At 40.4% G+C, this 144,179-nt stretch overlaps 1 protein-coding gene across 2 annotated transcripts; it reads left to right on the forward strand.

Moving 5' to 3' along the window:
• Nucleotides 1-15,056: 15,056 nt before the first annotated feature.
• Nucleotides 15,057-103,352, forward strand: cabcoco1 (ciliary associated calcium binding coiled-coil 1). 2 transcript variants are annotated; one of them, XM_002939544.5, is made up of 8 exons: nucleotides 15,057-15,232; nucleotides 20,880-20,983; nucleotides 38,237-38,406; nucleotides 39,891-40,035; nucleotides 45,369-45,441; nucleotides 89,061-89,195; nucleotides 91,619-91,753; nucleotides 102,069-103,352. In XM_002939544.5, the coding sequence occupies exons 1-8, from the start codon at nucleotides 15,230-15,232 to the stop codon at nucleotides 102,153-102,155; spliced, it is 852 nt and encodes a 283-aa protein (XP_002939590.3). In that variant the 5' UTR covers nucleotides 15,057-15,229; the 3' UTR covers nucleotides 102,156-103,352. The 2 variants fall into 2 exon arrangements, with proteins under 2 accessions (XP_002939590.3, XP_031762257.1); XM_031906397.1 differs by lacking the exons at nucleotides 15,057-15,232; nucleotides 38,237-38,406 and having other exon boundaries at nucleotides 20,882-20,983; nucleotides 102,069-102,585.
• The last annotated feature ends 40,827 nt before the right edge of the window (nucleotides 103,353-144,179 follow it).

The following is a 144,179-nucleotide window of genomic DNA, read 5'->3' on the forward strand; positions in this document are numbered from 1 at the left end:
GTATCCTTTATAAGGGGTCTTAAGACCTTAAGTCTACAATCAATAAAACAATTAAACCCTATGGGATTGTTTTGCCTCCAATAACGATCAATTATAACTTAGTTGGGATCAATTACAGGTACTGTTTAAATATTACAGAGAAAAGGGAATCATTTAACCATGAAATAAACCCAATAGGGCTGTTCTGCCCCAATAAGGGGTAATTATATCTTAGTTGGGATCAAGTACAAGTACTGTTTTATTATTACAGAGAAAAGGGAATCATTTAACCATTAAATAAACCCAATAGGGCTGTTCTGCCCCCAATAAGGGGTAATTATATCTTAGTTGGGATCAAGTACAAGTACTGTTTTATTATTACAGAGAAAAGGGAATCATTTAACCATTAAATAAACCCAATAGGGCTGTTCTGCCCCCAATAAGGGGTAATTATATCTTAGTTGGGATCAAGTACAGGTACTGTTTTATTATTACAGAGAAAAGGGAATCATTTAACCATGAAATAAACCCAATAGGGCTGTTCTGCCCCAATAAGGGGTAATTATATCTTAGTTGGGATCAAGTACAGGTACTGTTTTATTATTACAGAGAAAAGGGAATCATTTAACCATTAAATAAACCCAATAGGGCTGTTCTGCCCCCAATAAGGGGTCGAGCTTATCTCTCATACACCTTTAAGTGTTTTGTGTTATTTACAGAGATCAGCCTAAATATTCTCCTCAGTCCACAAACAGGACTTCTGCTGGTCTTAAATTGCTGGTGCAGTTCTCTGGTAATGAGTAGAGAAGTCTGTGGCACATCCACAAAGTATGAGCACTCCCCCTTGTACAGTATGCATAAGTGCAATTATACGCAGAATGAATGCTAGAAGGTTTAGGATTGAGTATCCTTTACTACAGAAAGTAATATTTCAGTAAAAACTTATGAATGTAAAGCCCTATTTTCTTTTCATTCTGCAGAAATACATTGTAATAAAAATGCATTCAACCACCATCTGCTTAGTGAAGAGGTGCTCCTGAGTATACAGTTTCGTATATTTAAAGACTGTGGAATTGATTCCCTTGCCTTGCTGATTCTCTTACCCTGTCAACAAATGGAGAGAATCTTTTTCCATTTATATGAATACTGTGCGCACACCTTCACTGGGCATTAATACTATAAACATGTTTAAAGTGAGCACAGCTTACACTTTTGCTATTAGCAATAACTAGAATTCTCTGCTTTCCAGGTGCCTATAAGACACAACACCAGGGTAGATTTGGGGTAAAATAAAAAGAAACAGAAAAAGGCACATAGTCAGTAGAAAAGGATGGTACATAATGAAACATGAAACAATGAAACCTCTTATTGCATATAATCATGACTTGTTAGTGGCCACGCTGTGCTTATCATGAAATGCTGGGGGCCAAACTGTGCCTGTTAAATAATGTTAGAGGTTATGCTGTACCTGTCATGAAATGTTGGGGGCCATACTGTGCCAGTCACTAATACTGGGAGACCAAACAATGCGGATCCTGTTATTTCCTGCCCAGCAATGCTTTGTACAAGGAGCTGTCTATATGGCCATTTGTTTGGCTGGGGATCATGACAAAGTTTGTCATGGTTTGTCTGGCTAATGGGTTCCCAATTAAAAGCACCAGTGCGAATAGACTGACAACTCTTCACCAAATAATGGGGCTTCCTCTACTGTCCCCACCCATAGTCCTCTGTTAAGCAGCAATGTTAACTTGCATATAGTGCACTGAGTGAAGCTAAAATTGCCATCACCATCTCCATCATTGCCAATGGGCACTACATTTGCTATTATATAAAAATATATATATATATACAGGTATGGGATCCCTTATCCGGAAACCCGATATCCAGAAAGCTCCGAATAATGGAAAGCCTGTCTACCAGACTCCATTTTAATTAAATAATTCAGATTTTTAAAATTGATTTCCTTTTTCTCTGTAAAAATAAAACAGTGCTTTGTATTTGATCCCAACTAAGATATAATTAATCTTTACTGGATGTAAAATAATCCTATTGGGTTTAATTAATGTTTTATTGATTTCTTAGTAGACTTAAGGTATGGAGATCCAAATTATGGAAAGACCCCTTATCCGGAATTCCGTTGGTCCCAAGCATTCTGTATAACAGGTCCCATATCTGTATATATATATGATTTGAAGAATTGTGAGCAAATGTAAATGTACAAATAGAAAGGTTTATTACTCAACGTTTCGGTCTCACACAGAAACCTTCATCTGGAGGGAAAAAAATAAATAAAATATATATATATATATATAAAAATACATAAACATGTCGAACACAGAGCACTTGTGGGACTTAAATTATGTGCAAAACTGTTATGGTGTTTCAGTCCTACACAGAGGGACCTCTGTTCCCCAAACCAAACAAACTGAAATAGTCAGTAGTGGCTGAATGCCACACACACAGGGACTTTAAAAAAGAACAAAAAAATCTTTATTAATCCAACGCTTCGAACACTAAGGGGAGGATTCATTAAAACGCAAGTTCGGAAAAAAAAAATTGTATTGGATACGATAATTTCTGAAGATTGCAAATATCACGAAAATGCTTACGTAAACAGCGGCAGAACCTTTCCAAATTTTTCGCGCAAGCGTACGAAAAAGTTGCGTGGGTGAACAAAAAAAGCGCAAAAAAATCAGCAAAAATATGCTCGGAGCATTCATGTCTTAATAAATCTCTCCCCTAATGTGTTTTTCTTCAGGGACAAACCATATATCTATGCTGCAGCTGTATAGCGCAATATCGGATATTATCTCTAACTCCCCTCCCCAGCACACAGTACAAAAGCATTGTGGAGAGAATATGCTGAGCATTTGAACTTCTTGTGGTCTTTAATGGAGGTGTAGGATCCCTTATCTGGAAACCAGTTATCCAGAAAGCTCCAAATTATGGGATGTCCATCTCCCATAGACTCCATTTTAAGCAAATAATTCCAATTTTTAAAAAATAAATAATAAAACAGTACCTTGTACTTGATCCCAAGATAGAATGAATCCCTATTAGAGGCAAAAGATCCTATTGGGTTTAATTAATGTTTAAATGATTTTTTTTGTGATCCAAATTACAGAAAGTTCGCTTATCTGGAAAACCCCAGGTCCCGAGCATTCTGGATAACAGGTCCCATAGCTGTACATCAAAGGATTTTATCCCCAGCCAATATAGAATAAATCAGAAAGTATAATTATGGGATTTTAAACCTTGGCTACCTTATAAACCACTTTGGGGCACTTTACCCAGTCCGGCTCAGGAGGAGGAGAAAATATACAGCAAAGCATAAAATTCAGTTGAAGCTGATCCCTAATATCAGTGTTTTGTTTAATTTATTGCAGGTTTTTTGGGGGGGGACAAGATTTTTTTAATGCCGTTTTTAAATAGTTTGTATGCCTGTATCAGTGCAAGGAGCAAATTGTTTGCGCGCAATAATATTTTCTGTGTGTGTCACAATTTGTTGTGTATGCTGGTGTCATGACGGGTGTTTGCATGTACAAATGCACAGAGCAGAGGACAATTTAACCACTTTCTCTCCAAAAGTTATCCCTTGAAACAAAAGCTGTAAATATTAGAAATATGTATTAATAGTGTAGAGGGCCATTTGCCTATGACGCTTCCACCTACTATTATTCCCACCATAATGCGCAATTTTCTTTTCTTCTTTCCGCTCCACCTCACCTCCTTTCTGGTATGTAAATATAGGTGCCCTTGGGCACTCCCTTAAAGCCAGGGCCGCTGCTGGCCAAATGGGTGCCCTAAGCAGAAATTTACTTTGGTGCCCCCTCCCCCAAATATTACCGAGGTAAAAATAAAATAATAAAAAAAAACACCTACTATAGGGGCCAAAATATAACCAATTGCCCCCATTAACAGTACCCCCCATAGACAGTAGCCCCCACACAAAGTGCCCCCAATTGCCTCATACACAGTACCCCCCATAGACAGTAGACCCCACACACAGTGCCCCCATAGAAAGTACCCCCAATTGCCCCCATAAACAGTGCCCCCAATTGCCCCCACAGAAAGTACCCCCAACAGACCAGTGATCGTCGGCGCCTCCTTCTCTCTTATGCCGCGGCAACAGGCACTAGTATAAGGTTGCCTCGTCGCTGACGTGTGACATGATATGCACGGGCGCAACCAGGGTCGGACTGGGGGGTGCAGGGCCCACCGGGGCTCCCGCCCCAGGGGCCCTGCAGGTGCCCCAGCCGCGTCCCCTAACCCCCCCAGGGGTCCCCCTAACACCCCCCCGCAGGGCCCCTGCCTGACGTCCTCCCCGAGCGTGTATAAATTGATCGCGTCGGGGAGGAACAGTCAGTAGGGGGAGCGCCGGCAAAGGTCGGACTGGGTCGCTGGGGCCCACTAGGGCCGGGGCCCACCGGGATTTTTCCCGGTGTCCCGGCAGCCCAGTCCGACCCTGGGCGCAACCTTATAAAAGGGCCTGTTGCCGCGGCATAAGAGAGAAGGAGCCGCTGGCGCTGACTGGCGAAGGCGAAGACTTGGTATGTTGTTGCGCAGAGTGCACACTCTGTGTAGGGAATGGCGGTGCTGGGTGCCCCCCTGGGAGTTGGTGCCCTACGCAGAGTGCGTACTCTGCGTATAGGGAGCGGCGGTACTGCTTAAAGCCACCACACTAGACACAGGCACCAGCATTTGTAAATCAGCCCTTGTATGCTTAGTACTTCCACCTCCAACATGTTTTACATATCATCCTCTTCCTAATTTTCTGTTTGTTTTTCCAGTACAGGCACAGGTATAGGACCCATTATCCAGAATGCTCGGGACCAAGAGTATTCCGGATAAGGGGTCTTTCCGTAATTTGGATTTCCATACCTTAAGTCTACTAAAAAATCAATAAAACATTAATTAAACCCATTAGGATTGTTTTGCATCCAATAAGGATTATTTATATCTTAGTTGGGATCAATTACAAGGTACTGTTTTATTTCTACAGAGAAAAAGGAAATCAGTTTTAAAAATCTGAATTATTTGATTAAAATGGAGTCTATGGGAGACAGGCTTTCCGTAATTCGGAGCTTTCTGGATAATGGGTTTCCGGATAAGGGATCCCATACCTGTATATTAGAACTCAAATATAAAAATACCATGCTTATTTATACAGTTACCAAGTTAGATTCAAAGTGGCTCATGTTAGAACTGTATGGGGGTAATTTATCAAACACCATTAACTCTTTAAAAATGTGTAACAGGCTAATGCTGTTATGCAATAAATGGCACTACAGTTGTCCAGATGCAATCGCCCATAGCAACCAATTAACAGATACTATTAATTGGCCGCTTGTACTAACATGGCACTCAGGTCATGCAATCAAAATCACCTGGTGCTCACTGGAAAAGGATAGTCAATCTCATACATCCAAACTCACAAAAGCTCCAGGGCACTGTTAAGCAGGGGAGGCAAAAGGGGCAGTATTAGGGGTCTACTGTATTGTGGTTCAGAAGTGGGAAGGGAGGCCACTTTCTTTCTTTTTTTAAAGGAGAACTAAAGCCTAACTAAAGAATTAGGGCAGAAATGTTATACATTATGTTTTGGGCTTCTGTAGAAGCTCAAGGCAACCACAGCCTCAACCGAAGATTTAAACGGTTACCGACAAGTCAGAAAAAATAAGCAACGATTTGTTTAACAGCTTACACGCTATAATAAATATGTCCATGAGAGTGGAAGGGGTGGACTTAAACCCATATGTAATAAAAGGCACTAAGTTTGCCCAGAAGCAGTAGCTAACAGCAACCAATAAGAGTTTATTTTTAAACAGGTGACCAGGTAACACTACCTGCTGATTGGCTGTAATGGGTAACTGCTCCTGGGCAAATTAGTGCCTTTGGTTCAGACTAAGGCACCCCCCTCTGTGTATTAGAACATTAATTTAAAAAATCCAACAAATGATTGAGACACTCATGTAAATGACTATGCTTAATACCTTTATTTTGCAAATATATCTCACATGTTTTTAGTTACAGTGTTCTGATCATAAAACTGACAAGCCACCATACCACATCAAGGTAAACCCATATATGTTGGTCCTGACGATTTACCTTGGTCCCATTTTTTATGCATGGCTGCGTTTCTTGAGAAAAGTTCTCTTGACCAAAGCACTGGTCTCACAGTCTGATTCTCATTAACGGCACGGGTGTGGTGGTGCAAGTAGCAAGTTTATCCTTTTGCTTGTGCAGTGACTTGTGAAATCACCTCCTTCCATCCCTCTCATTGCTGGCATTATGACGGGTTAAAACACCAGCACTGGCGATTTTCACTCTGTTCCTTAAGGAGGATATCGACAAGTGTGTTTTTGTCTGCTGCACACAAAAAGTCTTTAACACACTTTGAATTGGCCCCTCCATCCCTACCCATGCCAATAGACAGCGTTGGTTTTCTTAACTTCACTGTTGTTTTTACTCCTTTCTGATTTTTAGTCTCTGGCACACAGTCCTTCAGCCAGGGGAATGGTGCTTCCGTAGCCATACTTTATAAACACCAAAAACAGGTTTGTGGTCTGATTGCTTCATACGAGTACAAGAACCATATTTGAGAACAAGGATGTCGTCCTCATGGCGGCTCTTGTACATCACTCGGTCTGTATAGGAAGGTGTCCTCTGTTTCCCACTGGTGTCATAAACATCCGAGCCGATGTCAAATTTATATGTGGGAAAGAAATGGATGTCCGCTTCCTTAAATCCTCTGAATAGAGTCCCTTTATTCACCTCTTCTGACAGCTGGTCATACTGTAGGAGGGAACTCACATCATTCTGAGGAATGTTCTCTAGTATAGAATTCATTTCCGTTCGACTCTTGCTCAAGCGAAAATTGAAGTCCCCGAACCAGAACACCTCATCAAACCGACTTGTCACATCATCGGGATGAGAGCAATTCGGGTTTGTGAGAGGAACTTTTTTAGGGAGCTGCAGGTCTTTGATAATTTTCTCATAATTCTGGATCCTTTTCTTCACTTTGGAATCTCCTGCCGCAAAGTGGGAGCTGATGAAAAGGAATGATGTTCTGAAAAATGTAAATGAAACAGCCAAAGCCCCTTTGGTCTTAATCATTGGGAAGAACCTCGTGGTCACTTTTGCAGATTCTGCCTCTGAGCAGAACCGCACGAGATCTCGTCTCATAAACAGGGACATGTACAGGACTCCGTGAGCTGCTGAGTGGAGCAGGACATAACCATGTCCAAGTGTCCGCTGCAGTCGGTTCTCAAATTGCCGCCTGTTTGGGCAGCCTTCTTGTGTTCCAATGACATAAAGGTCTTGAGCAGCTTCAGCGCCGGATGGAAATAGGAAATCATCCAGTCTGTCAGGAAGATCCTTTTGTCCATTCATATTCCATGTGGCGATAAATATTCTCAGACTTCTCTGTGCAAGACGTTGTTTTAATTCGTCTTCTCTCAATAAGCCTTCTTCAACCATAGGTTTCTCTTCTAGAGGAACTCTATGGCTGTTCTCACTTACTTCAACCAGAGGTCTCTCTTCTAGATGACCTCTATGGCTGGGCTTGCTTACTCCAACCAGAGGTCTCTCTTCTAGATGAACTCTATGGCTGGTCTGGCTAGAACAACATGCAGGGTTCTTAAAAGTGGTAGGTGCCTGTGGGGTATAACTTAAATACCAGTAAATGGCTACCACCGATGTAAATACAAGCAGGAGACAGATGGAAAATAGGTAATGGTGAGAATAAAAATCTGGTTTGAATACAATCATTGCAAATAGAAGAGCCAAACCCATCCTCCTGCTGTTGGGATGTTTCCAGTAATGGCTAACAGTCCAGTCAAAGGTAACTGCCAATGAAAGTATCACAAGGATCATGAGGATTACTGGAGTCAGTATCTCATCAGTATCTCTCATTTTTCCAACATCTCCTAGTCCTAATTCTTCATGTCTTTCAATTTCATCATACAAAAATGTTGAAGGATCATAGGAAAGAAAAAATTGTTGTAATAGGATAATAAAAGAAAAAAGAATTTGGAAATTCATGTTGCTGAGCTGTAGGTCAGCAGGTGTTGTCCGAAGCGAGTCAACACTTCGAACTGAGCTGTGCTGTCAGTCTCAGGGGTTAAGTAGCTTTTCACTTGTGATGTCACAATGCTCACATTATGACATCACAACACTGTTACCGCATACTAATGAGCAGGTGGTTATATAGTGATGATGTCATAATGGTGTTGCCATGGCGATCACACAAAAGAAGCTGCTGATCACAATGCTCACATTATGACATCACAACACTGTTACCGCATACTAATGAGCAAGTGGTTATATAGTGATGATGTCATAATAGTGTTGCCATGGCGATCACACAATAGAAGCTGCTGCATTTGCATGAATGATGGAGGGAATTTCTGCTTAAAATAAAATGTTGAACTATAGTTGAAGTAATAATAAAAACTTTTTTATGACAATGTTCCTTTATTATTAGTTATAGTCAGTTTTTTGTTACCAGAATACATGAAATTATGTCTAACTTAATTTTTCTTATTCAATCTGTATAGTTTGGTGATTTGTCTCACAGAAATGTGATTACAATTGTATATGAAAATTTTAAATTCTGTTTGTTTTTGTAATTCAAGAAATTCGGCACTGTGGCCATCTAAAATTTTTAAAAAAGTAAGTTTGTTTTGGGCAAATTTCATTTGATGCAATGGCGTTTTGCCTGACACAGTTGTGCCTGATTTGTCAAAATAAATGCAACTGCCCATGCACTTTGTAAGTGTAAGTGATATCTGCATCTGATTCTTTAGACACAAGTGCGCTGCGCCTATTGATGCAGGGCTCAATGTGAACCCTTGAGTTACCACTTGGTCTGGAGGGAACGGTTGCTCCAGGGTTCCCCTGCATCAATAAGCAGAGCTCCATTTGGAATAAGAGGCAGGAAGGACCGAGTGTTGAGTGCAACTATATGGAATTGCCTCCAATAACGATCAATTATAACTTAGTTGGGATCAATTACAGGTACTGTTTTATTATTACAGAGAAAAGGGAATCATTTAACCATTAAATAAACCCAATAGGGCTGTTCTGCCCCCAATAAGGGGTAATTATATCTTAGTTGGGATCAAGTACAGGTACTGTTTTATTATTACAGAGAAAAGGGAATCATTTAACCATGACATAAACCCAATAGGGCTGTTCTGCCCCAATAAGGGGTAATTATATCTTAGTTGGGATCAAGTACAAGTACTGTTTTATTATTACAGAGAAAAGGGAATCATTTAACCATGAAATAAACCCAATAGGACTGTTCTGCCCCCAATAAGGGGTAATTATATCTTAGTTGGGATCAAGTACAAGTACTGTTTTATTATTACAGAGAAAAGGGAATCATTTAACCATGAAATAAACCCAATAGGGCTGTTCTGCCCCCAATAAGGGGTAATTATATCTTAGTTGGGATCAAGTACAGGTACTGTTTTATTATTACAGAGAAAAGGGAATCATTTAACCATTAAATAAACCCAATAGGGCTGTTCTGCCCCCCAATAAGGGGTAATTATATCTTAGTTGGGATCAAGTACAGGTACTGTTTTATTATTACAGAGAAAAGGGAATCATTTAACCATGAAATAAACCCAATAGGGCTGTTCTGCCCCCAATAAGGGGTAATTATATCTTAGTTGGGATCAATTACAGGTACTGTTTTATTATTACAGAGAAAAAGGAATCATTTAACCATGAAATAAACCCAATAGGGCTGTTCTGCCCCCAATAAGGGGTAATTATATCTTAGTTGGGATCAAGTACAAGTACTGTTTTATTATTACAGAGAAAAGGGAATCATTTAACCATGAAATAAACCCAATAGGACTGTTCTGCCCCCAATAAGGGGTAATTATATCTTAGTTGGGATCAAGTACAAGTACTGTTTTATTATTACAGAGAAAAGGGAATCATTTAACCATGAAATAAACCCAATAGGGCTGTTCTGCCCCCAATAAGGGGTAATTATATCTTAGTTGGGATCAAGTACAGGTACTGTTTTATTATTACAGAGAAAAGGGAATCATTTAACCATTAAATAAACCCAATAGGGCTGTTCTGCCCCCCAATAAGGGGTAATTATATCTTAGTTGGGATCAAGTACAGGTACTGTTTTATTATTACAGAGAAAAGGGAATCATTTAACCATGAAATAAACCCAATAGGGCTGTTCTGCCCCCAATAAGGGGTAATTATATCTTAGTTGGGATCAATTACAGGTACTGTTTTATTATTACAGAGAAAAAGGAATCATTTAACCATGAAATAAACCCAATAGGGCTGTTCTGCCCCCAATAAGGGGTAATTATATCTTAGTTGGGATCAAGTACAGGTACTGTTTTATTATTACAGAGAAAAAGGTCAGTTTTAAAATTCTGATCCCATACCTGTACCTTGTTAAAGGAGACATATTGGATAAAGGAAAACCCCTAACCCTGTAGGCAATTATGAATAATATACGGTGCTGGTTTCCCTTTGGGCTAAACATTAATCCTATCTGTAACAATGGCCCCTTTATTGGAGCTCCCTATAGATCCTATCACTTCTGTGTCTGAGTTTGAAATGAGGGGTGGGCGTGTCCTAACGGTCCCTGCCAGAAGCACAGTAGGAGGGGGAGAGCCAATCACAACCCTGCAGTCACACAAGCACAGACAGGTTTCAGTTCCCTATCAGGTCAGTCTAGCTGCTGATTGGTTCCTATCCTACAGTGCAGTGTACGGAGGGCCGCCGGCTCCCCAGCTCATCCAGAGAATTCAGCCAGCAGGAAGTGGCACAGATGGGCGGGGCTAGTGGGGTTTTGGGCGAATTTCTCAATAAATCAGCCCGAAACACAACTTTTTTAGCACAATCCTTCTATATCTAGAGGAGTATAATTCCCTGGTACATTTTAAGTTTTTATAGGATATGTCCCCTTTAATGTTAAATGTTTGGCTGCATTTTATCTTCAGACAGATTCCAAAGAGAGCTTATCTCTCACACACCTTTTAGTTTTTTGTGTTATTTACAGAGATCAGCCTAAATATTCTCCTCAGTCCACAAAAGCAACAGGACTTCTGCTGGTCTTAAATTGCTGGTGCAGTTCTCTGGTAATGAGTAGAGAAGTCTGTGGCACATCCACAAAGTATGAGCACTCCCCCTTGTACAGTATGCATAAGTGCAATTATACGCAGAATGAATGCTAGAAGGTTTAGGATTGAGTATCCTTGACCACAGAAAGTAATATATGCATTTCAGTAAGAACTTATAAATGTAAAGCCCTATTTTCTTTTCATTCTGCAGAAATACATTGTAATAAAAATGCATTCAACCACCATCTGCTTAGTGAAGAGGTGCTCCTGAGTATACAGTTTCGTATATATAAAGACTGTGGAATTGATTCCCTTGCCTTGCTGATTCTCTTACCCTGTCAACAAATGGAGAGAATCTTTTTCCATTTATATGAATACTGTGCGCACACCTTCTCTGGGCATTAATACTATAAACATGTTTAAAGTGAGCACAGCTTACACTTTTGCTATTAGCAATAACTAGAATTCTCTGCTTTCCAGGTGCCTATAAGACACAACACCAGGGTAGATTTGGGGTAAAATAAAAAGAAACAGAAAAAGGCACATAGTCAGTAGAAAAGGATGGTACATAATGAAACATGAAACAATGAAACCTCTTATTGCATATAATCATGACTTGTTACTGGCCACGCTGTGCTTATCATGAAATGCTGGGGGCCAAACTGTGCCTGTTAAATAATGTTAGAGGTTATGCTGTACCTGTCATGAAATGTTGGGGGCCATACTGTGCCAGTCACTAATACTGGGAGACCAAACAAAGTGCGGTTCCTGTTATTTCCTGCCCAGCAATGCTTTGTACAAGGAGCTGTCTATATGGCCATTTGTTTGGCTGGGGATCATGACAAAGTTTGTCATGGTTTGTCTGGCTAATGGGTTCCCAATTAAAAGCACCAGTGCGAATAGACTGACAACTCTTCACCAAATAATGGGGCTTCCTCTACTGTCCCCACCCATAGTCCCCTGTTAAGCAGCAATGTTAACTTGCATATAGTGCACTGAGTTAAAATTGCCATCACCATCTCCATCATTGCCAACGGGCACTACATTTGCTATTATATATATATATATATGTATATATATATATACAGGTATGGGATCCCTTATCCGGAAACCCGATATCCAGAAAGCTCCGAATAATGGAAAGCCTGTCTACCAGCATAGGCGGAGGGTGACTTTTTTGTTTGGGGAGGCTAAAGATGGCCCATACACAGACTGACCTACAGCTAATGTGACACTTAGTGGATTCGCTGCTGGCATAAAAAGTTAACCTCCCAACTACCTCTTGCCGTTCCCACTGACTCCCAGGGATACTGTACAACAGTGCGGGTGGGGGTGCTTTTTTTTACCCTAAAATGTTTAGGATGTAAAAGCATTCCTACGTGCACTTCTGTGAGGGGATCTGCAAACATTTGTGTTTGGGATCAGTTAGCTTAAAGGGGTAGTTCGCATTCGAATTCACTTTTATTTTTAATGGTTTTTCAGTTATTTAGCTTTTTGTTCAGCAGCTCTCCATTTGGTATTTCAGCAGCTATCTGGTTGCTAGGGTCTTATTTACCCTGGCAACCAGGTAGTGGATTAAACAAGAGATGGGAATATGAATAGTTAAGGGGCCTACTTGGAAAAATAAGTAATACAAAATTATAATAATAATAAAATTGTAGCCTCGCAGAGCAATATTTTTGGCCCCCATTTGAAATCTGTATAGAGGCAGAACAGAGGCAAATTATTCAAAAAAATTAATTAGGAAGACCAATTGCAAAGCTGCTAGGAATAGGCCATTTTATAACATACTAAAGGTTAACTTAAAAGTGAACCACCCCTTTAGATGTGTTTATGTTAGTTTTATAGCAAGAAAGGCAGTGGGTACTGACTCCCCATTATATACAGTGAGACGCAGTCCGTATTTACAAACCCAGCACATTATATACACTGAGACACAGTGGGTACTGATGGTAGATATTCAGGCCCTGGCACTATAACACTGGCACTGATACACAACATTGGCCCCACTGTAACTTACTATAAATGAACAAAACAATGACAAAAAAAAAAAATAGTAAGTGCAAAAAATAATATATAAACACACAATGAGCTTTTTCAGAGGGAACGAGTTAACTTACCCTCCATGTGTTAGGGTAGGGGATAGATTATAAATTATTATAGATGTCAGGTCAGGCAAAAAACAATTTAATGTCAGCTAGTGATTCTTTAGAAATGTATAGTGCCTGGGTATAGTGCCTGTGTATAGTGCCTGTGTATAGTACCTGTGTATAGTACCTGGGTATAGTACCTGTGTATAGTGCCTGTGTATAGTGCCTGTGTATAGTACCTGTGTATAGTACCTGTGTATAGTGCCTGTGTATAGTACCTGTGTATAGTACCTGGGTATAGTACCTGGGTATAGTACCTGGGTATAGTACCTGGGTATAGTGCCTGTGTATAGTACCTGTGTATAGTACCTGTGTATAGTACCTGTGTATAGTACCTGTGTATAGTGCCTGGGTATAGTACCTGGGTATAGTACCTGGGTATAGTACCTGTGTATAGTACCTGTGTATAGTACCTGTGTATAGTACCTGGGTATAGTGCCTGTGTATAGTGCCTGTGTATAGTACCTGGGTATAGTACCTGGGTATAGTGCCTGTGTATAGTACCTGTGTATAGTACCTGTGTATAGTGCCTGTGTATAGTGCCTGTGTATAGTACCTGGGTATAGTACCTGGGTATAGTACCTGGGTATAGTACCTGTGTATAGTACCTGTGTATAGTACCTGGGTATAGTGCCTGTGTATAGTGCCTGTGTATAGTACCTGTGTATAGTACCTGTGTATAGTACCTGGGTATAGTACCTGTGTATAGTACCTGTGTATAGTACCTGGGTATAGTGCCTGTGTATAGTACCTGTGTATAGTACCTGTGTATAGTACCTGGGTATAGTGCCTGTGTATAGTGCCTGTGTATAGTGCCTGTGTATAGTACCTGTGTATAGTACCTGGGTATAGTACCTGTGTATAGTACCTGTGTATAGTGCCTGGGTATAGTGCCTGTGTATAGTGCCTGTGTATAGTACCTGTGTATAGTACCTGTGTATAGTACCTGTGTATAGTACCTGGGTATAGTACCTGTGTATAGTGCCTGTGTATAGTACCTGTGTATAGTACCTGTGTATAGTACCTGTGTATAGTGCCTGGGTATAGTGCCTGGGTATAGTACCTGTGTATAGTACCTGTGTATAGTACCTGTGTATAGTACCTGTGTATAGTGCCTGTGTATAGTACCTGTGTATAGTACCTGTGGGATGAAAACTGCAGCAAAAGTTGGGAGTTGGTTCTTAAGTAAAGTTTACAGCCTGCAGATTCTTCTTTTCAGTCTTCATTTCTGCACTGCTTCCAGTTTGCAAAATCTCCCGATCCCTGTGTGCATCTGTGCTCTGATTGGTCAATTTTACTGTCTGTCAAGAAAGCTGTGCTCTGGTTGGAGAATCCACAAGAAGAAAGATCCAATCGGAGCACAGCAAAACAGGCTTGCAGGAACAAATTTCCAGCACAGTGCAGAAACAGAGTTTTTTTGTTTTTTTTTAATGTGCCAAGCAGGTTTGGGGAGGCTTAGCCTCTAGCCTTATGGAAAATCCGCCTATGTTCATTGTTACAAATAAACAGTGTCAAACATCCAGCAAACATAAGCGAAGACACACACACACAAGCACCACTTCATGCCACTATGCTGTGGTCCGAACCAACTAATAAATGTAAGGGGGGGGGAGTTGCAATATGGATCAGCAACTTGTCACCAGTTACCTCTGCAGTCTTGTGTTTTTCTGGTTGAAAACTAAAGACAATTAGTTTGCCTGAAAAATAGAATAAAAAAAAAAAACTATCTTACTGAATGTTCCTCACCCCTTCAGTTGTTAATGAGCTCTCCCTGACTGAGCCTATTCAGCTGCTGCAGCTTCCTTGGCAACGCATAAAGCCCTTAGCAACGGTACACACACAACCAACTTAGTGCTGATCGCTGGGAGCCCAGAGGTTAGAGCTGAGTGGATATATCTGGATATTTTCATTATGGTTTTTAGGGTATAGAAGAAACACAATTACATTGGCCCACAGGACATCACAGGAGCCTGGACTGGAGAGAGTAGAAACATGGTATATGGCTTTATTATATTATGTAATAATTGTGAGATGCTTTCATTATATATTATATAGATCAGGGATATCTATCCCGCAGCCCCCAGCTGTATTGTAGTGCGGCTCCCCAATATCCAACAAACAAATGAAAACTTTCATGGAGATTCTAGAAGCTGTAGTTCAACAACAGCATGAGTGCTGATATTATCCCTGAATTATGTGATTTTGTGAAGTTTGAAGAAACATACGGTTTTCATTTACCCAAGTTCATTAAAAGGATAGTTCACTTTTCAGCTATAGAATGGCCTGCTCTTAGCAACTCTTCAGGTTTTTTGTTTTAATATTTTTTAAATGATTTGCTTTAAACTAGAGGTCACTGACCTTAGCTGGGGTCTGAGTTGGCCTTAGCTTATTTAATAGTACAGGTATGGGACCTATTATCCAGAATGCTCAGAACCTGGGGTTTTACAGATAAGGGATCTTTATGTAATTTGGAACAAAGATTGATTATATCTTAGTTGGGATCAAGTACAGGTACTGTTTTATTATTACAGAGAAAAGGGAATCATTTAACCATTAAATAAACCCAATAGGATTGTTCTGCCCCCAATAAGGGGTAATTATATCTTAGTTGGGATCAAGTACAGGTACTATTTTATTATTACAGAGAAAAGGGAATCATTTAACCATTAAATAAACCCAATAGGACTGTTCTGCCCCAATAAGGGGTAATTATATCTTAGTTGGGATCAAGTACAGGTACTGTTTTATTATTACAGAGAAAAGGAAATCATTTAACCATGAAATAAACCCAATAGGGCTGTTCTGCCCCCAATAAGGGGTAATTATATCTTAGTTGGGATCAAGTACAGGTACTGTTTTATTATTACACAGAAAAGGGAATCATTTAACCATTAAATAAACCCAATAGGGCTGTTCTGCCCCCAATAAGGGGTAATTATATCTTAGTTGGGATCAAGTACAGGTACTGTTTTATTATTACAGAGAAAAGGGAATCATTTAACCATTAAATAAACCCAATAGGGCTGTTCTGCCCCCAATAAGGGGTAATTATATCTTAGTTGGGATCAAGTACAGGTACTGTTTTATTATTACAGAGAAAAGGGAATCATTTAACCATTAAATAAACCCAATAGGGCTGTTCTGCTCCCAATAAGGGGTAATTATATCTTAGTTGGGATCAAGTACAGGTACTGTTTTATTATTACAGAGAAAAAGGAAAACATTTTTAAAAATTAGAATTATTTGCCTGTAATGGAGTCTATGGGAGATGGCCTTTCTATAATTCGGAGCTTTCTGGATAAAGAGTTTCCGAATAATGGATCCCATACCTGTAACAGACAGTGATGAGCACATTTTTTACATATACATATTTTTATAATTACAGAGAAAAGGAAAATCATTTTCAAAATGTTTATGGGAGACGGCCTTTCCATAATTCAGAACTTTCTCGATAACATGTTTCCGGATAATGGATCACATACCTGTACAGATATGGGATCTATTTAAGGGCTGGTGCTTTTAGAAACATTGTCTATGTATATATATTTGAAACAGAAAAGGTATTTATTGATACACTGTTTAGTTATAGAAAACCACAGACACAAGCTCTACGGGGCAGGGACCTCCCACATGGCACTTATATATATACATATATATATTAATTGTATTTATTTATTATATCACTTGTCCTCCCTGTGTGTAAATTTGTATTCTGTAAGATTGTACATTGCTGCGTACCCTTGTGGCGCTTTTTAAATAAAGTTATACATACATACATACATACATACAAGGTATTCTGGGGGCTACACAATCGTGTAAGATCTTTGAATCTGCCTACAAGGGATTGCTCCTTACCCAGAGCATTACAATGTTACAATACACTGCAATAAATAAGAGAAGATATCAGCGGAGCTCACTGCCAATTCTCATCCTCAAATCCTCACCTAGAGATAAAGATTCCATTCTTTGATACGTTCCATAATTGGAAACAATGGAAAATGACACCTGCCTCTCTCTTCAAAGCAGTAAACAGTTTATTCATATCACATTTCACATGGGGAAAGTCTGATCCTAAAAAGGCAACTATATTTTGAGCTAAATAAGCTCGGCACTTTCTCAACTTTGTTGGTATGAAATGCGTCTGGTTTTTTTTTTATGTCCCTTTGCTCAGTACTAATCTTAAATTACTTATATAGGTCAGTGTAGGACTGGCCAGAAGGGATGACTTTGACGTAGTTGGCCAGCTTGAATATATTGCAATGTATGGACAAACAATCCCTGTTTTTGGGGTGGGGAGGGAAGGCATTTCTTAGTAGCTGAATGCACAGAAATGTCTTAATGTCCTATTTCTACATATTGATAATGAGTGAGTGCAGAGGATCTTTTGCGGTTGTTTATATGTATTTTGTGGTCACAACCTCATTGCACCCCCGCCTAATGGTTTACAGTTTGAGCGGTTGAGCACAACTTTCCCTTTTTCTTGTGTTATTGTTTATACAGGAGCAGTGGCCAGCTCCATGTTGTAGCCCCCACTCTTCCCAGCTACAGTCCGGTGATCCCAATGGAGCCAATAAAAGGGCAACCATATGGGGTTTTAACCTTATAAGCAAGAATGTTGCAGGTAAAACTTAGTCCCTTTGCTCAGTACTAATCTTAAATTACTTATATAGGTCAGTGTAGGACTGGCCAGAAGGGATGACTTTGACGTAGTTGGGCAGCTTGAAGTATATTGCAATGTATGGACAAACAATCCCTCTTTTGGGTCTGGGGGGGGGGGGGGGGGAGGGAAGGCATTTCTTAGTAGCTGAATGCACAGAAATGTCTTAATGTCCTATTTCTACATATTGATAATGGGTGAGTGCAGAGGATCTTTTGCGGTTGTTTATATATTTTTTTTTTATGTCTGTCTCATCTCATACTCCTAGAGCCAGTGTTAGAGTAGCTATCCTGCCACTTACTACAAACCTCATTTACAGGGTCCCATTCCCTGAATTCCACTAAACTCTCCAGCTTAGATTAGGGTCCAGGTTTCTCTTTACTGAGACTTCGTGCCTAAATTTATCTTTCAGCATCCACAGTCTATACAGAGTGGCATACATAGAAATTATGGGAAGCCCTCCCTTTTATAGACTAGGGCAGGGGTCTTCTGGGGGTAGTGCAGATATGGGATGCTTTATCCAGAAAATGGAAACCCGTTATTAGCATATGCATTCGGCATGGATTCGGCTGAATCCGAACCCTGAAATACCGAACAAAATTCTGGATTCCATGCATCCCTAATAAATATACCCCAAAGTGTGCGGTTGTCTTTAAAGGAGAAGGAAAGGCTAATAAAGTGTTAATCCCAAGCTGCAGGCATACCTTCAGTTGTCTCAGTAGTGCCGTTAAGTCTCCCCATATTTCACCTGTTAAGATGATCAGAAGCCAAACAGGAAAAAAAACGCTGATCAGGGTAGAGAAGATTCCCATAATGCATTGCTCCTTCCCAGACTTGGTGACTTTTTACTGTAGGCGGCGCATGTTAAATGTTAAAATTTGTGTTCCCATACGGAGCAATGGGGACTTCTCCCCACTGCTCCGTATGCAAGTTTGGCCTACGGCGTATGCCCGCTTGCATCCCCAACCCCTACCCTGCACACACCCCCTAAACACCCCCCGCCGCTGCTGTTCGCACATGCGCACTACCGCTTTTCACGCACGCGCACTCAGGGGGGGTATTTAGGGGTGTGCGCGCATGCGCACTCGGGGGGGGGCGTGCGACCGGGGGCGGCCTCGGGGCGGGCGGTTTTGAAATCCGGCCCTGCACACAGCATGAGCGTCTGGTTGCATTGGCGACGCAGCGACGGAGAACTTTGTGACATGCAGGTGGGGGGAGCAGGGGGAGCGGGGGGGCAGGTGCGGGGAGCGGCGGAGGGTTTGTGGCAGGAGCGGGGAGCGGCGGGGAAGGGGGGTGGGTGAGTATATCTTTTCCTGACAGTGTAGCGCTGTATGGCAGATGCGAGTAGCGGCGGGGGGGGGTGCTGCCGGCGGAGGATGATCTGTGGCATGCTGTGGGGGGGGGGTTTGTGGCAGATGAGCAGTGAACGGAGCGGAGGACACTCTGTGACATGCTGTGGGGTGGGGGGGGACACTCTGTGACATGCTGGACAAGATGGCGGCGCCGTTCACTGAAACAAGTATGTAGGTTCTAGTATGTGTATCTCTGTAAATCTTTCATTGGGCAAGCCAGGAATATAGCGTTTTTACACAGCAATAGTAGTACTATTTAATAGTGTGCTTAATAGATTTTGACTTTCCTTCTCCTTTAACCCTTGCTTATCCTACTTTGCATATGCAAACTAGGATTCGTATTCAGTTCAGTATTCACCCAAATCTTCCGCAAAGGATTCAGGGGTCCAGCTGGATCCTAAAATAGTGGATTCTGTGCATCTCTAGAAAAAATACAACAGAATACTCCTTTGCGCATTTTGTGGCACGCTGGAGAGAATCACATTGTTTCATTCAATTTTAATCAGGCTAAAAAAGTAAAAGTTTTACTAATCTGTATAAATAGATAAATAACATTGGTAGAGACATTTCTGTTTGACTTATATTCAACCTCAACAGCTTTTACTTGTTTTTTTCTGGCGACTTTTCCAGGATTTTTTCTGTAATACATTTCTTAAATACAGTCTGTACTTAATGAATACAGACTATTCGGAATTCCTAAGAATATTCTCAAGTATATTCGCATTTGCATATTTGATCGAATCAAAAAAAATACAAACTCGACTTTTGATAAATCTGCCCCTTAATGTGTAGTATTCTGCTCATTAGTTCTCGAATCCTTTTTTAAAGGAGAACTATACCCCCCGGGCGCAAAAAGCACCCATAACTAACCCAAACTTAAAACAATGCGATAAAGGAGAAGTGAGGGGGGTCTAGGCAGTGATAGTTATGGGTGCTTTTTACACACGGGGGTATAGTTCTCCTTTAAAGTCATCTCTATGGAACCCAACAGTGACTTCAAAACAAATCCTACTTCTTGAAACACATCATGTTATTAAATGTTGGTAATTAGGAACCAATGTTACAAACACTGTGAAATGCAGCACTTAGTACCAGTGTCGGACTGAGTTCCCAGGGGCCCACCAGAAAACCTTAGACCATAGGCCCACTCTCCAAACTATTTTTCTCACCCAACCTCTTTATTCTCCTAATCTCGTTTATTTACATGCTAGCATCTATTCTTCCATCTATTTTTCCTCTTTCTTCCCATTCAGAAATAGTGAACGACCATAAAGCAGGCCAAATGGTCAGGAGCAGGAGGGCTTTCTGACATCTGGGCCCACCGGGACTTTTCCTGGTATCCTGATTGGCCAGTCCGACACTGCTTATTACACTCTTATTTATGTCTGTAAGCTATCCATCCACTAAGAGCGTAAGCACAGTTGGGCAAGGAACTCTTCCTTCTTTTGTGACTATAACAGCATCTATTTTTTATTCATTACATTGTTCCACTTATTTGTATTATTAATGTATTGCTAGAAATGGCCTTGTGTATCCATGTAGCATTATATAAATAAGGATTAATATAGTGTACATACTACTGCCTGTGTTCTTTCGGTAATGACAGTTTTTTTCTGCTTTATTTACTTTACAGGAAGATATAATACCTTGTGATACCCAGAACTTTTCCTCATCTGCAATTCTGTCTATAGCTCAAATTAATTCCCTCTTGGAACAAGATGTTGCTGGTGTGCAAAGGTATGCTTGTTTATTCTATAAGAACTGCTTAGTTTTTGTCTTTGCTTAAAGATACAGTCAGTCTCATTTACCAGAACCTGGCAAATTTGCACCTGGGCAGTAATCCATAGCAAACAATCTGTTGTCAGGTAGCTAAAAAACTTGATTGGTTGCCTTAAGGCCCCCATACACGGGCCAATTATAGCTGCCGATATGGGTCCCTTGGACCGATTCGGCAGCTTATCGGCCCGTGTAGGGGCAGAACCGAGGGGCCTGGCTGACCGATATCTGGCCTGAAATTGTCCAGATATCGATCGGTCAGGTTATAAAATCCAGCTTTAGTGTGCAAATTTGCCTATTGTTAGTGAATGTGACCCACTGTTTTAAATACAGTAGTTAAGTTTTACATAGATGCATGACAATTAAACAGACATTTAAATAAAAAAAATATTAAAGTATAGTGCTTAAATGGTAGAAAGTATTTAAACCAATCCAAAATATAATATATATATATTTAGTTAAGTTACTAATTTGTCATCATTCATTTGACAAACCACCATCCACATCAAGGTAAATTCTGCATTTACTTCACACATTTCAGTTTCTTCACCTACAATGACATTATCAGTACTGCCATCAGTGAATCTGAGACAAACACATTCCACCAGTTCCAAATATTATTGCAGGGCTTTGGCCTAAGGCAAGGGTGGCTCTTCTTTTAGACCTGTTTGTTAACTGGGTAAAAGATATTGTGGTATAAACAACACATTCCCCTTCATCCATCAAACTCCCCAAAATATTCACAGCTTCCTCAACAGAATCTAACCTATTTGATCCCAAGTAAGATATAATTAATACTTATTGGGGGCAAAACAAACAATCCTTTAGGGTTTAAATAATGTTTTATCAATTTTTTATAAGACTTAAGGTATGGAATTCAAATTCCAGAAAGACCCCTTTTCCAGAATACCATTGGTCCCAAGCATTCTGGAAAATGGGTCCTATACCAGTTTTAGATCTACAGTACGTTAGAATTTCTGTTCATGTCTGTCTGCAGATCACCATAGGTTAATATTGCGTGCGGGACTTTCCTTGTCTTGGATAGCGTGATGCTTGGTGACGTAAAAAATAAATAACACATTTTTCACGTGAAACGAAACTTACCTAAAGCCTTAAATCACATGACTTATAAAAACGGGATAGTAGAAGAGGGCAAATTTCTGAGATGCCATAGGGTGTGCACCCACTGGTTATGTGGCTCCGCATTACAGAATGATAAATAATTGTGAAGCACTCAAGAAAAATATTGTAAATTATATAAATCAAATAGCACCTGTTAGCTGTTACTTGCACAAAGAGGGTTTATTATCCAGAAACTAGTTTTACAGGTATGGAACCTATTATTCAGAAGGCTTCAGACCTGGCACCTGGGGGGGGGGGGGCAGCCGGGCAGCCCTGGTTGGCCCCACACCCTCCAGCCCGACCCTGGTTGCCGGCGCCATTTTTTCTTATCTTACACCACTAATATGACCCCTATGATTACTCTGCGTCTGCATGTGTGTTAAGTCCCCCCCCCCCCCCCCCCGCTGGCCTGGCATGTCATTGATTCTTGTGTAGAGCTGGGTACAATATCCCTTAGGCAGTGTCAGACTGGCCCACAAGGATACCAGGAAAACTCCCGGTGGGCCCAGGTGTCAGTGGGCCCTGCTGCTTCTAGCCATTTGGCCTAATTCATGGTGATTACTTATTTTTCTACGGGAACAAAGCAACTAAATATATAGAAGAATAGATTATAGTGTAGCCTCTGCTACAACACACGTAGAGACAATTATCAGTAAATGATCAGCATTGTCTATTTTAGTAGCTCTGTGTGTCTTCACCCTTAAGTCTGCTAAAATGAATTTAAACATTTAATAAACCCAATAGGATTGTTTTGCCTCCATTAAGGCTTCATTACAACTTATTTGGGATAAAGACATTTAATGATATATAATGTGAATTTTTATTATTAAATGGGTTTCTGGATAACCTATACCCGTACTACAGTATTATTAGAATATCACTGGTACAATGTCTGTCCTCGTTTGCTTATTAGGTTTCCCCCAGTGTGAATGTGTTGCAGAATTCTTTGCCTTTTTCAATTCGCTAACAAGTAATAAATTCAGACAATACCTTGCCGACTGTGCAGCTTGGAATATGCAATAAACCTTGCTAAGAATTGTATTTCATTGCAGCCCAAGCCACAACTGCATCATTAACCTGAATGCTGTATATGTAATCCTAGGCGCCAAGCTTTCTAATAGTGATTAATGGCTTCAATAACCACCTTTATATTTGCCCTGTACAGAATGCAACAGAGACGTCATTCCACTTTTTATTTCTTCTCAATCTTTAGCTACGGGAAAGGTCCAGGTAAAGAATGTACAAACTCTGTGAAATAAATGCAGTTAAAGGAAAACTATACCCCCAGAATGAATACTTAACCAACAGACAGTTTATATCATGTTAAGTGACCTGTTAATGAATCTCACCAAACTGGAATATATATATCAGCAACTATTGCCCTTTTATATCCTTTCCCTTGAGCCGCCATTTAGTGATGGGCTGTGTGCTCCCTCAGAGATCAGCTGACAGGAAGTGATGCAGCTCTAACTGTAACAGGAAGTAGTGTGGCAGCAAAAGGCAGAACTCTGCCCATTCATTGGCTGATGGGGCCTAGCATGTATAATATAGTACATTTATAGTAAGTAAATTTTTATGAAAATGGTTTATTTAGATGAAGCAGGGTTTTACATATGAGCTTGTTTGTGCCTATATTGTTTGTGGGTATAGTTTTCCTATAATACATCCTATAATAAATGCATTTATCTATACATACACACACACACACACACACACACAAAAAATATATATAGTGACATGCTGACTGCCTGCACACATCATTTTTGGGGGAATTAGCTATGGTAGGCAGAGGATCAGGAGCACAAGAGACAGGGACACCACCTGTGACATCACGTTTTTCTCTCAAAAAGTTTATTTGGGGCAAACTCCTCCCTACATAAACATCACAGTTCACCAGCAAACAGTTCATCAAACATGTCTATGAACATGTCTTCAGAGCTCTCACCTTCCAGGGTAACTCTTACTCAACCCCGGTGACTCTCACACTCATGAACACTCAGGCTACCCACTCAGCCCTGCTGTCTCTCCCCTCCTGGGATACCAGCTCACCAGCTTCTGGCTCACTTTGGCTTCTCACCAAGCCTTGTTGTTCCGGCACTCATACACATGGTCATGCTCCCTCTGCTCCGTGCAGCGGCAGGCAGCACCCCCAGCTCCTCTGGCAGTTCCTCACACAGTCAGGCAGCCTTCCTGCCCTGTGCCCTGCTCTGAGAGACCTTTTCTCTGGGTGACCCTTCATTTGGGTATCTCACTTCTCTGGGTGACTCCTCACTTGGTCCCGGCTCCCTCTGCTCCGTGCAGCGGCAGGCAGCACCCCCATCCCCTCTGGGAGTTCCTCACACAGGCAGGCAGCACCCCCATCCCCTCTGGGAGTTCCTCACACAGGCAGGCAGCACCCCCATCCCCTCTGGGAGTTCCTCACACAGGCAGGCAGCACCCCCATCCCCTCTGGGAGTTCCTCACACAGGCAGGCAGCACCCCCAGCCCCTCTGGGAGTTCCTCACACAGGCAGGCAGCCCCCCCAGCCCCTCTGGGAGTTCCTCACACAGACAGGCAGCACCCCCATCCCCTCTGGGAGTTCCTCACACAGACAGGCAGCCCCCCCCAGCCCCTCTGGGAGTTCCTCACACAGACAGGCAGCACCCCCAGCCCCTCTGGGAGTTCCTCACACAGGAAGGCAGCACCCCCAGCCCCTCTGGGAGTTCCTCACACAGGCAGGCAGCACCCCCAGCCCCTCTGGGAGTTCCTCACACAGGCAGGCAGCACCCCCAGCCCCTCTGGGAGTTCCTCACACAGGCAGGCAGCACCCCCAGCCCCTCTGGGAGTTCCTCACACAGGCAGGCAGCACCCCCAGCCCCTCTGGGAGTTCCTCACACAGGCAGGCAGCACCCCCAGCCCCTCTGGGAGTTCCTCACACAGGCAGGCAGCACCCCCAGCCCCTCTGGGAGTTCCTCACACAGGCAGGCAGCACCCCCATCCCCTCTGGGAGTTCCTCACACAGGCAGGCAGCACCCCCATCCCCTCTGGGAGTTCCTCACACAGGCAGGCAGCCCCCCCAGCCCCTCTGGGAGTTCCTCACACAGGCAGGCAGCACCCCCATCCCCTCTGGGAGTTCCTCACACAGGCAGGCAGCACCCCCATCCCCTCTGGGAGTTCCTCACACAGGCAGGCAGCACCCCCATCCCCTCTGGGAGTTCCTCACACAGGCAGGCAGCCCCCCCAGCCCCTCTGGGAGTTCCTCACACAGGCAGGCAGCACCCCCATCCCCTCTGGGAGTTCCTCACACAGGCAGGCAGCCCCCCCAGCCCCTCTGGGAGTTCCTCACACAGGCAGGCAGCACCCCCAGCCCCTCTGGGAGTTCCTCACACAGGCAGGCAGCACCCCCAGCCCCTCTGGGAGTTCCTCACACAGGCAGGCAGCACCCCCAGCCCCTCTGGGAGTTCCTCACACAGGCAGGCAGCACCCCCAGCCCCTCTGGGAGTTCCTCACACAGGCAGGCAGCACCCCCAGCCCCTCTGGGAGTTCCTCACACAGTCAGCCTTCCTGCCCTGTGCCCTGCTCTGAGTGAACCCCTCTCTGTGAGTCCCCAATCTCAATTACCAACCCAATCAATATAATATAGAAGTATTTAGGCCTATGTGCCTAACACACACAGATGCATAGAATATAGGTGGCATTATCTTTTTAGGTGGGATTCTGCTTAGTTTATGTGCCTAGCTTACACAGTTGGGGAAATAATTTATAAAATCCTCTGGTAGTATATACACATGTACATTACATCATGTTTTATATTAACACAGACTGAACATGATCCCAGGCTGGTAAATGCTTTTCCAGAGAACAGTTTGCCTGAGCCAAAGCCGAACGTATGAGTATAAGTTCATTGTTCTGATGTTGACGTTAGTCATTTCTAGGCATCATTTTTCATCTTTAATTTGCTGTAGTTTTTCTGCATTAAGCAGCCTTCCTAATGCAGCCCCTCAGTCAGCCAAAGCCATTATCCTTCCTTTTTTTACTTTTCACTGGAAAGGATTTGGCAGACATTCCTATCTGGCTTATTAAAAGAGCACACGTTAGGATAGAATCCAACTTTTGTCTTCTGGACTCTACTACACAGAGGATATTGTCAGTGTGGGCCCCTGTGTATGGGACCTGTGGGACTGACCACATTATAGCACAATATATATGGGGGATCTTCTTCATTTTTTATATATTAAAAATCGTTGCCCCCCAACGATCCCCCAGGCCTCTTGACTCCACCTGAGACTGTGACTAGCACTCCATAGGTTCAGTCGTATTAAAGGACATGTCAACCCTAATAAAAGAAAAAATCCTAAGCAACTTTCCAATATGAATGTATTTGGTTGATTTTGTTGTTTCCTCCATATGATTTCTAATAAATAGGGATGCACCGAATCCAGGATTCGGCTCGGTATTCAGCCAGACTTTTTTGGCAGGGTTGGGATTCGGCCGGATCCACGGACCTGTTTCTGCATGAACACGGAAGTGGAAAATTTTTACTGTGCGTGCATTTAACCATGGGGATGTTTAGCCTTGGGAACCTTTTGACACCCTTTTTTGTAAACATTAAGGGGACCATTTACTAACGCTCAGATGTTTTAGCACTAAAAGTTGCAGAAAAAAAAGTTGCACTTTTTATGATATTTACTATGCGACAAAATGACTAAAAATCCAACAATTGGCCAGCTAAGTCAATGTCAGATGTATCTTCGCTTCCCTGGAGGGTCCTTCTTTGCTTCGAAACTTAAGAGGTTTTTTGGATTTATTACACTGCTTTTTTTTTTTTTTGTACGAAAATGTGTCAAGTTCCATGACTTTTCTGCAACTTATCACATTAATGGAAATGAGTTTATTCGCATTTTTATAAAAAAAAAAAAAAAAAAAGATAAATGTTAGAGTTTTATTAAATCTGTCCCTAAATCTATTTTGCATGTTATTTTCCAGTGCACATTTACCTTACCCTTACAGGAATAAGTGGAAACGGTTTGAGCTTGCTTAGCTGATGAACTAAAGCGCCACCTAGTGCTGAGTTTCTGTATATCTTGAGTCCCAGGCATTGCAAGAGATATTATCAAGTGCCTGCCGTACCATTCTAATACATTTATATTTTATGCTGCAGAACACTGCCACTGTTGCAAACAATATTTATAAATATGTCATAATATATGAATATTTCAGTTTATAATCATTATTTATTTGTTTAGAAATGCAATTCAATTCGTTTTGTTATGCGGTTTGCTATTTATTCAAAAATGTATAAGTAATGTGTATACATTATCCATCCTGCAATTCTCCAACCATTGTTGAGGGGTGCTAGAGTTGCAGTTCATAAACAGCATGAAAGCCTCTGATTTTTATATATTATTTTCTTTTGGTGTTGGGCTTTAGGCTTAGTGCATTACTTGGGGCCACATTATTTTATAACTCTGGCTGTAAGTACAAAGCCAGATTATTGCGGTAGATTAAACAGGGGGCAGCTTTTGTTGCCAGTTTGGCACCAATTAGGTCTGTTCTATAAAAGGAAACTTTAATATAACACTTTTCTCACCTTGTCAGTATAATACACACATCTGCCATTGCATGAACACCACACTCCTGATTTAGATTTTATCAGCTCCCGCCTGTACATTAGCAGGTCATTGTTTGGGCAGAATGAAAGGTAAAAAAGCATTAGAGAAAATCAGCAAAAAAACAAGCATATGATGTTATTTTTTCCTTCTTCACCTCACTTTCCGCCTCTGCTTTTGTTAAAGGAGAAGGAAAGGTAAAAATCTCTGGGGGGGGGGGGGGGGGGGGGGCATAGGTTAGGCAGACATTCGCTGGCAGCTACCCTGGGCTGGTGTGGTTTTGTCCCAACAGGAGCCCGGGGTAAAAGGTAAGCGATTACAGTCATTGGGGGGGTGCCTAACATTTTGGTAACCCCCAGTGACATAGCCTTTCCTTCTCCTTTAAGGTTTGCACACTTTGGGGGCCACTTATCAATACCTGGCAGATTTGCCCGTGGGCAGTAACCCATGGCAGCCAATCAAATCGTTGCATTCATTGTTCAAAAACAGGTTACTGTTTAATTACTACAGAGAAAAAGGACATTTGAATTATTTGCTTATAATGGAGTCTATGGGACACGGCCTTTCCGTAATTCGGAGCTTTCTAGATAACGGTATTTGCCCATTATCTGGTGAATATCCCAGCGCGCGAAATGCGCTGGTGTCAAATCTCAAACCTCTCTCAGATCTGCTTAGAACCAGAAATGTTGCCAGGTTTCCTTCTGTATCAGATTTCCTTGGACATAAAAATAATGTAGAAATCTAAAAGTATTTCCTCTAAACAATCTTTTTGTGCTACACTATAACAATCACAGACACCAGAATTCCATGGCTATATTTATCGATGTTGCACACAAGCTGATGATTAAAAAAAACGATCATGCTTCGTTAAAGTAAATAAATTGTGTTCGAGTTTCTACATGTAACGAGATATGAAGCATATTCGTTTTCAATATTCATTTGTAAGATTACTCGCAGTTCATTAAAATGATGGGTAGGTAATCTTACAAATGTCACTCGGGCCATAAATTCAGTAATAAACATGAAGCTAAGAACATTCGTCTGCAAAAAGAAAATAAGTATCACAAAGATTGAACTTCCTCCCTCCCCCTTTTTTTTTATTTGGAGCCTGATCTAATATGGAAGAGGTGGGGGTATTAAAGCTAAACCTAGTGCCCCTACTACTGCCCCCCTGAGATCACCGTAGCCTTGGATATCAGTCAACCAATCCCCTCCTAAAGGCATTAATAGAATCTGCTGGCACGGCATCACCAGGTAGGGTAGGGTATTCCACAACCTCACCATAAAGAGACTAAGGGGCACATTTACTACTAGAAGGGGTTTTTTTTCTGGCCTCAAAGCGCAATATGGTATCATTACGAAGTAACCACGATAATTTCTGTAGTTCTAAAATGTCTCGACAATGCTTTTATCATTCGTACAAAAATATCACAATTGCGTTCCGAAAGTCACAAAATATTTGTGCCGAAAAGTGTGTTAACGCCACGAAAACCTGAAGCCTTCCGTTGCTGGCTTTGGAAGCCTTCCATAGGACTCAATGGCACTCGACAGATCATACCTGGCGCAAAGATAGTCCCGATGAAAGTGTAACCAAAGCGTTAACAAATTCCAAAATGTTCGTATTCGATTACAATTTTTTTTCATGGAAATTTACCAAAAACCCATGGAATTTTAACAAAATTTTGCACATACGTTCCAAAATGTTCTATAATTTAGAAAAAATAGGAATTTATCTCAAAATTGTTTAGTAAATTGGCCCCTTAGGGTAAAGACACACGGAGCTACTTAGTAGCAGCTACTTTTCATGGCTACTAAACTCCAGAAAACCCCTTGCCATAGACAGTACTGAGAATTGCCTCTGCTAAATTACACATAGAGACAATGAAGGTTGAAGACACACAGACCTACCAGTAGCAGCTACTTTTTCAGGACTCCTAAATGCCAGAAAATACCCTGCCATAGACAATACTGAGAATTGCCTCTGCTAAATTACACAAAGGGGCCCTTTCATTAAACCACAATTTTTTTGTGGTTAAAATCGTGATTGCAAAAAATTCAGAGTAACCACAATAATTTCTGATGTTCGAAAATGTCACGAAAATTATTTTCTCGGTCGTACGAAAATATCGTGGTTGCGTTCCGAAAGTCACACATTTTTTCGATTCTGAACGATTGTAAACGGCGCAAGAACATTTCTGGGTTTGAAACCTTCAGTGCATGATCTTGGAAGCCTTCCATAGGACTCAATTGCACTCTACAGCTCCAAGCTGGACAAAAGATAGTCACGATACCAAAGCTGGAATGAATAATGAAATGGTCGTAGTCTTTGCAAAAAATATGACTTTTTCGTGGAAGTTAACGAAAAGTCGTGGAATTTTAACAAAATGAATGTGGACATTATGAAAAGTTCTATAAGTTAGAAAAAATCTGTTTTTTTTCTCAAAAAAAAAAAGTTTAATGAATGGGCCCCATAGAGACAATGGAGGGTGAAGACACACTGAGCTACTAGTAGCAGCTACTTTTTCAGGAGTACTAAATGCCAGAAAATCCCCTGCCATAGATAATACTGAGAATTGCCTCTGCTAAAACACACTACAGTAGAGACAATTATCAGTAAATGATCAGCATTGTCTATTTTAGTAGCCGTGACAAGTAGCTGCTACTAGTAGCTCTGTGTGTCTTCATCCTTGCAAGGAAATGAATATTATGGGAGACTTATTTATCAAAATTTCTATTTGTGTAATTTTTGGGGGGTTTTCCTGCTGGAAAATAAATGTGAATGCTACTTTATTTATTAAAAAATCTGAATTAAAAAATGATAGAATAAAACCATCAAAAAACTCAAATACCTTCAAATTTAGCGATGAGCAAATTTTGTTTGTCAGGCATAGATTCATGGCACAGTTTTTCACAAAAATTCCCAGAAAAAAACGCTGCCAAAAAATAAAAAATCCCCCTTACTTCAATGCATTTGGAGTGAGAAAAAAGTTGGACATAAAACAAATTGCACACACGAAAAAATGTCTATTGACTAATACATTTTGTGAATTTTTCACAATTTTGCGTGAATTTTTGCATAGTTTTTAATGGGTTGCAAAGCTCGAGAAAACTTCTGCCTAGGACAGCTCCCACTGACTTCTACATGACTTTGCATGCTTCTAGATGCCAATGTTTTAATACATATAGAAAATGATATTTTTTTTTAACCAATATTTAAATTCATGATTTTTAGCCCAAAAAAACCAAAGGGGTATATTTCTATGCATATAATTGCTCTATGCTTCCATAGATCTCTTACAAGAATTCAGCATAGTGGACATTTTTTAATTCTCTATATTGCAAAAATGAAATCACAAGTCACAAGATGGCTAAGGCAATACATTAAATAAGGAAAAAGAGGTGATATTCAGTTTATTATGTACTTGAATATAAAAAATAAGAAAAAAAGGCATACTGTAATAAAGTGCCAATATAGTCCATGGCCGAGTCTTCCCCCAGCCTGACACCTCTCCTCTATGCTCTGCAACAACTCTCTCTCCCACCAACCACTCCCCTTTGGGCAGTTCTTTTTTTTCTCACCAATCAACACTCACTGCTGCTGTTGATCTAATGTGCAAGGCCAGAGTTAGAGGCAGCAGCAGACGCATATGTGCACAAAGCCTTCATTCAGCGTAAATTTCATTAACAATGCAGGCTTACACAGGCAGAACTTCCTTTGATAAAAAGTTCTGCTTTGATTAAGCATTGTGATGGTTTAGCTGAGCTCAAGAGAGGAGGTTAGGAGAAAAAATAGGAGCAGACAGCAAGAGCAACGTTTCTATGGGAACTAGGGATGCACCGAATCCAGGATTCGGTTTGGGATTTGGCCAGGATTCGGCCTTTTTCGGCAGGGTTCGGATTCGGGTGAATCTACGGTCCTGGCCAAACCGAATCCAAATCCTAATTAGCACATGGTAATTAGGATTTGGAAGGGTTAAATGTCACCACGTGAACACAAAAGTGGAAAGTTTTTGCCGCGTTGTGTGTGCACGCTGACATTTACCCCATCCAAATCCGAAATAACATATGCTAACTCAGATTCAGTTCAGTATTCGTCCAAATACGGAAAACTGGGTTCGGTGCATCCCCAGTGGGAACCAGCAATGCCATGTCTTCATTGGCTGCTAGAATGGTGGGTGTGTTTAGTAATCTGAGCTGGGAAGAACTGAGCATGCCCAGGAGCCAACAGCCAAAGTCAATTCCTAAGGTAGTGGGCGGAGTGGGTAATTAAATGGATGCTGCAGCCTTACTATTAACCTTTGAACAACCAGAGTGGCGGGTATTGAAAGATTTTAAAGTGGTTGTTTGGTGGTTACATTTTTGTGTGTGGGTTTACATGTTGTTTAAATTTGGTGCATACTTTGCCCCAATAATGATTAGTACCAGTGCCACAATGGCTTTGTTGTTCCACGGCCCTCCCACTGCATTCTGACTTTCCACGCTTGCCTTTGTTTGCTCCCATATCAGATTTTCCCCCGACATAAAAGTATCGCAGGCAGCTGAAAGCGTTTTCTGCAAAGCATCAGCCACAAACCCTGTAACATTTACCGAGCCCAGAATTCAATTACTGTACTTATTGATGTTGTACACACGCTGATGGATATAAAAGCGATCATGCTTCGTTAAACAAAGTAAATAAATTGCGTTAGAGGTTCCACATGTAAAGCGATACGGAGCCCATTCCTATCCAATACTCATTTTTAAGATTGCTCGCAGTTCATTAAAATGATGGGTAGGTAATCTTATAAATGTCAATTGGGCCATAAATTTAGTCATAAACTTGTTTGGAGTTGAAACATTCATCTGTAAAAAGGAAATAAGCATCACAAAGACTGAGCGATAAAGCTCCATATCCCGCATTCAGCCCAACAATGGAGCAATCCCAGCTTTATGGCTCAGCCCGCAGTCGTTCCCACTATAAGAACCAGTGCAGCTCCTGGGGCTGAGGGTGGGGGCGCCGCATCTCCGCCGTGCTAAGTGGATCCATCAACATTTAAGAGCGGAAATAAATTAAAACTCAGCCTTGAAATGAAACAATTAAAATAACTACCTATTTCTCCGTCTCACACCCTTTTCTTTTAATCCAATGTATCTGTTTTGTTTGTTTATTCACTTCATTTTCGCTACATTTAACTTTAATTGGCTCTGTAAATTACAGAACCTTTGTTTTGTCCTTGTCACAGTGTCCTAAGGCTATGGGCTTTTTTTTCTCTCTGATTGCCTACTGGAACTCTGCAGCATGTGTTTCTGGCTTTTAAAGAGGCGGTGGGGGCAGTAGATGTACCCTGTACTGTATAGGGAACACTGCTACACTTAGGGGCCCATTTACTTACTCACGAACGGGCCGAATGCGTCCGACTTTTTCGCAGCTTTTGCGCCGAGTACGAAAGATTCTGATTCATTCGAGCTTCAGTATGGTGACTTTTCTTGGGCCAGGTTGGAGCTGCAGAGTGCCATTGAGCCCTATGGGAGACTTTCCTTGGGCCGGGTTGGAGCTGCAGAGTGCCATTGAGCCCTATGGGAGGCTTCCCTTGGGCCGGGTTGGAGCTGCAGAGTGCCATTGAGCCCTATGGGAGGCTTTCCTTGGGCCGGGTTGGAGCTGCAGAGTGCCATTGAGCCCTATGGGAGACTTTCCTTGGGCCGGGTTGGAGCTGCAGAGTGCCATTGAGCCCTATGGGAGACTTTCCTTGGGCCGGGTTGGAGCTGCAGAGTGCCATTGAGCCCTATGGGAGGCTTTCCTTGGGCCGGGTTGGAGCTGCAGAGTGCCATTGAGCCCTATGGGAGACTTTCCTTGGGCCGGGTTGGAGCTGCAGAGTGCCATTGAGCCCTATGGGAGACTTTCCTTGGGCCGGGTTGGAGCTGCAGAGTGCCATTGAGCCCTATGGGAGACTTTCCTTGGGCCGGGTTGGAGCTGCAGAGTGCCATTGAGCCCTATGGGAGACTTTCCTTGGGCCGGGTTGGAGCTGCAGGGTGCCATTGAGTCCTATGGGAGGCTTCCAAAATCATGCTAAGTCTGAAAGTTTCGCCCGCCGCTTACGAGCGCTCAATACGAAAAAGTCGCGACAAGATACGAGCGCATCATAATGGCTACGAAAAACTCGCGTTTTTTCGCACAAATCGTATTGGTAACGAAAAAGTCGCGACAATTTCCGCAAAGTCGTAAAGGCGCCGAAAATTCACAAAAAATACGAAAAAGTCGCAAAATGTTCGTTTTCCAATCAGAATTTTCCCAATTCGGATTCGAATTCGTGTCTTAGTAAATGTGCCCCTTAGTTGCTGAGAATTCACTTAAAGCAGATGCTTCTGGGCTTATTTATACATTTTCATGAATTTGTTTGCTTTTATAAATGGAATAAACTCGCATATTGAATAATCTCTTATTTATTAATAAGGAAAATTCATTTCAATAAAAAATTAGAATAACCCTAATTTTTTGAGTTCATGAGTAGTGATGATCGAATCTGTCCCGTTTTGCTTCGCCATAAAATTTGTCGCACAATTTTTTTTGTTGCCCACATCTTTTTTTGGTCAGCAGCGTCTTTTTTTTTTTTTTTGTCGGCTGTGCCCTTTTTTTACATGAACGTGCCCAATTTTTTCCGCGGCAAACTTTTATGGAAGTTTCGCAAACAAATAGCCAATGGCTAAATGCGCAATTTCACTGTGAATCCATGCCTGGTGAAAATATTTATATATAATATATTTATGAGCTCTAAAAACTTGAAAAATTAGAGTTTGAGAATATCGCCCATGACAACTCCCATTAGCTTCTTTAGAAAGTCGCAAGCTTTTAGACGGCACATTTTTAAATTCGAGTTTTCAGGTTTTTTTGCACTTAATTAAATAACAGGCATTCGAGTTTTCAAGCCATAACTCGAATTAGAGTTTTTTAAGTGCAAAAAAAACGAGGAAAAAAAAATAAATTGTTAATGTTGCTAAATCACCCCTTTACCTTTTCATGAAAATCTTCACTATGTTATAGGCCAGTGATCCCCAACCAGTGGTTCATGAGTAACATGTTGCTCCCCAACCCCTTGGATGTTGCTCCCAGGGGCCTCCAAGCAGGTGCTTATTTTTTAATTTCTGGCTTGGAGGCAAGTGTTGGTTGCATAAAACCCAGTGTAAAGCCAAACAGAGCCTCCTATAGGCTGCCGGGCCACATAGGGGCTACCAAATAGCCAATTATAACTCCTATATTGGCACCTCCAGGAACCTTCTCCATGCTTGTGTTGCTCCCCAACCCCTTTTCCATTTGAATGTGGCTCACGGGTATAAAAGGTTGGGGTTCTCTGTTATAGATGTTATAGATGAACCTGTTTTACCCACCATACCATTTAGCCTACATATTCTGGCTCTTTCTGACCTGCAACTTACCTACTGTCTATTTCAGGCCCATTTAGGGTTGCCACCTTGCCGGAATTACACCAGCCATGGGGCTGATATTGCAAAGTTACAGGCTATGTACTTGGCGGTAAATTTGTAATAACAAGGAAATCCTCAAATGCTCCACTTTTCCCCATTCATAGCTAGAATACTTAACTCACACATATCACAAATCCACAATCGTTGGCTCCATTACGCCCCTTCATGTCATAACTCCGCCACTGTGACATCACAGGCCCGCCCATTTATGTCACAACCTTGCCCCTCTCAATTCCCCGCCACGGCTGGTATTGTTTCAGAAAAAAAGTGGCAACCCTAGGCCCTCTAGTATTAATCTTTCATTTTGACATCAACTGCTTCCTGTTTGCTAGCCCCTAGCAACCACTTAGGAGTTTCCAAGCATTAGAGTGACAGGGCAGAACAGTTTAGGGATTCAAAAACAAAAAAAAATAAAATAAAAAAGGAAGCCCATTGGTAAATTGTAGTAGAATACTGCTGCTTTTAATATGGGCCAAGTTGGGCTCTCCCTTTAATACTACAACATAAAGAACGATAACCTTGAGTCCATCTGTAGATGACTTGTAAATATTGAAGAAATTTTAACAAAGCAGCTTATGACTTCCCCATAGTATCTTTATTGCAGAAAATCCAGCCTTCCTCAGGTGAATATATAAGTGAACATATAGGTGATCATAGCAAACATTTAAATCCCTGTTAACATTTACTGGCTCTACAGCTTGGCTGGGTACGTAGGTATCCATACATAAAGAGAGTATTGCCATCTAGTGGCTGACTCCAAAATGGCACCAATGTAAATTATGAGATTTTACAATATATTAAGTACAGGTATAGGACCCGTTATCCAGAATGCTCGGGACCAAGGGTATTCCGAGTCTTTCTGTAATTTGGATCTTCATGACAAACCAATAAAACATTAATTAAATCCAATAGGACTGTTTTGCATCCAACAAGGAATTTATTATCTTAGTTGGGATCAAGTACAGGTACTGTTTTATTATTACAGAGAAAAGGGAATCATTTAATCATTAAATAAACCCAATAGGGCTGTTCTGCCCCCAATAAGGGGTAATTATATCTTAGTTGGGATCAAGTACAGGTACTGTTTTATTATTACAGAGAAAAGGGAATCATTTAACCATGAAATAAACCCAATAGGGCTGTTCTGCCCCCAATAAGGGGTAATTATATCTTAGTTGGGATCAAGTACAGGTACTGTTTTATTATTACAGAGAAAAGGGAATCATTTAACCATTAAATAAACCCAATAGGGCTGTTCTGCCCCCAATAAGGGGTAATTATATCTTAGTTGGGATCAAGTACAGGTACTGTTTTATTATTACAGAGAAAAGGGAATCATTTAACCATGAAATAAACCCAATAGGGCTGTTCTTCCCCCAATAAGGGGTAATTATATCTTAGTTGGGATCAAGTACAAGGTACAGTTTTATTTTTACAGAGAAAAATCTGAATTACTTGATTTAAATGGAGTCTATGGGAGACAGGCTTTCCATAATTCGAAGCTTTCTAGATAATGGGTTTCTGGATAAGGGATCCCATACCTGTACATGTAAGTTCTAGGGATGGACCAAATCCAGGATTCAGTTTGGGATTTGGCCAAGATTAGATCTTTTTCAGTAGTCACGTGATTTTAAGGATTCAAATTCAGCTGAATTCATGCTTCTGGACAAACTGAATCTGAATCCTTAAAATCACGTGACTTTTTATCACATAAACACATAATTTAATTTATTTTTTCACCACGCGTGAAACTGTCTTTGTTGTTTGGCCCTTCCTTGCCATAATTTGCATATGCAAATTGAAATTTGGTTCGGTAATTGGCCAAATCTTTTGTAAAGGATTCGGGATTTGCCTGGATCCTAAAATAGTGGATTCCTAATACATTCCCTTTTGCCCAAGTTACATATTGCATAATCCAGGGGTTCCCAACCTTTCTTACTCGTGAGCCACAGTCAAATATAAAAAGACTTGGAGAGCAACACAAGCACCATAAAAGTTCATGGAGGAGCCAAATAAGGGCTGTGATTGGCTATTAGGGGCCTCTATGCACCCTATCAGCTTACAGGGGGCTTTATTTGGTAGGAAATCTTGTTTTTATTCAACCAAAACTTGCCCCCAAGTCAGGAATTCAAAAATAACTCCCTGGTTTGGGGGCACAGGGAGCAACACCCAAGGGGTTGGGGAGCAACATGTTACCCCTGAGACACTGGTTGGGGATCACCGGTGTAGCCCATCATTAACTCAATAAGACAGTGCATATATGTATATTGATGGTAGCCATTTGTATGAATTGTATATTCATAATGCTATTATGGTGATCATCTGTAACAAAAGAAGTCAGGTTATGAGAAAACACGTGAAGCTCATTGCGTCATTCATCCCAAAAGGTCCCAAGTTATTCCTGCTATCCATTGTGTCTCACATTGTAAGTGTTTTCTATCTCCACAGTAAGTGTTTTTTTATTATAAGGATCAGATGGTGTGTTATTCTAATTTTTATTCGCCCTCATGTTTGCCCTATATGCCTCACTTTTAGTAAATAAAAACAAAAGTTCTCACAATGATATTCTAAAGAAGCTGTGATCTTCTGCTCACCAGCTTGAGATTTAATGGCAAATGGCAATCAAACATTTGGCCAACCCTCTACTGTATTATCATTATACATTTCAAATAAACCCTAATTATAAATAGCATATATATTCTCTTTAAAGGAAAAGGAAAAAAATCAATATTTTGTAAGAAATCTTTTTCAGTCTAGTCTCCGAGTGAATATTGTAAAGTATGTAGCTGAAATATTGATACCTTTTGCCATTAATCATCATTTTGAGATACAAACATCTCAAACGTATTTCCTTATATAATAAAACACACATCAAATCATAATAACTGATGTAAGGAAATGTTTAACCAAATCTCCTGGATGCTGTCATCGGAGCTGCGCAGATTTCCCTTGTGTGCGCTATAAAGTAATTGTTTATGAGATTGTTGGAGTGATTGGCGCATCCGGCTGTACTTGCACTCATCGCTTATCGCTTTATTTATTGCAGGAAAATGGAAGAGTTCCTTCATTTTAAAGAGCTACAAACAAATCTAAAGGAAGCCATTTTGCTTGATTATTACGTGGATGGTTTCTGTTGGGGGAAAGAGATGAGCTTTACCCCTGAGCAACTTGTGGATTTTATGGGATTGTTGTATTTATTGCTGGATAATTTAGAGAGTAAGTACAGTCATTTTCTTGCAGTGTTTGCTTTCTTTAGACCAGTGATTCCCCAACCAGTAGCTCCTGATGTTGCTCCCCAACCCCTTGGATGTTGCTCTCAGTGCCCCCAAAGCAGGGGCTTATTTTTGAATTTGTGGCTTGGGGACAAGTTTTGGTTGCATACAAACCAAGTATAATGCCAAACAGAGGATTCTGTAGGCTGCCAGTCCATATAGGGGCTATTAAGTAGCCAATAATAACTCTTCTTGGCACCCCCAGGAACCTTTTTCATACTTGTTTTTCTCCACAATACTTTTTCCATTTAATTGTGGCTCACGGGTTGGGGATCCCTGCTTTAGGGGTATAGGGGGTGATTTATCAATTTTCAAATTTTCTCCTTGATTCAAATTTGTTTGCGCTAAAACTTCCAAAATTGGAAATATCGTTCAAAAACTTGAATGTTTGATATGCAAAAAAATCCGAGAGTTTTTCAAGTTTTTTTGAGTTTGTAAACTCAAATATTTTTATTCAATCAAGTTTCTCATTATTGTCAGATTTTGTAATAAACAAGTTTTTTTCTAAAATGGGAGTTTAATCAAAGTAAAAAAAGAAACTCTCAAATTCAAAAACTGGAACATTGATAAATAAGCCAAATAGTGTTATTTCCAGACAAAAGATTTTTTAAACATTTTATGTTAAAGGAGAAGGAAAGGTAAAAGCTAAGTAAGCTTTATCAGAAAGGTCTATGTAAATACAGCCATAAGCACTCACAGAAACGCTGCACTGACTCCTCTATCAAAAGAAACACAGGATTTCTTGTCTCCTTTTTTGGGAACATGTTCTTCCATATCAGACTTCCTCTCTTTTAGGGCTCCTTCAGGTTTGGGGCTTGAGTCTGCTTAGTTCTTTTTCCCCCTCCCTTATCCTGCTCCCTCCCATAAGAATGCATAAGAATTCACTTCCCCCTGCAGCAGGAAGCTAGGAGACCAAGCTAAAATGGCAGCTGCTATCAGAGGGAGCTTCTAGGGCTGTTTACTCAGGTATGGTAAAGCTTTCTGCCGAATAGATATAGCGTTCTAGGTGGCACTAATGTGGCAAATCTATCGGCAGTAAAATGCCAAAATGACTTTCCTTTTTCTTTAAATTATTTGTATGTCACAGTTTCATTTGTCCTAAGAAGCAGGGTCCTAATTTCTATTAAATTTCATACCAACTGATGGCTTACTAACAGGATCGTCTACAATTGAATCGAGTTTGCACAATTTTTAATGTCCAAAATAAATTTACTTTTAAACTTTACTAATATTTACATTCATCATGGACCCCTGTGATGATGGTTTAAACCTCACACCAGTTGGTATTGGTAACCCCTTTACATTCTCATTTACAGAGCTGCGCTCATTCATGCGTATCCCTTCCACAGTTTATTAGGTAACAGTGACAGACTTATCAGCACCACCAGCTGGAAATGTTATTTCTAATGAATGAATTTTACGTTTCAGCCAAAAAAATGTCTCTGGAAGAGCACTTAAAGGACCTGGGGAGACTGCTGACTGGCATAGGGCAAAGTCATCCTGGCAAAAAGGGAATCCTTGCTTTGTTCAATGTGGACCAAGCCAAAGACATCATCAGCTATTTTCAAATGAGGTATGTTCATTAAATTCAGAAACTATGTGACATGTAATGCTTCAAATCGTTATTAGTTCTTTAAAAAGAACACTTACAATCATTTACACATTTACAATACTATTTCTATGAAGTCATAGACATATAGCAGTTGCAATTTACCATTTTTGTTTGTATGAGCAGTATCTTTAGCTAAATGATATCAACATTGTTTAATATAGAGGTAAAATAATATGTATTGGATGCATGAATGGGTTACATTAGCTGCTGACTTGCCACTCTAGACTCTAGAGTCAGCATCTTATTGACCCATGCATGGGGTAAAAATTATATCTGGCTGGGGATTGGCCAGATATCAGGCTGGTTAGAAAATCCAAGGCCATTGATCAGGTCCACTCACAATGGTGTACAGATATAGGATCCCTTATCCCTAGCTGGACCTATTAGGTTTATTTCATGTTTAAATGATTCCCCTTTTCTCTGTAATAATAAAACAGTACCTGTACTTGATCCCAACTAAGATATAATTACCCCTTATTGGGGGCAGAACAGACCTATTAGGTTTATTTCATGTTTAAATGATTCCCCTTTTCTCTGTAATAATAAAACAGTACCTGTACTTGATCCCAACTAAGATATAATTACCCCTTATTGGGGGCAGAACAGTCCTATTGGGTTTATTTAATGGTTAAATGATTCCCTTTTCTCTGTAATAATAAAACAGTACCTGTACTTGATCCCAACTAAGATATAATTACCCCTTATTGGGGGCAGAACAGCCCTATTGGGTTTATTTCATGGTTAAATGATTCCCTTTTCTCTGTAATAATAAAACAGTACCTGTACTTGATCCCAACTAAGATATAATTACCCCTTATTGGGGGCAGAACAGATAACACAGAATTATATCAAATATATCTGGCCCCTGTATACTTTTAATATGTGCATTGTTTTATGGCATTTTGTGTTTTTATCAACGCAAAAACAATATGGTTGATTGCACCCATAGCTTATCAGTGATTAATCAGTTATGTAGAATTTGGAAATAAAGTTTTATGCATAGAGGATCTTTTTCTTATGGAAACTATAGGGATGCACCAAATCCACTATTTAAGGATCAGGCCAAACCCTGAATCCTTTGCAAAAGATTTGGCTGAAAAATGAACAGAATCTGATTCCTAATTTGCACACAGTGAAAACTTTTCAACTTTCGTGTTTCTGTGACAAAAAGTCACATGATTTTAAGCATTCTGATTCAGTTTGGCCAGAGGCATGGATTCGCCCAATACAAATCCTGCTGAAAAAGGGTGAATCTTGGCCGAATCCCAAACGCAAGCAACTTTATGCAACTTTGGAAACCAAAGCAATGTGAAGGGCTTTCCACCAGTGGAATTGTTGCTGGTGGAAACCCTTTTTGGATTGGTTACATGCCTACGATAGCAGCAATCTATCACAGGTAATAGACTCCCTCTGTGGGTTCTTACCCTTAATGATTTTTTAGTAAATTTAAGGTATGGTGATCCAAATTATAGAAAGATCCCTTATCCATAATGCTCAGGACCTAGGATTTTCCCAGATAACAGGTCCCATGCCTGTACAAGGTTCATTCTTATTACAGAGAAAAGGGAAAGCATTAACAAATAAAAATTGTTTGCTCACAAATGTAAAGGAAAATGTAATTCCTCTGTTTTGGCACTCAATTCGTTGTTGCTCTCCTTCTATTATGTACCATTATATCCTGCATACAAAGTATTTTTGTAAAGTGACATTAATCTATAATTATTTACCATTTTTTGATATGAAATGCAATAAATAGGTTTCAAATTCCAAGTTTCTTATTTTTACTGGAGTGTGATACCCCGGCGTCCTTTTGTACTGGGTTTAAATATTAAATAAGCTATATTATCTTGTTATGTAAAGCTTTGTGTGTGAATTTTCATTAAAATCATGTATTATTATAACAAACAGAAATGTCTACAAATTACCTTTTCTTGCTCAAAAAACAAACAAAGCTGGTGTCATTTTACTTAGCAAATACACTTTACACAACTCAAGCTGCTTTAAACGTGCTTGGGACAAAAAACCCGCTATCAATCATTCTGTTAAACTGCTAGATGTTTTTGTTCTGTTGCCACAAACCATTTATGACTTCCGATCATTTTGGAATATGGACTTGGCAGAGAAACAATTCACTATCATGAGGTACTTTTCTACTTTATCAAATCTGGAGCACTAGACGCCAAACTTGATTAGCCTCATGGATGCGTGAGGAGTTCCATGCTCGTTCTACAGCAACACAACCATAGCAAATCATCACCGAAAAAAATTGAGTGAAAGTCTGACAAACCTGATTAGCTAAGTATATATTTATTTAATGGCAGCTTTAGATTCCTTGTGTAGCGGTCGTTCCCATACTGTGGGGCTACCTTGGGGTTCAGTCCAAAAGCTAGTTATGGCGAGTTGTGAAGTTGAATCAATTCGAATTTTTCAAAAATGATTTAGTTTTTCTCTGTAATAATAAAACAGTTCATTGTATTTGATCCCAACTAAGATATAATTACCCCTTATTGGGGGCAGAACAGCCCTATTGGGTTTATTTAATGGTTAAATGATTCCCTTTTCTCTGTAATAATAAAACAGTACCTGTACTTGATCCCAACTAAGATATAATTACCCCTTATTGGGGGCAGAACAGCCCTATTGGGTTTATTTAATGGTTAAATGATTCCCTTTTCTCTGTAATAATAAAACAGTACCTGTACTTGATCCCAACTAAGATATAATTACCCCTTATTGGGGGCAGAACAGCCCTATTGGGTTTATTTCATGGTTAAATGATTCCCTTTTCTCTGTAATAATAAAACAGTACCTGTACTTGATCCCAACTATGATATTATGAATCCTTATTGAAGGTAAACAGTCCTATTGGGTTTAATTAATGTTTACATGACTTTTAGTAGATGTAAGGTATGGTGATTCAAATTACAGAAAGATCCCTTATCTGCAAAACCCAGGTCCTGAGCATTCTGGATAACAGGTCCCATACCTGTACATGGTTGAATCACAGTAGCTAGACTGTTTAGGCATAGACCACCAAGACCATTCTGACTAATGAAAGAAGTGGTGAGAGCAGAGATGTTTATTTATATTATGAAGCACTAGATTCTTCACACGGAAAATGGGGAATATAATGGAGGAAATCTTCCTATCATTTTATATAAGCCTTTTTCTAAATGGCTTTTCATTTAAACTTAAATGTGGCACCACATTTCCCAACCTAGTTATCCTTATATATCAAAGAGTTTAATGAGGACGAAGAAGGCCACCAGAACAAGAATACTTAAACTAAGCTCAGTCCCACCTCAGTAGCATAGAGGAAGCCCATTCAGAAGGCAAATCGAGTTGTGAGCACAGCTAGAGGTAAATAATTCTACAGAATATTGACCTAAATATTCCCATAAATTCAATATGAATAAGGTATATCATCTAATCACTGTGTTCTATTGACCTATTGATCTATTTAGGCACATGTGCTCAGCAGTTACTGTATGTTTAGGCAGTTCAAAAGAAGACTAGGTAAATATCTGTTTATGATGGGTAAACTCCACACCTACCACGATACATACTAAAATCTACCATTAGTACAGGCATTGGACCTGTTATCCAGAATGCTCGGGACCTGGGGTTTTACGGATAAGGGGATCTCCTACCTTAAGTCTACTGAAAAAAATATTTAATCAGTAATTAAACCCAATAGAATTGTTTTGGCTCCAATAAGGGGTAATTATATCTTAGTTGGGATCAAGTACAGGTACTGTTTTATTATTACAGAGAAAAGGGAATCATTTAACCATTAAATAAACCCAATAGGACTGTTCTGCCCCCAATAAGGGGTAATTATATCTTAGTTGGGATCAAGTACAGGTACTGTTTTATTATTACAGAGAAAAGGGAATCATTTAACCATTAAATAAACCCAATAGGACTGTTCTGCCCCAATAAGGGGTAATTATATCTTAGTTGGGATCAAGTACAGGTACTGTTTTATTATTACAGAGAAAAGGGAATCATTTAACCATTAAATAAACCCAATAGGACTGTTCTGCCCCCAATAAGGGGTAATTATATCTTAGTTGGGATCAAGTACAGGTACTGTTTTATTATTACAGAGAAAAGAGAATCATTTAACCATTAAATAAACCCAATAGGGCTGTTCTGCCCCCAATAAGGGGTAATTATATCTTAGTTGTCATCAAGTACAGGTACTGTTTTATTATTACAGAGAAAAAGGAAATAATTTTTAAAAATGTGAATGGAGTCTATGGGAGATGACCTTTCCGTAATTCGGAACTTTCTGGATAATGGGTTTCTGGATAGGGGGTCCCATACCTGTATAGATATTGGTTTATATAGATTATATATGTGAGTATATATATAGTTGGTTAGAGTGTGTGTATAAATGTGCACTGGGGTTCACTTGTAAGGGTTGAACTTGATGGACCTTTGCCTTTTTTCAACACAATTTAACTGTGTAACTATTTATACTGAGATGTGTACACTGAGTACATGGCTTTTAATTTATTCATGTTTTCTTCTGGTTAAACACTATGAAAACAACATAAATATATTACCAGAATATTTGTCTGGAGCCAATGAAATTACTTGCATGTTTTTGGCCATGGGAGGAAACCCACACAGACACAAGAGGAACATAAAGAATCCATGCAGACTGTGCCCTGGTCAGAACCTGACCCAGAACCACAGCACTGCCAATGTAATGCTTAAATAGCTTAAATGTTTGAGTATAATCAGTTTCATGGACTCATTCTTCCTTTGGCAGGAAAAGGATGTCCTACTTCTAACTTTCAACATACTATAGCATTTTATGATGCCATTGCTCAAATATTTCAGTATTTCTTGCCTACATTCACCAGTGGTTACAATAAATAGAAAGTCAATCCTTAATAAAGCATATACTATTGTCTGTTCTGTATAACTGTGTTTATTTTTCTGTTTAACTCATTAGTGTTTTAAACTCTGAGTACTCTGTGGTTTTAATTATATCATAAACAGGCATATTATATTAGTAAGCAGCAATAGAAATATACATTTTAAACCAATAATTGAAATCAGAAGTCTAACATTCCTTTCTACTATGTCTATATTCTATTTTATGTACATTAGAACAAAAATATGGGGCTAGGTCTCCTAAGGGACCCAAGGCAGGGAGGCCAATTAGGATAAGATTTTGGAGGAAGCTAAGGACCCAAGTTGGTCCGACAAAAGGAACATGAAGATAAAATGTCTGTATATCTCTAGTGCAAAATTTAACAATAATTTTATTTTCTTTGCAGTTTATTTCAACATTACAAGCTCTATGAATGTATGTTCAGCGTTCCAAGGGATGTGATGGTGCTAGGGGCAGAGGTATGTACGGGACTAACAGCGCCCTACTTGTTTGTTCATGTATAAGTGCAAAATACAGTATAATGCATTTCCCAGTTAACCATTGCTTATGTGTTGTTTCTTTTCCCCTTTCTATTCCCAAATCACAAATTAATCGGTCTGTTCATCCTGCAGTTCTTTCTTTAAACTACTAAGTAATTGGCATTTGATATAGATCATTTATGCCAGCTACCTCTAAATACTGAACTTTTGAACTGCAGCTTAGTGTATAAACAAGCAACCAGTTTAACTTGGCAAAATGCACAAATTTGTCATTAGAGTAGACAGATTTTTATAAATTCTTAGACTAGTGAGAGAGCTAGTTTACCTTCTCATATCATTTTACTTGGTGACAAAAGATATAGGAATATGGCACACTTTTTTCTAGTGAATTAAACTTATTGTTTGAGCTTCATTCCCAAGAAAAGAAAATGTATGAAGCATATACATATACAGACACATTTTCATTCAACCAAGACACAAGATAGGCCACAGCATTTCAGGTACACAGAAGTCCAAACAGTCCCCCAGAGACCAAAGGTGTCTAAAGGTGGCCATACACGGGAAGATTCGCTCGTTTGGCAAGGTCACCAAGCCAGCGGATCTTTTCCCATTTCAGTGATTGTGCCTCAGATCTGAACCAAGACACAAGATAGGCCACAGCATTTCAGGTGCACAGAAGTCCAAACAGTCCCCCAGAGAACAAAGGTGTCTAAAGGTGGCCATACATGGGAAGATTCACTCGTTTGGCGAGGTCACCAAGCCAGCGGATCTTCTCCCGATATGCCCACCTAAAGGTGGCAATATTGGGCTAATACGATCATTTCGCCCTGACATTTGCCAGCATGTACAGCCATTCCAGGCATGTTGTGCCTCGTGATGAATCAATTCTTGGAAGGCCAGGGCAGTGGTCTGCCACTGACCCTCCCTAGGTATGCCCTGATCTGCCCCAGCCTTGTCCCAATTCCCATGCTGCTGGACCCCAGTTGACCACCTGAATTGCCCTTATGGTAATCCAACACTGATGTGCCTTAAAGGTACATTCCCCTAACATGCTTTCAATGGCTTCCATATAATGCTTCTCACACCAACAAAACTTTCAGTTAACTTTAGTTGTTTTTCATGGTGTAGAAAAAAATACCCACACCAATGTAGCTATGGAAATTTATTTTTAGGACATACAATAACTGTAAACTGGAGACATGGATCCTTGACTTGTACTCAGGATGGACTTAAGGTCCCCATACACGGGCTGATAGTAGCTGCCGATATCGGTCCCTTAGACTGATTCGGCAGCTAATGGGCCCGTGTATGGGTAGAAACGAGCAGCCTGGCCAACCGATATCTGGCCTGAAATTGGCCAGATCTCGATCGGCCAGGTTAGAAAATCCAGTCGGATCGGGGACCGCATCGGCTCGTTGATGTGGCCCCCGAACCGACTACCCCATGGCCGCAAATATAATCCGATCTGATTATTTTTTTTTAAGCCACTTGCTACTCGATATCGCCCACCCGTAGGTGGGGATATCGGGTGAAGATCCGCTCGCTTGGCGACATACATAGTGTATGGGGACCTTAAAGAGACACAATTACCATTTATCTAACCCTAAAACAAAAGGTTCCAAGATGTGTTTGGTAGTAGCATAATATTTACCCCGAGTATTTTCATTTGTTTCAGAATCTTTTTAGCACATAGGTCCTTCAAGTCTGGGGGCAGGAGGCAATGGAAAACACAGACTTCGTTACAGACTGCTAAATACAAAATAAGCTTGACACATATCATTAATCTGCCTTAGGTATTTCCTAATATTTGTCAGTTGAAGATTTAAAACAAGTATATAATTGATTATAGTTTCTCCTTACTGTATGAAAAATGATATGTATTCCTAAATGTTACAAAATGCTCGGTGGTACAATAGCTACTAAGCAAATAAATAACCTTTATAGCTTCAGATAAATTCCACAATATCATGTAATGATTTTTTGTGCTTGATACATTATAGCTTTAACGATGCCTTCTGAATGTGATATATTTTAGATGAATCATTTTACTTTCCATTATTTTTAAATCATTAGCATTGACTTTCAACTTTCTAGACGCGGCGCGGTTGTTAACATTCGCTCATTAACCTTCCAGGGAGATTATATGTGTCATAATGCAGAAGTAATGCAGTTACCTGAGACTGAATACTATTTGTAAACATGGCAACCATTCCAAAAGCTAAATCTGGCTTCTTACGGTTTATTGCGTTGGCTTACCACCTTGGAAACATTGAGGCAAGCTGTGAAATGTGTTTGGGCACATCTCCACTTTGAAAAGCTGGATTTATTGAAGCTTTTCTCCAGTGAGGGGAAAAAAAATGTTCTTGCTTCACAAGAATATTTTACAATGAAAATAATGAGATTACTTAGCTTAACAAACAGTGTTTCTTAACTACTGTAAAACTAGATGTTACTGCTCTCTGGCGATAATTAATACTATAAAACAGAGAAAAGAACATAATGGCTGTGATAAAATTCTTCATTAGAGACCTTTAAATATCGCTCTGTTATGGTCCAACGGCAAAAAAAACATAACCTTTGGAGACTTGGACTAAAGCAATATAACGGGCTTGGAAATAAAGTGTAGCATTTACTCATCAGTTTCTGCTATGGAAAACATTAAAAAGGGTTGACTCATGGGTCCATTTGGAAGATGTTATGTTGCAGTGTATGAAGGAGAGTTTTATGGAAATCATACAAATCAAAAACTCTACAGATGAGAGGATATTGTTGATGTAGCGTTGCATGATGGAGCACTTATAATAATCTTTCCAGATATAAGAGCTGGGCTGCTTATTCCCAGGTTGCCAAAGGTTAGTATTTTTCCATTCCTGTTTCAAGTTTAACTTGTAGACTTTATTCAGTAACACTTCAAGGAAAACTATACCCCCAGAATGAATACTTCACCAACAGACAGTTTATATTATGTTAAGTGACCTATTAAAGAATCTGGCCAAACTGGAATATATAAATGAGTAAATATTGCCCTTTTATATCCTTTCCCTTGAGCCACCATTTAGTGATGGGCTGTGTGCTCCCTCAGAGATCAGCTGACAGGAAGTGATGCAGCTCTAACTGTTACAGGAAGTAGCGTGGGAGTAAAAGACAGAACTGGGAAAATTACCTTTTCATATTCTATATTACAAACAAAGTTAGGTATGAATAGGGGGTGTTACTGCTTATTTAATTAACATACAATATGGAAACCTGCTCCCTTTCATTTAGGTCAGCAGTTCTCAACCTGTGGGTTGGGACCCCTTTGGGGTCACCTTAATAACACATATTTCCGATGGTCTAAGAAATAATTTTATGGTTGGGGGTCACCACAATATGAGGAACTTTATTAAAGGGTCACGGCATTAGGAAGGTTGAGAACCACTGATTTAGGTTTTATTTCAGCAGTGTATTTTGAAAGATAGCAGAGTAAGCTATAATGACTTTATATCTTTATTATTATCTGTAATTAAATGGGAATGAAAGAACTTAATGTATTTGTAACGGCTCCCCACTTTTGCCCCAATGGTATCCTAGCCAAAGGGTGGGGGGGGGGGGTCTGCTAAAACGTACAGTTAGCATAAAAAGTTGGGTGTAGGAGGTTGGCCCAGTAGAAAGCAAAGTGTCCCTTTTTTTCTGGCAGAGAAGAATCATAGGAGCATAAAATGAGCATAAAAATCATGCATGATGGTTGGATGGGAACAATTGTGACTGTACAGTACATTCTCATTTTCTGTGTTCCCTCCCATCTGATTTGAACTCAGGGAGCGAAGAGCTCAGAAAAACTTTTCATAAAGTGTGGACCTTCAGTCTAATGCTTTGTCTATTACCTGCCACATGGTTGGTTCCCTCAGTGGGCTCATGTATGATAATATTATTGTTGTATGTATAACCTGGCTTCCTACTCATATCATGGTTTATGTGGTAGGGAATTATTTGGCCATCCCCTCAACAGATGAAGTCTCAGTATTGCTCTATGATAATAATTTTTTGGAACAACTGATTTGTAGTTTGATGCTTGATAAAACATTATCTCTGGCACCTCATACAATGTTAGTACTAATTATTATGCATAGATTTTGTTATTATGTAGATAACCAGGAGCCTATTACTGATCAGTTCATTTTTATTGGGAATGCAATAAATGGTGATGTTTTGTGTCCTCATTCAGCTTTTTTTTATAAATCTCTCTTTTGTATTTATTTATAAGATTTTATTTTTCATAATTTCATTACAAACAATTAAGATAACAAAAGAAAAGAAAAGAGAAAGGAAGGAAGACAAAGTGAGGCAAAGGCACTGAATAGGAAAGTACAGAGGAAGAAGTATTGCACATTTGTAGTTCCAGCCAGGTTCCCCATATGTGTTAGATATATGTTACCAAATTTTATGTAGGTCAGTTTTTGATTCGGAAGGGAATCATTTATACGTTTTTGCCAGAATTGTAGGGGAGGAGGATCTAAGGATTTCCAGTGCATTAGGATGGCCTTTTTGGCAAGCTTCCCACCCCAGAATCTTTGAATTGCGGGCAAGTCCAGAAGGCATGAAACATATTGCCTATCTCCTGTCTACACCTTGGACATTGATCGGATACATTATCATAGATTTTTGCCTGGTGATAGGGGGTCAAGTACGTTCTATTTGGAAATTTTTTCTTTATATAGCCATCCCTCATGGAGCTAGATCTGGGATCAGTTAAGGGCTACAGACCACCAGCTGTATCTGCAATATCTACGGAGGGGAGGGAAATGGTTGTTGCCCCACAGTGGGGTCCAAGGAGACCAAGCCTCAGAGAGCCACAAGCCATCTTCTGGGACTTCTGAAAGGCCTGTACAACTGGGCCTAGAAGGTGTGGTAGGACAGTAGGAGGAGATTCCTCAGTAAGGGAGTTTGGACAGGGCTTCGAAGGAGCCCACTGTAGCAGCTTCTAAGACCACTACCGGGTTGTCTATATTAGCGACCAGCCACCAGTGAGCATATACTATCTGGGCAGTGATAAAATTTAAAATTAGGTAGGGCTAGCTAGGTAGGGACTTGCAATACCTTAATGTTCAGGCATGGGTGCTCTTCTGCCCAAAAAAAAGCCCTGACTATTTAATCCATCCCATTGAGCCCGGGGAGTTATAGGGAAATTATGTAAAATGTATAGAAACTTGGGAAGGAAAATCATTTTCAAAATCTTAATTCTGCCAGTAAGGCACAGAGGTAGGTCTTGCCATATACAGACTTTGTTAGTCAGTGCCTGCACCACAGGGTTAAAGTTCGCTTGTTCATGTCTATCTGGATCCATATGAAGGATTATATTGGTATTTAAATGAGGACATAACCTGTAGTCATGATATACAGTCTGGTGTACTGGGGGGAGGGGATCAATAGGGAAAATAATCGATTTAGAGTGATTGATCTTAAGTCTGGAGTACTGACCAAATTCAGAGACCACCTTTAAGAGATTTTCTAAGGCCTGATATAGATTTGTCAAATACAACAGCATATCATTAACATAAACTGATATTTTTTAGTTGCAAACCCCCTATCCCTTTGCTTGCCCTAATACAAATAAGCAGAGGTTCAGTAACAAGGGCTAAAAGCTTTGGGGAGAGGGGACACCCTTGGTGGGTGCCTCTCTTCAAGGATATGCACTCAGTTAGCCTTAGCAAATATTCTGTTCCACTGCAATGAAGGAAATAGTCAGCCAGGATATAACATAAAACAAGGCAAAGTTATTATTATTATTAACATTTATTTATAAAGTGCCAACATATTCCACAGCGCTGTACAATAAGTTGTAACTGTTTAAGAGAATAGAATATTAAGTGCTAGCCCATTAAATACCTTATGAGCAGACCTGCCAGATTCACTTAAAATCTATAAATATCTGTCTTCTTCAGGTTCCACCTATTGAGTCATTATTATAATTCCAGCCTTCTCTAAATATCGAGATCCTATTTTTACAAGGCACTAAGTGACTGTTTGCACCCATGGTGTGATTTCAACATCTTGTGCTAAATTAAATTTAGTTGATAACTTTATGATGCCGAGTTTATATTTGTAGATTTTTATAATATACTTAAATATATTTATTTATACTTTTATATTACTCTCTACTTTAGGATTTTATGTTTGAGACACAAACACCTCAAATGGACAGTTTCACTGACATACAATGTAAAGACAAAATATATGAAAATCATATTCTGTGCTTAGTTTGGCAGAATTAGTTTTGTGGAAATGTATTTGTGTTTTAAAGCGCAAGTTATATAGTGTAGGTAAAGATAAACACACCTCTTGTTTGATTAGTAGAAATGTTAATTGATTAAAAAAATAATGATATGCCTTGCCAGACTCAAATGGTGTATCAAAACAATTCTCCCCCCCTTGCTGTGTGCCTGTCGTTGCTTTTATCCATTTAATAACATGTTGTTATAACAAGTACTTTCTTTCATTAAAGGGATTCTGTCAGAGAAAAATATTTTTTTTACAAAACACATTCATTATAAGAGCTCTTCCAGCAAAAATAAAATCTGTTTTTCAATAGAGACTAGATATATTCTTAGTTTCCTAGGTGCCCTCAGTCATGTGACCTGTGCTCTGGTCTCATTCATTCTTTACTGTGGCACTTCAAGTTGGAGTGATATCACCCCCCTCCCTTACCCCTCCAGGAGCCTATCAGCAGAACAAAGGGACTGTAATGCGATAACAGCTCTCTGACACCTGCATTGTTCTCATTCCCCACCTAGTGATAGATATGGGAATAGGACTCAGTAGTAAAAATACAAGTCCAGCTCATGACTCCTCCAGTTACATTGAGTAGAAGAAACAATAGCTTATCTGAAAGCAGTTCTGTTGTATAGTGCTGACTCAAATCTCAGACTCAGGCACAATGACCTGAGATGGCGCCTACACACCAACTTTACAGCTAAAAAAATACATTTATTGGTTTGAGAATAACAGTAGAATGTATTATTTACAGCGTACACTGTTTAATGAACTACAGATATGGGATCTGGAAACCCGTTATCTGGAAAGTTATGAATTTCCATAGTCTCCATTATAAGCAAATAATTCTATTTTTTTAAAATGATTTCCTTTTTCTCTATAATAATAAAACAGTACCTGTACTTGATCCCAACTAAGATATAATTACTCCTTATTGGGGGCAGAACAGCCCTATTGGGTTTATTTAATGGTTAAATGATTCCCTTTTCTCTGTAATAATAAAACAGTACCTGTACTTGATCCCAACTAAGATATAATTACCCCTTATTGGGGGCAGAACAGCCCTATTGGGTTTATTTCATGGTTAAATGATTCCCTTTTCTCTGTAATAATAAAACAGTACCTGTACTTGATCCCAACTAAGATATAATTACCCCTTATTGGGGCAGAACAGCCCTATTGGGTTTATTTAATGGTTAAATGATTCCCTTTTCTCTGTAATAATAAAACAGTATCTGTACTTGATCCCAACTAAGATATAATTACCCCTTATTGGGGGCAGAACAGCCCTATTGGGTTTATTTCATGGTTAAATGATTCCCTTTTCTCTGTAATAATAAAACAGTACGTGTACTTGATCCCAACTAAGATATAATTACCCCTTATTGGGGCAGAACAGCCCTATTGGGTTTATTTAATGGTTAAATGATTCCCTTTTCTCTGTAATAATAAAACAGTATCTGTACTTGATCCCAACTAAGATATAATTACCCCTTATTGGGGCAGAACAGCCCTATTGGGTTTAAAAAGTGTTTATAAAGACCTATTAGTTATGTCAATTCTGTTGTTTTAATGTATATATAATATTAATAGGACAAAAAGAAACCAGACAATAGGATATAATAATATTACAAAAGACTGATTTTTTGGTTTTGCATAAAGAATATTAATTCTTAAGAAAAATATGGAAAGTATCAGAGGAAATCCAAGCCACCAGGTGGCGCACAGTGAGAGATATTTCCCCTTCTCTGTGTTCTTTGTGAATGTTTTCTACAGCTGACACTAAAAATGTCATCTTACATGAGCAAAATTCTGCAGATTTTTTCCACTCTTCTGTCCTGTAAGTGGAATATATTGTAACCACAACAAAAACTCTGTCCAGCTAATTGTAGAAGTTTATGAGAGTCTTTTGTTTCTTTATATCCAGGCCCTGGGACTGTTTTAAATGAAACAAATATGCCTCAAAATAAATTTAGAAAGGTCTCGAGCCGGTGTTTAATTTCAGCTGGCCAATTTGATCTGTCGAGTTCTAACATATGAATTAAAACGTCAGTGAGCAGCTGCAGGGCAGAAATTCTTTGAAAGTTCTTATTTCTAAAGTGGCCATTATTTTGTTCTTGTTTTAAAGGAGAAAGAAAGTTAAAAACTAAGTAAGCTTTATCAGAAAGGTCTATGTCAATACAGCCATAAGCGCTCACAGAAACGCTGCACTGAGTCCTCTGTCAAAAGATTTGTTGTGTCTGTTTTCCTCTGCTAGAAACACGCAGCTCTCTGCTCTCTCCCCTCTCCTGCTCCCCCCTCCCTCAAGAATGCTAAGAACTCACTCCCCCCCTTAGGAATGTGGATCTGAGCCAATCAGCAGGAAGCTGACTCATAGGGCTACATTTATTAATCCACAAACGCTCCATGCGTATTTTCGGCGACTTTTTCATACCTTGCGCGACTTTTTCGTACTTTGCAACAAGATATGTGCGATAAAATCGTATTGTCGCGCCAAGTACGAAAGTTTCGGATTCATTCAAGCTTCGTTATCGTGACCTTCCTTGGGTCAGGTTGGAGCTGCAGAGTGCCATTGAGCCCTATGGGAGACTTTCCTTGGGCCGGGTTGGAGCTGCAGAGTGCCATTGAGCCCTATGGGAGACTTTCCTTGGGCCGGGTTGGAGCTGCAGAGTGCCATTGAGCCCTATGGGAGACTTTCCTTGGGCCGGGTTGGAGCTGCAGAGTGCCATTGAGCCCTATGGGAGACTTTCCTTGGGCCGGGTTGGAGCTGCAGAGTGCCATTGAGCCCTATGGGAGGCTTTCCTTGGGCCGGGTTGGAGCTGCAGAGTGCCATTGAGCCCTATGGGAGACTTTCCGTCGGCCAGGTTGGAGCTGCAGAGTGCCATTGAGCCCTATGGGAGGCTTTCCTTGGGCCGGGTTGGAGCTGCAGAGTGCCATTGAGCCCTATGGGAGACTTTCCTTGGGCCGGGTTGGAGCTGCAGAGTGCCATTGAGCCCTATGGGAGGCTTCCCTTGGGCCGGGTTGGAGCTGCAGAGTGCCATTGAGCCCTATGGGAGACTTTCCTTGGGCCGGGTTGGAGCTGCAGAGTGCCATTGAGCCCTATGGGAGACTTTCCTTGGGCCGGGTTGGAGCTGCAGAGTGCCATTGAGCCCTATGGGAGCCTTTCCTTGGGCCGGGTTGGAGCTGCAGAGTGCCATTGAGCCCTATGGGAGGCTTTCCTTGGGCCGGGTTGGAGCTGCAGAGTGCCATTGAGTCCTATGGGAGGCTTTCCTTGGGCCGGGTTGGAGCTGCAGAGTGCCATTGAGCCCTATGGGAGACTTTCCTTGGGCCGGGTTGGAGCTGCAGAGTGCCATTGAGCCCTATGGGAGCCTTTCCTTGGGCCAGGTTGGAGCTGCAGAGAGCCATTGAGCCCTATGGGAGACTTTCCTTGGGCCGGGTTGGAGCTGCAGAGTGCCATTGAGCCGTATGGGAGCCTTTCCTTGGGCCGGGTTGGAGCTGCAGAGTGCCATTGAGCCCTATGGGAGACTTTCCTTGGGCCGGGTTGGAGCTGCAGAGTGCCATTGAGCCCTATGGGAGACTTTCCTTGGGCCGGATTGGAGCTGCAGAGTGCCATTGAGCCCTATGGGAGACTTTCCTTGGGCCGGGTTGGAGCTGCAGAGTGCCATTGAGCCCTATGGGAGACTTTCCTTGGGCCGGATTGGAGCTGCAGAGTGCCATTGAGCCCTATGGGAGGCTTTCCTTGGGCCGGGTTGGAGCTGCAGAGTGCCATTGAGCCCTATGGGAGGCTTTCCTTGGGCCAGGTTGGAGCTGCAGAGTGCCATTGAGCCCTATGGGAGACTTTCCTTGGGCCAGGTTGGAGCTGCAGAGTGCCATTGAGCCCTATGGGAGGCTTCTAACATCATGCACAGAAGGATCAAAGTCGGAAAGGTTTTCCCGCTGTTTACAATCGTTCGGTACAAAACTTTTGGATCGTCAATACAATATTATCGTGACTAATACGATTTTTTCGTAGGCATTTTCATAATATTTTCGATCTTCAGAAATTATCGTATCCAATCCGAATTTTTCCCATTCGGGATTCGAACTCGTGATTTCATGAATGTAGCCTATAGTCTTACACACTGAGCATGTACACGGGTCTGGGTCTCGGTGCAGGAGTGAGGCATTATGGGAACTTTCTTTACACAGCTCAGCGTTTTTTCTTCCTGTTTGGCTTCTGATCATCTGAACGGGAGAAATATGGGGAGATTTAAGGGCACTATTAAGAGGTTAGTCATTAAATGTACACATTGACCCATGCAGCAGAGACAACTACATCATGATTGGACAATAGTAAATTCCATAATAGATTCATTTGTATTATGTATTTACTGTCTTATATGTGGTTCTTATATATTTACAGCAGAGCCTAATGGCATCTTGTGGCTGTTTTATTTTGTATCATTTATATTTGATTTTGGCTTTTCAGCATAGAATTGTGCAGTGATTCAACAAAGGATAACATCTATTATTCTGTGCAACTATTCACACCCATTAATATTCCTAACACACTTATCTTGTATTATCCCCTGGGTCACTTCCGCGCCAAAGGAACGTATCACGGCACAGTAAAAATGTAATTATTTCTCATATGGAAGATTGTTTGTACATTGTATTGCCAATGACTTCATTCTTAGCATTCCTGTTAGAGCAAAACCTTGATTCCTTTTGTAAATGACTCCAGTTAATGAAACAATCTAAGCTTTTATTTTCAAAGTATTTTTTTTTTCCCTAAGATCACGGCTGCAGTTTAAATTGTATTTATGCTAATGGAATTCATTGCATGTTGTTTGGTAGCTTCAAAAATGCTGCTGTAGCAAAAAATTTGGGGGAATGGCTGTGTATTGCTTTACAGTGTAACTCTAAAACTAAGGTGGCAGTGTCCCCAGTATATCAGGGGCAGCAAAAAGCCACTTCTGGTAACTCTAAAGGAGAAGGAAAGTCATTTTGGCTTTTTACTGCCAATAGATTTGCCACATTAGTGCCACCTAGAACGCTATATTTATTCTGCAGAAAGCTTTATCATACCTGAATAAAGACCCCTAGAAACGTTCTCTGTTTGTTTAAGATAGCAGCTGCCATTTTAGCCTGGTCTTCATAGCTTCCTGCTATAGGCTGGTAGCTCAGATTACACATTCCTAAGAGTGGGGGGAGTGAGCGTTATGAATTCATATGGGAGGGGGGAGCAGGAGAAGGGAGAGAGGAGAGATGCGCAAACTCCGGCCCCAGGAATGAAGGATTTTTCTGAGAGAGGAAGTCTGATACCAAAGAGCATGTTTACACAAAATAAGACAAGAAATCTGCGTTTCTTTTGATAGAGGACTCATCATCTTTACATAGACCTTTCTGATAACGCTTACTTAGTTTTTACCCTTCCTTCTCCTTCAAGGGGCAGATTTAGCAAAATTTGATAGTGTTTTTCTCAAATCTATAAAAAACACAGCATAAAGGAGTGAATATTCTTAAATATTTTTTTAAACTTTGATTTGGATTAAGATGAAAACATGAAAATTTGCATGAAAGAACTGAATAAAGTAAATGCTGAATTTCCACACGTTAGGTCATTGTTTTCATGCCCTAATAAATGAACTTTACTTTACTAATATTGTTTTGACATTTGGGAGTCTCATTTCATATTTTCCGAGATTATTAAAACATTCATGACTTTAAACCCAAATGTGATTTTTTTATTTGTGCAAAAAAAAAGCTAGTTCTCTAGAATAAGAAACAAACTGTATGCATTTTATCCCTCAACCTAAAAACTGATAAATCTTCCTCCTGGAGTCAAATGTCCTCTATTTTAAAGCAGAGTTTTTCCTCTTCTTGCCATGCAATCCCTCCTCACCCCTATAGGAGCGCAAAAAAGTGGGGTGAGAGCGGCAACATCTGGTAGGTTAGCTATTTTTACAATATTGTCAATATGTTTACTTTTGAAAAGTAGTAGTAACATAGTAACATAGTAAGTTGGGTTGAAAAAAGACATACGTCCATCACGTTCAACCATAATGCCTATATCTAACCTGATCCAGAGGAAGGCAAAAAACCCCATCTGAATGTGTCAGTATATCAGAATGTGTTGAACTCAGTAGTCAAACACCATTTTGCTCACTGGTGTGTTAGAGCTCGGAATCAATTTTCCACAAAATGAATGTGTAAATTTTATGCCATGTAAGTTAGCTGGCTTCGAAAAGGCTTTGTACTGTGCTGGAATATATTTGTCAGGATTTACTGGGTTTTGAACTCTGAACTACTCAGGCAGTTACCTATTGCACCACTGGAGGTCCTTGGTGTTGCATTGCCTTGAATTCTTATTGTACCTGTTATTCTCCTCCTTGTATTCTTTTTGCCTGCTCCCTTTCCTCCGCCCACCTCATTATCCTCATGTGTTTTCGATCTTGTAATCGTGACCCTTTATAAGCCTGTCCCTGACCATTGCACCTTGCTTGGTCATTAAGCTGTTTCTGTGATCTTGCCACTGGTTCCCGTCTTCCTTCTTTCTGAAATTTCTATTACCACCTTCTGGTTCCAAGCTCCTGATTCCATGTCCTGTCCCAGATCCCTGCCTTGTTCCAGTTCTCCAGTGCCCTTCCTTGACCTGTCCTTGGATTCCCCAGTTCTGACCCATGGCCGGTTCCCGACTCCATTTGTTTGCTGCCAGCCCAGACTTTTGGCCTGATTCTGGATTGTGTCTGTATCACAATAGTGTGTGTTTTCTTTCATCATTATCATGGCCTGTGACCTCAGTTCCGTGGTAAATGTGAGTTACCCAGTCTTTAGGCTCCCAACTTCCTGGTACTCAACAGCATCTCCTCAGGGAAGACTTGACAATATTGTTCTGTCTTTACATTTATATTACATTGACTTTATTTTTCAATAAAAGCCCAGTAAACTTTATGCACAAAGTCAAATAGGTGGAGTGACACCCAAACTGCAAAATAAGAGCTTTCCCCTTCGTGGTGAACCCCTGTGCATCTCAATATTTTGGGGTTGAACCTATAGTGCAAAGAATATGGAAGCAAGAACATTTTAAAGCCCAGTCAAATTTATGCACAAAGTCAAATACATGGAGTGACACCCAAACTGCAAAAGAAGAGCTTTCCCCTTTGTGGTGAACCCCTGTGCATCTCAATATTTTGGGGTTGAACCTATAGTGCAAAGAATATGGAAGCAAAAACATTTTAAAGCCAATAAAGTCCCACCTCAATTAATATGGAGCAACAAAAGTACCTGTGTTTCCCAAAAGGATACTTAATCAGCAAAAAGTTTCTTACATTAAATCAAATTTTATTCAGTTTGTTGTTCTGTAGAATGCTAGCGTGTAGTATAACAAGTTATTCCATTTATATAATGAAGCCATCCTTTTTTTGTTTAGGATTCAGACAATTATTTTCTTTGCTGAAATGGATAAAACTGGTTGAAACAAATTGCTAAATTTGAAAGTTTTACCAAGCAGTAACCATCATTACCGCTTTGTAAGACTTACAGACCCTTCATAAACCTCCATTTGTGTGCAAAATCAAAGAAATGCTTTGCTAGCAATGTCTCCTCTTTCATTTTTCCTCCCTGTGTTCGGCTTTTGGGGAATTATATCATACTGGCATTGGTTATTCTGGATAAATTCTTTATTAACATATTGATGTTATTCATGTGAGATGAACATGTATTTGTCGCTATGATTAGAACAGTAAACTATTTTTCCAGAAGCCATGATTGAAATTGTCCCCCCAGCTGACAAAAAATGTAATGCTGATTTAGTTTAGCAAGCAATCATTTTAGAACAAAAGAGATCTTGACATACAGTAGGCAGGGTCGGACTGGGGTGTGCAGGGGGCCCCTGCCATGGCCCCCACACCTCCTAGGGTCCCCCACAGCCTGCTCATCCCCCTCCCTCCTCAAGTATTCATACATTATAGTTATCTTTGGTGCAGTCGTGGGAGGGAGATCAGCAGCGGATCAGGTCTGGTTCAGCCCAGGAGGGCTGGGGCCCACCGGGTTTTTTCCTGGTGCCATGCTGACCCAGTGTGTTCCTGACAGTAGGTAACTCTTTGTTTTATTCTGCAGAAAAAGCCACCCAATTCCTATACCATCCAGGGCCGGAACTAGGGGTAGGCAGAAGAGGCAGCTGCCTAGGGCGCAACGATTGGGGGCGCCAGACAGGAGCCTCTCCTGCCTACCCCTAGTCCTGCTACTTGTCATTGCCCCTGCCGCTTGTAATTAGGGGGGGAGGCACCGATCGGAGCACACCCCCCCTTGCGTTTGCTATGGCACGCATGCGCCGTTCGTGGAGAGGGGGAGTGGCCGAATGCCTAAGCACACGCAAGGGGGTGGGCGGTGCATGGGGGGTGGCCAACCGGATTGCCTAGGGCACCCAGTCGGCTTGGCCCGCCCCTGATACCATCTCTTTATATATGGAGAAGTCCTACTTTGTTCCAACAACTTTCCCATTGCACCTAATGCAGTAGTTTAGTGAATGTAGTACAAGTATGGGATCCATTATTGGGGAAACCAATTATCCAGTAAGTCCAAAATACGGGAAGGTCATTTCCCACAGAGTCCATTTTAATTCATAAAATTTAATAATCAAACAGTACCTTGTACTTGCTCCCAACTAATACATTATTAATCCTTACTGGAGGCAAAACAATCCCATTGAGTTTGATTAATGTTTAAATTATATTTTAGTAGACTTAGGGGCTGATTCATCAAAGTACGAGTTCGAATCCCGAAATGGGTAAAATGCGGATTAGATATGATCATTTCTAATGATTGCAAATATTACGAAAATGCTTATGAAAAAATTGTATTAGTCATGATAATATCGTATTGGTGATCCAAAAGTGACAAAATTTTCGTATCCGAATGATCGTAAAAGGCGGGAAAACCTTTTCCTTTCCTTCTGTGCATGATTTTGGAAGCCTCCCATAGGACTCAATGGCACTCTGCAGCTCCAACCTGGCCCAAGGATAGTCTCCCATAGGGCTCAATGGCACTCTGCAGCTCCAACCCGGCCCAAGGAAAGCCTCCCATAGGGCTCAATGGCACTCTGCAGCTCCAACCCGGCCCAAGGAAAGTCTCCCATAGGGCTCAATGGCACTCTGCAGCTCCAACCCGGCCCAAGGAAAGTCTCCCATAGGGCTCAATGGCACCCTGCAGCTCCAACCCGGCCCAAGGAAAGTCTCCCATAGGGCTCAATGGCACTCTGCAGCTCCAACCCGACCCAAGGATAGTCTCCCATAGGGCTCAATGGCACTCTGCAGCTCCAACCAGGCCCAAGGAAAGCCTCCCATAGGGCTCAATGGCACTCTGCAGCTCCAATCCGGCCCAAGGAAAGTCTCCCATAGGGCTCAATGGCACTCTGCAGCTCCAACCCGGCCCAAGGAAAGTCTCCCATAGGGCTCAATAGCACTCTGCAGCTTCAACCCGGCCCAAGGAAAGTCTCCCATAGGGCTCAATGGCACTCTGCAGCTCCAACCCGGCCCAAGGAAAGTCTCCCATAGGGCTCAATGGCACTCTGCAGCTCCAACCCGGCCCAAGGAAAGTCTCCCATAGGGCTCAATGGCACTCTGCAGCTCCAACCCGGCCCAAGGAAAGTCTCCCATAGGGCTCAATGGCACTCTGCAGCTCCATCCCGGCCCAAGGAAAGCCTCCCATAGGGCTCAATGGCACTCTGCAGCTCCAACCCCGCCCAAGGAAAGTCTCCCATAGGGCTCAATGGCACTCTGCAGCTCCAACCCCGCCCAAGGAAAGTCTCCCAAAGGGCTCAATGGCACTCTGCAGCTCCAACCCGGCCCAAGGAAAGTCTCCCATAGGGCTCAATGGCACTCTGCAGCTCCAACCCGGCCCAAGGAAAGTCTCCCATAGGGCTCAATGGCACTCTGCAGCTCCAACCCGGCCCAAGGAAAGTCTCCCATAGGGCTCAATGGCACTCTGCAGCTCCAACCCGGCCCAAGGAAAGTCTCCCATAGGGCTCAATGGCACTCTGCAGCTCCAACCCGGCCCAAGGAAAGTCTCCCATAGGGCTCAATAGCACTCTGCAGCTTCAACCCGGCCCAAGGAAAGTCTCCCATAGGGCTCAATGGCACTCTGCAGCTCCAACCCGGCCCAAGGAAAGTCTCCCATAGGGCTCAATGGCACTCTGCAGCTCCAACCCGGCCCAAGGAAAGTCTCCCATAGGGCTCAATGGCACTCTGCAGCTCCAACCCGGCCCAAGGAAAGTCTCCCATAGGGCTCAATGGCACTCTGCAGCTCCATCCCGGCCCAAGGAAAGCCTCCCATAGGGCTCAATGGCACTCTGCAGCTCCAACCCCGCCCAAGGAAAGTCTCCCATAGGGCTCAATGGCACTCTGCAGCTCCAACCCCGCCCAAGGAAAGTCTCCCAAAGGGCTCAATGGCACTCTGCAGCTCCAACCCGGCCCAAGGAAAGTCTCCCATAGGGCTCAATGGCACTCTGCAGCTCCAACCCGGCCCAAGGAAAGTCTCCCATAGGGCTCAATGGCACTCTGCAGCTCCAACCCGGCCCAAGGAAAGTCTCCCATAGGGCTCAATGGCACTCTGCAGCTCCAACCCGGCCCAAGGAAAGGCTCCCATAGGGCTCAATGGCACTCTGCAGCTCCAACCTGGCCCAAGGAAAGTCACAATACCGAAGCTTAAATGAATCCGAAACTTTCGTACTCGGGTGGACAATACGATTTTGTCGCAAAAATTTTGTCACAAAGTACGAAAAAGTTGTGCAAATGTACGAAAAAGTCGCAGAAAATACGCACAGTACGAAAATATACAAATCTTTTTTATTCGGAAGCGATCGTACATTGATATATCAGCCCCATAAGGTATGGAGTAGTGGTGAGTGAATCTGTTGAAAAGATTTGATTGGTGAAAAATTTCAACTAGTATGAAGATCCAAATTATGGAAATTATCCTTATCCAGAAAAAGCCAGGTCCAGAGCATTCTGGATAACTGGTCCCATATTTATAGGACCCCATATACTGGTCCCTGTAATTATGTATATGGACAATTTGCAACCTTATTTTTATTGCCGTAAGAGCATGTGGCTGGTCAGGGGTTTTCTAGCATTTGTGCAGATGAAATGCTTCTATTAACTAAAGTAATCTGACATCAGCCTTTTGTGACTGACCTTTTGTACAGTTTCCAAAATATGCTTTTCACTAACATTTGAATTTTTGCCTTTTGTGCGACAATTTGCAACAAGGCACATAACTGTACAATCTAGTTACCCCTTTGATAGGAGGCAGAAAGGAACAGTAAACAGAAAGCACACAGGCATTTGCTATCCGGGTATCCATGTAATGGCACCGAATCCACACAGTTATTTGAGAATGAAAAATAATCTGCGCGTTTCATCTCCTCATTCCTCGAATGTTTCTCGGAAGCCTAATTGACATAAAGCAGCTGTAGCTGAAAAGCAATGTACAGAGCACATTTTAAAAAGGAAATCTCTCGCAATTACTGAAATTACAATTCTTTAAAAACCGAGAGGGGAAAAATCTCTGTGGAAATAAGAACTTGATTAAATTGCATTGTATATTGTTTCCAACAATGCACTTTCTAGATTGCGCTCTTCATTTACTGTACGGTGTAATTAATTTAGTGAGGCAGAAAGCAAAGTTGTATGCAAGGTACATTTGTATGTCTGCCTGCGAATCTGCACGGCTTATGATTTATGGCACCATCTTTACTCATGAAATCAGAGACCTACAGCTGATCCTTGTTTGACCCGAGCAAGCTGCTGAAAACATGTTCTTGCAGCCTCAAAAAAAAAAAAAAAAAGCTAAGAAGCACTTAGGGGATGTAATTCACCATAACTGTCATTGTTGTTATGCACTAATACATGGCTATAAAGCAAAGTCTTTAGGGGAAGTTATATAAAAATGTAAATCATGTTTCCACGCATTGTTCTCATGTCATTACAGGCAGTAAATAAGGAGAATAAGCAGAACAGGAACCAGCACCTGCTCTTATAATCAGATATGTTACATTAACGTCAGAAGTAGTGTGTTATTACTAGAGCATGTAGAACCCATTCATGTTCTGTCTCAGGCCACACTGGGTTTCTAATTATATTTCATTTAGATTTTTTTAATTGTATATGTTTAAATATCATAGGAAGAAAAGGATATTCAGAAAATAGCTCTAGAACAGTGATCCCCAACCACTTCCCTTAGATGTTGCTCCCAGTGGCCTCAGAGTAGGTGCCATTTTTAAATCTCTGGCTTGGAGGCAAGTTTTGGAACCACAGAAACACAGATTTACTTCAAGCAGGCCAGCAGGCCACATGGGGCTACCAATTAGCCAATCCCAGTCCTCATTTGGCATCCCCAAAGAACATTTTTCATGCTTGTGCGGCTCACCAACACTTTTAACATCTGCGTATTGCTCGTGAGTAGTGATGGGCGAAATATTTCGTCAGGCATGGATTCGCGGCGAATTTCCGCGTTTCTCCATTGGCGGATTGTTTCGCGAAATGGATGAAAAAATTTGCTGTGGAAAAATTCGCCGCATGTCCAAAAATTGTCGCCCGCGTCAAAAAATAATAGTCGCGGGCGTCAAAAGAATAGCCATGCGACGAAATAATAGCTGCGAGCGACAAAATAATAGCTGCGCGACAAAATAATAGCCGCAGGTGACGAAATAATAGCTGCGCGACAAAATAATAGCTGCAGGCGACGAAATAATAGCCGGGCGACAAAATAATAGCAATGGGCGATGAAACAATAGCCGCGCGACAAAATAATAGCCGCGGACGTCGAAACAATAGCCGCGCGACAATTTTTTTTTGTCGCACAACATTTTCGGCGTTTCGCGAATTTTTCACCGTTTTGCGGATCGTTTCAAAGATTTGCGAATTTTTCGGCGAAGCGAAACGGCACAGATTCGCTCATCCCTACTCGTGAGTAGAAAAGGTTGGGGATCCCTGCTCTAGAAGAATAAGTTGTAACTCCCCATAAGTATCTAGGAGAATTAAGTCTAAAACAACTGGACTTTTCTGAGTTTTTCTTCAAGAAATACTCAGAAAAGTCCAGTTGTTTTAGACTTAATTCTACTAGATACTGTATATCATGACCTGGATGAATGAGAATCTTCATAGATATATCCCCATAAGTAATGATTAGCGAATCTGCCCTGAACAATTCGCAAAATTTGGCTACTGCACAACTTTTTTGATGCTGGCAAGACTTTTTTTCACTCACTGCAAATTTTTGCAGTAGTTTTGCTAAAAAAGTTTGCCAGTGGAGAAATGCAGAAAATCACAGCAAATCCATGCCTGGCGAAAAAAATCACTCATCGCTACCCATAGGTTTAAATGAAATAAAAAGGCCAAAGTAGAGAAAAATAGACCCAACATAAATTGTCCTTTTCCCCAAAATGTATCTTGTGCCACCTTTTTGAATTCTCCATTGGCAGGTACAACCTGGATCTGGGATTTAAGGGGAAGCATATGGAAATAAACCCTCCTTAGTGCCTTACTAGTTTTGAGGCTCAATAAGGACAGCCTATAGTTTACACATAAGGCACACATTATACAAGCTCACTGAATCTATCAACATAGGCAACATAGCGCCGTTAAAGTTCGAGAAAAAATGCAGTAAAAAAAACAAATATATTCGGGAAATAGTCTATATTTATTTTAAAAAATAGTCAGTATTTATTTTTTTAAAAAACCCCAAAAAGTTGCCAGAAAAAACTTGGTAACTAAAGCTGGCTAGGTTCAATAGTAGTCAATGAGAATGATCTCTAACACCTTTATTTATTTATTTTCCCAATTGTGAAAACATTTCTAGCATTTTTTAGCCTCATTAAAAAATGGAATAATGTAGTTTTTTATCAGCGTGCAATGTTTTTATAAGAAAAAAATGTCAGCGGGAATGTTCTGTTGCGTTTTTCTTCTTAAATAAGCTAACACTTGAGAAGAAAAGTCGCACAAGATTTTTTCCACGTCCGTGTCTTTTTTTTTTTTTACAAACTTGAATTTTGATAAATTTGCCCCTTAGGGGCTGATTTACTTACCCACGAACGGGTCGAATGGAGTCCGATTGCGTTTTTTTCATAATGATCGGTACTTTGCGATTTTTTCGTATGTTTTGCGATTTTTTCGGATTCTTTACGAATTTTTCGGATCCAATACGATTTTTGCGTAAAAACGCGAGTTTTCCTATCCATTACGAAAGTTGCGTAAAAAGTTGCGCAATTTGCGTAGCGTTAAAACTTACGCGAAAAGTTGCGCATTTTTCGCGTAAGTTTTAACGCTACGCAAAATGCGCAACTTTTTACGCAACTTTCGTAATGGATACGAAAAACTCGCGTTTTTACGCAAAAATCGTATTGGATCCGAAAAATTCGTACAGAATCTGAAAAAATCGCAAAACATACGAAAAAGTCGCAAAATATTCGTTTTCAAGTCGGAACTTTTCCAATTCGGGTCGGATTCGTGGGTTAGTAAATCAGCCCCTTAGTGTGTATTGCTATACAATTAGGAATTGTATATGTTAAATAGGTACATATTCATATATGTCTTTATTAGTGATGGGCGAAATATTTCGCCAGGCATGGATTCGCGGCGAATTTCCGCGTTTCGCCATTGGCGGATTGTTTCGCGAAACGGATGAAAAAATTCACCGCGGAAAAATTCGCCGCACGTCAAAAAATTGTCGCGGGCGTCAAAAAAGAATAGCCGCAGGCGACGAAACAATAGCCGTGCGATGAAACAATAGCCGCGGGCGACGAAACAATAGCCGCGGGCGACGAAACAATAGCCGTGCGACAAAACAATAGCCGTGGGCGAAGAAACAATAGCCGCGGGCGACGAAACAATAGCCGCGCAACAAAACAATAGCCGCGGATGACGAAACAATAGCCGTGGGCGACGAAACAATAGCCGCGCGACAAAATAATAGCCGCGGGTGACAAATTTTTTTGTCGCATGACATTTTCGCCATTTTGCGAATTTTTCGCCGTTTCGCGGATCTTTTGAAAGATTCGCAAATTTTTCGGCGAAGCGAAATGGAACAGATTTGCTCATCACTAGTCTTTATCCCTATCCTAATGTGTTCCTGATAGGGATGCACCGAATCCCCACATTTTTTTAAGGATTCGTTTCGGCTGGATCTATGCTCCCGGCCGAACCGAATCCGTATCCCAATTAGCATAAATTTGCATATGCTAATTAGAATTCAGAAAGGGTCAAATGGGGAGCGGAATTTTTTTTAACCCCTTCCAATCCTAATCAGCATATGCTAATTTGGATTTGGTTTGGGATTCGGGGGTTCGGTGCATCCCTAGTTCCTGAGGATTAGACGAGGCTTATAATGTATTGTAAAGAGAAAGGCTCAGCATATAGCACCCGAGGGGGTACAGTTATACACTCTTTAGCACACCTTAAAGGGGACCTGTCCCCCACACATTAAAAGCTCTATAGTAAAAGTCCTTTTCAAATTCAACATAACAAATAAACATCCAAACCTTATAAAGCATAAAAGCATATAAAAATCTCAACTGTCAATCATACATTGCCCGCCCACCTCTATGTCTCAGGCATAGAGGCGGGGCAGTCAATTACTTTCACTTTCCATTTAGCACTCCCCACATGTTACTGCACTCCTCACATTCCCCCTCCCTCCTCAGGATTTATAATTGTGTAGCCAGTGCATAGGCACGAGCAATAGGTCCCCCATTCTGGTGCATAAACAAGATTTTGGGGTGATACAATACTTAATAACAGTGTTCACAAAATGGCGCCTGTCTGCTTGCTGTGATTGTGTCATTCCAAGACTGGGAAAACAAAACTTTAATATATTATATAGTGTAAATACATTTTATTTTGCACAACTAACATAATACAAAAGGATTTGGATTCACTTTTTAGGGTGACAGGTCCCCTTTAAATTTTCATTAACACCGTTTACAGAGTAACTGTAATTATAGTCAACTCCTAGCAGAGTCTATTTTAAACCAAGGCCTAGATTATTATTTTTTTCTTAAGTTCTTGTTACTTTCACTAATATTTGGATGACTTGACCCCTGTTACCGAGTGCCAAAAATAGAAAAACTGGTGCTGTTTTGTTCTTGTATTTTCCTGATATTCTACCAAAGAAAATGAAGAGCAGCATGAGGTATGAATTATGTTTTCATCTTTATTCAGGGAACTCAGGTTAATTTGTAATTTAGGCTCTTTAAATTGTACCAACGTCAACACATATTGATGTGATTAATACTTTAAAGTGGTACTGAAAACTCAGCATATTAAATGTAGCAAGTGCATTCTTTTCTTTCTCTTTCTTATGTTTTTTTTAGCGAGCAATATGCCAAGAATGAAATAGAATAGTGATAAAATACTTTGAGGAAAAACTTGTTCTTCTGTTTTTCTCTATGGTATTTAGAGATGAAAGGTTGACTCCACACTGTCGGTGTCATTTATCTTCTGTGAATACATTTATCTCTGCTAGGCTATGAAGAAAGCTTTACCACTGTAGCTTTTCTTTTCTTAAATCTGAATATATACAAGTTCATTAGTGGACAGTTTAGGTTGATACTTTAGATTGTAAGCTCTACAGGGCGGGGACCAGGCCCGGACTAAGATTCAAAATAGGCCCTGGCATTTCAAGTACCCAGAGGCCCAAACAGCCCCCCACCAGCCCAATAAATAGTGACTTCTCTCTTTTTAACACTTAGGGGCTGATTTACTAACCCACGAACGGTCCGAAGGCGCCCGAATGCGATTTTTTCGGAAATTGTCGCGACTTTTTCATAGCCATTACGAATGGTTCACAAAATGTCACAACTTTTTCGTAGCGCTAAGACTTGTGCGAAAAGTCGCGACTTTTTCGCAGCTTTTGCGCCGAGTACGAAAGTTTCTGATTCATTCAAGCTTCAGTATGGTGACTTTTCTTGGGCCAGGTTGGAGCTGCAGAGTGCCATTGAGCCCTATGGGAGACTTTCCTTGGCCAGGTTGGAGCTGCAGAGTGCCATTGAGCCCTATGGGTGACTTTCCTTGGGCCGGGTTGGAGCTGCAGAGTGCCTATGGGAGACTTTCCTTGGGCCGGGTTGGAGCTGCAGAGTGCCATTGAGCCCTATGGGAGACTTTCCTTGGGCCGGGTTGGAGCTGCAGAGTGCCATTGAGCCCTATGGGAGACTTTCCTTGGGCCGGGTTGGAGCTGCAGAGTGCCATTGAGCCCTATGGGAGACTTTCCTTGGGCCGGGTTGGAGCTGCAGAGTGCCATTGAGCCCTATGGGAGGCTTTCCTTGGGCCGGGTTGGAGCTGCAGAGTGCCATTGAGCCCTATGGGAGACTTTCCTTGGGCCGGGTTGGAGCTGCAGGGTGCCATTGAGCCCTATGGGAGACTTTCCTTGGGCCAGGTTGGAGCTGCAGAGTGCCATTGAGTCCTATGGAAGGCTTCCAAAATCATGCTAAGTCTGAAAGTTTCGCACCCGCTTACGAGCGCTCAATACGAAAAAGTCGCGACAAGATACGAGCAAATCGTAACGGTTGCGAAAAAGTTGCGTCTTTTCGCGCAAATCGTAATGGTTACGAAAAAGTCGCGACAATTTACGAAAAGTCGTAATGGCGACGAAAAAAATCACAAAAAATACGAAAAAGTCGCAAAATGTTCGTTTTCCAATCGCAATTTTTCCAATTCGGATTCGAATTCGTGTCTTAGTAAATCAGCCCCTTAGTGCATAGTATAATGGAGTTATATTTTGTATTTATTTGTATTTTATTATATTGGGCTTTCTTTGGTGCACAAGAAGCTCTATATAAGTAAAAATATACATATCAGTAATGTCAAGATTTTCTCGACCCACGCCGACCAACCCAAACCCTACCCGACACGGCTTCCTTCCTTTATTTATAGACTGGACCCACAATGATGTCACAAAAGGGGTGGGGCTTCCGGGTGCGTGCCTATAAATAAAGAAGCCGGAAGAGAGCTGCAGGAAAGGTTGCGGGGAGCTCAGCCCGAACCCGTCTGCAACCTGCAGGTGATGTGCCGAGGTCGGCCTGAAAATCCGTGTGAAAAAAGTTGCGAACGTCACAAATTTTTCGACTTGATGCATAAAAACTGCAACTTTTTCAAAGCAAAAGGAGCATCTTTAAAATAAAACTATACCCCAAACAATGTAGGTCTCTATAAAAATATATAAAGCAGCTCATATGTAAAACCCTGCTTCATCTAAATAAACCATTTTCATAAAAATATACTTTTTTAGTAGTATGTGCCATTGGGTAATCCTAAATAGAAAACTGCCATTTTAAGAATAAAGAGCCGCCCCCTGGGATCATAGGATTCACAGTGCACACAAACAAGCTAAGGCACACATACATGCTAGGCCCCATCAGCCAATTAATGGGCAGAGTTCTGCCTTTAGCTCCCACACTAGTGATGAGCGAATCTGTTCTGTTTCGCTTCGCCGAAAAATTTGCGAATCTTTCAAAAGATCCATGAAACAGCGAAAAATTTGCGAAACAGCGAAAATGTTGTGCAACAAAAAAAATTGTTGCGCGGCTATTGTTTTGTCACCCGCGGCTATTATTTTGTCGCCCACGGCTATTATATTGTCACGCGGCTATTGTTTCGTTGCCCGCGGCTATTATTTTGTCGCCCGCGGCTATTATTTTGTCGCCCGCGGCTATTTTTTTGATGCCCGCGACAATTTTTGGACGCGCGCCGAATTTTTTCATCCGTTTCACGAAACAATCCGCCAATGGCGAAACACGGAAATTCGCTGCGAATCCATGCCTGGCGAACCATTTCGCTCATCACTATCCCACACTACTTCCTGTTACAGTTAGAGCTGCATTATTTCCTGTCAGCTGATCTCTGAGGGAACACACATATATATACATATATATACAAACATATATATTCCAGTTTGGTGAGATTTTTTAATAGCTCACTTAACATAATATAAACTGTTGGTTAAGTATTCTGGGGGTATAGTTTGCCTTTAAGGAAAGGGAAGGGACATCTGCCATTGACTTCTACACGATCTCTGCAACTTTTAGCTGGCAAATTGTCGGGTTTGGATTTTTAGCTGATTGCTCGCATAGTAAATGTCGAAAAAGTTGTAACTTTTTTTTTTCTGCAAAAAATCTGAATGGGAAAAAAAAATCTGAGCAATAATAAATGGCCCCCTAGGTGTGGCACAAGTCCATCAAGACCATCTCCCCTTTGCAACTGCAATGACGCAGGAGTTCTGGGGAAAAAAACACAGCATTGTGGGAAAAAACATGGCGATTGCGCTCAAAACTGCACTTCATTGTGGAACTTTAACCGAATGCCAGACACGTCCCATAGAGGAGCCTTAAAGCTACAGTGCACTGATCCCAGCATCACATTGACAAATGCCCTACGGTGCCCCTTAAATATTCTACTTTAAAATGTGAATAACGACCATAGGCTCAATGAAGAATTCACTTAACCCACGCTGCGATCGTATATTTATCATGTTTTAAAATCCAGCACCAGATCTAATTTTAAATGACAACTTGAGTTAAATAAAACAACTGAGGCTGTAACTCAAAAGTCTGGAAAAAGCAACAAAAACGGTTCATTTAATTTGGCTATCTAAGCTATTCCCCAGCCCCAGTACATTGGCAGGAAACAACAAGAATATAAATGATGCTGATCCTGTCTGTACTTTCTTTATTTAAATAAGACTTCCTGCAGTGAAATACTGGTTTTAATCACGCTGGCACTTGCACAGTACTACAGACAGATTGCGGGAACAAATAAAGAGAAAAAATTAAATTCTAAACTAACATTAACAGCGCAGGCGAGTTGATGTTTTATATGACATGCATGGACCGAGACAATTACAGTTTTATTGGAATAAATAAGCTCGCTTTAAAGCAGTGATGAAAAGATATTAAATCAGCACGGAGGGAAGGAAATGTGGGAAAAGGTGCAGCGCGGTCCTTTTCTCCAGTGGAGCCATAACAAAAATGGAGGTAATCGGAACATCTATGTGCTTTCCGGTTGGACCCGACTGTATGCATATGGCAAAATTATACACTGAAAGTGTAATAAAAAACATTCACATTTATTTACACATACATGTTATTTATTATTATCTTTTCCATAATATGTTTATTGAAGGAAAACTATAAGCAATATAGGTCTCTATAAAAATATATCACATAAAACAGCTCATTATATTTTAGTAGTACGTGCCACTGGGAAATCCTAAATAGAAAATTGCCAATTTAAGTACTAAAGGCCACCTTCTTAGATCCTACGGTTCACGATGCAAACAAACAAACCAAGGCACACATACATGCTAGGTCTCATCAGCCAATGAATGGACAGAGTTCTGCCCTTGACTCCCACACTACTTCTTACATTATTTCCTGTCAGCAGATCTCTGAGGGAGCACACAGCCCATCACTAAATGGCAGCTCAAGGGAAAGGATAAAAAAGGGCAATATTTACTGATATATTCCAGTTTGGTGAGATTCTTTAATAGGCCACTTATATATGTTGGGGTAGTATTCATTCTGGGGGTTGTTCACCTTTGAGTTAACTTTTAGAATTATGTAGAGAGTAATATTCTGAGTAAAATGCAACAATAGCTATTTCCAGTTTTATACTAAGATATAAGTTCATCTCGCAGCATGAGGGTTCATTCTCTAGCAGGGGTCCTCAAACTTCTTTACCAATGGGCCAGTTCAATAGCACCTTAGACTGTTGGGGGGCTGTGCCATCACCCCCCCCCCCCCGTCAAAGGTCCAGACTAGGGGAAGGCAGACAGTAGAGGTACATGCCTAGCACCCTACTACAGTTGCACCCTAGACACATGCTTCTTTTGCCTTCTCCTGCCCTGAGTTGGAGTAGCAGTGGAAAAATGTGAAAGGGCAATATAATATTTAAGTGTATTGCACACACCTAGTAAAAAAAGTCATTGAAATATACAAGCTAAGCTCCCCCCCCTTATTATTATTGTACAGTAAAGTAGTGTGAGAGGAGAAGGAACATGGCAATACTCCCTTACCCCCATCTCTTCAGTAAAATCAAGTTTTCATAATTTATTCTGCCAAAGTCTGAAGTAGGAACTTCTTCTATTCAGATTATTATCACAAAATCTGCTAGCAGGATAGTGGGTATAAGCCATTTCTCCAACTCTGCGCTATCTTTACAGATACATGTGTATTGATTATTAGCAACAGCAAACACTTATAATGAGCATAGTGTCCTTTTAAATTGGCCTGTTGACTTCTAGTGGTGGGTTGTCATACTGCCCATGGGATTTGAAGGTGACTTCTAAACTGCTTTCCTTCCTCTGCTGGTGTACAGCTACTGGAGAACCACAGGACATCCCTATCTTATACCCTTAGTTTAGTTTGGGAACATTATTTCTATCTCATACAGTAGGTGGTGTCACACTGCACATAATATAGTGAATAAAGTACCCCCTGTTGTAAAATATATGGATATTATAAGTCACCAATGAGTTTCATGACCATATAAAAGCAAGAGGCCAAAGCCCAAGTGCTATTATAAAGGTCATGGAACACCGAGGTGACTTCTTATATCCTCATATTTTACAACAGAGGGTACAGGTATGGGACCTATTATCCAGAATGCTTGGGACCTGGGGTTTTCCGGATAAGGGATATTTCTGTAATTTGGATCTCTATACCTTAAGTCTGCTAAAAAATTTAAATATTGAATAAACCCAATAGGATTGTTTTGCCTCCAATAAGGATTAATTATATCTTAGTTGGGATCAAGTACAGGTACTGTTTTATTATTACAGAGAAAAGGGGATCATTTAACCATTAAATAAACCCAATAGGATTGTTCTGCCCCCAATAAGGGGTAATTATATCTTAGTTGGGATCAAGTACAGGTACTGTTTTATTATTACAGAGAAAAGGGAATCATTTAACCATGAAATAAACCCAATAGGGCTGTTCTGCCCCAATAAGGGGTAATTATATCTTAGTTGGGATCAAGTACAGGTACTGTTTTATTATTACAGAGAAAAGGGAATCATTTAACCATGAAATAAACCCAATAGGGCTGTTCTGCCCCCAATAAGGGGTAATTATATCTTAGTTGGGATCAAGTACAGGTACTGTTTTATTATTACAGAGAAAAGGGAATCATTTAAACATGAAATAAACCCAATAGGGCTGTTCTGCCCCCAATAAGGGGTAATTATATCTTAGTTGGGATCAAGTACAGGTACTGTTTTATTATTACAGAGAAAAGGGAATCATTTAACCATGAAATAAACCCAATAGGGCTGTTCTGCCCCCAATAAGGGGTAATTTTATCTTAGTTGGGATCAAGTACAGGTACTGTTTTATTATTACAGAGAAAAGGGAATAATTTAAACATGAAATAAACCCAATAGGGCTGTTCTGCCCCAATAAGGGGTAATTATATCTTAGTTGGCATCAAGTACAAAATACTGTTTTATAATTACAGAGAAAAAGGAAATCATTTTCAAAAATTAGAACTATTTGCTTATAATGGAGTCTATGGGAGACGGTCATTCCGTGGTTCGTAACTTTCTGGATAACGGGTTTCCGGATAACTGACCCCATACCTGTACTATATTTATTATAATATACAAGTTTAAGTGAGTCGTGTGACAGAAATGACATCACTAAGCCCCAATTATAACTGATGACATCACTAAGCACTGTTTATAGTTATTCATGACATTTAGGCAGGGCCGGGCCAAGGTATTTTGGCACCCTAGGCAAGGACTTCAATTAGCGCCCCCCCCCCCATTACATTTTCCCACCTGATAACAGTATCAGTTTTTTGTAATCTCTTTTTTTTGCATTTTAAAGTATTATATTTTATAATATCACATATTATCACAGGCAGCACATCAGCCCAAAATTAAAACCTAATAATCACAGCACACATAACCCTAATCAGTTCCAGCACAGCAGAAACCACCCCCACCCCCCAGTCACAACAAGTTACATGTATTGCCCCACAGAAAACCTTAGACCATAGACCCACTCTCCAAACTATTTTGCCTCCTTTCCTCACCCAACCTCTTTATTCTCCCAGTCTCTTTTATTTACATGCTAGCATCTATTCTTCCATCTATTTCTCCTCTCTCTTACCATTCAGAAATAGGTAATGACCAAGAAACAGGCCAAATGGTCAGGAGCAGGAGGGCTCACTGACACCTGGGCCCCCGGGAGTTTTCCTGGTATCCTGGCCAGTCCGACACTGGCTGCCATCATCATGCCACATAAAATAAGCCCCCCAATTGCTCCCATGTACCAGTGCCAACAGCCATCATATTGTCCCCATCTGTACCTGTGCCAGCAGCACCCAACATATTGCCCCCCATCTGTACCAGCAGCACCCAACATATTTCCCCCCATCTGTACCTGTGCCAGCAACACCCAACATATTGCCCCCCATCTGTACCTGTGCCAGCAGCCCAGCCACCCCTCATATTGCCCCCATCTGTACCTGTGCCAGCAGCCCAGCCACCCCTCATATTGCCCCCATCTGTACCTGTGCCAGCAGCCCAGCCACCCCTCATATTGCCCCCATATGTACCTGTGCCAGCAGCCCAGCCCCTCATATTGCCCCCATCTGTACCTGTGCCAGCAGCCCAGCCACCCCTCATATTGCCCCCATCTGTACCTGTGCCAGCAGCCCAGCCACCCCTCATATTGCCCCCATCTGTACCTGTGCCAGCAGCCCAGCCACCCCTCATATTGCCCCATCTGTACCTGTGCCAGCAGCCCAGCCACCCCTCATATTGCCCCCATCTGTACCTGTGCCAGCAGCCCAGCCACCCCTCATATTGCCCCCATCTGTACCTGTGCCAGCAGCCCAGCCCCTCATATTGCCCCCACCTGTACCTGTGCCAGCAGCCCAGCCCCTCATATTGCCCCCACCTGTACTTGTGCCAGCAGCCCAGCCCCTCATATTGCGCCCCCACCTGTACCTGTGCCAGCAGCAGCAGTATCTCAGCGAAATCCAGTCCCAGGCCCCAGTCAGCCAAGGCCAGCAGTCCTGCTAACTCAGCCAGCCCAGGTCTCGACGGCACAAGCGAACGCCGCCGCACCCCAGCGCCTTCTGTCCTTCTGGCGCCTTGTGAATGACACGCATGCGTAGGGGGGCGTGCGCGCCACTTCCCAATACGCATGCGCAGGCGGCGCAGAGGTAAGCATAGGGAAGGGTAGGGTGGCGGTGCGCTCGGTTCCTGGGAAGCTAATCATGCCAGAGGGGGGTTTAGGTGGCGCCAGCTACAACTACAAAAAAAAAAAATTTCATTTCCCCTTTAATGTGCGCCGACTGCGCCCCCAAGTGATTGCGCCCTAGGCAGGCGCCTACTCTGCCTACCCCTAGTTCCGGCCCTGCATTTAGGGCTCTGGCACACAGGGAGATTAGTCACTCGCGACAAATCTCCCTTGTCACGAGCGATTAATCTCCCCGAACTACCATCCCACTGGCGAACATGTAAGTCGCCGGTGGGATGGTACACGCCGTGCAGGCGATTTGCGGAAATCGCGCCGCCGTGTGTGCCATCCCACCGGCGACTTACATGTTCACCGGTGGGATGGCAACTGGTGCTAACTCGGGGAGATTAGTCGCCCGCGAACAGGAAGATTTGTCGCGGGTGACTAATCTCCCCGTGTGCCAGAGCCCTTACTATTACATCTGTAAGACATACATATTATTATATTACAAAATATACTATTAACACTGCTCAATAATATTTACCGTTGCAACACCCTCTCTCTATATGCAGAGCATGTGTTTAGTATCCAAGGTCCCTGGAAACATAATTACTTAATGTGCTTTAAGCTTGAGTACACGGCGGTATGATCCATGCGTGACTAATGAAGAGTTCATTATTCCAGTAATAGATACAGATGCATTATTTACTTCTTATAAAACCTTTATAACACTGTAAAAGTACATATCAAAAGTCATGTTTATTGCAACATTCCACTGTAGTTTGTCAATTATGTGATTAGAAAGCTGTTAGCGCGAAAACAGGAAAAAGTCCTAATCCCGAGTTCATTTTACGATGCCTTAAATAACAGTCATTTTGCTCTATGTGCATATAATGAACATCTCTGGCAATTTATGCAAAGCTAATTTCTGATAAGACTGCATCTGGGGGGAAAAGCTTAACAGTATATTGGTAACTTATGCAAAGTCAGTTCTTCCTTCAGCAATCACATCTGTGAAATTCATTCATTATGCATACATCAATCAGTCCATTCCCCCCCCCCCCCCCCCCGTTCTGTTCTTTTTAAATAATTATTCTTGCTGGTAAATTATTTATTATGTGGCTTGGTCAAAAAAAAAGCAGTGTAATTATCTCCTGATAATGTACACATAGAAACAAATACTATTCATGGCCGGGTATTATTTCCAGCGTTGGGGTTTTTAAGAGAACAGACGTTAGATTTTTATTTGTTTCTCAATGAAATATTGATTTGTGCCGTGTAGATTGAGGAAAGGCTTTACATTATGCAGCAGCGAAATAAAACCATGTAATTAAGAAACACAATAATAAGATTGGTTTTGCCAGCACAGAATAAATATTTGAAATAAATGAGATTTCTAAGGCATATTGAATGCCGAGCTCATTCATATTTCAGACGCTTCTGCCGTACTAAAAATAGGGTCTTTTTTTTTTATGACAGTTCATACATATTGCAACTATTTCATCTAAACCTGTTTATTTTTCAAGTGTATCCTTGACATTTAATGCTGGCGTCTCCTACTTTCTCTAAATAGATTCCAGTAAGCCTATTCCTCTGCTCCATTTTGATCAAGAGTAGCGAGATGTTTAGAATATTTGATCACCTGTCACCATAATAGACATTAAGAATATGAGTCACCTCTTGTCATCATGAAGTGTTGACTTGCCGAAATATCGCAAGATCTATAATAGCAACTGGAGACGTGTAGGTGGAAATAAATAACTTGACATTTTTTTCTACCTTTACAAAATGTTAAGGGAAATCAAAGACAAATGCATCACACGGCATTAATCGTTCATAACCCTGTGATCTACGTGAGGGGGCAGAACACTGGGACATATGGTAAATTGCCTGCAAGAGCGTCCATCTCCATGTCATCTGCGACAAGCCAAAATGTTGTCTTTATGCAAAGGGTTTTTTTTCTTGGCTGTGCTTGCAGCTAAAAAATGTTAAGAAAACAATGCTGACTGAACCCAATAGATATACAGTGCCATTTAAACTAAGCTTCTCACCTTACTTTAGGTGGCACGAGAGATGACTTCTGCTTTAGGTGGCTCTGGTGATGACTTCTGCTTTAGGCACCACTGGGGATGACTTCTGCTTTAGGTGGCACTAGGGATGACTTCTGCTTTAGGTGGCACTGGGGATGACTTCTGCTTTAGGTGGCACTGGGGATGACTTCTGCTTTAGGTGGCACTAGGGATGACTTCTGCTTTAGGTGGCACTGGGGATGACTTCTGCTTTAGGTGGCACTGGAGATGACTTCTGCTTTAGGTGGCACTGGGGATGACTTCTGCTTTAGGTGGCACTAGGGATGACTTCTGCTTTAGGTGGCACTGGGGATGTTTTCTGCTTTAGGTGGCACTAGGGATGACATCTGCTTTAGGTGGCATTGGGGATGACTTTTGCTTTAGGAGGCACTAGGGAGGACTTATGCTTTAGGTGGCACTGGAGATGACTTCTGCTTTAGGTGGCATTGGAGATGACTTATGCTTTAGGTGGCACTGGGGATAACTTCTGCTTTAGGTAGCATTGGGGATGGCTTATGCTTTAGGTGGCACTAGGGATGACTTATGCTTTATGTGGCACGGGGGGTGACTTATGCTTTAGGTGGCACTAGGGATGACTTATGCTTTAGGTGGCACTGGGGATGACTTCTGCTTTAGGTGGCATTGGGGATGACTTATGCTTTAGGTGAAACTAGGGATGACTTATGCTTTAGGTGGCACTGGGGAGGACTTATGCTTTAGGTGACACTAGGGATGACTTATGCTTTAGGTGGCACTGGGGATGACATCTGCTTTAGGTGGCATTGGGGATGACTTTTGCTTTAGGAGGCACTAGGGAGGACTTATGCTTTAGGTGGCACTGGAGATGACTTCTGCTTTAGGTGGCATTGGGGATGACTTATGCTTTAGGTGGCACTGGGGATAACTTCTGCTTTAGGTAGCATTGGGGATGGCTTATGCTTTAGGTGGCACTAGGGATGACTTATGCTTTATGTGGCACGGGGGGTGACTTATGCTTTAGGTGGCACTAGGGATGACTTATGCTTTAGGTGGCACTGGGGATGACTTATGCTTTAGGTGGCACTAGGGATGACTTATGCTTTAGGTGGCACTGGGGATGACTTCTGCTTTAGGTGGCATTGGGGATGACTTATGCTTTAGGTGAAACTAGGGATGACTTATGCTTTAGGTGGCACTGGGGAGGACTTATGCTTTAGGTGACACTAGGGATGACTTTTGCTTTAGGTGGCACTGGGGATGACCTTTGGTATCTTAAAAGCAAAATTCTGTATATTTAAAAGGAAATTTAGTTCTTGTAGGCTACTGCCACGCAGGCTAATTTTTAAATGAGTTTACCCACAGGCTGACAATTAGCCCCTACACTAGTGGCTAATTCTTGAATTTTGGCCCCATGTGGCATTAGCCTTAGTGTAGAGGAATCTATGAGCATGGGAGGCATTGGATTGGTTGCCTCAGGCAGAAGCAGACCTCAACACTCCCCAGTTAATTAAATTAAATACAGTGGAGGAAATAATTATTTGACCCCTCACTGATTTTGTAAGTTTGTCCAATGACAAAGAAATGAAAAGTCTCAGAACAGTATAATTTCAATGGTAGGTTTATTTTAACAGTGGCAGATAGCACATCAAAAGGAAAATCGAAAAAATAACTTTAAATAAAAGATAGCAACTGATTTGCATTTCATTGAGTGAAATAAGTTTTTGAACCCTCTAACAAAAAAAGACTTAATACTTAGTGGAAAAACCCTGGTTTGCAAGCACAGAGGTCAAACGTTTCTTGTAATTGATGACCAAGTTTGCGCACATTTTAGGAGGAATGTTGGTCCACTCCTCTTTGCAGATCATCTCTAAATCCCTAAGGTTTCGAGGCTGTCTCTGTGCAACTCTGAGCTTGAGCTCCCTCCATAGGTTTTCTATTGGATTAAGGTCCGGAGACTGACTAGGCCACTCCATGACCTTAATGTGCTTCTTCTTGAGCCACTTCTTTGTTGCCTTTGCTGTATGTTTTGGGTCATTGTCGTGCTGGAACACCCATCCACGACCCATTTTCAGTTTCCTGGCAGAGGGAAGGAGGTTGTCGTTCAGGATTTCACGATACATGGCTCCGTCCATTTTCCCGTTAATGCGAATAAGTTGTCCTGTGCCCTTAGCAGAAAAACACGCCCAAAGCAAAATGTTTCCACCCCCATGCTTGACGGTGGGGACGGTGTTTTGGGGGTCATAGGCAGCATTTTTCTTCCTCCAAACACAGCGAGTTGAGTTAATGCCAAAGAGCTCTATTTTGGTCTCATCAGACCACAGCACCTTCTCCCAGTCACTCACAGAATCATTCAGGTGTTCATTGGCAAACTTCAGACGGGCCTGCACATGTGCCTTCTTGAGCAGGGGGACCTTGCGAGCCCTGCAGAATTTTAATCCATTGCGGTGTAATGTGTTTCCAATGGTTTTCTTGGTGACTGTGGTCCCTGCTAATTTGAGGTCATTAACTAACTCCTCCCGTGTAGTTCTAGGATGCTTTTTCACCTTTCTCAGAATCATTGACACCCCACGAGGTGAGATCTTGCGTGGAGCCCCAGAGCGAGGTCGATTGATGGTCATTTTGTGCTCCTTCCATTTTCGAACAATCGCACCAACAGTTGTCACCTTCTCTCCCAGCTTCTTGCTAATGGTTTTGTAGCCCATTCCAGCCTTGTGCAGGTCTACAATTTTGTCTCTGACATCCTTGGACAGCTCTTTGGTCTTTCCCATGTTGGAGAGTTTGGAGTCTGCTTGATTGATTGATTCTGTGGACAGGTGTCTTCTATACAGGTGACTAGTTAAGACAGGTGTCCTTAATGAGGTTGACTAATTGAGTAGAAGTGTCTAACCACTCTGTGGGAGCCAGAACTCTTAATGGTTGGTAGGGGTTCAAAAACTTATTTCACTCAATGAAATGCAAATCAGTTGCTATCTTTTATTTAAAGTTATTTTTCCATTTTCCTTTTGATGTGCTATCTGCCACTGTTAAAATAAACCTACCATTGAAATGATACTGTTCTGAGACTTTTCATTTCTTTGTCATTGGACAAACTTACAAAATCAGTGAGGGGTCAAATAATTATTTCCTCCACTGTAAGTACCATGGTAATAATCAATCAGTGATAATATCCCCAAATAATTAATAGATAATTCTCTAGTACTCTATCTAGGTGTGCCAAAGAAATAGTAATATAGAAAAACAGTCATTTATGTGGAATAAACACCTTCTAATGCTCAACCAGTGTCATATACATAGTTTATTAGATAGATTTAATAAACACTTCAAAATACATTAAGAAAATACATAAAACCATAAATATGAAAAAAAAAAAATCTAAAGGAATGTTGTATAACCAATAAACCAGGCTAATGAAAATGTATGAGTAAGCCCATAAAAGTCAATTGCTAATTTATAAATATGTGAAATGCATGAAAGTATATATAAGTGGAACAAATGTAGCCAGTTAATATAGGGGCACCCTAGCAGTATAGCCACTTCCAACCAATCTCTTGCTTTTTAAATCCACTGGTGTAATGTAGAATGATACATAATACAGTAATGAAGTGATGCACAGAAGGAAAATGAATTCCAAATGAAGTGTAAAATGAAGATGAAAAGGTGAATAAATATTGATGTCTGACTAAATATGGATGGATTCCCAATGAGAATGTTGGAGAATAGTATGCAGCTGGTAATTAATGTCCGTGGGTTTGGGGGTACATAGAAGGGATATGATTATATACCCCTAATAATCAAATATGGGTATTAAAGCCTACACATATGAATAACATGGGCAATTGTAGTACTGGTCTGTCCCATGTGACTAGCCAAGGCTCCCTACTGCTGCTAGTTAGGGAGTTTAGTTATTTTTAATATTTATGGTTGAATTTATGTATTTTATGCTTTTGAAACATTATTATATATATTTCAGCTAAATAAAATATGTGTATTACATTGGTCACGTATCATGGTCATGTAAACCCTACATTTTCCCACCATGTATATAAGTTGGGCACATCTCCCCCACCCCCCCACACACTGCATTATATTTACTGCATATATCCCCTCCATTCACCAGCACCATCCTTTTTTCTTCTAACAAATAGCAGCTTTCACTTGGCGGCCATTTTCCCTCTTGCACATAAACATGTTTCTTCAGGAGAGTGCATAGCTAGAGCAGAGTTTCTATGGAAACCAGCATTGCCATCTCTTCATTGGCTGCTAGACTGGAGGGTGTGTTTTAGTAACCTGAGTTTGTAAGAACTGAGCATGCTCAGTAGCCAACAGCCAAAGTAAATTCCTAAGGGAGGGGGCCGAGTGGGTTAGAGGAGGAGAAGGAATCCTAAGAGATTAAAGGGCTGCTGCAGCCTTACTATTAACCTTTTAACACCCAGAGTAGTGTTACCACTACCCACAATAATGTTTTGCAGCAAACCTGCTGAAGCTTTTTTCCTATTTCTACCAGAGTGGCAGGTATTCCAATATTCACTAGTTATATTTTTTTGTGTGGGGTTTATATAGGAAAGTTACTTTTTCTTAGTAAAGGTATGGGATCTGTTATCCAGAAAGCTCCAAAGTTTGGAAAGGCCATCTCCCATAGACTCCATTTTAATCAAATAATTCACATTTTAAAAAATTATATCCTTTTTAGTGATGAGCGAATCTGTCCCATTTCGTTTCACCATAAAATTCACGAAACGGCAGAAAATTTGCGAACCGCATTTGTTGCACAATTTTTATTTTGTCGCCCACGTCTTTTCTGTCGCCCCAGGTCTATTTATTGTCACCCACGTTTAATTTATTTGTTGCCCAGGTCTATATTTTGTCACCCGCATCTAATTTTTTTGTTGCCCAGGTATATTTTTTGTCACCCACGGCTAATTTTTTTGTCGACCGCGCCCAATTTTGACATGACCACACAACAAAAAAAAATCCACCCGACAAATTTTTCTGCGCCAAATTTTCGCGGAAGTTTCACGAAACAATTCGCCAATGGCGAAATGCGGAAATTCACTCATCACTAATCCTTATAAGATATAGTTAATACTTATTGAAGACAATCCTTTGGGGTTTATATAATGTTAAAAATGATTTTTTAAATTCACTTATAATGATCCAATTTACAGAAAGACCCCTTATCCATTATACCCCAGGTCTCAAGCATTTTGGATAACAGGTCCAATACCTGTATTCAGTGCTTTATCCATATGCTACTTTAGATATTATGGTAAAATGGAGAGGAGAAGTAACTGCTTCATTAAAAACAGTCTCCTAGTTTGGGTATTGTGTGTTTTCTAACACTGGTTGTATCTGTGACATTGGTGTAACCTACAGATCCAGACTTCAGTTATACTTTCATCCATTGCAAGCAGCTGAGCAGGCACGTTGGTTTGCTTTTGTAAACCAGCCTAGATGCTTTCATTTAATGTCACGCGGGACTTATTAGAAAGTAAAATGTCAGCAAAAGCTTCAAAACTCAAGGCCAGGTAGATAACTCCGTACTTGTGCCATAGGAGATATTCCAAGAAGAATTCATGTAGCATAAAGCAGCTGAAAAAGAGCTTCTCATGCTCACAGGAGTTTGAATGAAGTAAAACAATTAAGGTTACAATGCAAATAAGTGCTATTCAGTCTCAAAGAATCTATAGAGACATTATAGCATGTTTACTTAAAACTGTAGTGTTTGTTATTTTTAAAGGAACACTGGCATGGGAAAAAAATCTTTTCAAAACCCATCAGTTAATAGAGCTTCTCCAGCAGAATCCTGCATTTTAATCTGTTTTTCACAAACACAAACAGATTTTTTTTGTATTGAACTTGGAAATTTGACATGGGGCTAGCCATATTTTTCATTTCCCAGGGTGCCACAGCCATGTGACCTGTGCTCTGATAAACTTCAGTTACACTTTACTGCTGCGCTGCAAGTTGGAGTGTTATCCCCCCCCCCCCCAGCAGCCAATCAGCAGAACAATGGGAAGGGACAGGCCCGGATTTGTGGCGAGGCCACAAAGGCCCGGGCCTAGGGCGGCAGAAATTTACGCAACAAAATTGTGACATTTTGCTCCCATACTGAGCAATGGGGACTTCTCCCCACTGCTCTGTATGGGAGTTTAAATGCCCACGCATGCGCGATTGTGTCGGTGCGGCACAAGGGAGGTGGGTTTGTTTGCGCATGCGGGGGGGGGGGGGCAGGACGCGAATAGGGGGCGGCCTAGGGGTGCCCGGGTTTGAAATCCGGCCCTGGGAAGAGAGCAAGATAGCAGCTCCCAGTAGGTATCAGAATAGCACTCAATAGTAAGAAATCCAAGTCCAGATTGGGACCCATCCAGTTACATGGGAGGAGGAGAAACAATAGGTTAGCTGAAAGCAGTTCTAATGTGTAGCGCTGGCTCCTTCTGAAAGCTCAGACTCAGGTACACTTTACTGCTGCGCTGCAAGTTGAAGTGATATCTCCCCCTCCCAGCAGCCGATCAGCAGAACAATGGGAAGGGAGCAAGATAGCAGCTCCCAGTAGGTATCAGAATAGCACTCAATAGTAAGAAATCCAAGTCCGGCTTGGGACTCCTCCAGTTACATGGGAGTAGGAGAACCAATAGGTTAGCTGAAAGCAGTTCTAATGTGTAGCGCTGGCTGAAAGCTCAGACTCAGGCACAATGCACTGAGATGGCGCCTACACACCAATATTACATCTAAAAATACATTTGTTGGTTCAAGAATAAAAGTTTAAATGGCAGAGGGAATTATTTGCTATGTAAACAGTGTCATTTAGAAATAAAAAGTGCTCCATAAAAATCATGACAGAATAACTTTAAGATGAATCCATTAAATTGTCAGAGATTTGCTCCTCTTTTAAAAGCCAAAGCACATTGAGTTTTATAATGCCTTGGGCTCTATTTGTGTCGCTCCCAATATGTCATTGTATCCTGCTGCTCTTCAGTTTAACATAATAGGGACTTTCTGTTGAGCCTTATTTTTACTTTCCCTGCAATTCAAAATTGAGCATGAACAATTTGTACATTTTGGCCACATCACTGAACTGAGCCCACCGTTTGCCATAACAAACATGCCTACGATCAGCACAAACTTCACCCTTTCCACAGCCGGTGCTACTTTTCGGGAACCTTTATTTTGGACTGCTCAGTGAAAGAAGATGACAGTTAAAAGAGATTGCCCTAGCTCGTTTTATTATAAAATGTTATCTCTGTTTTCCAAATATATCATAACACAGTTTCCAAGTCAATACATTTTAAATAACTGGCTCACATTCAATGGAAAAATAACCTAAATTGTAATTTTATATCATTTGTATTATTTATTATCAGTGAGGTTTACTTTTTGCTAAATTTTTGCTATTTTTTGCTGCCAAAGTTTCCCTTTGCCTCCTTGCTCTGGGCTCAGTCTCAGGCTTCATGGTCATCTAATCTAAGCTAACACACGTAGAGTAAAAGCGCCCACCCAATTAACATGTCATGTCTGAGTAAATACAGATGTACCGTATACACCAGTCTGGGATGTGTTTTTCACTAACAAGTTACAGGCTATCACTGTTTCCTATAAAGTTACAGTATCAAGTACTGAACTGACAGTCATTCTCTTATGACAGATAGGGGGACAGGCAGTCTTTAACAATAAAAAACAATAAACCAAGTTCATTAATAAACAATAATGGATCGCTTTTAAGGAGTTCCTCTAATGTACCTGTAGGGGACTGACAATTTAGTTACCCTTTATGTTTGCAGGCAGTCCCCTAAAGTTTATAGACAGCTAAGCTGGGTCCTAAATCATCGTTAGGAGGAAATGTAGATTGTAAGCTCTTTTGGGCAGGGCTCTCTTCACCTCTTGTATCGGTTATTGATTGCTTTATGTTACTCTGTATGTCCAATGTATGTAACCCACTTATTGTACAGTGCTGCGGAATATGTTGGCGCTTTATAAATAAATGTTAATGATAATAATAATTGTTTCCTGATTCTGTATTTGAGTATGTTCCTGGTAGTTCCATAACTGACCAGGAGGGGTCATCTTCTGTTATATAAAAGGGGGAAGATTATAGACCTTGCTCTCTTTCTTCTTAGATTCCCCTTGGGCAGGAGATGGTAGAAGATTACTAGGCAGAGGTAGGCCTAGTAGGTGAAGTTGTAAGGATATTCTCTTTTATAGTTCACTATAGGAGCAAGAGCTAGGTTCAGGGTACTTAGTGAGCAGTCTGAAGCTTCTACAAGGAAAGTAGAAGGATTAAAGTCTCAAGTGTACCATAGGAACTCAAGTGTAGCGGCTTAGGGATAAGATATGTCCCAACCTAAAGTCCACATTTGCAAGTTGACCATCCACAGGCAAATACTTCTAAAGGTTCTATATGTGAGTATGTGGAATACTTGTTTCATCTGTGACAGGATCCCTGCCAATAAAGACATTACTGTTTGCAAGAACCACTGGCACAAATTTCTTCTTAGATTCCACCTGGGAAGGAGATGGAAGAAGATTACTAGGCGAAAGCAGGCCTAGTAGAGGAAGTTGTAAGGATAGTCTCTTTTATAGTTTACTCTAGGAGCAAGAGCTAGGTTCAGGGTACTTAGTGAGCAGTCTGAAGTTTCTACAAGGAAAGTAGAAGGATTAAATTCTCAAGTGTACCATAGGAACTCAAGTGTACAGGCTTAGGGATAAGATATGTCCCCACCTAAGGTCCACATTTGCAAGTTGACCATCCACAGACTGGTCACTGGCATATACTTCTAAAGGTTCTACTTGTGAGTATGTGGAACAATTGTTTCATCTGTGACAGGATCCCTGCCAAAAAAGATGTTACTGTTTGTAAGAACCACTGGTGCAAATTTCTTCTTAGATTCCACCTGGGCAGGAGATGGAAGAAGATTACTAGGTGGAGGTAGGCCTAGTAGAGGAAGTTGTTAGGATAGTCTCTTTTATAGTTTACTCTAGGAGCAAGAGCTAGGTTCTGGGTACTTTGTGAGCAGTCTGAAGCTTCTACAAGGAAAGTAGAAGGATTAAAGTGTACGATAGGGACTCAAGTGTACAGGCTTAGGGATAGATATGTTCCCACCTAAGGTCCACTTAGAGGACCTGAAGCTTGGGGTTAAACATTTGCAAGTTGACTATCCACAGACTGGTCACTGGCAAATACTTCTAAAGGTTCTATTTGTGAGTATGTGGAACAATTGTTTCATCTGTAACAGGACCACAGCAGTTGGGTTCTCAACTTGTAAAGAGTCCTGTTTCCAGGAGACCTCCTTTGCCGTCCAAGACCTTTTTGTCTAACTCGTCATTCATATCTCTAGCATCTCAATAGAACTATCTTTGGTTTCATCATTTGCATCTGTGCTCAAGGAGGAATCTCATTTCAAGCTTAGACTGTTAACAGCCCTTGAGCCTGGTGTTAATTTAACTGCATTATATTAGCTAAATATAGCTATTCCATTCCTTTACTCTCCGGTATAATTGCTGCACTGCATTATTTTTCTTCTTGTGTATGTTTTATTTTGCCTAAAAGGCTTTATAATGTACCAAGATGTTTAAGTGAAACGCCAGCTTTCCAGTGTGTTTTTTTTCAGACTGATGTTGTAGCTATTAAAGAACACATTGCATTGTAAAAAGGACAAAGGGCACAGGCAGGGATCAAAAGAACTCAGCAGAGACACAATAAATCACAGAATCAAGTTGAATCTCAGTCTCCTTCATACTGTGTTTTTTTAGGCTTTCTGAGACATAATGTTCTTTTCTTTCTCCTGCCCAGAATCATTCATTCAGACAGAAAATTAACCATTAAGCTTTCACTGAAAGACAAACCCATTCAGAGTAAACAGAGCAGTTTAAATTGAAAATAAAATATAATTACAGCAAGGAACTAAATTGAGAATATGTAATTATATTCCGATTGGTTTTCTGTATTATCTACCTTTACTTGCAGAATGTACCTTATTCTATATATATATATTTTTCTGCCATTCCTTCTTATGTTCTACCAAAGCCTTTCTGTTAGTTACCTGCCTAATCATATTTATATATAACTTTACTTTGACAATATAATTTAATCTCACTGCAGACAAAGAATTGATATTGGTTGAGTGGTGGCACGAAAAATGCCCAACAGCATTAAATAGGGCTAGTAAATTGGGCTACTTAATACATGATAGTACAGTTATCGGACCCCTTATCCAGAAACCCATTATCCAGAAAGTTCCGAATTACAGAAAGACCATCTCCCATAGACTGCATTTTAATCAAATAATTCACATTTTTAAAAATGGTTTCCTTTTTCTCTGTAATAATAAAACAGTACCTTGTACTTGATCCCAACTAAGATATAATTACCCCTTATTGGGGGCAGAACAGCCCTATTGGGTTTATTTCATGGTTAAATGATTCCCTTTTCTCTGTAATAATAAAACAGTACCTTGTACTTGATCCCAACTAAGATATAATTACCCCTTATTGGGGGCAGAACAGCCCTATTGGGTTTATTTAATGGTTAAATGATTCCCTTTTCTCTGTAATAATAAAACAGTACCCGTACTTGATCCCAACTAAGATATAATTACCCCTTATTGGGGGCAGAACAGCCCTATTGGGTTTATTTAATGGTTAAATGATTCCCTTTTCTCTGTAATAATAAAACAGTACCTGTACTTGATCCCAACTAAGATATAATTACTCCTTATTGGGGGCAGAACAATCTTAGTGGGTTTAATTGCGGTTTAAATAATTTTTTTAGCAAACTTAAGGTAGGAGATCCGAATTATGGAAAGACCCCTTATCCAGAAAACCCCAGGTCCCGAGCATTCTGGATAATGGGTCCCATACCTGTACCTATAAAATACAATTTAAATGCACTTATACAGTATAATAGGATGACAGATCCTATACATGAACTCACAATAAGGTACTGGGTATTGTACATGGACTTGTACTTGAAAATATAGAGCTTACAAAATTGAAATGGTCCCCATAGTTTTGGATATCAAGTGAATACCTTTTTTATTGTATCACTGAATATATTCAGTTATGTTGTTTTGTTTTTTTATTTCTTACAGAATGTGATCAGTGTTGTTAAATCAGAGCCAACTTTCCCCGCTCCACTTGAAGAAGGAATTTCTTCGGAAATCTATTCACAGTACATAGCTCCACCTGTACCCCAATCGCCAATAACAGGAACAGAAGATTCCAGGGTAGGTTTTATTACTCCTAATGTGAAATTTAGAGTTATGATATATACATTTGTGGTCTTTTAGGAATGAGGGGAAACAGGGGTCCAAGACTCTCTAAAGCAGGGGTCCCTAATCTTTTTTTACCTGTGAGCCACATTCAACTGTAAAAAGAGTTGAGGAGCAACACAAGCATAACAAAGGTTCTGGGGGTGCCGAATAAAGGCTGTGATTGGCTATTTGGTAGCTCCTATGTGGACTGGCAGCCTACAGGAGGCTCTATTAGGCAGCAAATATGGTCTTTATGCATCTAAAACATGCCTCCAAAAATGGGCACCTGCTTTGAGGCCATTGGGAGCAACATCCAAGGGGTTAGTAACCAGCATGTTGTTCACAGGCCACTGGTTGGGAGGTATCACTGCTCTAAAGGCTCAAAAATGATTGATCACATTGGCTTTAATCTGTTTCAAAAACTATATACCACACAAGAGTCAGGGAGTCTTCCTTTATTTTGTCAGCCCATGAGAAATGATAAATTTGGCTCAGTGTGCATTACACCCAACTTTATGTTACTAAATGGGTTCAAGTATTGATACATTCGGCTCAGTGTGCATTACACCCAACTTTATGTTTCTAAATGGGTTCAAGTATTGATACATTCGGCTCAGTGTGCATTACACCCAACTTTATGTTTCTAAATGGGTTCAAGTATTGATACATTCGGCTCAGTGTGCATTACACCCAACTTTATGTTACTAAATGGGTTCAAGTATTGATACATTCGGCTCAGTGTGCATTACACCCAAATTTATGTTACTAAATGGGTTCAAGTATTGATACATTCGGCTCAGTGTGCATTACACCCAACTTTATGTTACTAAATGGGTTCAAGTATTGATACATTCGGCTCAGTGTGCATTACAACCAACTTTATGTTACTAAATGGGTTCAAGTATTGATACATTCGGCTCAGTGTGCATTACACCCAACTTTATGTTACTAAATGGGTGCAAGTATTGATACATTCGGCTCAGTGTGCATTACACCCAACTTTATGTTACTAAATGGGTTCAAGTATTGATACATTCGGCTCAGTGTGCATTACACCCAACTTTATGTTTCTAAATGGGTTCAAGTATTGATACATTCGGCTCAGTGTGCATTACACCCAACTTTATGTTACTAAATGGGTTCAAGTATTGATACATTCGGCTCAGTGTGCATTACACCCAACTTTATGTTACTAAATGGGTTCAAGTATTGATACATTCGGCTCAGTGTGCATTACACCCAACTTTATGTTACTAAATGGGTTCAAGTATTGATACATTCGGCTCAGTGTGCATTACACCCAACTTTATGTTACTAAATGGGTTCAATTATTGATACATTCGGCTCAGTGTGCATTACACCCAACTTTATGATACTAAATGGGTGCAACTATTTAAAGATTTGGCTCGGTATGCAATACACCCAACTTTATGTTATTAAATGGGTGCAAGTATTTATAAATTTAGCTCAGTGTGAATTACACCCAACTTTATGATACTAAATGGGTGCAACTATTTATAGATTTGGCTCGGTATGCATTACACCCAACTTTATGTTATTAAATGGGTGCAAGTATTTATGAATTTGGCTCAGTATGCATTGCACTCAACGTTATGCTTCTAAATGGGTTCAGGTATTGATACATTTGGCTCAGTGTGCATTGCTCTCAACTTTATGCTTCTAAATGGGTGCAGGTATTGATACATTTGGCTCAGTGTGCATTGCTCTCAACTTTATGCTTCTAAATGGGTTCAGGTATTGATACATTCGGCTCAGTGTGCATTGCTCTCAACTTTATGCTTCTAAATGGGTTCAGGTATTGATACATTCGGCTCAGTGTGCATTGCACTCAACTTTATGCTTCTAAATGGGTTCAGGTATTGATACATTCGGCTCAGTGTGCATTGCTCTCAACTTTATGCTTCTAAATGGGTTCAGGTATTGATACATTCGGCTCAGTGTGCATTGCTCTCAACTTTATGCTTCTAAATGGGTTCAGGTATTGATACATTCGGCTCAGTGTGCATTGCACTCAACTTTATGCTTCTAAATGGGTTCAGGTATTGATACATTTGGCTCAGTGTGCATTGCTCTCAACTTTATGCTTCTAAATGGGTTCAGGTATTGATACATTCGGCTCAGTGTGCATTGCACTCAACTTTATGCTTCTAAATGGGTGCAGGTATTGATACATTTGGCTCAATGTGCATTGCAAGACTGCAATTACACTGGAATGCTGGGTAAAGAAAAGGTGGCAATTTGTGCTAATATTTCCAGCTATTTTAGTCAATGAGCCCCTTTCTCTCTATTACTTGTTAAGACTATTCATTGTAAATGTAAAGCATACTGCTCTATTTCAATGGGTATTAATGTAATTCACCATTCTGAATATGCAGATAAATCAGCCTCTTGAAGAGCTGGGGGGAAATGAAAAGACAGCAGATGAAGTTGATCCCCTGAGTGGTTTCACCGTAGAAGATGTGAAGACGGTCTTAAATCAGGTTACAACAGAAGTTATTGGCAGCCTACAGGTATGTTATCTTTATAATTACATTCAATTGTCAAGCTTGGAAAATTATTTGCCGGAGATTTTGATTTGCATCAGGCTTCCTGCAGCAGAATTTTTAATGCTGATTACAAAAGAATAAATCTTTCTACAGGCAGTATCTGCATGTTCTTCCAAGGTTACAAAATCTGTTCATCCACAAGTTTATCATACCAAAATAAATAACAGCAAACGTGATGCATTAATATTCAGCCGCTGCATCTGGCATTGGAAGCGGAGAAATGCAGTTAATAACTTGATGCTTTATGGGGGGGGGGGGTTCAGACGGTAGGATACAGGTATTGGTAGGTATTTAAGAGTTTGTTCAAGTTAATTAGCCCCAGCTACAGCCCCCATAATGCTCTGTGGGTGGGGAGAATTAGCTGCAGTCAGTATTTGCTAGCAAGACAGTAATGGGCAATGTGAAGGGGAGCCAAGAACTTCAGCTGACTGCCAGCTTTTATTTTGTCATCCTATATCTCAGGTATCTGATCTATTATCTATGATGCAGAAAGCCCTGAAATATAAGAATGTCATTTAAACAGTTATTCATTTGTGACTGGTTTGCTTTTTGTCCTCGATAAATGAGTCTGACTAAATCAATGTTTGTGGCAAAGATACTGAGTTTTATTAATGAGGAACTATTGCAAAAATAAATGAGCTTCAGCTCATGGAAATAAACTTTCTTAATATAATCAATTTAAAATAATGTACAGGTACAGGATTTGTTATCATGAAAATAATTCAGATTTTTCTCTGTAATAATAAAGCAATACCTTGTAGTTGATCCCAACTAAGATATAATTACCCCTTATTGGGGGCAGAACAGCCCTATTGGGTTTATTTCATGGTTAAATGATTCCCTTTTCTCTGTAATAATAAAACAGTACCTGTACTTGATCCCAACTAAGATATAATTACCCCTTATTGGGGGCAGAACAGCCCTATTGGGTTTATTTAATGGTTAAATGATTCCCTTTTCTCTGTAATAATAAAACAGTACCTGCACTTGATCCCAACTAAGATATAATTACCCCTTATTGGGGGCAGAACAGCCCTATTGGGTTTATTTCATGGTTAAATGATTCCTTTTTCTCTGTAATAATAAAACAGTACCTGTACTTGATCCCAACTAAGATATAATTACCCCTTATTGGGGGCAGAACAGCCCTATTGGGTTTATTTCATGGTTAAATGATTCCTTTTTCTCTGTAATAATAAAACAGTACCTGTACTTGATCCCAACTAAGATATAATTACCCTTTATTGGGGGCAGAACAGCCCTATTGGGTTTATTTCATGGTTAAATGATTCCCTTTTCTCTGTAATAATAAAACAGTACCTGTACTTGATCCCAACTAAGATATAATTACCCCTTATTGGGGGCAGAACAGCCCTATTGGGTTTATTTAATGGTTAAATGATTCCCTTTTCTCTGTAATAATAAAACAGTACCTGCACTTGATCCCAACTAAGATATAATTACCCCTTATTGGGGGCAGAACAGCCCTATTGGGTTTATTTCATGGTTAAATGATTCCCTTTTCTCTGTAATAATAAAACACTACCTGTACTTGATCCCAACTAAGATATAATTACCCCTTATTGGGGCAGAACAGCCCTATTGGGTTTATTTAATGGTTAAATGATTCCCTTTTCTCTGTAATAATAAAACAGTACCTGTACTTGATCCCAACTAAGATATAATTACCCCTTATTGGGGGCAGAACAGCCCTATTGGGTTTATTTAATGGTTAAATGATTCCCTTTTCTCTGTAATAATAAAACAGTACCTGTACTTGATCCCAACTAAGATATAATTACCCCTTATTGGGGGCAGAACAGCCCTATTGGGTTTATTTAAAGGAACAGTAACACCAAAAAATGAAAGAGCTTTAAAGTAATAAAAATATAATGCACTTTTTCCCTGCACCGGTAAAACTGGTGTGTTTGCTACAGTAACACTACTATAATTTATATAATAAGCTGCTGTGTAGCCATGGGGGCAGCCATTCAAGCTGGAAAAAAGGAGAAAAGGCACAGGTTACATAGCAGATAACAGATAAGTTCTGTATAATACAATAGTGTTTTATCTGTTATCTGCTATGTGCCTGTGCCTTTTCTCCTTTGAATGGCTGCCTCCATGGCTACATAGCAGCTTATTTATATAAATTATAGTAGACTTTCTGAAGTAAACACACAACTTTTACCAGTGCAGGGCAGCAGCACATTATATTTTAGTTACTTTTATACACTTTCACTTTTTAGTGTTACTGTTCCTTTAATGGTTAAATGATTCCCTTTTCTCTGTAATAATAAAACAGTACCTGTACTTGATCCCAACTAAGATATAATTACCCCTTATTGGGGGCAGAACAGCCCTATTGGGTTTATTTAATGGTTAAATGATTCCCTTTTCTCTGAAATAATAAAACAGTACCTGTACTTGATCCCAACTAAGATATAATTACCCCTTATTGGGGGCAGAACAGCCCTATTGGGTTTATTTCATGGTTAAATGATTCCCTTTTCCCTATAATAATAAAACAGTACCTGTACTTGATCCCAACTAAGATATAATTACCCCTTATTGGGGGCAGAACAGCCCTATTGGGTTTATTTCATGGTTAAATGATTCCCTTTTCTCTGTAATAATAAAACAGTACCTGTACTTGATCCCAACTAAGATATAATTAATATTTAATGGAGGCAGAACAATCCTATTGGGTTTAATTACTATTTTATTGATTTTTTAGCAGACTTAAGTTATGGAGATCCAAATTATGGAAAGATCCCTTATCTTGAATAAGCTTGGCCCTTGTTCATTCTGGATAACAGGTCCCATACCTGTATTAAAATGAAAAAAAAAATCGAAACGTTAGAGTTTTAGTATATCTACCCCTAAGCTCTCTCTGACATCTAGAAAGAAATATGAATTGAAACTGTGCAAGCATTACAGAACTGAAACTTGACAAAGACAATTCTTTATAGTTCAGGAATAAATTGTTGCATTGTTGCCCTTCACAATCCAAAACACATGCAAAGTTATACAGCCTAAAAATGAGAACTTGCAAGGCTTCAGTCTGTAAAATAAATTAAACCGGGACCTATTTATGTGGTTGTAAAACATACACTAGTCTAGGAAAATGTGTTTGAAAGGAATATCTCAAGGGAAAGCTTAACTGATATCTGAGTCCAAGAGACTGCATAAAGTACTCTGTGCAAACAGCCATCTTAGAGAATGCATCAGCTTCATTTCCCAGGAGCGTTCATTGTTTCATGTTTAATCAACAATTTTTTATATCCAACAATTTACATGAGCTTTCCAGTGATTTAGTGCCAAAATAATAAGTACTTTTCTAATCTTTACAAGAGCGTCCTGTATTTTTTGCTATTAAAATCTTAAATCTTATCAGGACAGCTTTAAATAACAGTTATATATTTTTACAGTTGAAGGTAAATGCATGTAAAATAGCTTGTTCCTACAGACTCAGCCTCTAATGACCTTGCACAAATAGCAGCAGTAAAAATGGAGTTTCTCAATATCCACCTAATTGCCCTGTAAGGCAATTAACCATAATATTATAGCAAACGCGTGGATGGCCAAATTGCACTATTCTAATGCAGAATCCAGAGGTCCAGTTGGTCAGATCACTTATGGAGGGCCAACCATGTACTGCTATTGCCAGAAAATGACCAAACTGTACAGGTATAGGACCCGTTATCCAGAATGCTCGGGACCAAGGGTATTCAAGATAAGGGGTCTTTCTGTAATTTGGATCTCGATACCTTAAGGCTACTAAAAAATCAATAAAAGATTATTTAAACCCAATAGGATTATTTTGCATCCAAATGCATAATATATATCTTAGTTGGGATCAAGTACAGGTACTGTTTTATTATTACAGAGAAAAGGGAATCATTTAACCATTAAATAAACCCAATTGGGCTGTTCTGCCCCCAATAAGGGGTAATTATATCTTAGTTGGGATCAAGTACAGGTACTGTTTTATTATTACAGAGAAAAGGGAATCATTTAACCATTAAATAAACCCAATAGGGCTGTTCTGCCCCCAATAAGGGGTAATTATATCTTAGTTGGGATCAAGTACAGGTACTGTTTTATTATTACAGAGAAAAGGGAATCATTTAACCATGAAATAAACCCAATAGGGCTGTTCTGCCCCCAATAAGGGGTAATTATATCTTAGTTGGGATCAAGTACAGGTACTGTTTTATTATTACAGAGAAAAGGGAATCATTTAACCATGAAATAAACCCAATAGGGCTGTTCTGCCCCCAATAAGGGGTAATTATATCTTAGTTGGGATCAAGTACAGGTACTGTTTTATTATTACAGAGAAAAGGGAATCATTTAACCATTAAATAAACCCAATAGGACTGTTCTGCCCCCAATAAGGGGTAATTATATCTTAGTTGGGATCAAGTACAGGTACTGTTTTATTATTACAGAGAAAAGGGAATCATTTAACCATGAAATAAACCCAATAGGGCTGTTCTGCCCCCAATAAGGGGTAATTATATCTTAGTTGGGATCAAGTACAGGTACTGTTTTATTATTACAGAGGAAAAGGAAATCAGTTTTAAAATTCTCAATTATTTGATTATAATGGAGTCTATTCAGAGCTTTCTGGATAACGGGTTTCCGGATAAGGAATCCCATAACTGTACAATAATTGTGTGTTTGTGGACTGCCATAGGATTTAACTTATAATTTTTCATGAGTTTAAGGTATCAATTAGTTTCCATGAATGCATCCCATGGCTAGCTGTTGGATGTGTACAAGGCCACAGCTTTCTAGACAAAGAAGGTGGATGCTCTGGGGCCCAAATGCCCTTTATCGACAACAGTCACTTCCTATTCTGAACATGAGATATGTTGCCTAGATTTATGTTGATACAAGATTAAAGATTAGGCGGGGATCCATAAGGAACACTGAAGTCCTCATTCCTGAGGAATACATTGGTCAAATTGTACTGGTACAGGCACTTTTAACTGTTGTCTGACTCTTAATTCAGGCCCACCTTGAGCATCTAGCCCTTGTCCCGGGGCTTACTTACCCCATAACAAGTTTATAGATAAAGGATTACATTCAGCCATAGTTACAAGAATACCCAATGGAAAAATAACTATTCCCCCAAAAGTTGCATTTGCAAGTGTTTCTTCCCAAAATTTTCCCATAATAACCCTTGGGCTGCCTCAGCACCCCACCAATGGGGTCTATGGGGACTATGCCACTATTATAGTCCCGTTAATGTTATATCTACTGTAAGTTATGTTTTTAATATGTTCTTTTGAGAATTTTGCCATTAAAATACGTTTAGGGGCTGATTTATCAAATTCAATTCTGTTCTGTGACTCAAATTTCTTGGCGGAAAAAAACATTCCAAATTATTGTCTACAAAACTCAAATGTTCAATATTTCTAAAGCATAAAAATATCTAAAAACTTAAATGTAAAGCTTCCTCATCTAAAAGCTTGCGAGTTCATGTAGAAGAGAATGGGAGTTGTTTTTTTTTTTTCCTCAATTCAAGTTTTTTCAAAATTTTCAATTTTATTTTAAAGCTTCTAGACCCATTGAAAATGGGGATGATGCATTCATGTTTTATTTTCATGGTTTAAAGGAAAACTATACCCCCAGAATGAATACGTAACCAACAGATCAGTTTGTATCATGACCTATTAAAGAATCTCACCAAACTGGTATATATATATATCAGTAAATATTGCCCTTTTACATCCTTTCCCTTGAGCCGCCATTTAGTGATGGGCTATGTGCTCCCTCAGAGATCAGCTGACAGGAAGTGATGCAGCTCTAACTGTAACAGGAAGTAGTGTGGGAGTAAAAGGCAGAACTCTGCCCATTCATTGGCTGATGGGGCCTAGCATGTATGTGTGCCTTGGCTTGTTTGTGTGCACTGTGACTCCTATGATCCCAGGGGGCGGCCCTTAATTCTTAAAATGGCAATTTTCTATTTAGGATTACCCAATGGCACATACTACTGAAAAAGTATATTTTTATTAAATTGGTTTATTTAGATGAAGTAGAGTTGTATATATGAGCTGTTTATGCAATATATTTTTATAGAGACCTACATTGAGTTTTTTGTAATCAAATTTTTTTAATAAATAAACAAACATTGAGAAAAAAACAATTCACAAATTTGTGTACAATGTTTCTGTTTTTTTGTATTAAAGTCATTTAAAATACTAAGAAGCCCTAGCCAACAGCTGAAATATATGAACCTTGTAGATCATTTGAAGCTTGTCTTAATGCCTTCTTAGAGGATCTTTCCAGGACAGAAAGTGTAAATCTTCTGTTTTTTTGTTTTACATTACACGGAAAGTACAACAAACGGAGCAGCAACTGCAGTATGTGAATGTATGCTTCATGGCAACTTTTATTATCTCTTCCTGCCTTTTAACTTGAAAAGCAGCCGTTTTTTCCTAAACACTGTAAAGGCAGCTATTTTATCTCCAGAAACGTGTTATATTGTCCCCGCACTGACTGTGATTTATGTGCAAACAGCTCCCTGCAGTCATTGTGCGGAAGTATGGGAACTGGACTGGGGCATTCTGTCCAACCAAAGGTCAGGCTACTTTGTGTTTCATCTAGATATAGAAATGAGCCATTGCCGTTGTTATTTTATTCAGTTTACAAGCATCAGTTAGATTAATATTAACTAGGTGGTTTGTATTAGGGATGCACCCAATCCAGTATTCGGTTCGGATTTCTGCCGAATCTATGGTCCTGGCCGAACTGAATCCAAATCCTAAAAATCACGTGACTTTTTGTCACACAAACACAGAAGTTTGGACATTTGACCCTTTCAAAATGATGTTGTTTCCTCCATATGATTTCTATTAAATAGGGATCCAGGATTTGGTTCAGTATTCGGCCAGGATTCGGTCTTTTTTGGCAGAATTCGGATTCGGCTGAATCCACGGCCCTGGCCGAATTGAACCCGAATCCTAAACATCAAGTGACACAGAAGTTGAATTTTTTTTGTTTTTTTCTCCATATGATTTAGAACAAATAGGGATGCATCAAATCCGGGATTCGTATCGGTATTCGGCCAGGGTTTGGCCTTTTTTGGCAGGGTTCGGTTTTTGCTGAATCCACGGTCCTGGCTGAACTGAACTCGAATCCTAAACATCACGTGACACAGAAGTTGAAAATTTTTTGTTGTTTCCTCCATATGATTTCTAATAAATAGGGATGCACCGAATCCGGGATTCATATCGGTATTCGGCCAGGGTTTGGCCTTTTTTGGCAGGGTTCGGTTTTTGCTGAATCCACGGTCCTGGCCGAACTGAACTCGAATCCTAAACATCACGTGACACAGAAGTTGAAATTTTTTTGTTGTTTCCTCCATATGATTTCTAATAAATAGGGATGCACCGAATCCAGGATTCGTATCGGTATTCGGCCAGGATTTGGCCTTTTTTGGCAGGGTTCGGTTTTTGCTGAATCCACCGTCCTGGCCGAACTGAATCCGAATCCTAATAAGCACATGCTAATTAGGATTTGGAAGGGTTAAAAGTTACTGCATGAACACGGAAGTGGAAACATTTTTGCCACAAGCACATTTAGCCCCTTTGCTAATTTGGATTCGTATTCAGCCAAATCCTTTACAAAGGATTCAGGGGTTTGGGCGAATCCACAAAAGTGGATTTGGTGCATCCCTAGTATATATTAAAACCTATTTGTGAAATATTAAAACTCTGACCAGGCACACAATTGCCATATTTATTGTGTTATATATTGTACATAGTCAGATTTAGTCATATTTTTGAAAGGGTTAACAGAGAATTCTCAGATAAATACTATTGTGTATTGTGTAAATACTCTCTTCTGATAAATATACTCTGTGTGTATCACTTTGGCCCAATGCTGGCTGTTGCTTTGCAGCTCAATCCTGACTGGGCCGCTCTCTGCAAGGAGCTGTTTATTCTCCCTGTTTGTGTGGGTTTCCTCTAGGGACCCCAGTTTCTTCCCACGCTGAGAAAACATACAGGCGGGTTAACCGACTCATGATAAAGCTGACCTTAGTGTATTATATGATAGGGATCAGTAAGAACAAAGAAGAATATGTACTCCTGCTCTATTGTATAGTGAATAATGTACCCCCTATTGTAAAATGTAAGGATAAGTCACAGAGGAGTTCTATGACTATATAGAAGCAGGAGGCGAAGACCAAGTGCTTTTATACAGGTCATGGAACTCCGAGGTGACTTTTAATATCCTCATATTTTTCAACAGGGGGTACACTAAAAGCCAATTAAAACTGATGACATCTAAGCACCACTAAGGATATAATTTACAATAAAACACTGTGTATTATATATGTATATTGCATACAGCCTTCCTCAGAAACAATTAACCACTTCAACTGCACTCCTTGGATTATATATAGTGAAACCTGGAGGTGCATTGTTTAATATGTATGTATATAGCCAAAAGGTACCACACTTTGTTAAAGGCAACAGAAACTGAAATGCTGATCATTGATTTATTACAATGTTGATTAAAATGAATTGGAAAAAAGGCCAAATGTAGTACAGGTATGGGATCCATTATATGGGAAGACCATCTCCCATAGACTCCATTTTAATCAAATAATTCATATTTTTAAAATGTTTATCCTTTTCTATGTATAAATAATACAGTACCTAATAGCTTGTACTAGATATAATTAATCCTTATTGGAGGCAAAACAATTCTATTGGGTTTATTTAATCTTTAATTTATTTTTAGCAAACTTAAAGTATGGTCATCCAAATAAAGATCCTTTATCCAGAAAACCTCAAGTCCCTAGCATTCTGAATAAAATGTCCCATATCTCTCTCTTACATATATATATATATATGTATACTGTATGTTTGTGTGTGTGTATTTGTATATGTATATTGTAGGCCCCCTCCCTTGAGCATCCAGCCTTTGTTCGGAGCCTACTTAGCTCACAATAAGTTTTCAGATTACAGATACAGTTTGTTCCAAGAATATCTAGGCCAGTGATCCCCAACCAGTGGCTCAGGGGCAAAATGTTTCTCCCCAACCCCTTGGGTGTTGCTCTCAGTGCCCCCAAACCAGGTAGTTATTTTTGAATTCCTGACTTGGGGGCAAGTTTTGGCTGAATAAAAACCATGTGTACTGCCAAACAGAGCCTCCTGTAGGCTGCCAGTCCCCATAGGGGCTACCAGTAGCACAACACAACCTATATTTGGCACCCCCAGGAACCTTCTGCATGTTTGTGTTGCTTTCCAACTCTTTTCACAGTTGAAAAAGGTTGGGGACCCCTGATCTAGGGCAACAATGTGAGTTTGCCTTACATCTCACTCTTAATTTTATTGTGAAACAAACTGATCTATTTATCTCCATACAAACATTGCTTGTCTTGAAGGCCTTTGCAAAACAAAAGGGGCCAAACACAGGTTGATTCCAGTCAAATGTGTTGGTTCATTAGACAAGAGATCTGACTGGGTGTGACTGGTTAAGGGGAATGGAAAAAAAATATACTAATTTACTCCCTCCACTTATAGACAAGTCAAGGGAGGTGAACTAATGGAGACCTCCAACTTGCACTTCATATGCAGCCTGATAAACCAATTAGCATCTTATGGAGGACCTCTCAAAACTGTCAATCTAGGGACACACACAGAGCATTGGCCAAGAAATTCTAATGTCCAGGTTTGAGTCAGTTTATTCCACTGTGACTGTTCTGCTCAACCATCCAATAATACTGTAGATAATACTTTGTGGGGCCATTTAAAAAAAACTGTCCTCCAACCTGATCACAGTCCAAAATGAAATATCCTATGATACCAGGCCATACAGTACATGTGCGGCTTCCTTATCTCTCTGCATATGGACAGCATAAAACTGATATTATCCGTGAAATGATTGTGAAAGTCTAGACACTTAATTGATTTAGTCCACTGATGTGTACTTACACGCAATAAGAAAGTATGAATATAAATAGAGGAATGTAAATAATACTGGTAGTATGTGAACAATGTATATATAAAGATTTTCTTTATCTTTTCACTTCCCATGTTCCAGAATTTTATTTTGTCAGTTTTAACATTCACTCCATATGTATTTTAGCTCACCAATATGATAAACATGTTATGATAATAAAGAAGCCAAAAATGGTGTAATGTCTGTCAGACAGGAAGGCAGGCAAAGTGTAATCTCTGTTTTAAAGCAGAAGGATCTGTCAGACCTATAAGACAAATAGCTTTACCCTAAACACTTTTTTTTGTAATTCTCTCCGCAGGCTGAGATAAATGAAAAGCTGAGAGTACAGGAAGAGGCCTTCGCTGCAAAAATAGAAAACCTTCAAAAGTCACGATTTTCTCAGTGAACTGTACAGAACATTACGCAGTCTCGCATTTATTTCAGAAGGGATTATCAACACTATTACATCTGCAAGGCTGCCATGAGGAATGATGGCGCCCCCTACTGGTTTGTGGGCTGTCCATGTCAGGTGGCTCTGGTTATTAGCCCTCTTGTTTGAGTCTTAACCACAAACTAAATCCCACCATTCCCAGTCCCAGGGCCCATGAGTCTGGACTCGTCTATGTGGCTCTCCACTAGGACCTGGCTGCCTCCCCAAGGTTGCCACCTTTTCTGGAAATAAATACCATCTTTCCTATATTTTTGCCTTTTTCCCTATTAATAACATTAGCATCAAGCATCATTATTACCGTCTAGACCGGGCCGGTGGCAACCCTACCCCCATACACCTTATAGGAGCCATGTTGCTGCGAAAATAAAGCACAAACTTGCGTTTGTATTCTATCACTTAATATTATTGGGGGAGAACACATTTTAACAGCTAATGAATGTTTTGTTTTCTTTGTTCTTCCAAAATCTGGTTGAAAAAAGCTAATCACTGATTGGTTCCTATGGGTTGCTTCCCAGTTACACATTTTCCCACTGTTGATAAATTGGCCCTTTTTTATATCATTTTTATATTTCTTAAAAGGGACATATCCCTTCCCCCAAAAATGGTTCTTTTGCACCAATGAAAATCATCCTTACCAGCACTATGGCAGCCATCATTGTAATCTAACATCATAATTATCTTGAAATGTTTGGTTGCTAATATCATACAGTAATCAAAGCTTAAAAGGACAGATATAAAGCTGTTTAGGCAGAATTTTCATTGAAGGAGCCTCTTCAATCAACAGGGCCACTGACCTTGGAGGATTTTAAGAATGGATGGTGGGACTAGAACTCCCATCATTCTTTATCCCTTGAATAATGCATTGAAATCCAGCAGAATATGGGTGGGGCAACATTCGATAGCATGTGAAAAGGGACATTATTTCTTTATTATTTCTATAGCTTTTCTAAATTGCAAAAACATGAATAGTTCATAATTTATTTTGTATGATGTTATGTACAAGGCTAACATAAATAACTAATTACAAATTAACCCAAAATACCTATTTAGGTAACTTTATATTTGCACTAGGCTGGGGTTATTGGCTTCACCCAATGCAAATGCGAAACAGTCAAATAACAATACAATGAAATAACAATAGAAATGGCAATGTCACTGTTCTGCCGAGGAAACAGTCTGTTCTGGAAATGACGAGGTTGGCAGAGATAATTTTACAGATGTTTCGGTTAATTGAAGAAAAACACACCGATCAAATATTAGTAAAAACATTAGGGATTTGGATTAAAGAAAATAAAGCAGTGTTGCAATTGATTTGCAGGCAGTTATTCTGTATGAAACATATTAGCTCAAATGCGGAATATTTATGCTCTTCCACAAACGATTCATTTGCCAAGCCCAGGAAGCTGTTCAGTAATTATCATTTGATAGAAACACATTCTGTTGCGTTACCAATTAAAGCCACACTATAATCAAAATGTAAATATTTTATTTGTGCCTAAACAAATCTATAAACTGTAGCTCTCCTTCCAGGCTTATTTATACCCCCAAAGCACGCAAATTCATTTTCTTTTCCTACTGCTAAATCTATTTCATTTAGGCTTTTAGCTATCTTTTCACCATTACCAGGACTATAGTTGTCCTATAGTCATGGGGTTTTTTGTGCCCCTTAGTGATGGATGGATTTTTAGCGAATTTCCGCATTTCGCCAGTAGGGATGTAGCGAACCTCAAAAAAAAGTTTGCGAACCCGTTCGCGAACTTACGCCAAAAAGTGCGAATATTCGCAAACTTTGCGAACCCCATAGACTTCAATGGGAAGGCGAACTTTAAAACCTAGAAAAGCCATTTCTGGCCAGAAAACTTATTTTAAAGTTGTTTAAAGGGTGCCACGACCTGGACAGGGGCCTGCAGGAGGGGGATCAAGGGCAAAAATGTCTCTGAAAAATACTTTGTTGACACAGCGTTGCGTAAAACCGCAAAGGCAGCTGGCAGACCTAGCGGAAATACGCAGCGTTTTTTGCTATTTCGCACTATTAGCACCAAGGAAACGGGATTTGCTGAAAAACGCCATGTGTGGCTTGTGCGACGTTTTTAGGCCGAGAAAAAACGCAGCGGAAAAACGCCACGCAAACCCAAATTGCAAACATACGCGAAAAGTTTGCGAACACCCGATTTTCGCGCAAATTAGTTCACCGGCGAACAGTTCGCTACATCTCTATTCGCCAGTGGAAAAATTAGTTGAGCGTCAAAAAAAAGTCTTGGCTGCGTCAAAATGGGTGCAGTTGCATCAAAAAAAAAGTCATGTTTTGTCATTTCCCAAATTTTTTTGTTGTTTCACAAATTTTATGGCGAAGCTAAATGGGACAGATTCGCTCATCACTAGTCACAATTGCTTTTGTTGTAATCATAAGAAGTTTTTGAACATTTTTGTTTTTTTGAGTCACTTATCCTTCCGCTAGAACAGGGATCCCCAACCTTTCTTACTTGTGAGCCACAGTCAAATGTAAAAGTCTTGGAGAGCAACACAAGCACCATAAAAGTTCATGGAGGTGCCAAATAAGGGCTGTGATTGGCTATTAGGGGCCTCTATGCACCCTATCAGCTTACAGGGGCTTTATTTGGTAGGAAATCTTGTTTTTATTCAACCAAAACTTGCCCCCAAGTCAGGAATTCAAAAATAACTCCCTGGTTTGGGGGCACTGAGAGCAACATCCAAGGGGTTGGGGAGCAGCATGTTGCTCGCGAGACATTGGTTGGGGATCACTGCGCTAGAATATCCCTCTCAGCAACGACCATAAGAAACGACTCTAAATAATACTACAGAAACAAAACCAAAGGAATATTTGTGCCTGTACCAAGCAACAAATAACTACATATTAGTCATGGCTGAAAGCTGCACGGATCTAATCTAAACATTCAGGACGTTCCAGGAAAAATCCGGCTACATTGCCAGAAGCACTTCCAGCTAAACAGGAATTTTTCATTCTTTAGGAAATTCACAGGGAAGTTGGTTCAGGAACATCCGGAATTATTTAAACCTATCCAAACATTTTCATTGCGCTAAGTGATTTCATCAAGTCTCACCGTTACCTGCATTCTCTGATAATTCCTTTGCCAGAATTCTGCTATAAACGGTTGGAAATGTCAAGGCCAAGAAAGACCCCACTAGTTTGCCATGCAATGCTCCTGTATATAATACTTTACTACGTTCTGTTTATACAACCAAATAGCTCTGTACTGGTACAACAGGTTGGCACTTACTCTATTGCTGATGTTATTGGTTCCCGGTCATTTTTCATTTTCAGTTCAAAGTTTTATTCAATTTGTCTCATTAATCTCAGTAGGGAAGCATCACATTCAAAATTGTTGGCCTCTGCCAAGGACCACATCTTCTAGATATGGTACTTTTTTTTTTATAAGAATTGCCCAGATCCTTTTTGATTTTTATTGAATCAGGCTGAAGGATTTGGGTAAATCAGACTTTGGGACCCTTTCCCAGAATTCCTTTTGTTTATTTGTATAAATGTGAGGTGTCTCCTCAACCCTAATGATTTGTTTGTGAATCCACACCCCTGGTGATACCTAAGCCAATCAGAAAACCCTGCACTACACTAATGAGCCCCAAGAAGGGCGAAACCTGTCTGTTGTTGGGAATCCGATCAGCTACTATCCTCTGCTTTAAAAACCCAGTGGGTGAGCTTTAGCCTATAGGATAAACCCATGTAAATAGAGTTTTCTTATTATTCTACAAATGCCCTTTCCTACTTATTTATTGGCTTGCCGTTCTAACTGGCTGCTATGGAGCAAAGAGACCTTACAATATTAATAATAACTACTGTTATTACTGGGCAGAACAATCCTATTGGGTTTATTTAATGGTTAAATGATTCCCTTTTCTCTGTAATAATAAAACAGTACCTGTACTTGATCCCAACTAAGATATAATTACCCCTTATTGGGGGCAGAACAGCCCTATTGGGTTTATTTAATGGTTAAATTATTCCCTTTTCTCTGTAATAATAAAACAGTACCTGTACTTGATCCCAACTAAGATATAATTACCCCTTATTGGGGCAGAACAGCCCTATTGGGTTTATTTCATGGTTAAATTATTCCCTTTTCTCTGTAATAATAAAACAGTACCTGTACTTGATCCCAACTAAGATATAATTGCCCCTTATTGGGGGCAGAACAGCCCTATTGGGTTTATTTCATGGTTAAATTATTCCCTTTTCTCTGTAATAATAAAACAGTACATGTACTTGATCCCAACTAAGATATAATTACCCCTTATTGGGGGCAGAACAGCCCTATTGGGTTTATTTCATGGTTAAATGATTCCCTTTTCTCTGTAATAATAAAACAGTACCTGTACTTGATCCCAACTAAGATATAATTACCCCTTATTGGGGGCAGAACAGTCCTATTGGGTTTATTTAATGGTTAAATGATTCCCTTTTCTCTGTAATAATAAAACAGTACCTGTACTTGATCCCAACTAAGATATAATTACCCCTTATTGGGGGCAGAACAGCCCTATTGGGTTTATTTCATGGTTAAATGATTCCCTTTTCTCTGTAATAATAAAACAGTACCTGTACTTGATCCCAACTAAGATATAATTACCCCTTATTGGGGCAGAACAGCCCTATTGGGTTTATTTCATGTTTAAATGTTTTTTAGTGGACTTTAAGTATGAAGATCCAAATTATGGAAGACCCCAGAACCCTATTATTCTGGATAACAGGTCCCATACCTGCCCCAACAATAAATGAGGAATCAAGGATCTTTCATATTATTATTGTCCTTTATTTATATAGTGGCTAAATTACAGATACAGGTATCTATTATCCAGAATGCTTGGGACCTGGGGTTTCTGGATAAGAGGTTTTTTTTGTAATCTGGATCACCATACCTTAAGGGGCTGATTTACTAAGACACGATTTCGAATCCGAATTGGAAAAATTCTGATTGGAAACGAACATTTTGCGACTTTTTCGTATTTTTTGCGATTTTTTCGGCGTCTTTACGATTTTTGCGTAAAAACGCGAGTTTTTCGGCGTCTTTACGATTTTTGCGTAAAAACGTGAGTTTTTCATAGCCATTACGAAAGTTGCGCAAAGTCGCGATTTTTTCGTAGCGTTAACACTTGCGCGCAAAGTCGCGCCTTTTTCGTAGCGTTAAAACTTAAAAGGCGCGACGTTTCGCGCAAGTTTTAACGCTACGAAAAAATCGCGACTTTGCGCAACTTTCGTAATGGCTACGTAAAACTCGCGTTTTTACGCAAAAATCGTAAAGACGCCGAAAAACTTGCGTTTTTACGGAAAAATCGTAAAGACGCCGAAAAAAATCGCAAAATTACCGATCATTACGAAAAAAACGCAATCGGACGCATTCGGCCCGTTCGTGGGTTAGTAAATGTGCCCCTAAGTCTGCTAAAAAAAATGTGAGCGTAAATTAACCCAATAGAATTGTTTTGCCACCAATATATATTCACGCAGCTTAGTTACCCTCAACAACAAGGTACTTATTTTTAAAAATGAGAATTATTGGCTCAAAATGAACTCTGAGGGAGATGGTTTTCCCTTAATTCCGAGCTGTCTGGGTAACAGGTTTCCAGATAACAGATCCTAGACCTGCACATAAATTGAAAAGTGTATTTCCTCAAACCTGCCAAAAACAAAACCCAAGTTCCGATTGAAATCACATCAATCACATTGTCCTTAACCCCCGAAGTTAATGATGACTTTGGTTCCGCTCAGCGTGGAGCTCTTTCTGCTGCGTCCCGGCTCCATCTGTGAGTTTGTGTGTCGTTTATGAATTTGCTTAGAAATTCCACCATGTGGTCACAGCAGGAGACGGTGGAAAAGAGATTTTGGTTTTTTTTTTAAGTTTTACATTTTAATCATCGGCACTGATTTATTCCCCACACATTCGCTACGAGGTCGCGTTATTTCCCTGTGTTTTATCTCTAGAAAAAAGACTCGACACGTTCGCTCTTTATTTGACCATTTTTTTAAACAACAAATGTATTATCCCTGCACCATAATCACGTGGCACGAGTTAAACACAATGACTGATTCCCCAATATGTTATATAAATACATTAACTGTTACTTAAGGGCCGGATTAGAGCTCGTAGCATGGTTCGCTGGGGCTCAGGCTGGAAGTACAGTAACTAATTTCCGTGAAAACCGCAAGCATTCGAGGAATCCGTTCAGAGTAGTCACGAGCTGCCACTGTTAATTTACTCAACTATTTGCTTTCTTCTAAACCCAAAGGCTTTTGTTCATACATTGCGCCAGTCACTGATATTGTGGCTATAACAGAACAGCATGGCGGAACCCATACTTTCCCTAACGGTCACAATATGTGTGTTTGTAATAACCAGTATGGAACTAAACCAAGTGCTTTATTGTTTCCTTGGGTTATAGTATTACTTGTTGGACAACTACAGGCCTCCCTCTGAGCACAAACGCGCTATTATACAGGCAGACACGCATTCTGAGCCATACAAGCCACACCCACCCCCTTTCAGTGAAAAAATACATTTTTTATATACAGGGATCGGACCCCTTAGCTGGAAACCCATTATTCGGAAAGTTCAGAATTAATAAATTCCGTAATAATAAAACAGTACCTGTAATTGATCCCAACTAAGATATAATTACCCCTTATTGGGGGCAGAACAGCCCTATTGGGTTTATTTCATGGTTAAATGATTCCCTTTTCCCTGTAATAATAAAACAGTACCTGTACTTGATCCCAACTAAGATATAATTACCCCTTATTGGGGGCAGAACAGCCCTATTGGGTTTATTTCATGGTTAAATGATTCCCTTTTCTCTGTAATAATAAAACAGTACCTGTACTTGATCCCAACTAAGATATAATTACCCCTTATTGGGGCAGAACAGCCCTATTGGGTTTATTTAATGGTTAAATGATTCCCTTTTCTCTGTAATAATAAAACAGTACCTGTACTTGATCCCAACTAAGATATAATTACCCCTTATTGGGGCAGAACAATCCTATTGGGTTTATTTAATGGTTAAATGATTCCCTTTTCTCTGTAATAATAAAACAGTACCTGTACTTGATCCCAACTAAGATATAATTACCCCTTATTGGGGGCAGAACAGCCCTATTGGGTTTATTTAATGGTTAAATGATTCCCTTTTCTCTGTAATAATAAAACAGTACCTGTACTTGATCCCAACTAAGATATAATTACCCCTTATTGGGGGCAGAACAGCCCTATTGGGTTTATTTCATGGTTAAATGATTCCCTTTTCTCTGTAATAATAAAACAGTACCTGTACTTGATCCCAACTAAGAATTACCCCTTATTGGGGGCAAAACAATTCTGTTGGGTTTAATTAATATTTGAATAATGTTTTTTAGCAGACTTTAGACTTTCTAAATTATAGAAAGACCCCTTATCCGGAAAACCCCAGGTCCCAAGCATTCTTGATAATGGGTCCCATACCTGTATAAGACATGGTTCCACTAAATGATGTCGAACTATGAAATAAAATCACTGCACCATTCCCAAAGCAAGGTCATTAGGTGCCTCAATGAGGAATTCATGGATTGTGTCGGCTGGAGCTTCCAGAAGGGGTCACTAGAATAATGTGTTTCAATCTGCCGAGCTCAAGTGGTCTCTCCTTCTCCCCACACATTCCCTGCACTGAAATACATTCTGTTTCAGTATTATCCCTTAGAATAGAACTTGGTTTTTCTAGAGAAAGAGACTTTCTGTAAGGTAAATAACCATACCTTAAGACTTAAAACATTAAGGGTGAAGACACACTGAGCTACTAGTAAGCTCCAAAATATCCCCTGACATAGACAATAAAGGTATGGGACCCGTTATCCAGAATGCTTGGGACCTGGGGTTTTCTCGATAAGGGGTCTTTCCATAATTCGGATCTCCTACCTTAATAATACTAAAAAAATTATTTAAACAGTAATTAAACCCAATAGGATTGATTTGCCTCCAGTAAGGATTAATTATATCTTAGTTGGGATCAAGTACAGGTACTGTTTTATTATTACAGAGAAAAGGGAATCATTTAACCATTAAATAACCCCAATAGGGCTGTTCTGCCCCCAATAAGGGGTAATTATATCTTAGTTGGGATCAAGTACAGGTACTGTTTTATTATTACAGAGAAAAGGGAATCATTTAACATGAAATAAACCCAATAGGGCTGTTCTGCCCCCAATAAGGGGTAATTATATCTTAGTTGGGATCAAGTACAGGTACTGTTTTATTATTACAGAGAAAAGGGAATCATTTAACATGAAATAAACCCAATAGGGCTGTTCTGCCCCCAATAAGGGGTAATTATATCTTAGTTGGGATCAAGTACAGGTACTGTTTTATTATTACAGAGAAAAGGGAATCATTAAACCATGAAATAAACCCAATAGGGCTGTTCTGCCCCCAATAAGGGGTAATTATATCTTAGTTGGGATCAAGTACAGGTACTGTTTTATTATTACAGAGAAAAGGGAATCATTTAACATGAAATAAACCCAATAGGGCTGTTCTGCCCCCAATAAGGGGTAATTATATCTTAGTTGGGATCAAGTACAGGTACTGTTTTATTATTACAGAGAAAAGGGAATCATTTAACCATTAAATAAACCCAATAGGGCTGTTCTGCCCCAATAAGGGGTAATTATATCTTAGTTGGGATCAAGTACAGGTACTGTTTTATTATTACAGAGAAAAAGGAAACCATTTATAAAAAGGAGAATTATTTGATTACAATGGAGTCTATGGGAGATGGCCTTTCCGTAATTCAGAACTTTCTGGATAACAGGTTTCCAGATAAGGGGTCCAATGTACAGAAAGATCCCTTATCTGGAAAACCCCAGGTCCCAAGCATTCTGGATAACAGGTCCTGTACCTGTACTCCATCTCTAGCCAAGTGATGGACATGAAGGAGATGTTAAATGGCAGTATATAGGGGTATTACATTACATTACAAAGGATCCTGACACTTGTATTTTTTCCTCCTGAATGCTGCTAATATCTTGAGAACTAAAAAAACATAAATACTGTAAATTGCAACCATCCCTAGAAGCGCTGAGCAATTTTACCTTCATTTTTTTTTTAAGGGTTTACACAGCGTTGGACTGGGCAGCTGTAGGCCCCGGCGCCCCAGACCCAAACCCCCCAGGGCCCTCTCACCATCCACCGGTCTCCCACCCCCGACGCGCCGTGGGTGAGTTTCATTTATGTGCGCTTTGGGGAGGGGGTCAGAGGGTGTTGAGGGCTCCTCCTTGAGGAGGGTGTGGGGGCCATTGGGGGGGTGCAGGGGCCCCTGAGACAAAAGCCCCAGTGGGCCCTGCACCCCCCAGTCCAACCCTGGGTTTACATTGATTCATTGATTTATTCTATGTGTTCGTTACACCTGCAAAAGAGACATTTGTTTCCTATCGTACTTTTTTTTCTTGCATTTCCCCTTTAAACCACAGAAGAAACTCAAGGGATTCCGGGGCAGATGTACATACAGGCCGCTCGCATGTGATGCAGGTTTATTATTTCTCCTCCTAAATCTGAAATCTTTAAATCTTCCCAAATAAAAGCCAGTTGCACTGTAGCAGGAACGTTCCCAGAGCCTTAGAAAAACACATTCTTATTACAAACTTTGAACAAAGGTCAAAACTATTTAATGTTTAATGTTTCTCGACAAAATCATGTTCTGGATATAAATAGCGCGTTGGAAGGAATTAGAGCTGATTAAAGACATATGAATCATGCAAATTTAGCATTTGATGTTTATTATGGGAACCAAAGGTGAAAGCGCTTTTGCTTTTATGATATTCAAGTGACATCATGTGACTTTCTATCATGTACGTCTCTCTAGGAACCAATGGGCGCCAGTGCTAGCAACTCGTGGAATTTAAATCTGCGCTGGATATTCAAGAACCGATTTCATAGGAATGATATTATTAGGTTAAAATGTTATTTATAGAATGATTTTTATCCACATGTTTAAAGAAAAGCCTAAAAATAAAGTCATAAATTAGTGAACATTTTCCCATGATTCAGAAACACATTGTTTGAAGTAAAAAAAGAAAGGAAAACTTTACTTTACGGCTGCGCTGCAAGTTGGAGTGATATCCCCCCCCCTCCTCCCAGCAGCCGATCAGCAGAACAATGGGAAGGGAGCAAGATAGCAGCCCCCAGTAGGTATCAGAATAGCACTCAATAGTAAGAAATCCAAGTCTGGCTTGGGACTCCTCCAGTTACATGGGAGTAGGAGAAACAATAGGTTAGCTGAAAGCAGTTCTAATGTGTAGAGCTGGCTGAAAGCTCAGACTCAGGCACAATGCACTGAGATGGCGCCTACACACCAATATTACAGCTACAAATACATTTGGGGGGGAGGAGGGGGGATATCACTCCAACTTGCAGCGCAGCAGTAAAGTGTGCCTGAGTCTGAGCTTTCAGAAGGAGCCAGCGCTACATATTAGAACTGCTTTCAGCTAATCTATTGTTTCTTCTGCTCAATATACTTTCAATAGGACCACAGTTGTATAATAGCAAAACAGGATTTTTCCTGCATGGGGGCTATTCTCATGTCTACCACTAGGTGGAGCATACAAACGATTTCTGAACTTGTTTTGATCTATTCAATGCTGAAATCTTCCCTTTTGGAAAGGGAAGTGGGTTCTGGGGTGTCAGAAATTTTTGCCTCTCACTGCATTTTATGTATTTGGGGCTGAAGTTCCCACTGTATTTAATGTATTTGTGGTGCCACTACTGAATATCTCTCATTTAATATCTCTCACTTAATTTAATGTACTTTTGCCCCTCACTGTACAATGCATTTAGGATCTGGAGTTATTTTTCATATATATCAATGTGCCATTATTTACAAGTCTATACTGTTGGTATATATCCTTTACTGTACACGCTAATTGAGGCTAATGCTATATGGGGCAGTTTTTTAAGCTGCCAGAGAAATGTCTATTAATCCCCCCTTTCTTCACTTCTCCGCTACTGATCAGCCTTTATAATCACAGGCCCACCTCTGCCCTGCCCATTTTCCCATCCAGTCCACCCATTTCCCCACCTATTTACCTATCGTATTCGCCCTTTCCCTGCCCCGTCTGCCCATTTCCCGGCCCTTGCATCATAGCCCCACCCCAAATGACACTATGGCCTGCCCCCCACCCAAAGGCCAGTATTATGGGGAAAAAATATGAGCCATACATTTGCCCTGTAAAAATCTAACGATTACAGATTACAATATTCCTGCGCAGCCATTGAAAGGGAACTGGGGTGTCAGAAATCATTGCCTCTCGTTGCATTTAATGTATTTGGGGCTGAAGTTCCCTCTGCTTCTCACTGTATTTAATGTATTTGTGGTGCCACTACTGACTATCTCTCACTTAATTTAATGTACCTTTGCCCCTCACTGTACAATGCATTTAGGATCTGGAGTTATTTTTCATATATATCAATGTGTCATTATTTACAAGTCCATACTGTCTGTATTTATCCTTTACTGTACACGCTAATTGAGGCTAATGCTATATGGGGCAGTCCCCCCCCCCTCTTTCTTCTTATTCTCTGCTGCTGATCAGCCTTTATAATCACAGGCCCACCTCTGCCCTGCCCATTTTCCCATCCAGTCCACCCATTTCCCCACCTATTTACCTGACGCATTTGCTCTTTCCCTGCCCCGTCTGCCCATTTCCCGGCCCTTGCATCATAGCCCCACCCCAAATTACACTATGGCCCGCCCCCGACCCAAAGGCCAGTATTATGGGGAAAAACTATGAGCCAAACATTTGCCCCATAAAAATCGAAAGATTACAGAATACGATATTCCTGAGCAGCCATTGTTTCTGATCAGCTTTTAAATAGCGGATAAGTGCTGCTCGGCGTAACGGCACACGTTCATTTGCTGCTAAATTAAAGGGTGCAAAGCACATTACTGTACCCGATAATGACGGCTATACATGCACATTTTAAATGCTAGTTAACAACTCTAAATAATTGAAATGCAGACGCTGGCAATTTCATGAAGTACTAATTTATTCTCATTATTAGAGCGTAGCAGATATTTTAGAGTGTCGCGGGGAGTTTAACAGTTTTACCACCGACTTTTAAACTTTCTAAAGACAATGATGCGGCAGATTTTCCGCTAATATCCTGATAATGATATTAATAGTTGCCTTATTAAAATGTTTTAACCACATAGGGATAGAAGAACAGGGTGAGTATAATAAGCAGATACATAGGCCTGAGTATAAGGGGCAATTGTCATGGTTTTTTTGACACTTTGTGCCAGAATATACAATATACGCAGGGGTTTTTGCATTAGTTCTGTGCTTTTTTTTCATTTGTGCTTTTTCAGTTGGGATCTTTAGATAAATGACTGACATTTGTGGAAATGAGTTCATTTGTGGTTTCAAAAAAACTCTAAAACGACAAAAATCCGACTGTTATTAAATGGGCCTCCCTATGTATATGACAAGATTTGTTTTGGACATTTTCCAAAGGGCAGACCCCCAGCGTCGGGCTTGTACATTCCTACAGACAATCTTTTATGTTCCTAAAATCTATGTATTATAAGTGGGTGGCATATGACCTGTAGCAAAGTGTATATCAGCTTTTTGTGTACAGGTATAGGACCTGTTATCCAGAATGCTCGGGACCAAGGGTATTCCACATAAGGGGTCTTTCTGTAATTTAGATCTCCATACCTTAAGTCTACTAAAAAATCAGTAAAATATTCATTAAACCCAATAGGACTGTTCTGCCCCCAATAAGGTGTAATTATATCTTAGTTGGGATCAAGTACAGGTACTGTTTTATTATTACAGAGAAAAGGGAATCATTTAACCATTAAATAAACCCAATAGGGCTGTTCTGCCCCCAATAAGGGGTAATTATATCTTAGTTGGGATCAAGTACAGGTACTGTTTTATTATTACAGAGAAAAGGGAATCATTTAACCATGAAATAAACCCAATAGGGCTGTTCTGCCCCAATAAGGGGTAATTATATCTTAGTTGGGATCAAGTACAGGTACTGTTTTATTATTACAGAGAAAAGGGAATCATTTAACCATGAAATAAACCCAATAGGGCTGTTCCGCCCCCAATAAGGGGTAATTATATCTTAGTTGGGATCAAGTACAGGTACTGTTTTATTATTACAGAGAAAAGGGAATCATTTAACCATGAAATAAACCCAATAGGGCTGTTCTGCCCCAATAAGGGGTAATTATATCTTAGTTGGGATCAAGTACAGGTACTGTTTTATTATTACAGAGAAAAGGGAATCATTTAACCATTAAATAAACCCAATAGGGCTGTTCTGCCCCCAATAAGGGGTAATTATATCTTAGTTGGGATCAAGTACAGGTACTGTTTTATTATTACAGAGAAAAGGGAATCATTTAACCATTAAATAAACCCAATAGGGCTGTTCTGCCCCAATAAGGGGTAATTATATCTTAGTTGGGATCAAGTACAGGTACTGTTTTATTTCTACAGAGAAAAAGGAAATCAGTTCAATTAATTAATTAATTAATTAATTCAATTCTGAATTATTTAATTAAAATGGAGTCTATGGGAGACAGGCTTTCCATAATTCCGAGCTTTCTGGATAAGGGGTTTCTGGATAAGGGATCCCATACCTGTATTTGAAAACATCAATAAAAATTTTGCAGAATTCCTGTCTACAACAGAAATGGGAATAATGGCTGTTAGAAAAAATATCCTGTCCAGACTAGATAGAGCCCATTTATGGTCTATGGGTCAACCATAATCCACAGGTTCAGAGGGTTTGAACCAACAAAATACTTTCTACGGGGATATTGGGCAGGTAGTGGGCCTAACGTCTAGTGTGGACAGGGTTGCCTCCTCCAGCCGCGCCCCCTGCCGCGCACCCCTAAACCCCCCACAGGGGAAGCCTGTCCGACGTCCTCCCCTGAATACGTATGTGAAACATCTCAGGGGAGGACATCAGAGGCCAGAGGAAGCAGCAATAGGGTCGGTTCTGGGCCGCTGGGGCCCACCGAGTATTATCCTGGTTTCCTGACGGCCAGTCCGACCCTGAGTGTGGTAACATCATTGGCCTGCCCAACGCCTTCCATTTCCTTATTCCTTCCCCCTCCGGTGATACATGTGCCAAAACCCTGCCTACCCTGACATCACTAGAGGGGGTCAGTGTCTGTGCTTGAATAAAAATCGTGGGGTACTAAATTGGGGGTAGGTTGGGACTGGTGAGTTGGGTTGGAATGGGTTGTTGAATTACTGACCCACAAAGCTTTTTCCACTGAAAATTGTGCAGAAATAATAATAAACGTGAATATATTTCCAAGTACATGTGCACTAGTGTATAGGCGTGTGTTGTACAGTTAAACCGTGCCCTCTGCACACACACAGTCATAAAGAGAATATCTGCTCTGTTTGTTATATAAACCTTTCTCTTGGAGTGGAACATTGTGCAGGCTTTGCCTTTTATTTAGTAACTGCAAGCAAAACAAGACTGTCATTATTTAGCTTAAGTGCGCCGTTTTTTTTCCAGAGAAAACCAATTTATTGCTTGCCATGCTATTTCTGTGCAATTTGATACAATTATTTCCTTTAGTATGGGTATTTTCAAATCCACGTCGTTTGCCACTTAAAATACCTAACACAGAATTAACTTTGGCATCTCCAGTGAAGGGACTGAGTGTACTTGACTGCTCACCTTCTCCTCAACTTTAGCCCATTAGAGACACCTGCTGTCCGACCTTATTACTGCAACTGCTTTCCCAAAACACCCAGATTTGCTCTAAAGCTCATTGTGTCCCAGGGGGCGAAAGAGAAAGAATTAAATTACAAAGGGCATCTTTTTCTGTTTTCAATTTCTTGCAAATTGTATAACCAGTCGCATTTTTTGTTCATTCTTCTATCATTTCAATGTTTAAACCCTTCAGTAAGGGGTTTGGCACACAAGGCCGGCTTTAGGTCAATAGGACCTATTGGGCCCAATAGGGCCCTGCACCAATGGGAGCCCTGCACTAATGGGGGCCCTGCATCAATGGGGGCCCTGCACCAATGGGGGCCCTGCACTAATGGGGGCCCTGCATCAATGGGGGCCCTGCATCAATGGGGGCCCTGCACCAATGGGGGCCCTGTGCCAGCGGGAATAAGCACATAAAGCTGTCCAGCCGCCCCCAACAACTATTGGCTGATAATGCTGCTATGTGTTCTGGGACATTAAACACAATGGGGCACTGAATTCATACTGCTACCCCAGGGTATAGTGTGCTTAAGGGGCCAATAATCAGTCTGTATATAGTATGCTTGGTTTGTCAGTGCTTGGGGGCCACATTGTGCCATGAAATGTTGGGGGCCAATGGAACAAGAGAAAGAGATGTGAAAAGCCAGGGTTACACCATCAGTCACAGAGCGAGAGGCAGGGACTATTTGCCCACCCAGCCCTGGAACCCTGTGCCAGCTGGTCATTATCTCGGTTATTGGACTAATTTCCTCTGGGATATTTGGATGGTCCCAGTTGGGCCCCATGGTTTATAAGGCCCTGTTGGCAGAAATCTGTAACTCTAATATTTGTTTACCCTTGTATAGGAATTATAGTTCCGTGTAGCACAAGGCAAGGTATATATCGAGCAACCGCAGCTGCTTTGCCCAAAACCATTGAGATTTCTGTGCTTCTGTGAGCGGTGTGCGCATTCAGAATGATAAATAACATTGTAAGTTTCCATGAATGTTTAAAAAAAAACAAAAACCCATTGATCAATGCAATCTATCTTGTACTGTAAAATACATAGAAATTAGAAGTTAAACTCATCAAACCATTAGGCTAGAAATGTTATAGCTTCTGTGTTGGGGGTTCTGTACCAGCCCAAGGCCACCAGGGCCCCTTTAGCAGGGTAGGTCTGTCCCTCTGAAATTGCCCCCAGTAGCCCCCCATCTTCTTTTCTGCTCCTCATTTACCTGATCTTAGGGACCCACTCGCAATATACTGTATATATAATAATAAATTCACAATACAAAGCTGAAATGACAGTAATTCATTAATATTCACATTACATGGCACCATAGAAATCAGTTCATTCTGCATCAGAATTAATAGTCTTTTATAATATTTTTTAATGGCAGATATAACCTCACTTTCTGCTAAGGTTTTGACCCTGACCCCTAAGCTTAAGTTCTCAAAGGGGAACTCGAGCTTCCAAACCAAAATTAGCAAAAGAGCCTCAAACAACACAGAAACCCCTAATATACCTATTACTGTAGGAATAAATCCCATTTCTATATGCTAAAATCCAGCTGCAAAACGGTTCTTCTCTTTCTGCATCATTTGAAATCCTGGCAGGGGAGGAGGGACTAAAACACTGATGTTACAAATTGTAACAACTTCTCCACAGCTTACAGACAGCATGCAGGAACTACATAACCCACAATGCATTGCACTGTGATGTTCCTTTCCTTATTGACATCACGTGTGCAGCAGGGAATTGTGGGATTGGGAAGATGCAGGCTGAAGGCAGGCTGGGGACAGGCGACTACTGTTACATTTTATTTGAGTCACAAAGTAGCCAGCCAGATCAGCAGGGGACAGGGGGCGGGGCTTAGGGAACTGTTCCAAACCATATTATTACATTAAAAAACATGAAAAGTCTGCATATTTTTTAAATGATGTATATTGCAAAGTTGCTTTAAATTATGTTTACTTTTCAAATAACTTGTATTTAAGTGGAGTTCCCCTTTAATGGAAGCCCAGAGCACACTGAGCATGTGCAGTGCCACTGACATTTAAAAGATGGCCTAAAAAGCTCAGAGGTGAGTAGATCTTTGTTTTAGTAATGAGAAATAGGTTGATGTGCAATGTGTAGGGATTTTGTTAAAGTTCAGAGGTAAATGCTTGTCAGGGGATCATTATCTCGGTTATTGGACTAATTTCATCTGGGATATTTGGATGGTGTGGGCTCAAAAACAAGAGAGTCTTTAGAACAGGTGCCCCCATATCCATTGGCATCTTTCCTCCTAGAATAGTGTTAGATGAATGCCAGAAGGTAGAATATTAACATCTACAAAGGGGATAGAGTCATATTTGGTACAACGGAATATTAGAATGAGAATAACAAACCCTGTTTAGCAGGAGGTGCCCCCCTCTGGCCACGTTACCTGCACCCACTGCACCCACCCCAACCTTAACATGGGTAAGTGAAACGCGTCAGGGAAGGACATTGGCGCCCAGGGAAGTGGCAACAGGGATTGGGTCTGGGTCGCCAGGGCCCACCGGGTTTTTTCACAGTGGGCCGTGGTCCAACCCTGCTGTTTAGACAAGGTTAGTGGAGAGGGTCGGAATGAGGGGTGCATGGCCCACCGGGCTTCTGTCCCAGGGCCCCTGCAGCTGCTCCCACCAGCCATGTCCCCTAACCCTCCCAGGGGCCTCCCTAACCCCCCGCAGGGTCCCCCACCAGACATCCTCCCTGAGTGTGCATACATTTAATGCGCCAGGGGAGGGACAGTCGGGCAGGGGGAGCTCCGGCAAGGGTTGGGTCTGGGCCGCCGGGGCCCACTGGGATTTCTGTTAGTGGAGCCCAAAAGATAACTTGTGCTCTTCCAGTAGATCAGTGCTTTGTCCACAAACAACTCCATTTATTCACAACCCTGGTTTCAGCTGGAAGGGATGGTCTTCTAATTAATACAGCAGTTTTCTTGCAGTTGACTAGTGATGAGTGAATCTGTACCGCTTCGCCATAAAATTCGTGAAACGGCAATAAATTTTGTGAAACGGTGGAAAATTTGCGAAACGCATTTGTCACTTTTTTTGCCGCTCGTGTCTATTTTTTGTCGCCCGCACTTTTTTGACGTGACCACACCTTTTTTGGTGCGCCCCTGCCCAATTTGACGGACCACACCCTTTTTTTCCGCGACTGTGCCCAATTTGATGCGCGACAAAAAAAAATCTGTGCGGCAAATTTTCACGGAAGTTTTGTAAAACAATTCGCCAATGGCGAAATGCAGAAATTCGCTGTGAATCCATGCCTGGCGAAAAAATTCACTACAGTTAACTGAATTGATGCTCCCTGCCGATCGGTCGCTATGAGTTTGTGCCTTATATTACATTACCCCCATAGTTTATTTCAATTGTTTCTTATATCTTCAGTTATACTACAGTATGTGACACAGTTAGACGTATGGTTTTATGAAGGTAAAAGTGGAAAGGTCCATTCATCATGCGTAATAAATTAATTCCTATATGTCAGCGCCGTCCAATGTTTTCCCAAAATCTGATAGATGACATTTGATGGCCAAATTAAGGCTGATGCCACACGTGGCGTTTTTCTGCTGCGTATTTTCTAATTCTCTCGGCGGCTGAAAAACGCCTGATATCATCATCCATAGAAATAACTTGAAAAGACGCGAAGCAAACCACACAATTCGGAAATACGCTAGAAAACGCCTTAGCATGGATTTTTCAAGCGTAGGCCAAAATACGCCAGTATTTACAAAGCAAGCTATTCCTATGTATACACAAAGGCAGCTGCCAGACCTAGCGGAAATATGCGGCGTTTTTTGCTATATCGCACTATTAGCACCATGGCAACGGGATTTGCTTACGTCACCAGTACTAGGCTGAAAAACGCCATGTGTGGCTTGTGCGGCGTTTTTAGGCCGAGAAAATATGCAGCGTAAAAACGTAAAAAATGCCACGTGTGGCATCAGCCTTAAATGGGAAGATCATTACAAAGTCATCTTTGGAGCCTATAGGTAGATTGGCGGTCACAAGGGCCAATGGGCCAATATTTGGATAGCGTGTTTATGTAAAGTGCTTCTCAGTTAATCAAACGAAACCGTATTTGTTCCTTTTTGAATTTTCCTTTATATCCGTAACTTCCATGGCTTTTTTTTCCTTTAAACTCTAAACCTATTGTTTGCAGACTAACAGTGACAATAACTTCAATTTAGTGCCGAATGCTTATAAAAAATATATACAGAAGCGTCGTTCTGCTTCCCCTACAGCCACGCTCAATGAAATTTTTATTAGTATCTTATTTTAAAAGGAAATATCATCAATTATAAACAAGGCTGTAGACATAACAGGAATGGCTGAGTACTGTACTAATGTTGGGTTAAAAAATAATCTTGGAGAAAAAAAATAGCAAAAAATTATAATATCGCATAATATATGTTAATATAGTATAAAATACAGTTAAATGAATAATTCATGGAACTGCTAATTTAAAATGTCTCTCTGGTTTTTTTTTATGTACTTCATTATTAAAGGCTCTAAATGCAACTTTATATGTAATAACATAGTCACCTATTTATATTCCTCTGCACTGTATTCTTTTTCTCAAGTGTTACAAGTTAATTAAAAATGTGTTCAGAGATTTGACAAATAAATTTACACTCCGGCAAATACCTGCAGTAACTCTTTAAAGAAAGAAAGAAAAAAAATCTGTCTAGAATTGGTTCAGATTTTTCCTGTGTTAGATCAAAGTTGTTAAAATGCATATAACAACAGTGCTGTAATGTTTAATACGCAGTTTGTTTTTATAGGTGGGGGGGAAGACTTTTACAGGGCTGAATAAAAGGGAATATTAAATCTTCACTACTAAGAAAATATTTCAACTGCCAACGTCTGATTAGTCATAAGATCCACAACACACAATCATCATCAATCAATGCCGCCCTCCTAATGACTGAAACTGAAATTACAAAAAGGTTCAACACTGAAAGCAAGGTTATAGAAATTATTTTTAAAAAATTATATATATATATATAAAACAAACTCAACAGTAGAAAGCACTCACAGCTACAGCATCAATCAGGTCAGTGATTTATTTCAGCATACCATCTACGCGTTTCGATCACCACAGGATCGTCATCAGGATGATGTTGAGTTTGATGTATTATTTTTGTCAGCACCCAGCCTGTGCCCGATACTGGTGAGTGCCGATTCTTTGCAAGACAATATATATATATATATATATATATATATATTAGTAAAAATCCATGCAAAAAAAAATAATAATATTTTAAAAATAATTTAAAAATATTCTAGTAAAAATCCATGCAAAAAAAAAAAATTTTTTAAAAATTTAAAAAAAATATGCTGGTAAAAAGCCATTCAAAAAATTTAAAAAAAAATTAAAAAAGTATTCTAGTAAAAATTCATGCAAAAAATTTAATTTTTAAAAAATATTCTGGTAAAAAGCCATTCAAAAAATAAAATTAAAAAAATTAAAAAATATTCTAGTAAAAATCCATGCAAAAAAAAAAACATTTTAAAAAAAATAATTAAAAATTTTCTGGTAAAAAGCCATTTAAACATATAAATGAATAATAACTTTAAAAAAATACTTGAAAAATATTCAGGTAAAAAGCCATGCAAATTTTTTTTAAAAATATTCTAGTAAAAATCCATGCAAAAAAAGATAAATAATAACATTTTAAAAAATTCTAAATATTCTGATAAAAAAACATTCAAAACATATAAATAAATATTAACTTTAAAAAATATACTTCAAAAATATTCAGGGAAAAATAACTTTAAAAAATACAGGTATAGGACCTGTTATCCAGAATGCTCGGGACCAAGAGAATTCCAGATAAGGGGTCTTTCCGTAATTTGGATCTCCATACCTTGTCTACTAAAAAATCAATTAAACATTAATTAAACTCAATTAAACTCAATTGCATCAATAGTTGGGATCAGTTACAAGTTTTTGTTGTTTATTTACTAAATTACTTTATTACTAAAGAGAAAAAGAAAATCAGTTTTAATCTAATTATTTGATTAAAATGGAGTCTATGGGAGACAGGCTTTCCATAATTTTGAGCTTTCTGGATAACGGGTTTTCGGATAAGGGATCCCATACCTGTACTTTAAAAATATTCAGGTAAAAAAGCCATGCAAAAAATAAATAAAAAAATATTCCATGCCATAAAAAAAATAATAATTAATAAAATACTCTGGTAAAAAGCCATGCAAAAAATAAATAAAAAATATTCCATGCCATAAAAAAAAACAATTAATAAAATACTCTGGTAAAAAGCCATGCAAAAAATAAATAAAAAAGATTCCATGTCATAAAAAAAATTTAATTAATAAAATACTCTGGTAAAAAGCCATGCAAAAAATAAATAAAAAATATTCCATGCCATAAAAAAAATTAATTAATAAAATACTCTGGTAAAAAGCCATGCAAAAAATAAATAAAAAAATTCCATGCCATTAAAAAAAAAATTTAATAAAATACTCTGGTAAAAATCCATGCAAAAAATAAATAAAAAATTAATTAATAAAATACTCTGGTAAAAAGCCATGCAAAAAATAAATAAAAATATTCCATGCCATAAAAAAAAATAATTAATAAAATACTCTGGTAAAAAGCTATGCAAAAAATAAATAAAAAAATATTCCATGCCATAAAAAAAATTAATTAATAAAATACTCTGGTAAAAAGCCATGCAAAAAATAAATAAAAATATTCCATGCCATAAAAAAAATTAATTAATAAAATACTCTGGTAAAAAGCCATGCAAAAAATAAATAAAAATATTCCATGCCATAAAAAAAATTAATTAATAAAATACTCTGGTAAAAAGCCATGCAAAAAATAAATAAAAAATATTCCATGCCATAAAAATTTTTTTTTTAATAAAATACTCTGGTAAAAAGCCATGCAAAAAATCTATTATAATACAATAAAAATAAATATATATATATAAACAGGATTTTTTTACAAGTGACTTCAGAAGACTGAAACATATGTTGTTCTGCTTTGCTGGGATTTTTGTTTCAGATCTCTATTATGGTTACTGTTTGGCCTTCCATGCATTCCTAAATTACCCTGTAATCCAAAACCTTGTTTTCAGCTGCACTCTATATTGGAAAGCCCCTTACAATAATCAAGATGATTGCTGCTCGGCGTTTGAGAACAGAATGTGTTTGTATTATTACACAGAGAAAATGTCCTTTACAGGAGATGTCTTTTTAACAAAGAACATGGGGAGGAAACGGGTTATTTTAGAATTTTTTTAACGTGTATTTATTATTTGGCTGCCGACCAACATTTAAAAAAAAAAAAAAAAAAGCACGTTGCAAAATATATTCCATTCCTGTGGGGACATGATTATCATTTCTGTGCCAAAACCCATCGCACAGAGATTTCATTGTCTTATCTTCTTACATCATCTTGATACATTTTTCTTCCCTCCCTCTGTCAGAGTCGCCCTGATGTAAATGTGTTCTTGAAGGCAAATAGAGTTCTTTTTTTTTTTTATGCAAAACAGGATTCAGCTGATTCTAATAAAAACAGCTTGCAATCCATTAGCCTGGAACGTCAATGCACTGGCTCTGCTTCTACATCAAGGCTGTGTCAGACCCTTCTATAAGGAGATTTGCCCCCCCCTCAGTGATTGCAAGGGCGTGGCTGATAATTAGCTTCTAATAAATAATGTTACACAAATAGTCTTTTATTGTTCCCCCCTCCCCTTCCTTTCAGCAGCTCTGAGCATTTGTAGCTGAAAATACACGACCAAAAAAATAAAAATGTCTGTGCTGGGAGATTAATTATATTCTCAGTTTTGAGCTATTGCTTACTTGTCTTATTCATAAAACACCTGCAGAGTCTCCTCCCAAATTAATTTCTCAGGCAAATGAAGAATCCCAGTCTTATTTATTTCCAACAGAAAGGCATCAAGCTGGGCACAAGTGAGCGCTGCAAATAAAATAGACTGAGACGTCAGCATAATTCCCTACAGCTGCAGTTCCGCCTCATCCTTGTTCTGTTTGTGTAAAATTAACATTCAGCCGGGGCCTCAAACACTATAAATTGTGCAAAACTGTATAAATCTCCTCACTTAGAAGGATATCATCATCATCATCATCATGGGGGAACAAACTGTTCAGGCCAATAAAATACCTCATCATTAGAAGCCATTTTCTTTGGCCCATCATAATGTGTATCTACATCAGTGATCCCCAACCAGTGGCTCAGGGGCAACATGTTGCTCCCCAACCCCTTGGGTGTTGCTCTCAGTGCCCCCAAACCAGGGAGTTATTTTTGAATTCCTGACTTGGGGGCAAGTTTTGGTTGAATAAAAACAAGATTTCCTACCAAATAAAGCCCCTGTAAGCTGATAGTGTGCATAGAGGCCCCTAATAGCCAATCACAGCCCTTATTTGGCTCCTCCGTGAACTTTTATGGTGCTTGTGTTGCTCTCCCCAGTCTATTTATATTCTACTGTGGCTCATGAGTAAGAAAGGTTGGGGATCCCTGATCTACAGTATCAGTGTCCATTGAGTCCATTAAGAGCTCATTTGTCATGGTGCTTCTCTGCTCTTCGGCACCACAGCCAAGATGGCGGCACCCATGGCCGACACGTAGGATGCGGTGACGTCTTCACGCCGCACTTGGTGTGAAAACTCCAAATAAATAGATGCCAAAGACCTGGGTTCAATGCTTGAATATAGGTCTTTCCTTGTGAAGTTCCTTACACTACACTCCATTTACACTACTGTTTTGGCTTCTAACTTTGGCTTTTGACTTTCCGCCGATTGAAGATTAGCGATGAGCGTATCTGTCTGGCAAAAATGTCAAGCGGCAAAAAAAAGATTGTCGCCTGGACAATTCTTTTGACGCCCATGACTATTCTTGCGACAATTTTTGGACGCATGGTGAATTTTTCCACTGTGAATTTTTTCATCCGTTTCGAGAAACAATCCACCAATGGCGAAACGTGGAAATTTGCCGCAAATCCATGCCTGCCGAAACATTTCAACCATCACTATTGAAGATACTTGCTTAACCCCTTGGATACTGCGTACTGGATTTTCTGAACTTGGTTTCCTCCTTGGTCCACTCCTGACATCAGCTTCTGTAAGAGTCGTCGGGCCCTGACATCGTTATAGCGTATAATATGATCAAAGTGTATTTGTGCCTGAACATCAAAATGTAAGGGTAATGTAATAAAAAGTACAAAGTTCTAGTTATCCATAACTATTAATCAACAGATAGACAAGTTTGAAGATAAACATCTGAATGTTGGCAAACTGACCATACACAGGCCAATGCTAGTCTCTACCATTCTGAAGTAAGTGGTATTGTCAACAACATAGTGATTACATGCATCTTCTACATAGATCCTTTATGGTCATAAATGTAAAGATCTACTTGCTTGGTGAGGTTGTCAAATGAGCAGATCTTTTACCGATATGCCCACCTTGAGGTAGGTAATATCGGGCTGATTTCATGGTTGGGCCCTTGGGCCATGTGATGGGATAACAATGCAGTACAAAGCAAGGACCACATCAGTAAGCCAATGATTCCTATTTTTGACAGGATTTTTAAACCTGGCCAATCTTCAGCCAGAAGATTCAGATTCAGAAGACCCCATAAACAAGCCAATAAGGTGCCAACGTGGTCTATCAGCAGCTTTTATTGGTCTGTGTATGGCCACCTTTAGTTCCTCAAGACCAGCTCATGTACAATACCTAAGAACAAGTTCTGGGCCAATGATATATTATGTCCCCAGAACACATGGCAGAAGAATACAGTGCCAGTTCCGTCCATACTACTCCTATGAGAAACTGTAGGATAAATGCAGTGCCAATTTTACCTAGTGCATATGGCAGGATAAATAAAGTTGCAGTTCCATGTATAATACCTCCATCCAACATGTTGTGGGGAATGTATTGGTTTTGTTCACCTGAGGACTGCAACCAGTATATTAAACCTTGAATTTAACTAAAACAATGGTCCCCAGTCCAGCAGCCATCCTGGAACCCAGATGCCGCCCCCTCTATTCCACTCCATGTGTCTAAGCGGATCTAGAGGAGGCCGCATCCCTATAGCGCGGGGACGTATGGTAAGCTTACATAATAATCGGAGAGATGAGGACTCAGAAAGCAAAAGTGGGTGGGGCTTCATGCTAGACAAGGAAGTCAGTAAAAGAGCTGCAGTTCAGCTACTTGTAATAGAGAACCAAAATAAATCTTCCTGCAGAGAAAACTTATGTTATTCTGGGGGCTATTTAGAGTCACTTTAGGGGATTTTAAAATAAAAGGCTTCTACCTATGAAATATACAGAAATGGATCTTTATCTCGTCTCATGTAGGTTTTCTGTTAGAAAACGAATCCCATGCCCAGCCTGCCTAAAATAGCGCAATCAATACCCGCTGGACATCAATCACTTTAGAATCTTTAGACATCTACCTACAATGTAGCCTGTCCCACTGGGACGCTTGTTAATCATTGCTCCTATTCGGGATATGGTGACGGCGGCGCAGATACTTCTCATTCCTCCGCGCTTGAATATTTATGCGTCGCTCCCAGACAAACTCATTTTGTGATATGGTAATTATATGCCACATTTTCCCCATGTTCAAATTAATATTTGCTGAATTATTTACTTCTTAAGGCAGAAAGTATTATCTAACATCTCATTGGTTTAAAAAAAAAAAAAATAATGTTGAATTTTCTGGAAATATTCAAATTTCCTATCAAAGGTCACGAATAGATTTAAGTGAGAATCAGCGTGGGGCAAATAGAGAGAGAAATGCTGCGACTGAAGGTTCTTTCTTTCCTTATTTGTACATTTTAGCTTGTGCTTTATAAGGGAAACTTTTACAAATATTGGCAAATTACAAATGTAATATACAGGTATGGGACCTATTATCCAGAATGCTCGGGACCTGGGGTTTTCCGGATAAGGGGTCTTTCCGTAATTTGGACCTCTATACCTTCGAATCCTTCAAAAAAAAGGCTGGATTCTGCCGGAATCCTGAACCGAATCCGGGATTCGGTGCATCCCTACTTTAAACATTATTTAAATGCTTTATTTCTTCCCCGCCCACTTCTGATGATGTCACTTCTAGTTTGCAGCAACAGCACTTCCTGTTTAATGGTGGTCAATGGGTCATGGATTGGGTAGTGGGTCAAAGAGAGTAAAAATGTGGGTTGCAGGTCAATGTTGCGAGTCATGAGTCGGGTCTCAAAAATTTGTTCCATACAGGACTCTACTGGGACAGACCCCATTCTATCAATGCCAAACTGAATTTTTTCCAATAACCCTGAAAAAAAATATAATTTTACATACCCCAACTTTTTTGTGCTCAAATTATCCATAATGCATTTCCCTGATTTTACCCAGATTTTACCCCATTTTTTTCTGAACCCCTGAAAAGTGTAAAGCTGAGTTTTTACTCTATATATTTGCACAGTGGTTCTAAAATGGTCACTTTTTGTCCCCAGATAATTTGCATTTATATTTCTATAATGTGGTCCTTGGTTTTTTGCAACTCTAAAGGGCCCAATTACTAATTGTTTTTGTATTTTTTCACGCAAAAATACTAACTTGTTTTTTGCGACAAAACCACAACATCATGTAGAAGTCAAAGGCTGGTAGCCTTTTTACAACTGGAAGATCTTTCTTTGCTTAGTAGTTTTAGATAGTGATGAGCTAATCTGTCCCGTTTCGCTGAAAAATTTGTGAAAACGTCAGAACCGGAAAAAATCCGCAAAACGTCAAAAATGTTGCACGGAAAAAAATTGTCTCCTGCGACTATTCTTTTGACGCTCAACTATTCTTGCAACAATTTTTGGACGCGCAACTTTTCTTTTGACGCTCGACTATTCTTGCGAAATCTTTGGACGCGCAACTATTCTTTTGACGCTCGACTATTCTTGCAAAATTTTGGGACGTGCAACTATTCTTTTGACGCTCGACTATTCTTGCGAAATCTTTGGACACGCAACTATTCTTTTGACGCTCAACTATTCTTGCAACAATTTTTGGATGCGCAACTTTTCTTTTGACGCTCGACTATTCTTGCGAAATCTTTGGACGCGCAACTATTCTTTTGACGCTCGACTATTCTTGCAAAATTTTTGGACGCGCGACTATTCTTTTGATGCTCAACTATTCTTGCGAAATCTTTGGACGCACAACTATTCTTTTGGCACTCGACTATTCTTGCCAAATTTTTGGACGCTCGACTATTATTTTGACGCTTGACTATTCTTGAAACAATTTTTGGATGCGCAACTATTCTTTTGACGCTCTACTATTCTTTGCGAAATTTTTGGACGTGTGGCAAATTTTTTCATCCGTTTCGCGAAACAATCCACCAATGGGGAAACGCGGAAATTCGCCATGAATCCATCACTAGTTTTAGAGGTTTTTGGGTTCTTTTGATGCTTCCATTTGTGCGACAATACAAAAAGGTAATGGTTTTCCCATATTTTTCTCATGTCCTTTTCCATCTGTGCTTTGGATCTTTTAATAAATGACTAGACATTCGTGGTTTTTGAGAAAATGAGTTTATTTGTGGTTTCAAAAACCTCTAAAACCACAAAAATGAGAATGTTGATAAATGGGCCCCTAAAGGTTTGTTTCTATAGTAGCCGGCCTGACGTGTGTCAGCAATAGGAATTATACAGTTATTTCAAGCTCAGCCGGAGTATTATACAATGCAGTTCTTTATTATATTCCAACAACCTCTGTTCTTTATTGTGTATTCATTTGCACTTGGGAAAGGCATTGCCTACACATCAGGGGGCAAAAATACCCACATAATCCCGAGCGTCAAGCAATTGGCACTAGCAGGTGGCCTATTGTCTTCTAATGCCGAACGATGGGAAGATCTTTTTACAGGAAGTTATTATTATCTGACATCTGAATATTCTATTCATATTACAGCTTTTGTGACTGTAAATTGTCAAAATTCTCTTTTAACTCAACGATACACGCACTAATCCATCTCCTCCAGATACAGCTGGATAAAAGGTGGATTGTGTGTGCGGAACAGCTGGAGGTAATAGCGAATTAGAAGCCTTCTCAGAGCCACGGAAGGGAAAGGAAGGAACGGAGAGTTCCGCCCGTTTTGTTGTTCAACATCACCGAGAGCTTTCGGAAATTTGTATAATCAGTTCATTTTATTTGAAAAGGAATAATGAAAGATTACAAATACACATTAGAATTCAGATGTTCAAATACTAACAACAGATGGAACGCGTGCAACGAGAAAAAAACTGTTTTGGAAGATGAATATTATAAAAAGCCAATTAATACAGTAAATTCTGCACTTTATTCAGGGTAATGGAGAGGTAGGAAGCACCATTGTTCTGTTGAGGTCTGGTGATAAGCGAATTTTTCCGCCAGGCATGGATTCGCAGCGAATTTCCGTATTTCGCTATTGGAAAATTGTTTTGCGAAACTTCTGTGAAAATTTGCTGCGGAAAAATTTGTCACAAGGAATATTTTTTTGTCGTGCGTCAAATTGGGCGCAGATGCGTCAAAAAATGCGTGGCCGACAAAAAAGACCCCGGGGCACAACAAATGTGTTCTGTGAATTTTATGGCGAAGCGAAACAGATTCGCTCATCACTATTGAGGTCGCCTATAGTGATGGGCGAAATGTTTCGTCAGGCATGGATTTGCGTCGGATTCGCGGATTGTTTTGCGAAACGGATTAAAAAATTAGCCGTGGAAAAATTCGCTGCACGTCCAAAAATTGTCACCGGCATCAATAAAGAATAGTCGCGGGCGTCAAAAGAATAGCGGGCCAACGAAATAATAGCCGTGCGACGGAATAATAGCCGCGGGCGACAAAATAATAGCCGCAGGAGACAAAATAATAGCCATGGGAGACAAAATAATAGCCGCACGACAAAATAATAGCCGCGGGCAACAAAATAATAGCCACGGGCGATGAAATAATAGCCGCGTGACAAAATAATAGCTGCGGGAGACAAAATAATAGCCTCGCGACAAAATAATAGCTGCAGGCGACAATTTTTTTTGCCGCACGACATTTTCGCCGTTTCGCTAATTTTTCGTCGTTTCGCAGATCTTTTGAAAGATCTTTTTGAAAGAAACGGAACGGATTCACTCATCACTAGTCGCCTACTAATAAGGGCTCTGTAAAGGGCTTTAAAGCATATCAGTATATGGCAGTGACATTACTATAGGATTTTTACACCACATTATGGGGCAGGGTTATTAAAATTTGGATTTTCATGGTTTTATAATTTTTCACACCATTACTAAACTCATTTCCATTAATGTCACCACCATGAAACCCTAAAAAGCCTCTAAAACCTCAAAGCAAAGAAAGATTTTCCAGCTGTAATAGGGAGACTCACCATTGGCTTCTACATGATCTCGACAGGTTTTAGCTGGAGTATTTTAGCATTCCGACTGGTCATGGCTTTGTTGTATAATAAATCATAACAAAATAGTTGGGGGGAGGAGGTTGCAGCAAAATCGAGTTTTGGATGTAAAACTTTGGCATCTAAAAGCTTGCGAGCCAATGGGAGTTGTCCCTGGTAGAGATGTAGCGAACTGTTCGCCGGAGAACTAATTCGCACGAAAATCGGGTGTTCGCAAGTTCGCAAGTTCGCGAACTTTTAGCGAAGTTCGCAACTTTGGGTTCGCCTTAGCTGGAGCCAAATTTTGACCTCTCACCCCAGAGCCAGCAGATACATGGCAGCCAATCAGGCAGCTCTCCCTCCTGGACCACCCCCGGACCACTCCCTTCCATATATAAACCGAAGCCAAGCAGCCATTTTACATTCTGCCTGTGTGTGCTTGATGAGTTAGCATAGGGAGAGAGCTGTGCAGGGGTTTGAGGGACAGTTTAGGTAGCTTTGCTGACTAGTAATCTACTTTCTACTGCTCTGTATGTAGCTGCTGTGGGCAGCTGTCCTGCTGATCTCATCTGCTGTAACCCAATAGTCCTTGTAAGGACTGCTTTTATTTTCTGATTACTGTTACTCTTCTTTTCATTGTGTACCTGTGTGTGTTGGAGACAGGTGTGCTGCTCATAGTAGTGCGCTAAGCACCAACCACACATTCACATCATTTTTTTTTTTATTTGTGTTTTTTTACTTTGCTACTGTAATTTATAGAGCCCAGTGCTATTAGTCTAGCTGTGGGGGACTGGTGTGCTGCTCCTAGTAGTTCATCACCAGCACCAACCAGAGATCACTTTTTTTTTTATTATTCATTTTTTTATTTTTTTTATTTAAGTTACCGTTCTTTAACGTGTCCAGTGCTGTTTGCTGTTATTCATAGTAGTGCACCAAACACGTTACACATAGTAGTGCACCAAACACGTTACACATAGTAGTGACATTGCATTGCAATAAAATCACCTGAGCGATGTTTTTCCACCAGCAATAATATATTCCGTATCCACTACTGCGGCGTTTTGTCTTTGCGTGTGAACCGGCTGTAACCTTTACACGACTTGATTGGCATGTAGACGCCGGACGTTTTAAAGCAGTTTATTACACAAGTTTAGAAATGTAGTGTGATTTCTGCCCTTTACAGCACAAAACGCTGTTTTGCCCTTGATCCCCCTCCTGCATGCCCCTGTCCAGGTCGTGGCACCCTTTAAACAACTTTAAAATCAGTTTTCTGGCCAGAAATGGCTTTTCTAATTTTTAAAGTTCGCCTTCCCATTGAAGTCTATGGGGTTCGCAAAGTTCGCAAAAGTTCGCACTTTTTGGCAGAAGTTCGCAAACGGGTTCGCGAACTTTTTTTGTGAGGTTCGCTATATCTCTAGTCCCTGGGCAAAATTGAAGCCATTTTTTCAATTTGAGATTTTCAAGTTTTTTTGAGCTTATAAATTCACAAATTTGAGGTATTTGAGTTTTATTACACAGTTTTATTTGATCTAGGTTTTTCATATTTGGATTTTTAATACATAAACAACCATTTGAGGTTTTTTTTAATTGTGAGTTTTTTCGAAGTGATCCCCAACCCTTTGGATGTTGCTCCCAGTGGCCTCAAAGTAGGTGTTTAATTTTGAATTTCTGGTAAGGAGGCAAGTTTTGGTTGCAAAAAACCCAGTGTAATTGCCAAATAGAGCCTTCTGTAGGCTTCCAGTCAACATAGGGGCTACCAAAAAGCCAATTATAGCTCAGTGGCACCTTCAGGAACTTTTTTCATGCTTGTGTTGCTTCCAAAACTCTTTCCATTTGAATGTGGCTACGGGTATAAAAGTTTGGGGATCCCTGCTCTAAAAGATTGAGTGATGTGTTCCACCCTACAAGACTCCCAGTGTCCCCAACATCCCAACTCTGTTTCATTTTGTTTTGCAGACCATGGCCTTATACATAGCCTTATACATAGCCTTATACATAGCCTTATACATAGCCCAATACATAGCCTTATACATAGCCTTATACATAGCCTTATACATAGCCTTATACATAGCCTTATACATAGCCTTATACATAGCCTTATACATAGCCTTATACATAGCCCAATACATAGCCTTATACATAGCCCAATACATAGCCTAATACATAGCCCAATACATAGCCTTATACATAGTCTTATACATAGCCTAATACATAGCCTTATACATAGCCCAATACATAGCCTTATACATAGTCTTATACATAGCCTTATACATAGCCTTATACATAGCCTTATACATAGCCTTATACATAGCCCAATACATAGCCTTATACATAGCCCAATACATAGCCTTATACATAGCCTTATACATAGCCTTATACATAGCCCAATACATAGCCTTATACATAGCCCAATACATAGCCTTATACATAGTCTTATACATAGCCTTATACATAGCCCAATACATAGCCTTATACATAGTCTTATACATAGCCTAATACATAGCCTTATACATAGCCTTATACATAGCCCAATACATAGCCTTATACATAGCCCAATACATAGCCCTATACATAGCCTTATACATAGCCTTATACATAGCCCAATACATAGCCTTATACATAGCCCAATACATAGCCCAATACATAGCCCTATACATAGCCTTATACATAGCCTTATACATAGCCCAATACATAGCCTTATACATAGCCTTATACATAGCCCAATACATAGCCTTATACATAGCCCAATACATAGCCCTATACATAGCCTTATACATAGCCTTATACATAGCCTTATACATAGCCTTATACATAGCCCAATACATAGCCTTATACATAGCCCAATACATAGCCTTATACATAGCCTTATACATAGCCTTATACATAGCCCAATACATAGCCTTATACATAGCCTTATACATAGCCTTATACATAGCCTTATACATAGCCCAATACATAGCCTTATACATAGCCTTATACATAGCCTTATACATAGCCCAATACATAGCCTTATACATAGCCTTATACATAGCCTTATACATAGCCTTATACATAGCCTTATACATAGCCTTATACATAGCCTTATACATAGCCTTATACATAGCCCAATACATAGCCCTATACATAGCCTTATACATAGCCTTATACATAGCCTTATACATAGCCCAATACATAGCCTTATACATAGCCTTATACATAGCCTTATACATAGCCTTATACATAGCCTTATACATAGCCCAATACATAGCCTTATACATAGCCCAATACATAGCCTTATACATAGCCCAATACATAGCCTTATACATAGCCCAATACATAGCCTTATACATAGCCTTATACATAGCCTTATACATAGCCTAATAGAAATAACAACAAGATCCTTCTATTCCTAGTTGGAACTCTATTTACTGAGCGTTGCCGTGTCAGACTCGTACCCTCGCTGGGTGTTTTATACACAGATCCTTCTGATTGGCTCCAAGATTACAAGCTACTAGAATTCTCATGTTTGGAAACATTTCATCACAACGCTATCAAGCGCCCTTTGTTGCCTCTATTCTGTGTATGTTTGGGGCTTAACATAAGATCAGTGTTTTATTGAAATATCAGCTCTGATCACTCAGTGGAGATAAGATAGACTTCCCCGAGCAGCTGGAACAACAAAGGCCGGTGGCCGGGGGTCACATCTGCACCGTGTTCTACAAATGTTTTCATCTCCTACAAATTTCTTTGTATTTATCATTTGTGAGTGTTCAGCGCCGCCTTTCCATTCGTCCCTTTGAGCCACTCGAGTAGAACGTATTCCCTCAGTGCGGGGAGCATGATATTCTCATAACCACTATTCAATGAGATTCACAGATTGTTGTTGGTAGGAAGGAGAGACTGCCCGGTGTTGGCCGGCGACGCACCCATGCATACGGGTTTCACTCGACTGCGTCTTTATCAATTTCTCTCTTTCTTTTTTTTTTCTCTTGTGAATGAAACAAAATTGTATTTATGGAGAAGGCGCGCAGAACACGTTAAGGAAATCTGAAACATGTGTTATGACTAAGAACCAGAAATTCTATGGAGCTTAGAACATTTATATTGCCCTTATTTGAATAATATGTTACTGAAAATACAGTAAAGACTTGGCAGTAACAAACCCCACTGAAAAAATATTTGGTGGAGGATGCAGGAATCGTACTATACATTGTGTATACACTGCAACCCTATACATAATATATATGGTGCACTCTATATCAATCAAATATGATGGCCCTTGTGCTAGAGACCTGTTTTCACAGACCCGCGCCCCGACCCGCACCCACTTACCCGCATTCTTTTCCCTATCCTGCTACACTTGACCCACCTGTGTCACATGACTCAGTACAACTTATGTTAGAATAAAAGATAAATGAAAGCAACCAAGTCCTACTCATTGTCCTGGTATAACTGCCGTTATTGTTGTTCAGTTGTTTGTGGCTAGGGTGGCACTTGTACTCTTTTAAAACAAGATACTCGTTGAATACACATGCTACAAGAGAAATCAGGTGGCCATCTTATTTATGGCTAAACCTTATTTATTGCTAAATGAGTTTTAAACCCCCCTGTGTGATCATCACCCCCCCCCCTTTAACTCCCTTTCCCCCCGCAATGAATTCCTTCTGCTCACTAATGTGTTGATCCCCACAGTGGCGGAAGGGCTGTAGTTTGGGGTAGACAATCAAAAGAGATATGTGTTTAGTGCCCCCCACCCTTGCACCCTAGGCACATGCCTTTTCTTACCCCTAGTTACTGCCCTGCCAAAATGATTTTTTAGAGTTTATTTGGAAGTGCAGTTGCACAAATTTCCCATCAGTCTTTGCGATAGGGTGATGCAGGGGGCTGCTCAATGGTGTCGGGGGCCTCCGTGGCTGGTGTAGAGGGCCCTTGATGTTTCAGCCTTGATGTGGGTGCCGGACACCTCAAGTGTGACGCTGAAAATGTTGCATTGTGGGTAAAACATGTCCGAAAGTGACCTTTACACACTGTACTTGATGGTTATAAATGACCCTTTTTAAGTACAAACATGTTGCTTATATATATGTAAAATTATTAGAAAAAGAGCCTTTGGGCCAGATTTATTTATACTTTATATTGCCCCTAAGAGAACAAACCAAGACAAATAGATAACAGAGGTTCCCTGGGTACAATACCCCTTTTCCTGCATCAGGGCCGGAACTAGGGGTAGGCAGAAGAGGCAGCTGCCTAGGGCGCAACGATTGGGGGCACCAGGCTCCTGCCTACCCCTAGTGCTAATTTGTCATTGTCTCCGCTGCTTGTCATTAGCGGCGGAGGCAATGACCGATCTAATCGGCCTGCCCCCCCCTGCACCTCCTCCTGTACTTTGGAGCGCATGCGCCGTTCGGGGGGGCCCGCCCCTGTCCTGCATTACGAAACATTTACAGAAAAATGAAATAATTGTGGGTTTTGTTCCCCTTTAACAATAATCCCTTATTGACATGCCGGTGTTTCCATTTGCCTGATCAGCACTTACCCGTTGCCGAGTGACAGCGCTCCCCTAATTACCCCAATATAAAATAAAGACCCACCGCCATGGATGCAGAATAAAGGCCCCTGCGTTGCGGTGTAATACTGCGCCCTGAACACCGACACTGTCACTATAGCAAAATCAATAAATAATATATAAGAAACTACAGATTGTGCTTTAACCTCCCCATTCCGATCCAATCTATTTTTATTGTTCCAAATGCCCCGCGGCTATTACAGCTTATTGTGCCTTGTAAATAGCATTGAAATGTCTTTTTGGGGTTTTTTTCTAAGGGAGCAAAATAAAAACAAAATTCCCTTTTCCCTATTTTTTTTTTCCTAGGGTTCGGTTAATGTATTCAGTTAATTAAAGATTATCCTGGCCCCGTGGCAATGCTGCCGAATGGCGTCTCCCTCTCGCTCCCTGCTCCTCGCCGAGCGGAATATAATCATTTTGAGGTCACAGTCTGTTTATGTCAGCAGTGTTCATACTACAAATGCTTTCATAAATTTATCAAGCGAAAAATATTGCAAACATTTCATTTCCTTTGATACAGACATGAAAAAAAAAAAAGAAAAAAACGAAATATCTGCCTTCATGGCAAATTCTTGCCGGAATGAATCACCGAGTAATATTTGCTTTAACTTTCCTGCACTTTTGCAAGGAAATCTCTTTGTTTGGCCTTTAGTTTGAGTCGAGAATGAGATGAGAAATGACACAGGAGCTGCTTATTATTATTAAATATGGTGACAAATGGCGGATGGATGGAAAGACGGTGTAAGTGCCAGCGCTGGCTGTCAGGCAATCTGTCATCGTTGTCATTAAAAGAGCACAAATGTTTCAGCAGTTTGAGTTTGAGGAAAGGCAAGTTGGTGAACTACATGTCCCAGCATTCCCTCAACTTCCAGCTGAGGTCTTGCCCCTTTTCTGACTTTGCTGACATGTAGGGTAGGGTTGCCACCTCGTCTGCCAGGGAACTCCAGGCAGGGAGGCGGGGTGTGATTTCACGGGGGGCGGGCTGTGATTTCACGGGGGCGGGCTGTGATTTCACTGGGGCGGAGTGTGATTTCACAAGGGCAGGGTGTGATGTCACAGGGGGTAGGTCACACCCTACCAAAAACCGGGCTATCCCAGTCAAAACCTGACAGGTGGCAACTAGTGATGAGCGAATCTGTCCCATTTCACCTTGCCATAAAATTTTGGGAAACTGCAAGAAAATTTGTGAAATGGCAAAAAATTCGCAAAACGCTTTGTCCCATGTTTTTTTTGATGCCTGTGTGTTTTTTTTTTTTTTTACGTGACTGCACCCAATTTGACACGACTGCGATTTTTTGACGAGCGGGAATTTTTCTGCGGCGCATTTTTATGGAAATTTCGCAAAACACTTCACCAATGGAGACATGCTTAAATTCAGTGCAAATCCATGCCTGCCGAAAAAATTCGCTCATCACTGGTGGCAACCTTATTGTAAGGGAAGGTGGGCCTGTGATGTCATGGGGCAGGAAATGGGTGGGTCTATGTTATCAGGTGCAGGGAAATTGGGGATTAGGGAAATAAACCCTTTGGAGAAGGTAGGGAGGTCTAAAAAAGAGGGTTCAGCATTGAAAAGCTTTAGGGAGGGATGAAGAAGATTGTCAATTACACATTTACCAGCAACTATATTGTCTGTAAATCTATAATATCAGCCCTGCTTTATGTGGTGATTTACCAGCAAGATCTGTGCCCCAAAGATGCCCCAGTAGCCCCCCATCTTCTTTTCTGCTGATTCCCTGAGCTTAGGGACTAACTCACACTATACTGTATATATCTTGTATAATCTTGGCACACTGAGCATGCGCGGTGCCACTGACACACACAAAATGGCCTAACAAGATCCAAGATGGGGAGCTGCTGCGGATAACCTGGATCAATACTGTTACAGGACCTCTGTGGCTGGTACGGTAAGCTCACTATATTAGATACAGCATTTCTAGCCATTTTTTTAATGTTTGTAACAGTATGATAAAGGGATATGTATGCCAACTCAATAGTTTTCATAAAATGACCAATTCCTCTACCTATTTTCTAATTAAACAGTGAAGTATAAAGGAATCACTTACAACGTGGACCAAATTTTCCATTTCAAGGCCTTTACTTTATAAAATGCAGTTGATATTGATGAAGACCACCATATTGCTTGCTTTATTACTCCCCAATATACGTGTATGCCTATGCTATATAATTGATCCTTGAAACCCCATTTGTTACACTGCTCAGACTGGGGCCCGGAGTAGATGAGGAGCACATTGGTGATATAAAGAGTAATAATAATTGGTAAATGGAAGTGCTGAGCTGTAGCAATCCCCTACATTACATGTTACATGTGACTCACGTAGAGTTGGCGGAAGGGTGTTGCAGAACTATAAATCTCAGGTGAAATCAATGAATAGGCGCCAGTGGTTCTTACAAACAAACAGCAACTTCTTTATTGGCAGGGATGCAGGATCTCTTGGGAAATAGGCACAAATGGTACAGTACAGTTGTTCCGCATATTCTCACAAACAGAACCTTGAGAAGTGTTGGCCCATCATGGGGCAGTGACCAGTCTGTGGAGAGTCACTTTGAAAATGTTTAACCCCAAGCTTCAGGGACTCAAAGTGGAACTTAGGTGGGAACATATCTGCCCCTAAAGGTCCCCATACACGGCCAACTATAGCTGCCGATTCGGCAGCTAATCGGCTCGTGTATGGGCAGAACAGAGCGGCCTGGCCGACCGATATCTGGTCTGAAATTGGCCAGATCTCAATCGGCCAGGTTAGAAAATCTGGTCAGATCGGGGACCGCATCGGCTCGTTGATGTGGTCCCCGAACCGACTGCCCCATAGCCACAAATGTAATCCGATCGTTTGGCCAAGGGTTACTTTCTACCTGATATCGCCCACCCATAGGTGGGGATATCGGGTGAAGATCCGCTCGCTTGGCGACATCGCCAAGCGAGCGGATCTTATAGTGTATGGGGACCTTAAGTCTGTACACTCGAGTCCCTATCCTTAGGGTGGTACATCCTGGACTCTAATCCTTCTACTTTCCTCAAAGGAACACTTGGCTGCTTACTAACCTAGCTCTCGCTCTTAGAGCAAGGGTGTCAAAGAGAATATTCTCACAACTAACTTGCCCTACTAGGCCTGCCTCCACCTGGCCCCAATCTTCTTCCATCTCCTACCCAGGTGGAATCTAAGAAGAAAGAGAGTCAGTTCTATCAGCTTCTCCCTTTTATCCCTTTTATCCCCTCAACCCACCACTTGACAAGGTACTTACCCCCCCGGTGTCATCACATGTGCATGTTTGTTGGTGTGTGCTTATGTGGGAATGGGGTCGAGGGTGGGGTAGGGGGTTTGAGGTGTGGTGGGAGGGGGTGAGGTGCTCGGTAGTGATGAGGGAATTTTTTCTCCAGGGATGGATTCGCAGTCAAATTACGCAATTTGCCATTGGCCAATTTTGTTCACAAAACACCTGCGAAAGTCGTGTTAGAAGTCGCGGACACATTAAAAAATGGCATGGTAACACGCATAACATTTTGTGAAGTTTTGCTAAGGTGACTCCTGGAATAATGGGGAGGGTTGACGCTCTGCTCTGGATTCGCAGTATGAGAAGTAATGAGATGTAAATAGAGAAAAGCGCTTTTATCTATCCCGGATATTTGAAATCTTTTTTATGTACTAGTGAAATCTCTCCATTATTCCGGCTGTTGTTATAAAGAGAAGCGCCTATTGAGCAGCAACAAAAGCTTATTTTATAATGATGCCAGGAGGGGTATTATCCTGAAATAAATGCCCCCCCTTGCATTGGGCTTAGTGCTCCCATATAGAGACTTACTCGCGCTTAATAGCGGCTCGTGTAGCTGAGAGACACTTATCAGTCGCCACTTTTGCTCACACAGATTCTAGTCCTGATAGGCCCGGGCCATTGATTTTTTTCGAGATAAGACATGGGCGGGTTTCTGTGCAGGGATAACAGTGGGGTTTAGCAATGTGGTCAATGAGAGAAGCATCGACTGCATAACGATAACGAAGGAGCTGAAATGTTATCACTGAACTTTTAGTTAAATGTGTCGTTTTCCTTGCAGTGAGATCTTGTTCTAGAGAGTTGTAGTTCCCTGTATCCTAAGCCGGCCATACACGCACCGATACTATTGTACAATAATATTGGCAGTACCGACAGGCCTGCCCGACCGATATCTGGCCTGAAATCAGCCAGATCTTGATCGGACAGGTTTAATTTTTCAGTTGGATCAGTGACCACATCATCTTGTTAATGCAGTGCCCAAACCAACCACGCCTATGCCCGCCATTTTAATGAAATCGTTTGGCCCCAAGGCCCCATAGGTGTACATATCAGGAGAAGATCTGGTGGCTTGGCAACCTCACCAAATGAACGGATCTTACAGTGTATGGGCCACCTTAAGAGCGTGCTTCACATTAGAATTTAAGCTGAATTTAAGTACAGGTACAACAAAGGCCAACCCAACATTCCTGTCCCCTTGTCCTTCTATCCCTATAGCTGTTGGTTCCATAATTTCAGTACCTTTTCATGGCACCATGATGTCATATGCTCCCTATTACCCCATGATGTCATATCCTGTCCATCATCATGATGTCATAACATATCTATAATATCATTATTCAAAACCTCACCATTTTACTATAATATTGTATCCTGCCCATCATCATAATAACCTCACCATTACACCATGATACTTGAACATGAAAGCAATCACAATTTCATTCCTCATTATACTTTTCTTTTCATTCGTCGGTTAATTAAAACAAATTATAGATATTATGAATCTCGTTTTTTATTGAGCCTACTTACACAGGACTTTTATCTGTTCGCACTTTCTGCCAGTTTCAGTAGAACGTTTCTTTTTGTAACAGAGAACAGTATTTTGTTTCCTACACAAACGATGGCACCGGCAATGCTGCTCCAGGTAGAATCCATCAGCAGCTCCATCTGAATCCTTAATGAGTTGATTTTATCTGCAGCTTGGGTAGGAATAATTAGCTCTGCGCTTTAGCAGCCGCCATCTCTCTCTCTCTCTCTCGCCGCTTACTGTATTTATTAAATCCAGAGAAGAAACAGAGAACAGCAAAACAGTCGAACAATCGATACCCATTTTATTACTTTGCCTTCCATTTACGCTTCCAAATAGCAACGTTTTTGGAATAAGTGTTTTCTCAGGCCTGTATTTTTTTTTACTCTTCAGAGTTGTCAGTCAATGATTCCACGTGGGTTCCATAACAGCGAATATATTGTTATTGACTAGGAGAATTCGGCCGCCATTTGTTTTCCCTAAAGGCAATGGTGCACGGTGGGGTTTCAAATGTCTTCAAATGCCACATATTTTAGCAGCACAAATACGCAAGCTCAGAATTCTCAAAACAAGGTCAAAATTCTCAAAAATTTTCTCTAAACTGCCTTATATATTTGTTTTCTGCTAGAGTCGGGGTCTCCAACCTTTTGTACCCAGGAGCCACATTTAAACATAAAAAAGTCAGGGAGTCACTGGTTGGGGATAGTGATGAGCGAAATGTTGGCATGGTGGCGAATTTCCACATTTCGCCATTGGCGGATTGTTTCGCAAAATGGATGAAAAAATCCGCAGCACATCCAAAAATTGTCACAAGAATAGTCGGGGGCGTCAAAAGAATAGTCGCAGTGGCAAAAGAATAGTCGCGGTGGCAAAAGAATAGTCATGGGTGGCAAAAGAATAGTCGTGGGTGGCAAAAGAATAGTCGTGATGGCAAAAGAATAGTCGCAGTGGCAAAAGAATAGTCGTGGTGGCAAAAGAATAGCCGCAGGTGTCAAAAGAATAGTCGCGGTGGCAAAAGAATAGTCGTGAGTGGCAAAAGAACAGTTGTGGGTGGCAAAAGAATAGTCGCGGGCGTCAAAAGAATAGTTGCGGTGGCAAAAGAATAGTCATGGGTGGCAAAAGAATAGTCGCGGTGGCAAAAGAATAGTCGTGGTGGCAAAAGAATAGTTGCGGTGGCAAAAGAATAGTCGCGGGCGTCAAAAGAATAGTTGCGGGCATCAAAAGAATAGTTGCGGGCGTCAAAAGAATAGTCGTGGGTGGCAAAAGAATAGTTGCGGGCGTCAAAAGAATAGTTGCGGGCGTCAAAAGAATAGTCGTGGGTGGCAAAAGAATAGTTGCGGGCGTCAAAAGAATAGTTGCAGGCGTCAAAAGAATAGTTGCGGGCGTCAAAAGAATAGTCGTGGGTGGCAAAAGAATAGTCGCGGACACGCAACAATTTATTTTTTTTTTTGCTGTGTGACATTTTCACCGAAGCGAAACTGGACAGATTCGCTCATCACTAGTTGGGGATCACTGTTATAGGATATCTGAGGGTTCTCTAGCTGACTTGTACTTCTTAGACGAAACTGTCCTACTTGTATACTGATATCATTAGCACTCCTGGTTGTGTTGGGAATCACAAGAATGAAAAAAAATTCTGGGAGTGCCCAATAAGGGCTGTGGTTGGCTATTTGGTAGCCCCTTGAGGACTGGCAGCCTACAGAAGGCCCTGTTTGGCTGTACATATGGTTTTATGCCTCCAAATCAGAAATTAAGAAATAACCTGCTTTGAGGCCACTGGGAGCAACGTCCAAGGGGGTTGGGGAGCAACATGTTGCCCCCGAGCCACTGGTTGGGGATCACTGTCCTGTGGTTGTGCTGGGAGAGAGAAGACCTGAGGATAACGTGAGAGAAAAGGGCTCTCTGAGATCAGGGTTTCGGGGTTCCCTCAGGGTACTGGGTGTTATGAATGGCACTGATATGGTATGAGGGCATAGCACAGGGCCAGCAAGTGGGACTTACCAAATCTGATGTGGTCCCCCTAGAGAAGAAAAGATCTTCCTTGACTCCTTTGTGTGATATAATCATCTTATTATTAGCCATCGCCCATAATAGTCTAGAGGGTATATGCCCGCCTAAATATAAATGCAATTATAGGCATCTAGTTATGCACAAATAATATGGGCAAATAAACAACAACCATATCTGCATATTTAGATAGAAAACTGTACAATAATGAGCAAATATGTGAGGGGGTTATTGGTAAAAGTCATTCAGCAAGAGCCAATGGGCCATAGGTACGACTGTCAGACCTCATATGGATAAATGGCCCCACGTGGTCTTTGTTTTGTTGGTAAAAGTCGTTCAGCAAGAGCCAATGGGCCATAGGTACGACTGTCAGACCTCATATGGATAAACGGCCCCACTTGGTCTTTGTTTTGTTGGTAAAAGTCGTTCAGCAAGAGCCAATGGGCCATAGGTACGACTGT

This window comes from Xenopus tropicalis, chromosome 7, assembly GCF_000004195.4.
Source record: "Xenopus tropicalis strain Nigerian chromosome 7, UCB_Xtro_10.0, whole genome shotgun sequence".
Lineage (NCBI taxonomy): Eukaryota > Metazoa > Chordata > Amphibia > Anura > Pipidae > Xenopus > Xenopus tropicalis.

Bases quoted from the DNA above. Each gene is read 5' to 3' on its own strand.
- cabcoco1 (XM_002939544.5), top strand. The intron at 20,984-38,236 runs GTATGCTTGTTT...TATTTATTGCAG, and splicing joins GATGTTGCTGGTGTGCAAAG to GAAAATGGAAGAGTTCCTTC. The intron at 38,407-39,890 runs GTAAGTACAGTC...TTTACGTTTCAG, and splicing joins ATTGCTGGATAATTTAGAGA to CCAAAAAAATGTCTCTGGAA.